This window comes from Columba livia, chromosome 1, assembly GCF_036013475.1.
Source record: "Columba livia isolate bColLiv1 breed racing homer chromosome 1, bColLiv1.pat.W.v2, whole genome shotgun sequence".
NCBI classification, from domain to species: domain Eukaryota; kingdom Metazoa; phylum Chordata; class Aves; order Columbiformes; family Columbidae; genus Columba; species Columba livia.
The window spans coordinates 64,377,529-64,521,707 of record NC_088602.1 but is presented as its reverse complement, the minus strand read 5'-3'; the positions used below and the strand labels follow the sequence as shown (position 1 = coordinate 64,521,707).

The following is a 144,179-nucleotide window of genomic DNA, read 5'->3' as shown; positions in this document are numbered from 1 at the left end:
ATACCCTGAAACCCTCCCGTGTATCTACTTTCTAGCCCAGAAAATGTTAGTAAGATGACAGTTCTACTGACAAGCCCTTGGATGCATCCAATATATTCATCATTGTGTTGTCTTGTGTGTTATCCAATATCTGAGGAATAGTATTTTTAGTAGAGATATTATTTCAGTTATGTTCATGTTAAAGATTGGATTTCCTTTGTAGATTTGAAGACCATCAAACCTGGATCATAAATCTTGATAAATGGTTTTCAACTGCTTTTAATCTGTGAACCCCTAAAAGTTTTCCAGCAGGGAAGAGGGCCTGCTGACAAGAGGCAATAGACTTTCCACCTGACCATAAGAATAGTTCACAGGACCCTTCTTTGAAGACACTGCTCTAGAACAACCTTCTGAATAACACAGGCTAAATAATTTCACTCCAAGACATCTGTGTCAAGTTCATAATTTCTGGATAAATTTCATAAGATCATATAAAAAGAAACTTTGGATTTAAGTATTTTAGTGACAGAACCATCCATATCCTTAACAAAGCGGTTTCCATAATTTGTTATTGTCAAAACTGGGTTTGCTTCACGGTTTGAGTCTGTTTTGGATTGAATTCAACCCGCGGCACTTACTTGTGCTTTTGTGTGATAGACTAAAAGCCCTCTGTTATCAGATAACCTTCGATTATGGAGGTACCTTAGAGAGGTCAAGATCAATTCACCTCTCAACCTTTTCTTTGGTAAACTAAAAGGTGCCACTCCAAATTTCAGATTTTTCTTCTCTGACTTTCTTGCAAGCTGTCCTTTGCAAAGCATGAAGAAACACCAGAGCTGGAGTGAGTAACCTAGCAATGTCCCACGGGTTATACCTATATTGTCAAATAAAAGCCAGTGACCAATCTCCAGTCCTGAGGCCACATGTTCCCATCCACACTGCTCATACCCACACAGCTTGGAGTCATCCTCCTCGTTCAAATCTGTTTTCAAGAAAGCTTGTGGGGGTGGTCTGAAACTGAGCTGAAGTGGGAGCTAACCAGTAGACAGAGGTCCAATGCCTGAGTCAATTCCATAGCAGCAGAGAAGGCATGGCTACTAATATCTTACAAAACACCTGTCATTATAGGTAACTCAGCTTCATCATGCTAGTAGACACTACTGTCCACCAATTCATGTGTTATGTTAGTTCAGTTAGCTACAGTATCCCCCTGGAAGATTGCATTCATATCCTTTACTGCATTGATGTTTTGTCCCAAAACACAGTGGCTCCATCCTAGACCTCAGATGTCCTTTTTTCTCTGCTCTGCTCCTTATGCATCAGCTGAAAATATTAGCATGGCAAAAAGGCATCCAAAACCTGCTCCTTTGGCCCAGGAAGATTTGTCTGGCAAAATCACATTAACTTACAGCAGCACTCATATAACTGTGGTTACTGCAGGGGAGGTGTTCACCTGGAAGGAGGTGATTTTGATTGAGTGTGTGCCAGAGCAGACAGCAAAGCAGAGCTTCCAGGTTCTGATGTGGCTGGAAGCACCAGACATCTGTAGATATCTGTAACTCATTCCAGGGCTCCCAATTAGGCTGGAGACCCGTCCATCATGAGAGCTCTTCTGCTATCTGGATTGTGATGTTCAAAGAAGAGTATTCGTCCTTTGATTTAAAGAATACTCAACTGTATTTGGATGCATGAACACAACTGTTACACAACTGTGGTCATCTTGCAGTATGAAAGAAAAGTATTATTAGACTCGCTTAAGCTGGTTGTAAGAGTCCTCCTTTGCTCCAACACTTAAATTAAGTCCATAAAAAATAATTTATCTCCCCTTGTAATTAATTGGTACTGTAGGAACCCAGTCTGCATTTCCCATCTCAGTGTCAGATGCAAGGACGATAGTATTAATGCTGGGGCATAGTTGACCATTGGCTTCAAAATGCAGTGCTTGCAAACTTAAGCATTTTGTATTTAAGAAGTTCATCAATAAAAGATTGTTCACCTCTGTGGACCATCAATATAAAAATCACTAGTGCTAGTTTTCAGTTATAAATGTTTAGTGCTTACTCTGCTAAAAACAAAACAAAACAACAAACAAAACCCTTTATGGTATATGCTACGCCATGCTATTATATTAATGACTCATACAGGATGGAAATGGAATTAAAAGTAATTAGCTGTAATTTTATCTCGTGTAGCAGCATGGAGAAAGTAAAATGCATTTAGTGTTCTTCTCCAGAGAAGCAGCTAACTTCATTGCACTGAGAAATTACTCATTCTTTGAGTTGTGTTTTCTACCACCGGTCGTCAAGGTAACAACTTCATTAGATATTACAACTATTTGTTTGGGTTATTTTCTTCAAAGGAAAGGCCAACAGGCTTGCTCAGAACATTTTCAAATGGCTTTTTAGGAGGTCTGGCTTTTTAGGAGATCTGGCTTGAAGTGTCCAAGGCTTTGGGGCATGATGGTAAGCTGTGGGCTTATGAAGTCACTTTCTAGAAAAATATAGAAATATAGAAAAATGTAGCAGTCATCAGTGGAGCTGCTGGGCACCTCTGCTGCAATTCTTGACTTAGTTTCTGTAATTTGCTTCAAAGATGAGTAGAGAGGACTGAAGTTCTCGGCCATTGCATGTGAAACCACCAGATGGTGCCACCAACTCCTGAGCGCACACATGCAGCACCTGCCTCTGCTGCCCAGGGCCTGGGGAAGCAGCAGGAAACCTGCAGCTGGCTGCTGGGTGGGCTCCATCCCTGCCTGGGGTCCTGTGCTGCTGGGGGAAATCATCAGACCTTAATGTAATTTCAGACTGTACTTCTCTGACTAACATCCCCAGCTGAGGTCTCGTAATGTTTGATTGTTTCGGTCATCATTGGACTCTCTGCTCCTAATGTGGCTCGACAGTGGCTTTAAGCTGAACAAAGCGAATGCTGCAGCCACAATTCCTGGTTCTGCTTTCCCTCCAGCTCCCAGCTTTGTGTTCCTACTTCTCACCTTGGGCTGGCACCAGCAGCTGTCTGTCTGTTGTGATACAAGTACAAGGGGTGAGTTTTCCCTTCAGTCATAGAGTCATAGAATCATTTTGGTTGGAAGAGACCCTCAAGATCAGAGTCCAACCATTAACCTAACTCTGTCACTAAATCATGTCCCTAAGAACCTCACCTGCACCTCTTTCAAACACCTCCAGGGATGGTGACTCAACCACTTCCCTGGGCAGCCTGTTCCAAGGCCTGACAACCCTTTCCATAAAGAATTTTTTCCTAATATCCAATTTAAACCTCCCCTGGCGCAACTTGAGGCCATTTCCTCTCATCCTATCACTTGCCACTTGGGAGAAGAGACCAACCCCCTCTACGCTACAACCTCCTTTCAGGTGGTTGCAGAGAGCGATAAGGTCTCCCCTCAGCCTCCTTTTCTCCAGGCCAAACAGCCCCAGTTCCCTCAGCCGCTCCTCATCAGACTTGTGCTCCAGACCCCTCACCAGCTTCATTGCCCTTCTCTGAACTCCCTCTGCCCTAGACAGGCTCTGGCACCTTAGTGCCAGAGGTGAGGCAGAAACATGAAACAAGGGGAAGGAGGGTGCCACTCTTTGACAGCCACCCTTATTTAAAATCCCACAGTTGTTTAATTTTACTGCAGAAAACTGACCTGTACTCTGTAACCCACCAAACACTAAAAGTGCTGGTGTTTGCCGAGGCTGACAAACCTCAGAGTGCTAATGCAACATCCCTGTTCTCCTCAGGAGCTTGTCTCCTTGGGAGGGAAGTTAGAGCACCACGGTGATTTTGCAGCTTCACAGTCTGAAGGTGTAAAATAGCACATAACTAAGAATATTTTACACTTTTCTTTCTGCGAGGAAAAAAAAAAAAAGGTGAGGAAAAAAAAAAAAGCAGCCCTCCACGCCTTGATCTGGTTTCTGCAGGACAGAAAGGTACAATGCAAAATAGCCATGATCTAAACCCTTTGGACAAGATGAAAGAACCAAAATGCACACCGCCTCATTTTATTTTCTGCTGGGGCTGGCTGGGACGGCAGTTTTGTAATGTAGTCATTTGTTCTTTGGATAGGGGCTGCCATCTTGATACTACTTAGTACAGCAGCTTTGAGCTCTACGAACCAGAGCCCAATTCACATCAGCAGCCCCCAGATGAAAGACTCCATTTTCCCATTGTCAGGTGTCTATGCTTCCCAGAAAGTGAGTTGATACAATGCCACCTTTAATAAACAATATTTTGAGTAAAAAATTTAAAAAAAAAAATAAAAATATCTGAAGTTTATGTTCTAAACTCCCCAATCTATAGGTAATTACCCAGCTGATATGCCTCAACAGTACACACACTGCACTTAAACCATGTGGGTGAAGACCCCACGTTACGGATAAGTGTTTTAGTGTTCTCCAGTTCAGCTACAGGTTTATTTCAGGGCTTACTACCTGATGATACGTTCCATTTTAATTAATTACTTAAGTCACTGCTATCAAGAGGAAGAAACTAGATCAGCTGAAAATGAAATTAAATGAATGTGACACAGAAGTGGTGGTCCTCTCCTCTTGCAGAAAGGACAACTTAACACTGCCTGGTTTGATGTGCATTTTAGATCTCATGACGAACAAGCAACTCTTTCCTTTCCACACCACCCTCCTTTTCCTTATACACATATCCCTCTAACATCTACATGAGTTTTAATAACTTCAGTCATCAATGTAAAGCTGGCACAGAGGTATAAAGTCAGAAAGAGTACAAAATGGGAGGCCAGGATTGGACCCTGACTTTTTTCTGTTCTAATTCTTAAACATTTGAAGTGCTGAGAACAGCTTGTGAGAATCTGCTGTTGTAAATCAGAATCTAACATGTCTCTGCTTTTAGGCAGGATGGGATTTGAACCTTTGCTTGAAGTGAGTGGTGTCACGCCTAAGGCACCAAGAAGCGTCTCCTGTGTATAAATGCAGTCACATAAAAATGCTACAGCTAGACAAGATCACTTATCATGTCTATATAAAAGATATGATTTCAAAGTCACCGCAACACATTTTTATCCCTGAGGTGCTACAACTGGGATCTAGTCTCCTTCAAAATAACTATGGTTAACAGAATTATCCTACATCATCGAAAACCTAAAGAAGATCTCTTATTCTTCTGTCATTTCACTGCTATGATCCAGGGCAGTCTGTAGCAAGAATAAGAAAAGTCCCCAGATCTCCATAAACAAAGCAGCCATTTGTGTTTGTGCTTTCTAGTGAAGTTCAGCAAACCCCCGGTGATCTCGGGCAGGATAAATGGATTTCATGCTTTCTCTGGACCAGTTTTCCCAACATTTCACATTCTACCACTTTCTCAGTTTCATATTTGTGGAAACTAAAGAAAACTCTTGAATGGATTGGGGTCTATCTGTATAAAAATGGAGGCCTGAAATTGCAAAACAACAGAGCAAGATGCTCCTCTTCTCAGGCTCTTACGAAATGATATCCCTTAGCATAGTCCATTCCAGGTTTCAGTTCCTAATATGGTACCTTATCATAGTGTTTCCTCAAATTGCTAGTAATAAAGTAATGAAGTAAGCCATGTTGTTGGCTACCTGTAAAAGCTAACATGAAGTGCATCTGATTATACTGCCAGTTTGGCACATCACCATTCACAATCAGAAGCTGTAAGCAGTTTATCATCTTTCAAAGGGTCACCATCCACTACACCATCCAAGCCTTCATTCAAAGATGTGTCCATTCAAGCCACCCAGATAAAAATCATGGAGGCTGCTTTTAGTGGGGAGGAGTGGGGCTGAAATAAATACTATTTCAGAAGAATGTCTTAGAAGCACTTCTAAGACACTTGAGCCACAGAGCCCTTGGCCATGCCTTTCACTGGACCTTTCAGCTCTCTGTTTCTCTGGCAGAGAAACCAGGCTCCAAGCACAAGGCGATAGGACAGCGTGTATGTGCAGCAGTTCTGATCCGCAGATTTATGTGATCCCTTCATTGCACCACATAAAATCAGACTCTCTTAAAACCCACTTCCTTTTAAAGCTAGTTCATGCTTGACCATAAACTGCATTAAAACAGAACTTCAGCTAAGAGGATGTAGCAGTAATTAATAATAAGGTATATAAGGGTCGTTATCAAAGTCTTAGGCTTTACGAACACAGAAAATTCAGCCCAGTTCATACTTAAAAGAAAGCCAAAAATGGTAATGAAATGTCAACTGATAGACTGCCCAAATATTTTCAATTTTTTCTGTTGTTGATAGAAACAAGTGCAAGTGCATCTTTAAAAATAGTTTAACTCGAATCTAAATTATTTGACTGTATTTTATTAGTTTTTGTACAGTGTCAAGGTAAAATCCTGCACCTGAGCTGGAATAAACCCAGGCAACAGTTCAAGCTGACCTGGTAACAGCTTGGCAAAAGAAAAAACAGATGTGTTTGTGGACAAGTTGAACATATGTTAGCAGGGTGCTTTTGCAAAGATGATGGTCAACTACATACTAGGCTGCATTATCAAACCACCACCAGCAGGCTGGAGGAAGTCATTATTCCTTTTTGATAAACACTCATGAGGGCACATCTCAGTATGGTGTCCAATTTTAGTCTCTCTCCAGTATAAGAAAGACCTGGACAAATTAGAGTAAAACAAGTGCAGGGCCACGAAATGATCAGAAGGCCAGACAACAGCCTGCACCTGGATGGGCTGGAGGAACTGGGCTTGTTTAATGAGGAGAAAGGAAGACTTAGGAGTGTATTTATTGCTGTATTGAACTACTCGAATAATTGTTACAGAGAAGACAAAGCCAAGAAGTGCATAGAGAAAGGATATCAGCAACAGTCCCAAGGTGCAATTTCACTGACCTATCTTCTGATGTTCTTATTGGTATTAACTCCCACTCTTCAGCTCTGCTTTTTCTTTTTAGTGTACCTCCTCTAATAAATCTGTCTGGATATGATCTGTGAATTCCACTCAACAAGATCAACAAGCAGTTATTATATTCAAGTAAAGATGACTTCCCCTGCCTGATGCTTTGGTTTCTCATAGAGCTTTCAGGTATGTCTGAGTCTCTTTTTATCCTGTACTGCAGGAAATGCAATTGGCCATGTGTCAGTACCAAAGTTCCATGACTCCCAGCCAACTATGTAAAAAGATGATATAAAGCCTTTGTCTCCACAGCTTAAAATATCTGTCCATGCTTTTGCGACTTGTCATCTTCCTGACCTCCTCAGGAACCTCTTGCAGGCAATTTCCTCACCTCATAATGGGATTTTTTGTTGCTGGCTATTTTAGGTTCTGCCTGGGGGATAACTGCAAAGCGAAGGATCATGCGGCAATGGCCAAAGCTTGCAGCCATGGACAGGAGGGTGGTAGGTACTGCAGAGAATGCATACGTGAGGTGGGACAGGGGATCTCCCTGTGTGGTGAGAGGAGGCTGTTGAGTGATCTCCATTAGCTGCTGTACAACAGGGCTATTCCCATCTGCTAAATAACAAAATATCTCAGGCAAACACAAGTGCAAATAATGGATTCATGTGATCACCATATTTTTCTGAAATAACATCACTGCACATTAATTCCACGTTCAACTTGTTTCATTTGATTCCGGATGCCTTTTGGTTCTTTTGAAGGTGAAGAGTGCACCTAAAGGGACCAATAGTGAAATTAACCTTACACAGTAAATTACATCTGCATTATTTTTTTAATAAGCTACTGCTATTTTAAATCAAGCTACTTTTCCTTCAGTATTCTTAATTTTAGAAGTGTGGTGCTCCAGAGCCTTCTATTAAGCAAAGTGTTTTAAAATGAGTCTTAAATAATTTAAATATTTCTTTTCTGAAATACAGCCCTTTCCTGAAAGAGTTTTTTGTCAATTTTATGCCTTCTTTGGAAGGAAATAAAACAGAGAAAGCATTTTATTATTCTATCCACAGTTTTAAAAGATCGGGAGAAAATGTGCATCAGTAATAGCCTCCATTTGACAGCAGGCACTAAGTAAGAAAAATCGATAATAATGTGATTTGTCTTCTTCGCATCCCTTCCAACTCGAATGAAGTTAAAAATAAAATGAAAAACAGGAGATATTTCTGTTTCTAAGTTGATGTGAAAGAGAATGTTGTATTTGCTGTCAGTCTGAAGCCTGTCTGGTTTCAGCTAGTACTTCTACCTCCAGGAGAAAAGGGACCTGGAGCCTTGCTATCAGCACCCTGATGTTGGAGACAGAAAAGCAAATGCTGCTCAACTTCTCCTCACTAAAACTTCATTACTTTAGTGTAGACCTGAGCGCCTGCTCTGACATGCCAGGAGTTTGTCCTTTCCCTGAGTAGAGGCCAGTTTAGTCCCATTCTCCAGCAGTTATCCCAAAAAGGCAGCAGCCACAGTAGCAAGAGCACAACACAGGCCTGAACACCACTGGAATGGGCCTGTGGGGAATGGACAGAATGTGGTGTTACTGCTCTCCTTGAAGGAAATAAGCTGTGACATGAAGAGGGCGTAATGCAGTGACGATGACATCGTAGTCTGCACGACACATCGTATTTTGATGAGGCCCCACCATTCCTATAAATCAAATTGGGGGTGTACTTACACTACCGCTCCTACAGATTTCCCCAGGTGTATTACAATCAAGGCCAGGCTGGATGAAACTTGGAGCAACTTGACCTAGCTGAAGATGTCCCTGTTCATTGCAGGGAGGTTGGACTAGATGACCTTTGAAGATCCCTTCCAACCCAAACTATTCTATAATTCTATGATTCTATTGGTCAGAGAAATTAGGTGATGTACACCTTTATTTCACCTGATCCTGTGAAGCTCCATATTAGACAGAGGAGGAGAATGCGATGGAGTGTAGCCATATTAACATGCAAATTAGTTTTCCAACAAATGGTACTCCTAGGTATTTCTTTGTTCAGTAATATGTGAAGGAGACCAGAAGAGACAAATGTGACAAGCAAAACTCAGCCCAAACACAAGAACAGCTGGAAACTGATCTCCATGAAGCATATGATGCCATGACTGAAGCAGGTTCATGTCATCGTGTTGTACATCTCCAGCACTCTGAGAGATGGCTGGATGGTGACCAGCCCCTTCCAGGCCCAGCTCTGCACAGGTGATGCAGTCATACCCAGAGACAGAACTGCACCCAAGATGGCAAGATACTTACTTCCTGGGTGAGTGTAACAACTTTGTGCCTTGGTGCTCTCCTACAACACCTCGCTGGCCTGCTTTCTCCCACTGCAATGACCTGAGTCACTTTTAGTCCATAACAACACATCAAGTGCATGCCATGACAGCAAACAATGCCACGCAGATATTTATGCTACAATAAGGAGGAGGTGAATACAAATTCTAAGTATCATGTATGAGATGCTGTTCCTTCAGATATAAGGATACAATAATACTTGAATATGATCTTGTCGATTGATTTAGATAGGGAAAGAGTGCCATTTCTAGAATACTTAAGCAACATATGTGAAAGGAACTTAAAGCCAAAAGAGTCCAAACTGACCGAGGAAACTCCTAGAGAGATAGAAGGGGTGATGCCTGTCTCTGTGTTTGAGGTTGAGCACACGCACCATTCCCTGACACAGTAACTTGCCTCAGGGAAGGCGATGCCATGTCCAGCCTCAGCAGTGGGGGCTGTGGCTGCACAGCTGCCTTGCACTTATAAGGTGTAAGACTGCACAAGTGCTGTCTGAACACTTCCTAATGATCACATTGAAGCAGGACAAAAATAAGTCTGGTTCCTGGGAAATTAGGAGATGGATCCAACATTTGAATAAGTGGCCATGATTTTCTGAGGCACAACCACTGAATTTTCAGGAGCAGAAAACCTAAATAGGAATCTGTTCTCTTTTATTAAGTAGTTCCTATGGAAAGACTCCCTGGGCTTATGCTAATCAAAGACAAAGTTATACCAAATGTCATCCAGAACAACAGCAGGGCAAATCTGAGTAGAAGCAGGCCACTTCTGCATCCAGCAAGGTCTGCATGGCACAAAATATGACTACAATCCAGAGTATTTACTTATGCTCACATTGCACAGCTTGGTTGTTTATACCAATAGATGTTTCCTTCCTTGTGCAATGCACACAAGGTTCTGAAGCCCACATTTGGTTTAAAGTTCTCTTCAATAACAGTAAAAAAGAAAACAGTTTACAGCTTTATGCTCCAAGAGATCCAAAACTTAATTATTCTGATGCATTTGCTAACAGAAAATTAAGTAGAACTCTACTGATGCCAGTGGTGTTACGCTGCCCCTCAATGAACATAAGCAGAAAGATGAACAGGCCCATGGTATTTCGTAGCAGTGAGGGAGTCATATACACTCACACTTGCTGTGTTACGCAGCACGCTACCTCTGAGTTCTAGTGTCTCTTACAACATGTAACTTATTATTTCCTAATGCTTTTGGGAATCCAAGCTCAATTAAAACACTGGGTTTAGATTTATTTTTAGGCATTCTGTCACAAAAGATAAAACACCAAACACCACACATCTAACATATAAACTGGCAAATTCTAACAGCCCCACAACAGTCTGTCTTGTTCTTCTATTGATCCTTTTTGTCTAATATTTTTATTTGAACTCTGTGAGCCAAAATAAACACACAAACAAAACATAAATCAAAAATCAAAACCAAACCAACCAACCAACCACACACACACACACAAAACAACCAAACAAACAAAAACCCCACCTTTGTTCTAAGTTTGTCTAATACTTACACAAGAAAATAATGAGAAAGACTCCTAGACAGTCATAGATAGTAATAAACTACTAGTAACACGATTGCTGCTGCAGTGCTGTGAATGCCCATAAATGTATTTTTGAAGCAGAGATGGCAATAGGCTTGGGTGCAGAATGAGGACTGGGTTTGGAAAACACACTGGAGATACTAGTCACTCTGGTTAAATGACCCACCCACCCTTCGATGGCTGGCAGATGGTGAATTTGGGGCTGTTTGTCACTCAATAGGCTCCCCCTTCACACTAACTCTAACCAAAGCCCACCACCTCCTCTGCTGTCTTTTCTTCAATAAAACGTTGCCTTTGTGCTGCTGCAATCCCAAGGGGACTTCTGGTGCTCATCACCGTCTGGTGCGTTCCAAATCCTGACCATGCCCACAAAGCCTTTGTGCAAAAGAAAATAAATGCTTGTGGTGGCTGAAGTGTCTTCCCTTTCCTAAGCAGGTACGCATTTTAGTATGCCTGTCATTATGTCATTTCACATCACCTCTGTACTTGAAACTCCCTGAGAGATGAATAAGCAGTTGGCACCATCTGTGGGTATTGGCATGATGGGCTTTCCTATCAATTTCTTGCCAAAAGACATCTCTCCAACAAGAAAATAAAAAAAAAAAACTAATATGCTACCAGACATAAACCAAAAGAAAATACTTTCCTGCTAGAAATGGCATAAGTAATCAAAAATGAAAGCTTACAAAAAATCATTGTACTTACTACGTGTCGTGCTGCAAACACTCCATCAACTATCGCACAACAGAATGCTGCCACCACGCCAAAGCTGATAAACACGATGGATGCTACTAACTGAGAAGAGAAAAACAGAATAAGTAATGTTTTCAATATAATTCTTTAAGTAAAACAATTACACTATTTTTTCTAGTATTCTTAAACAACATTTTCCCCTACTGTAACTCATGTTAGGTCAGTGTGGCAGCAGAAAAAAGGCAGAAATTCTTGATGCTGGGTTGACATACCATCAAGTCTACTAGAAAAGCTTAAATCTTTCTAGAGAAAATTAGGTCAGCTGTAAGAGTTATTAAATTCAACAGTGATTTCTTCTAAATCAACTTATTTAATAAAACAGCAGTGGTGTCCACAGGGAGCATGGCAAAAAGCCGTGGTCCTGTTAGCTCTCATCAATATCTAGAGCTTTATTACAGTGGTAATAGTTCACACAGAGAAACATAGAATAGTTGGGTTGGAAGGGACCTTTGGGTCATCTAGTCCAAGCCCCTGCAATGAGCAGGGACATCTGCAACTAGATCAGGTTGCTCAGAGCCCCGTCCAGCCTGGCCTGGAATGTCTCCAGGGATGGGACATTTACCACCTCTCTGGGAAACCTGGGCCAGTGTTTCACCACCCTCAGTGTAAAAACTTTATTCCTCATGTCTAGCCTGAATCTTACTGCTTTTAGTTTAAAACTGTTACCCCTTATCCTATTGTAACAGGCCCTGCTTTAAAGTCTGTTCCCATCTTTCTTATAGGCCCAAGTACTGAAAGGCTCCCTGGAGCCTTTTCTTCTCCAGGCTGAACAACCACACACAGATAAACACATCATAATAAGTTAATAACTAGGTATGAGGTCTCCAAATGCTTTTATCATCCCAAATTGCTCATAATGAATTATGCCACAGCAAAATCAGAGACTCATAGGACTTATACATCTGGAAGGGCTGGGGTGTGCTGCCTTGGCCCCTGCTCTTGTTGGGGCTTCCAGCCTGTCCTTCAGAATGGCCACAGCAGAGTATAGCAGGGCTCAGTACATGTCCCACCTGCAGCGCAGACACCACGCTGTCTTTGTTATCCTGTCTGCTACAGCTGCAGACAGCATTTTGCCCCCCAGAATGCTTCATTCATTAAGCGTTTTTAATTCTTTATCAACAGGACTGTGGATGGTGTCATGCTGGCAAGGTGCTCCCCTTGGGCTCATTAGCCTCAGTGCCATCAGATGAGGAATAGACACTGTCACTCTATCTCTCAGATTAAAGGGTTTGGTGATGTTGCAGACTCTGTGCCTTAAGTTTGGATGAGTGGGTACCAGCAGGACACAAAGTGAACGTAACATGCACTCTCTGGATATGTTTTTAATATAATTTAATGTACTTCTCACATGTCTCTGGCATTTCTGATAAATAGTCACAAAAGCAACCCTCACAAGCATCCTATATGATAGGTTAATTTTAATTTACAACAGTACCATGTTATAGTTAATAACTACAACAGACTAAAAAGTTCCCTTGAAAACTGACAGAACAACACTCTTAATAGATAAAGCACACGGACCAGAGTTTTAGTTAAAAATTTGGAACCTCTTTGTTATTTACCAGTCATTAATTGATCCTTCACAACGTGTATGTCAGAAATGCTTCTATATAGATTATCCAGCTTATATTGAAACAGTTCATACATCCCTTTTGCCTATACAAAATTCATATCTGCATTACCTAAATACTGCTTTCATATGTGTAAAATTTGTAAGGCATCACAAACACACTTAAATAATGAACTCTAGATTATGTTAAACTAAGAACAGTACAATTTCAATAGTGTCAACAGGGGACACAGCGTTGGTGATTTCCTCAAAAAAATGCATGTTTGGCAGGTAAGACATTACAGTCTTGTAAACCAATAGCATTGGACACACAGTTCAAAGCAACATCAATCATTTGGAAATAAGACCTTCCAGGGAATCAGCAAAAACTGCAAATCAAAAGTAGAAGAATCACAGCTTTCAAACACTTTCTGATACACTCTTTTAATCTCTCATTAGGTCACAGCTCCTAGCTCATGCAATCAGAGGCAAGCCAGCACTGCCACACGGATTGCTGTGTAATCTGGATCCCCAGTGTGGAGAGGAGGGGGACACAGAGAAGTGGCTGAAGCTGACAGTTCTGGCTGATCTTGGGAACCTGCTGCATACCTCCTGCATACCTCTCCATCCTGCCATAAGAAGCGAGAAACCCTCAGAAAGCACTGTTGGCTGCATCGCCCCTCAACCTCCACTACCCTTTGGCTCTCCAGTATGGTGGGTCATGTCTCATGAATCTGGTTGTCTAAAGATCTTGGCATGCATCTCATCAAGAAAGCTGTGGGCTCCTCATAGAGAGCTGTTATCACGGCAGACCTGTGGGCCATAATGCCCTGCAGCAGCTGCATTTGCTGCAGCTCCTGATCTCTTTGTTTGAAAAAGCAGCAGTGTTTAAAAGTTCAGATTAAGTCATTATTGTCTGGAATCTCTATCTTGTTTTCCAAGTCATAGCAGTCAATCAAATAATTAGTGGGCTTAGCCAGGTGTTTCCAAATTGCCTGAGCTCAGGATGAAATTACTGGAAGCTGACCTCAAGGTGGCTTTTCATTTCACACATGAGCAACTTATTGATGACCTACAACCCCCAAACGAACATTTTCCATTCATGGAGATAGCTTAAATCAGCTAATGAGTATTCTAGCCTTTTAGTTTCACCATATAGCTATAGGAGACCACATATAAAGGTGCACAGTAAATTGTAGCATAGGCAGGAGAAATGGAGTTGGCTCTGCACTCCTCAGTTGTGTTGGTGAACATCTACCCATTCAAGGAGTCATGTGCAAGTCAAAGGCTGTCAGCCAGAGTCTGCTGTTCTTATCCATGCCTACTAGCAACTACTTCAGTGAGTGTTCCCTTTGAAATGAAGAGGGCCATTTCTTGGCTGACATAATATTTATTACAATGCTGAAGTGTCAAAATGGGACACCCAGGGCTTCTTATTACTTAAATTGTCTTCCAAATGTATTAGAATGATAAAAGAAGTAATAATACAAGAACAACACAAAGAAATCCTTAAAATGAAGTTACAGATTTATATTATTTCTCAAGCCTCCCATTGCTTATTGAGAATGTGAGAAACGCATAAACAAAGTACAAAACTAATTACTCCTAAAAATTGCAGCCAAGACAGCCAAATGAAGAGCTGTTGTAAATTCAAAAGCTAATTTTCCTGAGTGGTAGGTGATTGCTGGAGTTATGAGTTCATGAGCCTAGCACGGCCAAGAAAGAAAAGCAGTACAGTTCATTTAAACATAGGGAATTTTTGTTGATAGGTTAAAGAAACAGCACTTTAAAAAATAAATACTGATCCATCACATCGTCTCATCTCCATTTTCAATAGCAGTATGTTTTGTCAGGAAAACTATTCATTATTTATAACAACATATTTTAACAGTAATTCAAGAAATAGTTTTGTTCTTGCTGTCCTATTGATGGGCAACCAGGCTTTTCTACAGCTGTTATTATCAGAACAAGTTTACTCCTGTTTCTGGTACAGAATACAATAAATTGGTTATGTACAAGGGGACCATGAAGCCAATTATTGAACAGTGAAAACTGCACTATGTAGGCCTAACAAACAAAACCAAAAGCCAGTTATTTAACAGTGGTATTTTAGCAAAAGAGAGAACACAGTAGCACATAGAATGAGAGACTTTTGCATATAGTGTTAACTGAATAGCTGTCATATTTACTGAAAACGTTGTTGAGCATTGGAACATTCTGCCCAGGGAAGTGGTTTAGTCACCATCCCTGAAGGTGTTTGAAAGACATGTAGATGAGGTTCTTAGGGATGTGGTTTAGTGGTGGACTTGACAGTGCTAGGTTAATGGCTGAACTTGATGACCTTCAAGGTCTTTTCCAATCAAAGCAATTCTATTATCTATCTTCAGTCGTTTCACATGAACATGGAAGCACTCAAGAATGCAAAACTAGTGAAAGGCTGGACCACTAAATTCCTACGTGCTGCCTTTTAATGCTGAATTCACTTGTCTTGCCCTGCAGCAGGCATACAGCATCCCTGGCTGCACGGTGTCACCCCCATGCAAGCAAGCCTAGTGAAGAGAATGGTGCCAGGGGACATCCCATGGCCATGGAGGTTGGTCACGGATGCTGTTCACATGTCAGAAATGTACCTGGCACAGGAACTTGGCAACTAAGAGTTTCCCACGATTCCCAGGCATGGTTTTGGAGCTCAAAGGTGGCTACAAACCAGACCCAATGAGGAGCCTGATGCGGCCACCCTGGCTGCAGCCACGCTCTCAGGTAACCACCATCCCTCAGGTCCCCAGGCACTGTGTGTGCCGAATCGTGCTCTACTGGCACCACATCCCCGCTGTGTGACACGAGGAGACGTGCAGCCACAGTTTGCCAGCAGACATACAGAAAATCACCTCGGTATCAGATCCAAGTTACATCGTACCTAACAGACTCGCTTTGCTCATGCTAAAGGTCTACCTTTGCATCACACACCCTCCAATGTCTCCAAGCATTGTGCTGTTTGTTCATCAGGTCTCTCTGGGATTTTTTTTCCCGGCAAAGAAAGAATCACAATTACCCTCTGAAATGTAAAAGGAGAAACACTGTCATCCAATACCTTTTGCTCTGGCAAGTGAAGGCTTTGCAAAAGGCTGTGTAAATCTTCTGCCACAGGTTTGTAAAGCCGTTTTTATCCCCACACAGGTTAAAGCAAATGTATTTTGAAAAGAAATGCATGAGGTGGTTTGTTGTAGGCTGCCCTTAACATTACATTCCCCAAAATACAGTTTAATTCTGTGGGCCTCTCTACTGGTTTCATTTCCTTGTGTCTCTAAGCTCAGAACTTAGCATAGTCTTAAATAAATCTGCTGTATTTTTTCAGCAAGCTGAGGATGGAGATGTAAGAGCAGAGGTTTACAAAAACTATGTCACAAACCCAAAACAGAGAATTACTTTCCACTCTATGTGCAGTCTCAACCAGGATGTTACCATGGAACATCAGCAGGGCTGTAGATTAGTAGCCCAAAAAGCTAAAACAATTGAACCCATTGCATTGTACTTCAGATGTTGCTATCAACTAAACCCTGCCTATATTGTGAGGTGGGATGATATAAAAATACTTTCAGTTGTGAGTTAATTTTCTCTAATTTGGAAAGTCCTCTTGTGTGGCCCTTATCCCTCCCACAATGGCCACTTTTTTCCCCTGCCCTTGGGACAGAAGTTTTGCTGCTGTGATGAAAATTAAGCTCAGACAAGGCTCCTACTATGATGGTTTTCACAACTGGGCTACTTAGGAGGTTTCTCACTACACCAGGTAACATGCTTCACAATTTATGGCCTGCCAACCTATTCTTTCCAAAGGGTGGTTCTTCAGTAATAGCACTGCTGTGACTGAAGCTCTACTGGGGGCTTGTCATGTCACAGGAGACAGGATTATGTCACGTCTGTTATTCATTAACACCAATTCCAATCATAGCACTAGTTACAATGACACAAATTCATAATGATGAAAGACTTTAATGGCTGCCCAATCTAAGCCTGAAGGGCTCTTTCCTAGACTGGCCCTCAGATGAAGGAGGGAAGAAATATAAACACAAAATGTCTCTTGGCTGTAAGAGCACTAGTTTTGGTACAGCTCAGGAAGACAAGGACTGGGGCTGGGATCCCATGCATAAAGACATAGCTTGATTCTGACTGTAATACACCTAATAACGTAGCCAGTGCGTGTAGCAGATACCTATATCACCAGAAAAGCCTTCAGACAGAGATGTTGCATGTGATGTTGTCATGTGTTTAGATCAAGTTTTGTGTTCATATCAAGTGACCAAGTTAGAAACCTGCAGCCTTTCCACAGTATCATCACTGTTGAATTTAAAAACTCCAGTCATGTGTTGGTGAATATTATTAGCGAAAACACAGAGCTTTGATACAGGTTTTCTTCTCTCTCACTGTTGTTAATAGCACCTCAGGGCACAGAGCTGAGCCTATGTGACTGCTTGCTGCCATCTGAAATGGAGATCTAAGAAGAAATGAGTCTTAGACCCAGTGCAAGGAGATGGGACCCTGTGGCCAAGACAGAAGTGAAGGAGGTAGAAGTGCTGGCAGCAACTATTAAGTTGTCTCACCTGTTTCATGTAATTTGCTCTCCGAGAGATTAGCAAAGTAAAAGCTAGGTTTTAGCTGTAATGAATAAATTATAAGGACTGGGGTTATTTTGCTGTTTGCGGTCAAGAAGACTTTTGTTTTACTGCCTGTGAAAAACGTCTGCTGTTTTCCAGCATCGTGTCAGGGATAATTAGGAAAAATAGCAACATGAAAAGGCCAGTTGGTGTAACACAGGCAGGGGAGAGGTCCCATGGGAAATGTACGCAACCTCACATGCATAAAAAGGCAGAATTCAGGAGATAAACAAACGCTGAGAAAGAATACAGAAAACACATGAGAGGTATCAATTACTATGCCAAGGAGAAAAAACAAGATCAAAATCCATTTTCAAAATAAAGGCGGCATTTTCAATCAGAATATTTCCCCATTTTTCTTGCCCCACATCCTGAAGGGCAGAATGGTGGAAGGTGGAATTGGCGATATCTTTTATTATGCCTTAGATGCTCACAGTTAATTTATGATATGTAGGCATAGTTAATGTATATTGCTTTTTTTTTTTCCCACTTCCAGTGGTGTTGATGCTCACCTTCTGCAGGTTATTCATCAGTTAGGCTCCTCACGAGGGCAAGGGACCATAGAAGTGCCCACAGACGGGAAATGGGCGACAGGGTGACTTAATGGTCGCAGTTCCTCCCCCAGCCCAAAAGGGCCGATGCAGCACAGTTGAGTAGGACAAGAAAAGGAATACAAGCATCTGAGTCTGCTTATTCCAGCTTCTCCAGGCATACACGGAGATCTTTAGGACAGGGACTGTTTATTTACTGGTCAGGTAAACTTGCAGCATTTGCTGTGACAGTTACGGAGATGAGGGAAATGCGCACCTGACCACAATGACACAGGCCTGGGGCTGTGTGACAGCCCTGCTGGGTGCCACAACAGGAGGTAGCTCACACAGGCCCCTTTGCTGGCCATTTCTCTTTAGGGCGTGAAAGCCTGTGGCTCAAACCTGACCCTTAGTTCCCTCATTAAGCCCCTCAGAAGGCTTTCCCAGCTACCCACACACGGAGCATCTCTCCTGTCCTCTTTCCCCACAAATTTGTATTTGCCAGCCAGCAGTGGCTGTGCCCTTCTCACAGGGGTTGAGTGCAGCAGCTTAACTTTTGCAGCTTCAGGCATCCAAAAATAAGTGGCAGGGAAGCATTTTGCCTCAACATTGTACTGTCCAAACAAAAACCTCGCTTTTATGTAAACTGATAGCTCCCTAGTCTAGGTCTCTCAGCTGATTTCACCCTCTAGAAACACTCTCGTGAGCATTAATCCTTAATTTATACCAATCCACTTTGTGCTAGACTTTCTGTAATTTACTTTGTCTTTTATTCTAGCCTAGTAAAGCATTTGAAGATTCCGTTTCTGTGAAAAATGCTATATGAAATAAAGATGAATCTTCCTGTATTTTTATCTTCAAGTAATGAAAAAACAGCAGGAATTAAATCAATAGTCATTATGAAACATAGAACAAAGTTATTGAGAAGGTTTACCTGATTAATATATTCTTTCTTCTCTCATAATCTAATATCAGCTACAATACCCCACATAAAGCAGCCAGGAAATTATTTCAAATTGTTTTACAAGCAAATCTTTACTAGCGTGACTAATCTACTGAATTTTAAAACCTATATCAAGCCATTTCTGTGCACTTAGACTTCGAAACTGGAGTCATCATTACACTGCAATCAGAGAATTAATTTGATGTATGTGTAAATGAACACATATGAAATTCAAGATAATTCATTCACTGATGAATAAATGCTTGTCTTGACTCAGTGAAAAATGTCAACACTGACAATGTGCTGTCAGTTCTCCTTGGAGTTTGGGAGTGTCTTAGAGTTCCAGCCACTCAAGTCCAGCAGATGTTACTAAAACAATGTTGGACAAAAGACTGAATTGTACTTGGTTCATATTTTCCAAGACGAGAAACAGAAGCCAAGCTAAAAAAAGCCTTAAAAAAAAAAATCTTATGGTGCAGGGTTAGATTTACTATTGGTGCTCTTTTAAGCCCCCACAGCATCTGAGGACCCCTATTAACATACCAGTAACCATTACCACAATTACTGATTTCCTTCTAGCAGCAGCACATCTCAGCTTCACTCAGCTCTTTCAAACAGCGATGCTATATCTTGCCCCTAATCTGAGCTGATACAACTACCCTAATCACTGGCCCTCTCTAGTCTGAGCAGCTGCGTCTTTTAGCTGCTTTTAAAGAGATTTGTTTAAATAGCTGCTCTATTTTTCTTTCAGCCCATTAAATAGGGTGCTGACTATATGATCAAACCCCTTCCCCCTGTTCCACCTTCTTACTAGCAGGTAGAGGAGCCCTGGGGCTTCCCAGGGAAGTTCCAGACATCATGTGCTTTTACAGCCAATGTTGTTCTGGCCAGCTTCTCCTGGTTTTGCAAGTCCTTGTCTCCCTATTCCAAAGCCACATTTAGAATGAGAGCTGGCACCCTCAAATTATTCCTTTGTTTAAGAGCTGCCTTTTCATTCATTTTCATCTCTTTACATCTGTATGGGTTTTAGGTTTTTATTTCATAGGGGTGTGTTGCTGTTTTTTATGCCAAATCACATGAACTGATTCCAGACAACTTTTGAGACCAAAATTATTGGAGCATTTTGTATTATATCTTCATTACTTGATTCATTCATGCAGATATAAGTATAGATTGGGCGATACCAAAATGGGGAACAGCATGCCTTCGCTAGACAGATTGGCCTGTATTATGGGAATCAACCATGCTCTGCTCAGTAGCAGGACAGGGTGTGAAGCCTCAGTATGTATTTCTGAAAGGAGGATGTTGCAGTTCTCCCTCCAAAGTGAAGCAGTAGTTCTCATCCAGGCTGCCAAGTGGTACTAAGCATGGTGTTTTCAATGTGGTGAATCTGCTAAGAAAATTCTCCTAAGGGGTAGATTTCATCATTAATAATTCCAGCTACTTAAAAGTATTTGTCTCAGCTGTCTGTGCTCCTTTTTAGTAAACAGAGAGCCAGACACTTCAAGATTACTTCTACAGCTACTGTAGAGTGGGATGAAGTATGTTCTGATGGTATCTGTCTTTTTTTCCACTGGCTATAGAGGGAGCCTCATTGGGGAAGTATCTGTGCTGCTAAAACATCTTGTCAATACTGCTTTCATTCCCTTAATGTTGGCTGGTCTGACTTGTGCTTTCTCTTCTCTGCTTCAGGACTTTCCTTCAGTCATTTGCCTGGGGCTTGCAAGGGAGTGAGGGGAGTAATGTGGAAGGTGAGAAGGATGCCTGGGGTTTGATGAAGACAAAGTGATGTTACACAGAAAATTTAAAAAAAAAATTTAAAAAAATCTGAATTTCACAGCTGCAGAAACGCTAACGGTTTTGCAAAGAGCCTAAACAAGTCTTAGTCCAGTAGGTATTTCAATCTGGTAATAATTCCCCCTTGCAAACATCAACAAAAGCATTACCTAAGAATGGTTAAAAACTATTACAGATTTCAGGATATAAAATAGACAAGAACCAAAAACTAAACACAGCATTAAAAGGAAAAGGGACAAAAGTGAAACATAAACTTAGATTCACTGATCAGCAGTGCTGACTTTATAGAAATCCATCACATACTTCCTTTCATGGATGTTCTTTTATTGATTAAAATGGAACAAGCTCATTTCATCACTTAAACAGAGGTAGCTGTTCAGAGCAGTATGAGAACAATAAACCAGAAATAAATAGCATACCATAAAAGTTTATGCTTCCTGGTACAAATAGTGGAATTGACATAGATCAGACTACTACAGTTGACACTGTTTCAGCAGCAGAAACTTTTTTTATGTCGAAGTCCATTAGTGTCTTTACAAATCCTCTTTCACGTTACATTGACTGCATTGGTTTCTCAAGGCACACACACTCCTTATCAGAAATGCATTACAATTAATTTATAAGCTTTCATGTAGTGAAGTTTTACCTGCAGAGTCTGGAAGATTGTATCTGGCCAACAGGGATACTCATCTGTATAATTTGATCTCATTCTTCAACAAGAGGCCTGTGTTTTTCACAGGGCACACCCCACCTCACCTTCTGCCCCACACACGCGAGCACTTATCCCACATTCCTTACCGAGATGTTTTATCCCCTGATCCTGCTTGCTAGGGAGAGTAATCGATTTCTTTATTGTTCCACAAACACATTTCATGGGTCATAGGGTTTACTTTTGGTTTTGGCTGTGTGACAGTAAACAGGATAAGAAAACAACCTGGCAGTTAAAAAGTGTCCTATTATGCACTTAATTCTGTGTACTGTTTCCAAGCACAGATCTTAAAGGAACCACATGCCGAAGGACTTCAATTGAATTGGTAGCTCTAATCTCTGACTCAAAAGAACAGTGCCAGCCTTCAAAGACTGGAGTATCAAAAATAAGCTGTGCTGGTACATGTATATTTTCATACATATATATGTATGTGTGTATCTCGTTTCTGCTTCTATAGAATTTAAGCTTCCAAAAGCAAACTGAAGCCACTCTGGTTGCCAGGAAATCTCTCCAAATAGAAGCCAAAGTCTCTCCTAAAATTTTCCCTTTGTAATAATTTTTCCATTTCTTTCTACCAATGATAACAGTGAAAAATACAGTGGTTTCTTATCTGAGACTGAGCTAATGCTGTGTTGGGTCACAGGCTGGGGAAACTGGGGTGGGTCAGACCTGGGACAGGTCAATCAACACACTAGCATAGGGTTGTATGAGAAGGAAAGAACTACCATGCTGGCCTACAGCTGGATGTACATAGTGGCATCTCTCTAGGTATGTCAGACAGACACAGTCCTGATGATGGAATGGAAAGATTACTACAGCCCTGCCTGTACTTCCCATTACAGCTTTATTAGCTAAACCGTCCTGGCAGACACATCTATAAAGAGTGCAAAAAGCACTTTGCACAATAAAGACATAGTGTCAGTGGCACAGACATTTTTGGCAGTATGCTAGGTATTTGCCAGCACGTCAGCTGTAAATACATATACATATAGGTGAACATAGGTTACATGTTATTTACTATATGGTTATAATATCATAGTACATTTATGTATTATAATACTTACATATAATTATTTGCATGACTAGCTGCTGAGTCTGCACTGGTAAAACCTGAAAACACAGACCTGTAGATAAGCGATATGAAATGCTGGTCCATAAGGAATGAGGAGAGGAAGTCCTGAAACATCCCCCACATTTCCTTTGGTAATTCACACAGTGAGAGCATCTATTTTTGTCTTTGAGTCCCTGAACTTCATACTTTTTGGGGAAATTTATAGTATCTCACTTCAGGCATTCAACTCACTGACAGCACTTAGATGATGGTTTCGTGGCAGTGTGAGATGATATAACATTTTATTCCCAGCAAAAGGGACAAGTCCTGTTCCATCCTCACACAGGCTCCTCTCTACTCTCAGCCATGGAGCCCCACCAGTTATTTCTGCTGTTTGATGCTCACTTGGCTCTGAATCTTCAAACCCACTAATCCAGTGGGAACTACTTTTGGCTGGGGCAAGTAAGAGGAGAAAGGGGAGTCAGCAAGACAGAAGAAGGAGGAAAGGAAGGAAGAGGAGAAAGGAAGATGTCTCTGTGTCAGTGGATATTTATATTGACTATAAATTGGAAATCCTCATGTTAAATGCACAAGGTCAAATAACTGCATTAAAAGAAATCCCAAATATTTCACTTGGTCCTCCATTCATGGAATACGACATACTAATAACAGCAAAATGTCTCTCGTAATATTATACTAACTAAAATAAATAATAAACAACTTTTCAACTACATAATTGCCCAGAAAATTTTCTTCTTCTAATTTCACTTGCCTTCACTTTGGATGGTGTTTTCACACCCACAGACATACACCTGTCCTCCTCCTCCTCAGCTGAAACAACTGAGCTTTCAAAACATCTCCAGTTATTTATATTGCTTCCATTTGTGGCAGATGCACTTGACCTTCCTCTGTCAAACCAGCAGCAGTTTGGTCCGGGCTCCAGAGGAGGGAAAGGCCTGAGTTATAGCCAGGCCAAGAACTCCTTTTAGGAAACCCACAAGGAAGCAGAACGGCAACTGAACGCTGATGAGTTGTGGGTGCAAGGAATCTCATGCAGACCTTTCCCACTGTATGCAATTTGACTACGAGCCAACCACTTTATTCAATAAATATGACAGCCTGAGTGAGCCTACTTTGAGCTCTCCCTGTGAAATAAGCTGGCTGTATGGTGATGGTTTTACTATTCACAGGTCAGTGGATGAGCCCAATTTAAATTTCATGTCAATCATTTAGCTTAAGTAAATGCGTACTGCATATAATGAATCATCTGGAAGTATAAAGTTGTGTGATTTTTAATATACTCTCTGCTTCATGTTACTTAGTAAGCTGGATCTGCTAAAATCTCAAGCTGTAAAGTTCTGCTCATATTTACCAAAAGCAACTACAAACTACACTGAACACTTGCAAGATAAGGCCTATTTTGCACTTTGCTGGGAAAAATAGAACTGACTGGGAAAAATAACAATCCAGGGCTAATGCAGAGACATTACAGACATCTGCAAAATGGGGCCACTTTGCTGAGAAGAAAAGGATTTATTCAGACAAAATAACACCTACAAGGCTATGGACCATAAACAATGTCTACAGCTGAACAAAACAAAGGCCCATGCGGAATCAGAGAAAAAGATCCAATGAGAAGCAAGAAGACCCCAAAGTGAAATATTGCCATTGGACTGAATCATGGTATGAATGGTTTGTAAAGATATAAAGGTCTATGGCTTCCTGTGCTCGGGGGACCTCTGTGCAGGTACCCAGCTTGAGCCAGCCCTCCTGCTATTCTACTCCATTAATTTTTTCTTTTTTTCCTGAGAATTTTGTCTCCTGAAAGTCTGCGCTGCATATGGTTATCAGGCCTTGACTGAAAGTTTGCTTTTGGAGCTCTAAAATACAGATTCTAGAGCGAACAGTTATCAGGGAGGGAATGCCTGGAAGTTTGCTTTTGCAAACAGGTACAGGCCTCCCCTGAAAGTTTGCCTTTGGAGCTCATAAATACAGACTCTGGCGTGAACAGTTATCAGGGGGAGAAGAATCTTGAAAGTTTGCTTTGTGAACAGGTACAGGCACCTGGAAGAAGGTCAGCAGCATTTGGCTTGGCATACTTCCCTCATGCAGTAAGTAATAGAGTGAACATGCCACCAAACTTTTTAAGTTGCACTTCTCTTTGAGAAATCCAGATGTTGTTCTGCAGTAAGCAGAACCCTAAATTACACCCCTGCAACATCACTCATGACTTTGCTGAATATTCTCCTGCATTACATGGAATAACACAGATTCATTAGACCTACCGTGGATAGACGACATTCAAAATCCTTCCCCAAAAGGTTTAAAAAGGGGTCACAAAGTCAGTAAAACCTGTACAGGTTATCTTTATATAAATCAGCTTGTCTTGTTCTGACATGTGCACCACAAAATCTAGCACACATTTATAACTGAAAAGATAGCAGTAGGTCTGCTCAGTTTTAATCATTTTGAAGGTGCTAAAAAAGACAAGGATGATTGCTAGTTTGTTCCATTAGTATCATTTTTACATCAGCATTAATTGTTTTTCCCTGAACTATGTGAAATTAGAGCACACAAAAAAAAAGTGCTGTTGACTTTCTCTGAAGCTTGAGTTCAAGGGAGAAATAATAACCTCATAATGACGATTGCCTTTACATGATCTGCATTTCCCCTGCACTACAATAAAGACTTCTTCCTTTTATTTGTGCAGGAACATCAAAGATAGTCTCAGGAGATCTACTGAATTGTAATGGTTTTTCTCTTTATGTAGACAAGCTGCTTTAATTAGCTTAATCTGTGATATGGAATCTATCAGCAATTAGCATCTTCAGTCAAAATCTGCACTAAAGTCAGTTTCTTCCAGCATGTTCAATTTACAAAAAAAGCAGATGAAACACAATATGTTTGAAAATAACACAGTAGGTATCAGTATCAGTATATTTTTTCAGTGTAGATACTAAAACCAACTACCTTTACAAAAAATGTCCAGTGGGCATTTTCTGATGGACATCATAACCAACTTACAAGATACATTGATTTTGAAAAGTGAAAGCAGTTTGGCTCTTATAATTCCGAAAACTGACTCACACATGTAACTCCTTTAAAAAAGGTTTTCTTCTGAAACAGATGCAAAGTCTAGTGGCAAGAAAATAACATTGAGCAGGAACATATGCATGGTCCGGGAAGTCTATCAACTAAAACCAGAAAAGTGTTGCTTTGTTTCTCCAACTTCTGCTGTAGTTTCTTTTTAGCACTTAATTTGAAATTATTGTTGACAGAGATTGGGAAGCAAGCATATCAAGGCACCTAAACTTAGCATCCCTTGAGAAGTCTGAAGAAACAGCTTTGCCTTTTCTGTTTGTGTGCAGAGCTCCATGTTTTAACCTCCTTCATGCTTTGAAATTCCGCTTTTGTCACAAGCAACACCTCCTTGGCTAAAATCACCACAAGCATCTCTCTGAACAAGCCAAGAACCAAGTTGAGCCAGCTGAGCATCAGGTTTATATCTGAGTATGTCCTAGGCATGCCAGCAAGAAAATTAACTGTGTGCTAGCATGAAGAAAACACAAGTAAGACCCAGCAATGGGTGAATTCAGGTCTCAGACCTGCTGCCAACAGCTGTCTTCACGGTAAGTATAGTACCGAGGTTTGCACTAACCCCTGGAATCATTTCAGCTGGAAGAGACCCTCAGGATCATTGAGTCCAACCATAACCTAACTCTGGCACTAAACCATGTCCCTAAGAACCCCATCTAAGTCACCTCCAGGGATGGTGACTCCACCACTTCCCTGGGCAGCCTGTTCCAGTGCCTGACAACCTTTTTCATTAAGAATTTTTTCCAGATATCCAATCTAAAAGTCCCCTGCTGCAATTTGAGGCCATAACTCATGCCTCCTGAGGGGTTACCCCCTCTCCGCTGACCCCTCCCATTCTCTCTGTGTCTGTCACACTCCTGTACCTCCTGCCACCCCCTTCCCACCATAGCTGTGCCGCTGTTGGGGTGATGCCCACCACTCTACTGAGAGCTCTGGCAGGCAGCACTGAGACATCACAAATGTTCAAAACCCTGACACTTGTTATGGTGCCCTTGCATCTCCCCATCACTCTTGCAGGCATCGCAGCTCCAGCACGCTCATTTTCAGCCTCATGAAACAGTACAGCTTGATGAAGCTGGCATTGGAAAGAGGTGTGAGTGGAAACTGCGAGCCAGCTCTTGGTTTATTCATTTGGTTAGCCAAAACAACACACATGGTGTCTTATCAACATTGCACGTTAAAGAGTGCTTCATTTCTGGGTGCTAGCTCATGCCACCTCCACATTCATCTGAGGAGAAACCTTTTGCAGCACTCCCCCAGCACTGCTTGCTGCTCTCAGCTCAGCTCCACTGCCACGAGCCCCCCGCGCATCCAGCCTTCCCCTCCCCTGCATGCAATTTCAGCATCTCATTTTCTAATTTGAAATACTTTGTGTGTAACATGAGGAGATGGCAAGCAGGCAAATGAGCAAGGACACTTCATGTCTTACAATCAAATCCATTTGATTTGAGCAGTATCATATTTTCCACCCACACGGCTGAAATGAGTGTGCCTTTGGAATGGAACAACGCACAGCTATACTCTGTTCTTTAACCCATGACCTGCTCTGCAGGGGGCAAGAGAGGCAAAAAGGGACAGCAACACATTATTCTTCACTTTCTCCTGTTTTCCAGTGAGAACCATCTGAAATCAGTGCACATCTTTAGTCAAAGGGAAATTTTGTTCTGCTGGTGCCAAGTTCTGGGCAGCAGAGCCAAGCAGGAATGCTAAGAGGTGAAGTGAAATCATGCTGGTCAATGAGGCAGAGCCTGCTTCTGCAAGCTGCAGTTCCTTTGAATTAAGGGTTATACCTTGGTCAGCACATTGAGCTCCCACTGTGGGCCCTGGGATGCCAAGAACGAGGTCAAAGAGGTGCCACGTTATTAATGTCATGTTTTAAGAACAAATCCTTGTCCATTCTGCCTAACTGTGCTTTCATTCTTTCTCAAACCCTGTGCTCACATTTATTGAGTGCTGGATATTTGCTGGACTAGTTCTGCTAACCATTACCTGTTTCATATTGCACTTAGCGTTTCATCAACCATGAATAAACCTGGGCTTGCAGTGGATAGGTCACAAGGAAACAGAACTTCAAAACAAAAAGTGAAGTAGATTTATGGAGAAAAGGGCAATTTAAAATAGATCTTTTTTTCCAGTGTAATTGAATCTACATTCATTTTCAATGTTAAAAAAAAAAAAAAGAAAGAAGAAGTATTGAGTCATTACGAGGGCCAGATAATTGTCAGAGCTACACTGGGTTGAATTTAAATTATACTGCACTAATTGCTGAAAGGAAGTCCAGTTAAAATAGAAGTGACTGAGTAAACAATTTATTTTCCATCTCACCCCCTTTTGTCCTGCTGCAACGCACAGAATTTTTAGTCACAGGAATATGACATTTCTGTTACATTTCTGTGCTTATGTAAGTCTTTAGAATCTTATTGGTGGCTGCAAATTTGTTAAAACTGCTCTAAATGCTTTCAATCGAATACACTCAAGTTACACTCCAGGGAATAATTACTGCCCTCAGTTGCAGCATGACATAAACCCTTTCAAACTCATTTCCATAATACTTGAAGACAAACAGCTTGGCCTTAGCAAAGACAGTGTTAAAAGGCCTAGCCCAATGTGGATGGTACTCAAGGCAAGAAGCATAATTAAACTTTCTAGTTATTTTCTTGGCCTGTTCCCCAGAAACCCAATCTTTCAACAGCCAGATCACCACTAAGTGTTACCAGCAGAAAACAGTTTTCCTCGTTCCATGCTGAGAAACGCAAACAGGAACCAATAAGAAATACACTGGACATTTATTTCTCCACAGTCCTTGTGTAAATGACACAACACATTGAGTGTTGCATGGTTTAACCGCTGCTAACCCACCTTAAGTCTTTTTCAGCCATTCTTCTTTCTGCTAAGGACAGAAGCGATAGTAAACTAGAAGAGGCAAATTAGCAAAAAACGGAGAGATAAAACAACCCTAAAATGTTATGCCTGTTAGCAAAGCAGAGTGAATGATGTGGAAGACAAAGTTATTTTCATCTGTCCACCACTGAGTCTGCAACTTGGAACCTGCTCTTCATCCTGGTCTCTGATGTAGAAATGAGGGCCAATAGTTCTTAAAAACAAATAAGCTGTTTTGTTAGTAGCAAAATTAATGAGCCTGCTGCAGATTTGTGTCTCACAGGTCATGTCCCATTTTGATTTTCTAGTTTTTAATAAGAGGTGAGCTGACATTGCAGCCTTTACCACCACAGGGGAGCTAATTCAAAATGCTCTTCTATGCCCACCTGCGAATTTTCATGAAACTTGAAGGAACTGCACAACTTTGAAGTCTCTGCCTCCCTGCTTAATTTGTCTGAAATTGGTCAACATGTTCAAAAACTGGAATGGGGAAGAGAGAAAGACACAGACAAACATCATAGCTTCATAAATTGCATTCCTTTGGGAAACCCAGCTAGAAAAAAAAGCAGGGGAATAGTTTCAAACGCATCACTGAAACTTAAAAGAAATGCAAAAAAAAGTTATATTATGAAAGATGTTTGCCTACAAATAGGGAGAACAAGACATTTATGAAGAAAACAGTAAACCACAGCAGACTACTTGTAAGTAAAGTAGTAATTTCTTAGTAAAAAGCAAGATAAATCCATAATTTCCTCCTCTGAGCTTAATATCACTCTCGATTTATAGCAGTGAAGGCTCTGCATCACTGTGCTAGTTTGTCTGAAAATGAGTTAATTTTCTTCATGCACTTAGAAATCTTTCTTTTTCATAGCTAGCATGGTCATTATTTGGACTTAGTTTGAGAACAAGAGATAACACCCCAGCACAGAGCTAATGTTTTTAATTGCTCTGGTCTGAGAGCCAAGGACATTCTGAGTGTTCTGCCCACAGGTGTGAGGCAGCGAGGAAGGGGGGCATGGATGGGGCAGAGCTTGACTGATCAGTAAGAGTATTCCATCCCCTTACCATCAAGCTTCGTATTTAAGGAGAGTCAGGATCTTCCAGTAGCTCTCTCGCTCTCTGGTTCTTCTCTTTGTGCTCAGAGACCTGCTGGGGGAGTTCTGTTTGGTGTGCTTAGTTCAGCCTTTTGCCATCCTTCTGTTTCGCAGGGACCTCTGGGCCTTTCTGCCTTTTTCCTCTTTTCTCTCTCTAGTATCAGCTGTTGGGAGCAAGTGCTGCTGCCTGGGACTGGCTGCTCGGTGTGGACAGTTTGTGAGGAATTGCATTGAGTATCTTTTACTTTATGTTCTATTTTATATATATATATTTAATAATAATGTATTAGTATTTCATTGTTTTATTAAACTGTGTTTATCTCAATCCAAGTTTCTCTCTTCCTTTCAATTCTCTCCCCTCTTTAGGGGTTGGGAGGGGGGTGAGTGAACGACTATTGTGGTTGTATTGCTAGTTTGGGTTAAACCATGACCATTATAAAATTAATCATATTTCATGATACTTGACCATAATCAGTCTACTGTAAAGTGCACATTTGATGTGCTGTTATTCAACCAAGACACTGCTATTTTTTGCCAAGAACAGGAAGGTGTAAAACTTTCCACAAATCCAGTCCTACACACCTTCCTTTACCCAGATACCTCAAGGACTTTCTGCAACTTCCTCACATAAATAAAAGCAAAGCCAAGCTAAATCTAAAACCAACACACAGTGTCATCTGATCCTGTCTGATCTAGCCAGGGAATCTTGCTAACAAGAACTCTGGCTTTTCTACTTCTTTTTAACACATATAGTTTCAGGAAAGTGTTTCTGACTTAAACTTCTTGCTCAGGATGAGATCACCTGTTACAATTGAGCTGATCGTGTGGCTCATTGCTGCCCAAACTGGCACGACCAATGTATTTTGTCTCTCTCCCCATCCTTTTCGCAGCTACATGGTCCCAGCCAAGCTCTGGCACTCATCTGATCCTGCCCTGGGTCAACTGAGCTCACTAAATCAGCAGGAAAGTAATTCAGTAAAAAACAAAAAGCAGGATGCTTCTGCCAGAAGCAAATCCATCCCTTGCCCTATGCAGATGGATTCACTGACCAATTCATGCTTCTCTGAAACTTCTCAGAAAAGAGTGGAAAAAATGACTAACATTTTAAGGCAGACGCAGCAGTTTTAAGTCAACTGGGAATCCCCGCTCTTCATGTTTTTAAGATATTCCGATATGAAAAAATTTAAATGAAAAGGGCTTTTGCTTACCATTTGTCTTCTGTTCTCTACCAGGTGGATGCCAACAATCCCTAGGAAAGATCCAAAGCCAAGCTAAGACAAAGAACAAAACCAACAGAAATACGTGAGATCAGCTTATTTGGTCAACATATCAACGCATTACAGTGATATCTGAGCTTACGTATCACACAGATGGGCTAACTGGGGTGGATCAGGGAAAAGGGTGGAAGTAACTCCTGGATATAAATCATATGGGAAATTACCAGAACTGTAGCTCTTTGATATTTCAGAGCAAACTTGTCTTGTAGGAAACAGAAGTCTGTACAGACATACTCTTCTATAACCTAGCTGCTTTTACCATAGTAATGTGTAGTTTTACACACTGTAAAGCAAAAACTAAGTGAAACAGGAGAAAAGAGCACTTACATTTAGCCCATACATAGTTGTTTTGGGAAATTGCAAAGCTATAGGCAACTGCAGACAAATAGTTTTCCTCGAAAAATGGATAGGTTGCAGCCATGCAAATGACTCAAGTTCAAACCCTAGGGTTGGGTTTGTTTGTTTTTAATGACTAAACACTATCACACATCCCAGAAAATGTTCTTGCTAAAATTCTACATGGACTAGCACAGTTAGTTTCAACATGGGACAGCTGCAGGAATAAGAAGAGGAAGGGACACTGGAGCAAGCTGGCCTCACTATTCCTACCAGTGCTGCTTCAACACCAGGCTGGTAGGAAAAGTCCCCTCCTTGTGACAAGCCTGTGAAGGTTTGGAGAGGTAGAAACTCCTTCAACTCATGGTAAACATGAGGTAAAGCATCAACAGGTGATAGTGGCCTCTCCTCAGACCTTCCTAGAGCCAGGACTCCTGCTGGGCTCACACAGGCTTGCAGAAAATAGGTCTCCTTGATACAGGGAATTAACAATTAACTAATTAACACTTAAAAAACTAACTCTTGACACTTAAAGAACTAACCCTTTAACCCACATCACTATTGCCTAGCCTTGCTTAGCTCTGTGTTACTTATTGTATGAAAAACAGGACTTTACTGACGCCTTGCAAAAATAATAATCCTTGGGTGAACTAGATTACAGAAACTTGGGCACAGGACAGGAGATACGCCGGTTTTAACCAACTCAGCAGTCTGAGACCTAACCAACTCATCACACTCAACTAAAGGTAACCGTGTACAGAGAGAGAGGACCCGGGTTCACGATCACTGCGCAGCTGCAATCAGGAGGAGCCAGAGGTGGAGACTATGGAAATGGTCTCCCGGAACTCATTGTAATACGAACCGCCTTCTCGGGGACAGGTTATGAATATGTATAGCCGTTCCAAAAGCTTTCATGAATATGTAACACTTTACTGCATTTAACCAAGCTCACAGGTACTGTAATTTTACACACGCATTAGGTGAAATGATTCCCCATGCGTCCAACGTCGTAAATAAATGCATACCTTCCTTATAACTTCAAATGTTGTAGGGTCATTCCGCACCTCATCCTTAGTGCCACACACCTGAGATATACCTGGCCACAGACTCAGAAGCAGCCCCAGCAGGAGAGCAGGTGTCAACAGGCTCTTTCCATGGAGCTCCTTCCTTGCCTTGCCTGGTCACACGCTGCCCTGAGGTCACCTCAGCCTCAAACCCCTGTCACTTCCATGCTCCTTGCTCCCCGCTTCACCTGGGCTGACACTCCCCCCAGCCCTGACACAGCCCCAGTAAGCCCCTTGGCTCCCACCCAACCCACCCCAGGGATGGGCATGACACTTCTGCTAAGGAGTCTAAGCTCCTTTCTGGAACAAGGTCTCTGAATCTGGTTCAAGGCCTCTCCTCCAAGCACAAGTTAAGTTTTTAAGGACGACGTGTCCCAGCCAAGGGCTTGACCAACGCCCGTGAACTCCTGGCTGTTACGCACAACCGCTCACAGCATAAAGCAAATCCCCTACAAGCACTTTACTTGCTCGGTATGACAACAGGAATCCGTCACTCCCTCTCAAGAAAGCAAATGTAGGGAAAGATTTGCTGTAAAGTGCTTTGGGAAGATTTATGTGAAAGGGAGGCACAGGGACTAAAAGCAGAGACATTGAAAGAGTGTGCCAATGACAGCTGAAGACAAGAGAGACTTGGAACCCTGAGCAAGGACACTCTGTTCAGGAGACAGCAACTTTGTAAATTAAGACAACTACATCAAAATGACATCTGGTTTCAAGCCACATTTTTCATCCCAACAGGAACAATCCATAAAGCCCCATTTATGGCTGTTGCAGGGGATACAGGGTGGAGTAATATTATCTGTGTGAAGAAAACATGAGTAAATACAGAACAACAGCAATTAAATCAGAAGGAGCAGAACCATAGACAGAGATTGTGATGTAAGCCACAGCATTGCTGAGATCAGTTTAGCTTTTTCTGCCTGTTCAGACAATGGGCTGTTTGGATTGGGAACTCTGGAAGTCCAGCTCAGTATGGTGGCTGGGACAATCAGACCCTGTAGACTCCTGGTTGAAAGATTAAAAATATAGCAAATGCAAATAATACAAGCAGTAGTCATCGAGAAGTGACATTAAATATAAGCAATACTTATAAGGAAGTAAGGCTGAAGAATCTCCAACTCTGGCTTTGGAGCTCATTCCACAAAGACAGTCCTAAACCCAAACTGATGATCAGCAGTAATCTACTAAATGCAGACACCTTCCTAAGTGGTTACATTATACGTTATATATTTTATGTTAAATTGCTTTGGATATAATAATGCAGATAACACCTAACACAATAAGGATTTACTCAGAAAAAATCTTTTTCCAAAACAAATTACAAGTGAACAGATATGCAGAGAAATTAAGGCACCTAATTCTTCTGGAAGCCAATGGCAACTAAGCAGAAGCTGAAATTATATTATGGGTCTATCCGTAAAGTCCTGCTCTGCCAATGCTTCTAGATGCAAGTAAATCTAGGCAAGTGGATTGTCTTATTCACATTTGTAGGTGTTTGCAAGGTAGGGCCTAATTCTGCACAGTTTTTAAGACCAAAATCCCTGACCTAAGGCTGGTGGAGATTTAGACCTCACCAGCTCTGAAGTTAATACTTTACTACTGAAGTCTATGAGAACTAGACCTTGTTTTTAATTGTAATTAACACTGTCTGACCTCATAATCTTTCTTTTCTTTGAGCCCAACAGTTGAATATGCAGTGTCGAATTCAGTCCCCTGGCTTTAGGTATCTACAAGTTTTGGACCAGTGCTATGTTGGTTTTCTAAGCTCCCTCTACTGTCATCTACTGTCAGCGGAGAGGAGAAGCACCTTTGGAGAGTTATTCAACTCATTGTGAAAGAGGCGGCTGAGGTTGTGGGGAGGTGGGGGAGAGGCCACCACATAGTCCATCTACCAATGGAGTCAATAACCTCTGGCCATGATGTGGGAACACAGCAGTGTTGTCATACAGCTGTGACCAGGCTTTTGGCAAGATAATATGCAGGGTTTGCGTAGCACCTTTAACTCTTGCTATATGTTTGTGATATTTAGTGTATTAATGAAGTTTACACTGACAATTACCCATCACTCTTTCTGAGTGACTTCAATAATCCATCATATGTGCACAAAAAGAATCCTGAATTTTATGAGAATTATTTAGCTCCAACAATCTTTTGAGGGGGGAAATTATTAATACACAAGGTTTTGTTTACAAAGTGTTCTGATAAACTCTAGCTATTCTATCTGGTTACTAATTACTCCAAGATTTTTTTATAAATATATTTTAGTGGATCATATTTTTCATCTGAGTGAACAGACATTGTCTTATTCGTAAAAGAAACTAAATGCTGAAATAACCTTTTTTTTGTGTGCATATGGGTTTATTAAAGACAATGGTTTGAAAATTAAACATCTTTCTAGGGAACAAATACAGATAGTATGGTCTTCTAAGAGATTTTAATCCAAATTATGGAAGAAGAAGAGACCTCTATCAGTATTAATGTATCTATTTTAGCTTAATGAAAGGAAAATTCATTCTTTCAAGGTTTTATTCTTGGAACTACCTTTTGTTCTATTTTTAAAACACCACTCCTTACAGATCATTATCCTAAAATTATCTTTCTAAAAGACCTGTTCACAGCATGAGACTAAGATGTAAGAGGAATTGCTTAGAAGGAGCAGTTCTAACTCACAAATTATTAATGGAAATGCAAAATGTATGCACTGTGTTAAAAGATACATAGACCTCTTCTCCTGGCATTTCATTCCATAGAGAACAAGAAATAATGGTACCTGACAACACATTTTAGTAGTGGTGGAGCCACATACCTTGGCAGATGCCTAACCCTAAGTACATGAGTTTCTTTCTTCACCTTGCACTGTCGCCTCTTGGCTGACTTGGGGAGACTGAATGAGGCAGATGGGTCTTTATTTCCTGCCCATATTATTTCTTTCAAAATTCAGCCCAGGAATCTCAAAAAACTTTCTGGCTCCAGGAGTTACCAACCTTTTGGATATGACCAGTCCCTTCTCTCAAGCCACAGGTGTTGAATCAGCAAGGGCCTGTCAGGGCCACCCCTCCCAAGAAGTCATAGAGGCACCCCAGGGCTAAGCAGACACAACTCGAATCTTGTGCTCAGCCCAGGAATGTGCTTAAGTGGTCTGTTCCCAAGGCAAAAACAAGACTAAGGATTTTGGAAGGGGATCTTGTACAAGAGGGCTGGCAGCAAGACTACACAAGAGGATGTTTGGCAGGCTCCAGGGAGCGCCATGTGCGCATCTGAAGGACCTTGCCTGCAGTGGACCCCCCAGAATTTCTGGCACATGAACACAGCATTGGAGTAGTAAACCTCTAAAAGGTCTTTTAAATCTATCCCATGCCTACTGCTTGGTCACTTACATGCCCACATTTAACAGAGATCAGTGGAAAGTCAAGCAGAGGTTCTCACATAGGGCCCTGAGCCCACCATATGCCTGTGCAGTGCAACCCTGACCCCCTTCTGCCCCCTAACAGCCTCCCCTTTGGGGCACGACAGAAAAACAGAGCCTAACCCCCTACCTCATCACACAGTAGAACTAGAGCAAAACAAAGGAGAATCTCTCTCTTGTGAAATGCATCAAGACTGAATTTTCTCTCTCTTTTTTTTTTTTTTTCCTCCTTTTGTTTTGTTTTGGTTTTTAATAAATCAGAGCTTCCCATATCCAGCTGAAAATAATTTATCTGGTTGTACCCAATAATCTAAAATAGGTTTCTTTACTCACAACGATGCCTGGGTAGTAGCCTCCCACGGTCACATTTTCTGTTCTTGTGGTAGCTGCCAGACCTATGGTCAGTATGAAAAAAGACACTACCAGCAGCGAGACTGTGAACCAAAGCGAAGTCTTCTTCCTTTTTGCAAATTGTCCTATAGAGAGTGAGAAGGGAAAAAAGAAGAGAGATTTTCATTGCAATCATGGCAGAACAAATACAAAATAACGGAAGATTTTCCTTCATTAATCTTTTCTATTGTTAACCCACTGTTGTTCTCTCAGTAAGGAGAAGAGCTGACAGAAAGCTGAGGGAATTAAAAAACACAGAAGTAGCTCAGCATAGCTTAATGCACGCACATTGGGTACTTGCATGAGATGAGTTTTTATTAAGCTGAACAGAAAGTCAGTGACAATGATAATCATGCTTGTCTTCTGTAATTTTTATAATTAAGTGTTGCTCACATCCATAAGTCAGACCCTGCAGGCCTTACACGCTCACCTACGTGAAGTGCCAATTTGACTCTACCTGGGCAGAACATAAAAATTAATATTTTAAACAAGATTAGCAGAAGCTCTGCATGCTATCATGAAAATGAATGTGCTCTTCATATTTACTAGGGTAAGCAAACCAATCTGTATCTCTGCAGCAAAGCTCTAAGATAGTTGGTCAGGTAATGATATATGGGACTAGCTTTCTAAACAGTAGCTGCTCACTGAAATATACTCAGTCTCACTGAGGTTTGGATTCAGATACCCCAAAGTGAAAAAAAGCAAGCTCATCTACTGCTTTCAGCCTGCTTTAAGCCACTTAATGTTGTTCCGGCGATGATATATCTGAGCTGCAAACACAGGTTACTAACATCAGAGCTCCAGCCCAAAGCACAGACTTATGAAAGGCAAGCAATTGGCACATGAACCTAACTAACAAAAAACACCCAAATGAATCAAACTGTGGTCCCCCTTGTGGTGTTTTTGCTTTGAAAGGCAAGTCAAGAGTCTTATGAAGCTTATGAGGAATGGCTGGGGGAACTGAGGCTGTTTAGCCTGGAGAAAAGGAGGCTGAGGGGAGACCTTATCGCTCTCTGCAGCCACCTGAAAGGAGGTTGTAGCATGGAGGGGGTTGCTGTAAGCAAAAGCAGGGGAAACACAGGAAAGTCAAAAAGCAAGCAGAAGCTATTTGCAATGAGTCATTTGAGTTATGTGGCCAATTTAAGGCCAGGTAACTTGGCTAAATGTTTACAATTCAAAAGCCAGGCTAGCTTAGTGATGTTTGCAAACCAAGTCAAATAATTTCAGTTAATAAGTAAATGCATTTATAACAAAAATCTGTATTTCCTGAAATTTCTCCAGTAGAAAAAACAGCCAAAATGAGCCTAGTCTTTCAGTACGAGACACAAGCAAATTTACTGAAGACAAATATCACCTATTGAGCTTACTTAAGTCTCTTTCACCTGTATGTACAAAATCTGCCTGCTAAAGATCAAGAAATAATTCATAGGACCCTTCAGACATCTCCCCTTTAACCTATGCCCCAGCTGTCTGCCGCTGGAAATTCCCGGTCATTCCATGGAAGATCATTAGGGACATGGAAACGGAGAGGCTCTTCATTATCAATCAGTTCTTCATCAAGTGTATGGGCTTAAAGGCAACTTTCAACAAAGCTAGTTCACATGGCCAAGAGGGGAAAGCAAACTTCAGACTTACAACTCCACAAATCAGCTGCCCTTCCTGTAAACTGAAATGATTCATTTAATACATCTACCAGATTTTAATAATATCTGATGTTCTTGACACACTATCATCTTTGAAAAGTCACAGAGACCAAAAAATCCCCAATAACTGAAGAAAGACAAATGTTCCACCTATCTTTAAAAAGGGCCAACATGATAATTTGGGGATTTACAAGCTAATCAACCTCACTTTGGTTCCTGGGAGGCTGAGACTAAAAATATGGAGCAAATCCTCTTGTAAGACATTTCTGGCCACATTAGGAAGAGGTGATCGGCAACATTCAACATGGATTTACCAGACCCAAATAATGTCTGACCAACCCAGCTGCCTACTATGACAAAATTACTGGACTTGTGGAGCAGCAGATGTCTTTTACCTTAAACCTAGCAAGGTTTTTAACATGGTATCCCACAACATTCTCATAACCCAGTTGGGATGTCATGACCTGGATGTGTGGACAAGCACTTGGTTAAAAAATTAGCTGGATTGTTGGGTTCAGAGAGAGTGGTTTATGCGTTGTACTCTATCTGGAGGCCAGCAAAAAGCAGAGTACCATGGGAGTCTGCCTTGGGACCTGTCCCATATAATGTATTCAACAATGACCTACAGAAAGTGGTAGCATGCCTGCTCATCAGGCTGAAAGATGACACAAAACTGGGGGACCAGTCAATAGCCTGGAGGGAAGGGTGGCCATTCAAAGGGATAAAAAATGGGCCAGCAGAAACCTTATAGAATCCAACAGACAGACACAGAGTCCCGAGCAAAGGAAGGAACAACACCTTAAAATGATACAGGTAAGGGACTGCCAGGCTGGGGAGCAGCTCTGCTGAAAAGGACCTGGGGGTGTTGGTAGACAATGAGCTGCAAATGGACCAGCAGTGTGCCCTGGCAACAGCATCCTGGGCTGTATTAACAGGAGCATCACTAGTAGATCAGAGGAGTAACTATGTCCCTCTATTCAGTACTTTTTAGACCACATACTTTTTACACCCACTTTTGGGGCCCCAGTACAGGAAATACATCAATTAACTGTGGTGAATTCAACAGAGGACCCCAAAGAAGGTCAGGGGCTGGTGCACTCACTTTGTGAGAAAAGGCTGAGGGAACAGTGCTTTCTCAGCCTGGAGATGAGATGGCTTTTGGCAGGGCTAGTAGCAGTCTTCCAATGCCTACAAGGTGGTTTTCAAGAAGACAGACTCAGGCTTCTCATAGTAGGGCACAGAAGGAGACAAAAGATAGCCAACATAAACTGAAATGCAAGAAGTGTTTCAGACTGGGTACAAGGAGAAAAACACTCAACATTAGGACAGCCAAGCATTGGAAGAGGTTGCCCAAAGAGGTTGTGCTGTCTCCATCCTTGGAGGTCTTCAAGATTCTACCATGAAAAACCCTGAGCAACCTAGTCTGGCCTCATAGCTGACCCTTTTTGAGCCAGAGGTTGGACTAGCAACTTCCTGAGCTACCTTGCCATCTGAATTATTCTATGGTTTTATGATAGTCAAGACAGCTAGACTAAAGGTGGCTTCAGTATGTGTGTTCACATCCACTGTTGTGAAACTGCACCTGCAATGTAGATATACTCTAAAGGGATGCAGGAACACAAATCTTCTGAAAGCCAATGGGACAAATGTTCCTTAGACAAGTGTTTCTGCAACCACTGAATACTCTTAAGAAAAGTGCCTGAGGAGCCAAGCCTCCACATTTTTCTTGAAGTAACACCTGTACTGGCAAAGGTTAATCAGATTGTATGAAGATAAACTAAGGGTCCAGCCTGACCTCCAGAGTTTTGGTTATAAGTAACAATGTGTAAAAAAGAAGGATATGACTTTGATTGCCCAGACTGAGTTTGATGGAAAACACCTTAGGAAAAACATGCTTTTAATTGTAATTGGAGAAAATCAGATGTGGATTTAGTGAGATAAACCAGAAAGAGATGTTATTAATTATTTGGTCATTTTATGGACAGGACTACATTTTGATTTTGAAATTTACACATGCCAGAAGGCATGTATTTACATGATACCATTCAATCATGAAATTCATTGATCTTTTAGCACCTGCATCTAAAATCAGAGCCAAATATCCAATCATCTCTCTTACTTTTTCATAATCTGGTTTGGAAACTCCCATAACTACATGTAGTTAGCTATAAACTCCACCCTTAGGAGAGATGACTTACAGGCAGGAGTACAGGCCCCTTCTGGAGCAGAGACCGGCACACGCAAGACCTTGTTCTCAAATATTGCCAGATGTTCAGAAAAGATGGCTAGAAATCAGGTCAAAATGGGTTTCTGCTCTGTCTGTCTAGGTTTCTTTGGTCACATCAATGAAAATTATTGCTTTGTCTATCAAAATGTGTATAATTACACATGTATGAGTCACCAGCATATTGTGAAGCCAAAGCAATACTTGTAAAATAGCATAATATCTTCATACTAAAAAGGCTACAGCTGCAAAGGGTTTCTACCATTAGCTCCTTTCTGCTATTCGGTCATGTTGGCTCCCAAGATTTTTCGAGTCTCTGTTTACTGCTGTTTGTAGCAGTTGCCATGCAGGTTTTTGGACCTGTTTTACTGTAGCTACCAGCCAAAACTTGATGCCAGACTGTTCCCTCAGGGGCCCTGACCACAGCACAGTCAGAGGGTCTGGCCCAGCCTCCTTCCCCAACACTCTCTGTGGCAGAGCTTGGATAGATGGCTGACCATACATGAGAATAGCAGGTAGATTAAGAACAGAGGGAATGCTGCTGTCAGTGTTTCTAGCTTGAATTTTCTTCTAATGTTCCTGTAGGGCAGGAGACAGTTAATGTACGGTATTGACTTTCCAGTTTTGTAATACTGAAGTGACTCTCAGTCTAATTTTGACATTTATCCCCTTTAACTTCTTTAACAATGATTCAGTATGAACACATAGACTCTTAGTCTGGATCTTACTCCAATTTAGTTATAGTTTCAAATTCTTGTCTCTAGCACACCAAAAATCAAGCATGTAGAAACAAATCTTCTCATCATATCCTTACAAGCATTAGCTTGAGGCTGGGGTCAATAGAGGGTGTGAACATGTTATTACCTTCTATTGGCAATATTCTTCAGGAGTTTTGGCCAGAGAAGTATTAAGTTTTGATCTTGCAGCAATGGGCACTACAGTAAAAACCGGGAGATAAATCAGAGAGTTAATGCTTCTTCCACATCACTGGCTTATGCTCTGCCTGGCACAGACTTAAATTGTGCACGAAAAGGAACAGTCCCAGGAACACACTCTGCTTTGCTTGCTAAATGTCTGTCAGGCAAAGGACCTGCTTGAGCCACTCAGACCTGCAACCTGACTGGAAGGAAAGAGAGTGTCATTGGGACAAGGAGGAGTGCTGCCAGGGTGCTGCCTCCTTGGGACAGAGAAAGGCCTGTGAAGAGAGAAATGGAAATCATCCTCCAAATAAGTAATAAGTGCCCGCTGAAGACCAAGCACTGCTGGACTCAGCAAAACCTTTCATCCATTCCTCAGTTGCAGGAAACAAAATCATATTTACAATGCTCTGTTCATGATGGCTGGGGAATAAATCCCATTTTTAGGAAGACTACGGAAAATGAATGTTTTTTGCGGGAGGGTATAGATTAGATTGCTGGTGGCATGCAAAGTGGTGTATCTAATGACGAATGGTAGGGTCTGGATTTGAATGAAGCAAAGGGTGAGTTTAAAAGGAGAACAAATAAATTTATGATTAAATGTGTTCATGGACCAGAATGCATCCAGTGGTCAAGGGAAAGAAAGAATAAAGTGAAACGGTATCTCTCAACCTTGGAAAACTTGCATATGATCTGCAAGTTAACTCCAAAAAAAGCCTACATTTAGGTGAAGGCAAATATACTTAGCTAACTTCACCACTCCTTTTAAAATCCAGCTTTGGACATCATAAAGTCTGTTAAAAAGTGTGGGATGATTTTTGGCAAGGAAAGAATTGCTGCAGAATGTGGTAATTTGCTGGGGTCACTATCACATTTGCTGAATATTAGCATCACACAATTTCATACCTTCCTCTTCGATCTAGTTAAGGTGATCTAAATGGAAACATATTTCAAATATGCTCCAGCCCTATGTATATTAGCATCTTAATATGAGAAAGGGGAGGAAACTTGTGTAGCAAAAAAAAACATCGCATTTTTTATTACCTAATGAATACTACTCAAAATTGTGACACATTTCAGAGTGGCATTAATAATATATAATAAGATAATTTAAGCAGAAATTCACCATAGACAGAGGAGTATAGCACCAAAGGTATCCGCTGCTTTGCTGCTCTCGCAAAAGTATTTAAGGGAAGATCTTTGGAGCTAAATTAAAATTTTTTAATTACTGCAGTGCTGACTTCAGTGCGATCTCTCTCTTGGCTACAGTTATCATTGTGTATTTTCAGAAATGGTTTATGCCAGTGAAATTGAATTAATCCTGCATTGACTCCCAAAATTAAATGTGATGGACTGAGATGCTTAAAAGAGATATTCACACCTGCTATTGGTGATTACTTTCCCTTTTCTGATTAAATGCTTGACTTGTCCAGAGTGCTGAACTAATTAAACCAGATGCACCAGCATGCATTTCAAGCCCTAAGATAGCAGCTTTTATCAGGCCCAGCTCTTATCTTTATTACGAATTTGTTGAGGAAGAATCCATGAGTGTGATATATATTCAAGACCAAAGGAAACATTATGGTGCTCTTCTATAATTCTATAACAGAAAAGGTAAGAAAAAAAAGAAATCCAAACCCACAAACCCTGCTATACTATGTAATACACCTATAGTAAGTGATATCATGCAGTAACACCATGACTTCATTGTTTTGGCAACAATTGTTTCACTAATCAATAATTTAACGAGCAGCTAATCACTAGTTTAGAGCTAGCATACAGATTCTTCTTTTGCTGCTGTTTACCTGAAAACATTTTTAAGCTACAGCACATCTTTCACTGCTACCTTTTCAACAGCGATACCATTTTTCTTCCAAGTTTAAGATAAAAATTAAGATCTAAAACATTTTTAACTGACTGTTAAGATCCTTGAGTACATAGCAAAGTCTCTGTTTATCCATTCAAACACTACACAAAGTAATTCCTATCAATAAGATCTGTTTTTCCTCTGCTTCAATGAATTTCACTGGAATAATGAAATATTTGTCCTTGCTTTTGCATATATTTCTGTTTTTCAGGATGTACGCTCTAAGTACAACCAGCATGCCACTTTAGCAACGAACCATTAAATTAGTAGAAACCGGAGGCAGGAAACCGCTGCCACCCGGGTCAGATGCGAACTAACCAAGAGCCTGTCACCGCCGCCTGCCGCACAGGGCCACCAACCTGCCCTGTGCCAGCTCCACACCCTGCTGACATTTCCACCTGTTCCAGTAGCGCAAACGCCCATTTTCACCCAGCGGATCAGGATACCCCTGAAATTCTATTTCTATTAGAGTCCCGTGTAAAGCTATGCGATCGTGTGTTAAACCATCAGCACAGCGATTGATAAAGCGTGGCGGAAAGCTCACTAAAAGAACTGATATTTTTAAACACCTCAGTGAGCGAGAGTAAGAGAGACAGCGTGACCCACCCCGGCAACCTCAGCCTGAAATCCCGCGGTGCCCCCACTCTGCGGGACACGGCGCGGGCAGAGCCCCCGCCTGCGCCTCTCCAGCCCATCAACTAAAGCTCTGGGGCAGCTGCGCGTCCGCGGTGGAAGCCCCCAGCTCCCCAAGCCTCGCCCGCTCTCTCGCTCCGCTGCCGGGGTGGGTGCTGCTCTATGCCCCCGGGGCTCCCGCACTCAGCGGGGCAGGAAAGTTGCGGCGGGGACGGTGCCGGGGCTCACCTGTGGGATCCAGCACGGCCAGCGGACCCGACACCGCGGGGGCGGGCGGTGCCGCCGCAGCCATCATCTTCCGCGGGCGCCTCCGCTCCGCGCCTGGCCGCGCTGCGGCCGCTGGCAGCCGCGGGGAGCGGGCGGCCCTGCGGGCCCGCCCCGCGGGGGAGCGCGGCGGGGGGCGGGGGCGGGGCGAGCGGTGCTGCCCCCCCCGGAGCCGGTGGCGGCTTCCGACCGCCGAACCGGCCGGTGCCCCCCACGTCCCGCGGCTCACAGCCCTGCGTGGGGGACGGGGCGGCCGCGGTGCAGCGCACCCCGGGGGTACCAAGCCTCGGCCCTGCCGCCTTTGCCTGCCCGCAGCCCTGCGGGAGCTTCAGCCCGTGATGGGGGGCGCGTTCAGTGGCCGGTCGGTGACCCGTGTGAAACAGGCTTGACCCAGGGCCTGGGAAGGGGCGAGCTGCCTTGTGGACCCTGTGGTCGGGATGGGCACAATGGGTGTCTTATCCCGGGGTCACTCAGCAACCGAACACCTCGGCTTCCCTGGGCGCTGCCGCTGCCCTGTTCCACCCAGCCTGCCTGAAAACTAAGAGGTGGCATGAAGTCCCACAGGGCAGCTCTGGGTGCAGTTCTATTCCCTCACTGCCTTGTGGTTTCTACTTTACAGGGCACAGCTCTCCTTGTATTTTGGTTTGGCACACTTCTCCCACCTGCCCGTGGACAGCTCCAGATTGACTTTTGAGAGTGTAGGGGGCAGGGAGGGGCGAGGAATAAGTCTTCATTTGTGCAGCAGTCAATAACCTAATTCATTAGATGTTCTACCCGTGTCCTGGGCTTTGCTTTGCTTCGTGGCTTGTTCTTGGCCTATGGCAGGGGACCAATTTGTCACCTGGTGGAGATCAGAATTATCAAGCTTTCCTTTCAGCTTTTCTCTGCCCTTTCTTAAAACAGAAAATCAATATCAATCAGAAAAAAATCACCACAACAACCAGAAATATTAATAAAATTAATAACAAAAACAGGCATCTTGGAGACACAGGTTAAGGTAGGCATAGGCTAAGACAGGCAACATCAATAGTCAAGAGATACTGTAAGGCTATTATTTTATTTACATGCTATCTATCCATTTCTCAGCCTCACTGGCTCTCTCCTTCTGTGTTGGTTTTCATTCCCGCAGCAGACCCTGCCACTTGTCCTGCTGCTACCCAGGAACCGCTGGCTGCTGCTTCTAGTGCTGCCAAATGCAGGGATGTGTGACTTCTGTCTGGAAGAGTCTGGGAACAACTGAGGAGAAACACCCAACAGCCGCTGTGCTGGTTTGTTGCCTGCAGTTTCTTTTGCAGGACTTCCCCACAGCAGAGAACGTAAGAACGTTTTTTGTGAACAATGTTTTTGTTTTACTTTTGCTCAAACATCTAAATATATGTGTGTGTATGTAGTTAACTTCTTCAGTCTTCAGCTGATTTCCCCAGCAAATGGTTAGATGAACGGAGGCAGCTTTCTCAGTTACCACCCCTGGTCCACGAAGTCAAGTAAGACAGGAACTGAGGAAACCCACAAAGCCATTTTTTAATCTTTGCGTCCTCTAACGTGGAGGGGTGGGAGAGAAGAGAAAAATAAGAATAAAGGTAGTATTTGTACAGCCTGTTAGAAGCAGGTTGAGGTGGAGTGTGCACACTTGAAAACTGACAATGAGAACTCATATTGTACCTTTGGAGTCTCCTCAGTTCAGTGAATCCGAAGGGAGATCCGTGTGCCACTGACGGTGCTTGCAAGATGCCAGTGCAAAGACTGCTAAACAGATGCATTCTGGGACATGTTATTTAGTACCTGTTAATTAGTCCAATGCATTTTAAGTATGGAAGAACTTAATTGTATGTTTATGGTACTGGTTGTTTCTAAAGCCGAAAGGATTTTTTTTCACATTTTTGATCTGTAACTTGAAAGTGAATTTTCTTAATGAATATTTAAAGGTTTTGTTTCTCAGATGCATGGCTCATGTACCTTGGTCACATGTCAAAACTAAAACATTTGCTAGATTTGTGCCTAGGAGTCCCTGCACCCCAAAGGTAAGCTGGCAAGGCTATTAGAATTTTTCTAGTATGTGTGTTGCATGGAACATGGGCTATTTGTCAGGATAATTGTTGCATTCTCATCTAAAAAGTACCCTGTTGGCACACGGCCTGAAGGCCTCCGTGATGACATTGATCACCCCTGCTCCTTTCCTGTGGCACACTGCAGCTTTGATGGTTTTTGTCTTTTGTTCTACAGGTCATCATTATGCCAGTGAATGCTTTGGAGCTGATGTTGGTCACACATGAAACTTGTATATTTTGTGTTCATGAAGTCTCCTCTTCTTTTTTTAAACAAATCCAGTCAGTTTGGTCAGGTTTTGTAGGTTAGTGGAGCTTCCCATTACTTCCCTCTAGTCTCTGTGTCACCACACTCTCTATGGGCTACATCTTTCTTAAAGGTTGATGCTTAATGGCTGGGTAATATTAAAAATAATTTCGAATTCTAAGCCTGTCTACCAGCACACTTCCTCCAATATACTAAGCAGTTTCTTCCAACATTATGTCCTCTCCAAATTTAATATACCTTGTACCCCAGAGCCATCAGTGACAATACTGAATAGTACCAGAGAGTGGAAGCACCTCAGCACTTCCCATCTTCCAGGACCATTGATAGGCATTACTCTCCAGTTACTTTTTTCATCCCTTCTGTAGCATTGTCATTGCCACTGTAACTCTGTAGGAGGACCTGGTCTGGTAATAAGTCCTGTTATATTGGCTTCATTCTCTTGTAAGGGTTATTTTCTCAGTAACCCCTTTTGGAAATCCATTGTGGGCTTTTAGTGGTGGTGGTGGTGTCTTTAGGGGAGGGCTGTTTGTTAGCTTTTAGTAAAACTCAAAGCAAAAAAAAACCCATTCCTTCCAGCCCTCCTCCATGACTCCTGTTCTCAGCAGGGCTTTGTTTCCCAGATCTAGGCTCAGAGTGACCCCGATACTCTTGACTCTTCCCCATAGTACTCAGTCTGCTTTTGTATTCCTCAAAAAGTTTGGGCACTGTCTCCTCCTCCCATTGAATGGACCCCCACCAGAAAGGTAAGCCAGTCATCACTGAGGCTAAACTTGGGATTCTTAATAAGCCAGCTTGCCCAGTCATACAGGGTCATGGCAATGAGGTAAGTAGATTTCCTTTGTTCATAATTTATAAACAGTATTTATTGGCATGGTTACTGGTACAATCCCTCTAGGAATACATTACCTTAGTTCAGCTGAACAGTGTGAGGAAATCATGTAGGAAGTGAAAGGAACAAGAGAAGTAGCCATGAGGTTGAGGTTAATGGCCACTGACTATTTGACTAAAATAGTCGCTGGCTATTAAAAGACAATTGCCAGACAATTCACTTCAAAAATTCTGCTTCCTGGTGCCAGCCAGTTTCCAAGGTGTGGTGTGGTTTGGTTTTATTAGCAGAAGATTTAGAAGGCTCTGTCTGCCAGCCTAAAAAGGGTCTTAAGAAGGTGTAGCTATTCATAACATTGTTCAGAGGCATCTGAGATAAATGGCACAGGGGTACGTGTTTGTCAAAAGCAGATTTAAAGTCTTTAATTGCTTTCAGTAGACTTTGCACCCATTAATTTGTGCAGTCATTTTTCAACACTATAAACTTTTAGTATTCACAACATGTTGTGACAAGACACTCCATGGGTATCTGTGTGCTCTGTGAAGAAGTGGGATATCCCAGTGGGATCCAGAAGTGAACTGAAAAGAGCAAGATAAAAGTCAAGTTAAATGTCAGGTATATTTAGAATCATAGGAGAATGTACCTGAGGAAAGGTACATTGCCCTTACAAAAAAAACCCAACTGCTACATGATACCAAAATTCATTATGTTGCCTATCTCTTAGTAAAGCTGGATAAAGAAAAGTCATATGGATGATGCACGTAACCACATCAGAGCAACAGTTTTGTGAGAAATGGACTTGACTTTGCTGAAGATTGACAACTGTCTTTTATCTGGGCTGATGACAATGCTGCTTCCTCCAAGAAAAGCTTATTGCTTGGTGAAATGAGTGAATTAATCTGAATCAAAGGATTTAAGAAAGGAAGACAAAACAAAATGCAAGGGGTAGCCAAAAGCAGAGATGAAGGTTTGTTGCAGTAGCTTGGAGACAGACATAACAAAATGCAAAGATGTCAGATATAACCTATTCAGAGTCCTAATAATTATATGTTCCTGTTAACACAGGCTGTGGAGACATGCCATGTCAGAAGACATACAATCCGTGATGTGAATGTGCTACTATGAAAATGAAACATGCTAAGGATTTGTGTAAATCTGTAACAACTAATTGAAGTCGCTGTACTCTAATCTTGCTTCATGGAACAGTCAACATGGTTCTAGTAAAACACGAGACTGTCTTCACTGTCAGTTGCCTTCCAAAGGATTGACTCAGTACAGAAGTAAAATCTCTGAAAATGGAATTCTTCCTCTGATGGATTAAAGTGACTTTCTTTGGGTAGTTGTGGGTCAGCAACTGAGAGGTGTAGAAATAATATACCAGACCTTTGTCAAGAAACTCCTATTAATAGTAATAATCCAGTGTTACGGTGAAGACTGAACAACAAAAAGCCTTTTTATTGGAAAAAAATAAATTATCTAGAAACTAAAGTAATAAAAGGTATTCAGAGAAATAGCTGATTTGGAAATATTTTTATATCGATAGAGCCTGAGTTTGTGTAAATTGGGTGCGTATTTCTGCAGGATGATTAGTAAAGGTATGTTTGAAATGCACCAACAATAACACATCAGAAGTGTGACTGAACAAAAAGTCCTCTTTGTGTTGTGAACTGTGACATTAATTTGTACATAGGTAAAAATGTATATACAGAAGTGTTTATAATAGTCCAAACAGGAACAGATCATCATTCTTTTCAATGCATGAGGAAACTGCTCTGGAAAATGCAGCTTAAGTTTCAAAAATGTGCCATCACCAAAAGAATAAATCAATCTGAAATATAGATGTGGTAATGATATTTTTATAACAGGCATAATTTCAATTACACTTCTCAGTGGTAAACATAAAGTTTGATTAATTATTTTGCCCATCTCAAGGCATCTTCAAAAATGCCTTTAATAGCACAGTGAATTATACTATCCATTCAAATTATATTTTTTTTTAAAGCCCAAAAGTAAGTGAGGCATCCTGTACCTTTCTTCACATCAGCTGGTACCTAATTTAGTCAGGTGCCCTTCATGTCTGCTGTAGCAGACACTGTTAAAGTCAAGGACGATATATAATACAGTCTCAGTGAGGCAAAATAGCATCCTCTCTCTTCCCATGCAAGGTTGTTTCTTCTGTATGTTCTGAACAGCTTTGCTCAGTTCAGTTTTAAAGTCTCAGTTATGAGGCTCTCCTCCTTTCCCTTGACAGGCTGTTTTACAGTTTTATGGAAACTGAGGAGATTTAAGAGTCAAGTTCCATACTAAGAACCACCTCAATAGTTGAAATCTACTGCAACATTTGTCAAGCTGATCTCATAATTGTTTTACCAATTCGCTCCTTAAACTTCAATAACTCACCGCACTCTTCAGAGACTCTGGACAATGAAATATGAAAATATTCTGACATGCACTGCTGTTTGACTGGATTAAAAATATCTTGATAAGGAGAGCAGCAATATTTGGAGAAGGTGATAGCGTGGCTCAACTGGGAAGATGAGAGCAGAAGGAGAGGATGAGCAGAGATGAGTGGGTCAGCCTTTGAAGCTCACTCCAGAAGAAAGTGCACCAGTCATGGAGAGGTGTCCCAGTAACGTCTCCTTCTTCCTCCCAAAGGGTCCTTAGGAAGCATCTGGGTATTTAGAAGAGGATAAGGTGGTGGGCTCTTATTGTGGTCCGGTGTCTCAGTATTTTTACAATGCATGCATCCATCAGAAAGATCCCAACTGCATTTTTTTTATTTCACACAGGAGAGAAGCAGCTTATCAATTTTCTAAAGATTGTGTTTAGGATTTAATAAAGATGTGAAGATGTAACAGAAAGAAGGCCATAAAACCTGACTCAGAGGCTGGGTCCTCCTGCAGGACATTGTGTGGTATTGGAGAGATGAGGATTCATGGCAACTTGGCAGAATAAGGCAGTGAACAGGGTGAATCACGTTTAGCTGGTGACAGTGCAGGATATATAGACAGCAAGTGGGCTCTGGATATCAGAGTCCAGGTGGGTCTCCACCAGTCTCACTAGTTAGCACAGTGACCTACAGTGGCCAGCACTTCAGCTCAGCTGCACCTTTCAGTCCTGGGAATCAGAGAATCACAGAACAGTTTGTGTTGGAAGGGACCTTCAAAGGCCATCTAGTCCAACCCCCTGCAATGAGCAGGGACATCTGCAACTAGATTAGGTTGCTCAGAGCCCCGTCCAGTGTGGCCTGGAACGTCTCCAGGGATGGGGCATCTACCACCTCTCTGGGCAACCTGGGCCAGTGTTTCACCACCCTCAGTGTAAAAAATGTCTTCCTCTTGTCTATCCTGAATTTTCCCTCTGAATGTCCCCAGGGACATTACCCCTTGTCCTAACACAGAATTCAGAAAAGCTTGTGCAGTCAGAGGTAATGCATCACCAAACAGAGGGCTGGCAGGGTTATTGCTGTCATGATTTTTTGAATGGGGACAGGATAAGCCTGAGAAGACAGACTTCAAATGAACTTCCTCCTCTACAAGTGTAACGAGACCCTTCTTTTCAAGAGAGCTACTGTCCCCAGCTCACATGGCCTTGGCAATTTGATTCCCTCCTATTGGTCACTCAACTCAAATGGCTTTGGTCCAGAGCTTCATCAGTTATTCTTAATTGCAATGTAAAATAAATGTCTGTTCTGCAGTCTTTGTACCTTAATTTTGCATTTCCTTGGCATCCAAATTCCTGCTAAGCATGGTGCCAGCCTGGCACGTGCAAAGGAAGTGGCATCAGACCCCAGGGCTCTCTGCCCTGACAGTACACTTAGCATAATTTAAGATTTTGAGTCTGGCCCCTCCTACATCTGTGCTGAAGCTTTTATGCATGACGTCAGAATTTGGCACAATTCAGGTTAGCAAAGTCAAATGAGCTAAGCCTGAAGTCACAATCTTTGGAAAACAGAACTTCACACAGTTCAGAAAAATAACACAAGACAAATATTGCCGGTATTCAGGGTTCAAACTGAACACAAGTTTCCTGAACACAGTCAGAGAGAACTGTCTGGAACCAACAGAAGCCACTTATAAACTGCAATATAAATGTAAGAGTTATTTAGTATCAACATATGAGACACGATGTGTTTAAAGACCTGGCTTTAGAAAAGCTCCTTTTATCAGGCACCATTTCATATATCTACATTAACTCTCTCTGCAAGCTGCTGACAATTATTCCCTTAACAGTTTGTATTCACCATTAACAGAGGGCACACTTTTAACCCAGGTCCTCAGTAGCCCTTGACTATGGTGGGATACAGAAATATGTCCTTTATAGGGCACAAACTCCCCCACCTTTGCTTCCAAAGCATCAGTGGAACTGAAGCTTTTCTATAAAAGATTGTAAATGGGCAGAGGCATCTGCCTGACGCCTTTTGGAGTATAGGATTGCTATAAACCACACTTTGTGGTCCCTCCTCAGTGTGCTCAACATTTGGGTTGTCATGTGAGAAGGCCTAATTCCATATACTCTGCTTAACAGTCCCTGGGCTGCCTCTGCTTCAGAGGTCTGAATTCAATTTGAGCAGGATATTCAGCTTATGGACAAACACCCATTTTACTAGGAGTTGAAATTTTATATGTATCAGATTCCTGCCTTGCCCTTCTGCATGGTTTTTATCCATGATAAACACAAGGCCACTTTCAACCTCACTGGAAAAAAAGGATGTTTAATTTGAAAAATTATAATAAAGCAGCATGAACAACGTGAATAAGACAAGAGCTGAGACCAAGATTCCTGGTATAATGCAGGCAACTTCTGAAAGCAGTCAAATAAAAATGCACAACGTTCTAAATTCTGATGCATTTAGGTTGTTCTTTCCGAACACAAACTTTTAATAATTTTAATTACTACAGAATGCTCATAAATCTAGAGGACTTCCATACAGTTGAACAAAGCTGTTTTCATCAGTCTTGGAGATTATGGCCACCTGTTGACAACAAAGCTTAATCTAACCCAGCCTTCAGAGACTTTTAATTATCAGGGAAACATTCATATGCATGTATGTGGGTGTTCGCCTCTGCTTTGGACATAAATGACTACCCTTTTTTGTCCTTTTAGCTGCAGTGCACCATAAATAAGCACAAAGCATTTCCTTCCCAGAGCATTTTGTTCCCTTTTTTTACTTACTTAAACCTTTCTTTTTTTCTTTAAACTAGAAGATTCGTTCTGATTTATAAGCTGCAATTTTCTTATTGTGTTTAAAATTTCCTGCTATACGGCATCCTACATTTTCCCTACCAAGCAGAGGACATCAGCTCTTTAATCTTAATATTACCTCTTCATCTATTTATGTATGACAGTTGTTTGTGGAAACTTCTATCCTTTTCATTTTGATTAAGGACACCTTTAGGAGAACATGCACAGTCAGTCTGCTGTCTTCATGAAGCACCCAGCATGTTCCAGCTTCACATTTGAGGATAAAAGAAGGACTGGTGCCTGCTTTAGAAACCCTAAACCTAAGAAGAAAAACAAATGAAAAGAAAGGAGATGAGACACGAAAATCTTAACTGAGTTGGAGGTTGACCATGTCCTGCTTACTAAAGAGGCTTTTGGTTTGATTTTCTCCTCTGGAAATGTGGCTGGAGCGGCTATGCTACCTGCAAGTGTTTTTTGGGAGGTGTCTTGCTAATAACTTTTGAACCTTGGCCAAAGGGACACCCCTGGACTTCAGCTCAAAGCTCACAAGTCGCTGGACATCCTCTGAGATGTTTAGGGTGTATATGCTCAGAGGCAGGCACAGATGAACATGCTGTGAGGGACAGGGGGTCTTAGGGGACCAAGAGGCCAAGGCAAGACCTCGGCAGAGGAAGGAGAATGCCAGAAGAAGGATTTCGGGAGAGCCAGGAGGGAGACAGGTAATAAATGCTTTGTCTTTTTAACTCCTTTAATAGTAACTGTGCTTTCAGCAAGACAGAAATTGACCCCAAGCTTATGGTGACTTTACAAATAAAAGATAACTTTTTAATTAACTGCGCAGTGAAAAAGAGAGAAATGAATGCTTCTTTTCTATAATGATGACATGTGTTTGGTCTTGCTCTCCTGGTGCCTAAAAAATGGCAGGCAGGGCACTGTGGTGCTCTAGCAGCGCTTCTGGAATTGGATTATCTCCCCTCCTCCACTTGGCATAGCGGAACAGTCGCTCTTAATTGTGCATCCTATCTGATTATTAACCATTGTGTCTGATCATGCTCCATCTCTTCCCTCATCTGCTTTTCATCCTTCGTGTTGTCTCTCTATAATTGCAACAGACCTGCCTCGAGGCCCCAAATTATTTCCTATCATCTTTGGATGCAACAGATTATTTTGGGCATTTTGACGGCCCCACTTGTCTTAGTGCTGTTCATATCCCATCTGAAGCTCTGGGTTCTTGGGTTCTGACACTGGCGAAGAGCAGGAGCAATTCCTACAGATACTGGTGATCTGAACTCAATGTTGGGGGATAAAGACCCTGAATCAGCACAACCTGCATGTGGTGACAGTCTTCAAATAGCTTGGAAGGCCTAAGAATGAGGTACCATGAGCTACAAAATGGGAATCACAGTTTTGATACCACGCTACCCTGCCTGTCTTCAACAGGGCAAATAAAAAATGTAGCAGTGGCTGCCAACCTACGGATGTCAGGTCAAGCAATGATTTTGCATTGTGATCCAGAGATATTGGCATAGTGTAAGCAGTGCATGGCACAGGCTGCAAAATGCACTCATAAGAAGTGTTTTGTGTATGCAGTCATTGCCTTCTAAAAATCCTCACATCAACTCTCTACAGGAATTGCCTCAAATCCATTGAAGTAAATATATTTCTTTTTTAAAATCCAAGGAGATAGGCAGTCCTCCTTGCCAGGAGTATGATTAGGCCATCACTTGGAGGCTGGAGCAGAAGAAAGGAATAAATGAAAGAGATAATAAATCCATTTATTCATATTACAGATCATGAAAGGGGAAAAACTGGCAAGAACCTGGCATGTAAGAAGCTGGTCTGGAAGTTGGAAAACAAGCAAGAAAGAGCTTGACTGGAGCCAGACTTCTCTAGAGGAGTAAAAATACCCCAAATCTCTAAGTACCACAAGTACCCTACCCAGTTAGATAGCAAATACTGAATGAAAATGAAACTCATATTGGCTGAATTTTCGCTAAATGCCCAGCAGCAGCCAGCTCTAAGCTGCAGTGATGAGTACAGCAGTGCCAGAAATTTCAGACAAGGAAACTGAATACTGAGTCTGTATTGCTCCTATCGATTACTTTGCTTTCATTTATAAATAATGCTGGGTTGCTCAAGTTGCCTGTTAGGAGCTCTGAGACTATCCAGCATGATACCTCATTCCTTTAGAAAGACTTGGTTTAATACATTACACACTCTAAAGGGCATCACTGCAGAAAGAGGCAATCAAGTCACAAAGCAATAATCAGTTGCATGGAAAAAATGAGCTTTCATCCCATGTCAGGGGGATTCTGAGATCTTCTGTCTTTTTTCCCAGGTGAAAACAGAGATGCCTGCCTCTCAGAAAGTCAGTCACCAAGAACTTGAAAGAACTCACCTACAGAAATGCTCTGGTGTTTTGGACCCTGACCCTAGAGGCAAATTCTGAGAAAGCAAATCCATGCATCCTGATGAGACCTATGATACAAGAGTTAGTGCTGGCAGAAGTACATCTCTGATGTAAGAATATACAGTACATCCAACACACGCACACCCATGCATATGCACAGCATTCAAGGACCAGTAAGCTTGGGCTGAATGAGGTAAAAAAAGTCCAGAGGTTTGCATGAGAAGCTACAAATTAAAATCATCTGTGCAGCTGATTTGCCTGTTGAAACCTGGGATAGGGTTGGCCCGTTTCAATTTGAGGCCCCTAAAGTGAGACATCTACCATTCTTTCACATGTCAACATGGATATCAGAGGCACAAAACTCATATTTTTTACAGTATCTATGTTATAAATAATTGTAAGGCCCTTTTCTTTCACAGGTTATTGTTAGCTGATGTGCAGATAACATATCTATCCATACAGTATCTGTAGGTCCAGCCTTGTGTGATGACTGTGTCTGCAATGCAGGGATGCTCTTCCACTTGTTTATGAGGAAGAGCGTTGCCTGGGGAAGTCCTGCTCAACCCACATTTTAGCCGATGAATGTTTAGAGGTCTCTTAAATCAGGTTATTTGTCTCCTTTTTGCTCTCTCTGGGGGATTTTAATCTTTGTTTCCCCTGGAGCTGAGACTTGTGCGATTGTGCTGCCTATCAATCCCCTGTAATAGCATTTTAACCCACTGGCCGAATGTTATCACACTTGGCAGGTGGCTGGACCTCTCAAGGATAACACAGCTGGGAAAAGAGGCAACCAGACAACAGAGAGGGTGAAAATTAGTGCATGCACTGCAGAAGGGTTTCAAGGCAAGAGCAACCACATTGAGAGGCACCAGGGAAGTTACACAGGGGAGAGAAACAGGGGAAACAGCCTCTGCTGACTCTGATCATCATGGAGCAGCTTGTCTGAGGAGCATTAACTTTAAAAACCCAGATGGACCTTTTGCACTGACAACATCAAGCACATCTGCATGTATATGAATTGCTTCTCCGTCTTTCAGCCTCCCAGTAAATCGACAAACAGATGAGGTGTGCTGGACTAGTTCAGTCCAGATCAGTTTTATTTGATCTACAGAATAAGATTTGTTCTTCTTTTGCAAACAACCGTGATAGTGTTCAGGAGGCATTCCGGGTGCTCTGCCCTTCAAGAATCCATTGCTGAGTGCTTATAGCAAACCACTTACAGAAAAAAGGATGTCTGGTAAAAAGCAAGCTAGCTTTCTTCCTCTCTTTTTGTGGGAAGTGCTTCTCCAATAGTCTATGTCATTATACAGAAGAGGACAGCATTTCTTCTCCATTAAGACCATACAGCATAGCCATGTTCAGCACAAGTGGTGGCACACTGGTGTTTCCTGAATGCAAACCAAATATGCTGATTTATGTCACAATATCTCATCAATGTCCTGGTGAAACTGTAAAGTCCGTTGAAGGACATTTTGGTGGACTGTAGGTGTAGGAAAGAAAAAGTTTTCCATCAGAACCCAACAAAGTGAGATTCAGCAACTGGTAATATCGCAGCAGGTTGGTGTTACTTGCAGAGGGACCGGCTCCCAGCAGGAAACAAGGCTTTACACTTCCTTATTATGAAAGGACATCTGATAGCCCAGACTACTCTACCAGGCAATCTATCATTTATGTATTGGGCTTTAATGGGATCGAATAACTGTCTGCTCCTCCTGTATGCATCCTGCTTTCTGCTCTGTGACTGATAGATGCTGTCAATATTGCTATGGACAGACACATTGATTTCAGGGGGAGGAGATGTTCCTTAAGTTGAACACTATGCACTTCTACCCACATCCAGGAAGCTACAGCAGAAGTATAGATGATGCAGAGATGCATCAGGATGCATCTGTGCGTTAGCAGTAAGGGCAATCAAAGGTACCAAGTGGCCTATGCACCAGAAACCAGTAAATCGAGGAGGGCTTTTCTGCTTGAAGATGAATGGTAGCAGCATGAAAGCGATCAGTAAGACCACAAATGGCTGGAAGAAAGCCAGTGGGGGACAGTTGCTGGCTGTCTCTTCTAATCCAAGAAGGAGAGGTCAGCAAGCGAGCCTGTCAGGCAGCAGTTTTAAAAGACAGAAAAATACCTGTGTACATAATATGCAAGTAATCTGTGACTGCCTTGCCAGAGACCTTTTGTGTGCTAAAATGTCACCTGTGCTCAGGAAGCACCTAGACCTGTTGAAAAGAGAGTCACCACCACTGGTCCTGACAGTAGAAGTGTCCCTCTTTCCCTTTATTCCTCAGGGGCATTTGGGTCTGTGTCTTACACTCTGACAAGATGACAGGCAGCAGGACAAAGGCTGCCAGGAGCCCCACAGCTGCCTCCCACCCCCAGCCCGGCCCACAGTGGCTGCTTGAGCATGGGGATGCTCCAGGGCTTTGGGCCCCATGGAGTATGGTGGGGCTGGATGAGGTCAGAGGGGTCACCTCTTCTGTCTCGCTGGGAGAGTGGACTCAGGATGTGGAGCAGTTCCCCATGTGGTGGGTGTCATACTAAGGGGCTACACAGGGCTCAGCCACCAGGGCTGGGGAAAAACACACGTCGTAGCTGTTCTGTGTTGTCCTGCAAATCATTTGTACAAAAAAAAAAAAGTAATTTAAATGCAAAGTGTGTGTGCTGGGGAGACCGTGCCCTCATCCTCCTGGGGCCTCGAGCACATATGCTCATGTTCAGCTCGTTCAGCACCTGCATGTGTGCTGGTGACACCTTATGCACCCTCCTCAGGTTGCTCCTCAGATGGTCAGACTTACATTATTTAACAACTCCATTGGTTTGGTGGCAAATCGAAAAGCCTGTACAAGACCAACTGTGAGAACCAAAAGGGAGGGACGCTACAAAAGCAGCACAGAAAGGTGTCCTGATGGAGAAGAAGACAACAAGGAAAATGTATCCATTTTTAATTTTTAAAAATACACTTGAAATAACTAAAATTTAGAAACATTTTACTTTCACATATTCACTGCATGACTTGCATTTCTTAAAACCTAAGAAATAATAGGCAATAGAGACCTAAGAAGACGTCCAGTCCATATCCTTGCTGGTGAAAATGCTTGACAATGTTGACTGAGAGGCTGTGCTTTCATTCATGTCCCTGAAAGACTCTTCCTTACCCTCTGCACATTGCTTCATACTGCTGACAGAGGCCAGAGAAAGACCTCATGGTTGCTCCTGCTCCTCGCTATGCACCACATGCCATGAAATTCTACCTAGTCTTTGCTAGATCACCTAGTGATCTTCCAGCTTACAGTTTCAGAAGCTGTTTACAATTGACTTGAAAACCTGTGGATGAAGTTTCCAAGGAGGAACACACTAAATGTTGATACTCGGTACTTCACACCTAGCTCTGCAGAAACTTAATTTCCCTAGTTTTCAGCCAGTAAACTCCCTAAATAGCAGTAAAAGCAGCTTCAATGGAAAAAGAACTTTACATTTAGAATATAGAAGTTGTTTTTTTTTTTTTTATTAATCACACCCTTTCTGCAAGGTAACCAGTAATGAAAGGTCAAGCACATCATTGCCCAAAAGCTCTGCCTTTCTGCTCCCTGCTCTGTGCTGAGGACACCTGTACAGGTAGGTCCTCACCCTCAGAAGCAGGTCTGATTTTGCTGGAGGGCCATCCCACAGCAGCTATTATTCCCATGCTCAGAAAATGATGTGACAGGTTTCTGCAGCTACTGCTTTTCACACTGAGCCTTTGCAGCTGTGATACAGTTCTGGAAATACAGTACCAGATAACAGGGTCAGTAGATTACAACCTGCCATCTCATCCATTCTCAGTGTCTGGGAGGAAGGTATATATTCACCAAATCAGTCCTTAATCCTTCAGATCAGTGCAATTACACAAGTACATCCTTAAGATATGTAGCCTGAAAGGCAACTTCTAACAGCTGCTACACACAGTCAGCTTTTACTCCATATTGTGCATATTGTCCATATTGTGCAGAGAGGGGATCAATGCTGTATAGTATACCGAGTGCTAGTGATTATTGATCCTCTTGACCATCTGGCTGAAATTACATCGATTTATAAATATATTTGCAGAAATGCTTAGGAAGGAGCAGACATGTGCATGCATTCCTCATGGACATAAATAGGGAAGTGCTGTCAGCCTATAGCCACACTCTCCTTTGCACACCCGCAGCAACATAGGATTCAAACAAGCAGACCTTACGTGTTTTGATGAAATGAGACAACACACGAGCCAGTGATGGGGGTATATATGTATACTTAGCTACCCCATTTGTGTCCAGTATCCCTGGGGAGTGGAAGCTCTGGGTGAGCGTTGGTGTCTGTTAGCGAGTCCTGCAATGAACTGGGGGAGATGTAAATAGGAATTCAACTAGGAACACTCTGGACATTCACTGTAATTGTTTTAGATTATTTCCTAAACAGGACAGAATTTTAACCAGGCCCTCAGTAGACAGCACTTTTCAGCGTGTTTTGCAAACAAGTATGAGGTTCTTAAGGACATGGTTTAGAGTTGTGCCTGGCAATGTTTGGTTAACAGTTGGACCAAATGATCTTAAAGGTCTTTTCCAACCCAAATTATTCCATGGTTCTATGTGCACACTTGCTGAACACAAGCACGTGCTCTTTGCAGGGCTTTTGGTTGGCAGATGGGGAATACTGCCTACTTTACACAGGTAATGCACTTTGCCTTGTAGTCTGGGCCCTGACTGCCCCTCAAGCAGTGAATGTGACTGGGGTGGAAACCCCCCAACACAGCAGCTTTAGTACAACCTGTGAGGTGAAGGCAGCTGCCATGTCCAGGAACAAGGCCAGATGCACCACCCCAGGCCAGAAGCGTCCCGCAGACAACAGCACAAGACAGATGAAGTTGGAGGGAGACAAACAACGGTGGGATATGTGGTGGGAGATGAAACCAGGTGAGCAGCAGGATCTCAGAGCAGCTGGAAAAGCAGAGGCTAGAGGCAAGGAAGCAAAAGCTGAAACGCCGGAGAGAAACAGAGCAGCAGGCAGTGGAGGGAGAAAGTGTTGAGCAACCTCAACAGGGGACAAAACTGTGTTCTTTGCTGTCCTCAAGGTGCATCAAAAGCTCTCCATTCTCTCCCAAAGTTCACCAGCTTCATCCAGGTCTCAGTGGCAGAGCTATAAGTTCCTGAGGATGTGTGTGTTCTGGTGATTGGTCATGGTGGAATTGGAAATTACCTACCTTTCCCTGATTTTGGAGTCATGTGGGTGTGGGTGTTCATTGTAACCAGGGTAGCTCTTGCTGCGAGGGGTCCTGGGGAAGTGCTGCTGTTGCTCTGTAGCGCCTGAAGGACAAGGAGAGAGAGAGGAAATGCTGGCAAAGACAAAGCATGGGGCTGCAGGGCACCTACAGCCCCCATCACTGCCTCCAAAGCTGTGGCCAGGGCTGCAGGCCAGGTTGGTGGCCCAAAGGGCTCAGCAATAGCCAGATGATGCTTCCCCCAAATCTGCCATCAGGAACGCATCTACAGAAACGATCCAAGGTTGGAAAAAAAACTTATAATTAAAGGCATTGAGGTAAACTGGGTCATTGGGACATAACAGGTCTGGGAGATGGTATCATATGCAGTTGTGCTGGCTGACTGGAGGGGGGCAGCAAAACACTGGGGAACTTCAGACCCCAGCTCAGCTCAGCCTGTGTCTGGCTCTCCTCGCTGTTTCCAAAAGTATGCGTCAGCCTTGGTACCCCCCCAGCTGCACCCCACACCCAGCTTCGGAGCCCAACAGGCGTCCACACAGGCCACAAAGTGTTAAGTCCTCCAGAGAGCACCTGGGCTTCAGCACAGGTCCTATGGCCTCTCGCTGAGAGTCTCCGGATTCCTCTTTCCCGTCCTCAGAGCCACCCACTAATAATTCATTTATCAATAATGGCATTTTGCAGTGTTGGCATTTAAAGTGACTCTGCTGAGTCAAGAAAGAGAAGCTACTTACAGGGGCACATCACAAAGCAGACAGAAAGCAAAGGTGACTGGAGAGTCCTTTGGCCCCCTACATCTCCAGCTAAGAGGGTGCTGCTGTCCTGGGGCTGCGGAAAGGACCAGCCCGCTCAGCTCTGTGGTCCTTCTGCACCAAGTGATGCTGTTGCTGTCACAGCTGAAGAAAGGAGGCTGTGGGCTTGGATTTTAGGACATTTTCATGCTACACATATAATGGAGGTCATGACTGCCATGTGACCAGCTGGAGCAGCCATTCGTGTAGGGGTTAGTCAGGGACTTGTAAGTTCCTCCTCTGCCAAATCTGTGGCCTTGGCCAAATCACTGAGCCTGTCTTAGCCTTCATTTCCAACCTGAAAGTGGCTGTGACAGCCCTCCCCTTCCATCCTCATAAGAGTATTGCAAAGATGCCACAGTGTTGAGACCCACATATATAGCTGCATTGCAGAGTCCTGGCAATGGAAAATGGGATTTCTTGTGGATCTACAAAATTTGGGAGTTCAGCAGTAAGGCAGCAGTTCAGATAAAATCCATGATGAGGCTTCACAAAGGATGGGTACAAACTTTAAGGGGTTTTCATTTAAGCCTAAATTTAGCTTGAAGGGGTACATGAGCTCCCAGGTCTGAATTTTACAGATTGCTTCTGCTTAGTTAAAAGCAGGCACTGCTGTATGTCCAAGCTATCTGGCCTCTCCAGGGTCCAGCTGGAGCCAACTGCTTCCCTCCTCTAGTCTCCACGCTGTTGTTTTCATGCTCTGTCAAACAGTGAGACAAAAGGAAAATGTACCTAGATCTAACCTTGATCTGAGTCGGGTTGAGACTGGGCTTGCTTCTCAGTATAGAAACCAGTAAACTGCCAAATCTGTCTAAGGAAACCTACAAGTAAAGCTACTGATCTCCCCTCACCTGCCACCCAGGCACCACAGTAACACTGCTGTTCATTGTGGGGCCATTCTGTGCCTACACACAGCTCCCCTACCCACCTGGCAAACCCTGCGTCAGCAGAGCAACAGGACCAGGATTCACCCGAGACAATCTCCATCCAGCCTTGGAAATTCAGAAATGATCCCTAATAAGTAATTTGTATTCATCTTCAGAGAAGCTGAATTGGGTGTTGTTTCTTCACTGATGCTGCAGGGAGCCCTGACTGGTCACATAGGTGCTCTGTCTCCATGCCAGCAGGTAGGCAGAGTGAACATCTCCCTTGGCCATCCATGTTTTAGCCACTTGCAGCAAGCCACGGGTGCCTACATGCCTAAGGATCCCCGAAGATATCTAAGCACATGACTTTCACTGGATCACTGTGAAGTATATTCACGGCTGAGAGCAAGAGCAGGATGCAAAAAACACGAGACACAATAACAGCGGAGTCTGTGCTAGGCCATTTGGAGGCGTGTTTATCTACTGCACAAGCAAGAAGAGCCAAGGATATAACCTATGTAACTGAGAAGAAAAAGGACTACTGACTTACCAGCCTGACTTCCCCAGTAGCCACCCCCTGGTCTCTCTTCTCCATCAGCCTTCAGTGGAGCACTTGAAGAAATTTCATAATCCTCTCTGCTGTCCTACAGCAGGGTTATGAAAAAGCACACACCCCCCTCATGTCCTTATGAGGATGTTTCTGCACTTTAGCAATTAAAGAGATTTTTTTAATTATTTGTTTTCTGTGTATGTATGGTCACCCTTAGGACAAGCCTCAATGACTTTCCAAACTGAAAGAAACTCTTTGGCTAACTTCCTGGATTTCTAATTGGAAACTATCTTTTTTTCCCATTGTAGATATTAACCATTATATCCTTTCTTATTGTGCTTGTTTCCCCCGGTTCTGGTGTGCGTCATTCCACTCACTCTGTTTTTAGCTGAGCACTGTTACATGAGACACTTTCTAAATGATCAATCATTACTGAGCTGCGCTTCCAGAGTGAAGTCAGAATTCTCTTGTAACAATTTCACAGTGGTGGATTGCAAACTGGAGTTCAAAGAACCAGAGGAAAAATGCAACTTGTTAAACATAAATGGGGGGGGGAAGAGAGAAAAAAAAAGGTACGATCTGCAGATATACCAGTGATTTGAGGGGATCAGACCAAAGACCCTGTGCCATTACTCCTCTGGACAGCAACCTACAGCACTGATTAAATCACTTATTCAGAAGATGTTTTCTACTCACCTTTCTTCACAAAGAAATAGTATTCAGTACAGATTGTGAGAGCCTATCACCCCATCTTTAACATTTGATTCACCTCCATGTTGCAGCCTCAGGTCTTCATCACAGTTTTGTACCTTTTTTCATCCTGTATGTGTCCTGGAATATAAAGTACAAATATCCATGTAAACAGAATAACCTGGAAAAGTGTTATAGCTACCTGCTCAGTCTCACTCACGGAGGAAATAAATAAGCTCTTACAATTTCATTGGAAGGCCTGAAATTACAACTTTAAACTTGAAAGATATATTTTAAATTCATTTTCATACACAGCTGAAAATCTGGTCAAAGAGGAAACTAAAAATATTAGATAAAATCTGTTTCTGGACACATGTGCTTCAGGGCTGAAAAAAGCCTGTCTAGAATTATCAACCAAGGTCATGTCCAAAATATTTTTGCCAAATCTCATGAATGCCCCCCACCTGCCTGTCCCACCCCATAAGCATGCCATAGGGGTGCTGACCCTCCTCCTCCTCCTCCACCTAAGTGGATCTCTGTTGCCATGTATGAAGCAGTGCTGTTACTCATTAAGAATACTGACAACCCAGGTTGCCCCCCTCAGGCTGCCAAAATGCTTGGTTTTCAGGGCACCCTGGCATGGGTGACTCCCCTTCAGGTGCTGCTGCAGCCCACAGCACAGAGCATACCAGACTTGCAGAAAGGTGCTCTGTGACCACGGTGTGGACCATGTCATCATGTGCCTCTGACTGATCTGCAGTTTGTATGAACTACTTACAAAGAAAACTTTATCTCCTTTGTTTAAAAGATGCCAATGAATTATATTGCTGTCTCTTACTTTCCCTCCTGTATCTCTCCATTATACTTTTTACCTCTGATAGCAGCAGTTTTCTGAGGACTATCATTATTCAGGCATATCTCACTGGTTAATGTAGAGGTAAGAACTCTTCTCAAATATTGCCCCAGTGATTTGGCAGTAAATACACTCCTACACACTGAACTCCCCAGCACTGCTCTCTGAAGTTACTGAATCTATTGCATATTTCCTTATGAATAGCATTTAAATAGGCATCAAATCCTCCTTACTTATTCAAGAGTGCTTTGATTTGTTGTTCCTTCAGTAAAAGGATCCTACTGAAAGGCAACTGGCAGCCAAGAAGCTGAACTTGCCACAGTCTCACCATGGCTCGCTTCACTGAAGACCCTCTGCAAGAAGAGCCCTACCTAGCAGGGGGAAATTTTTATTGAAATCTGTATCACGAATCTCAAACAGGGTCTTTCAAGTCATTGAAGTAAATTGAAGGCTAAATGAGATATGTTGTTTTCTCTCTCTGTATTTGATTGTTCAAGTTTGCAAGTTTGGATTTGTGGTGATGCTGTAAGCAGGTTCATCATCTTGCAGAGTGGCCAGCCATCTTTGCTATTGATCCTGCCGCATCTGCCAATCTTCATCCTTATTTCTGGGAAGAAACAAATCTAGTTACAGGTATGAGGCAACTGATAAATGTAATTAATAACATCTTTGTGTCAGCCAGTCTTGTAGTTTAGGAAGCACAAGTTCTTTATAGCAACTAGGGTATATTTCAAGAGCTAGGCCTGGTATTCACAAATATCTCCAGAACTTCTGTTTATAGCAGTAGTTCATTCCAAATACCGGGACTTCATAATGGTTACTTGGGATCACAAGCTTCCTTTTCCACCATGAATGCTGATCCCACACATTCAGATCAATATAAAGATGTGCTGATACTTAAATTCTCATGCATAGCCTTATTCTGAAATACTCTCATCTCAGCAGGAGGACAGCTAAACATAAAAGTGCCATAAATGCTCCTAAACCATTTTAGCGAAGCACTCGGTTTCTCCATCTGGCCTTCTCTTGAAATGTTGATTCAGCCAGCATTTTATTAATGGTATCTCCATTAAAACTGTTCACCTTGTGTCTCTGAAGATACAATTTTCTGAGTTTTGTAGCCAAATAGTGGGAAGTGGAACTATTTCATCTGTAGCCTTGTACCTCTCTAATGCCAGTTTGCTAAATATAAGATTGTGTCAGAAGGCAGTGTAGCTTAGACCAGTGGTCTAATAGCTCCACAAGTAGGCATGCAGAGATGATTTGATACTAAAACCTGCTTGTGCTCAGCACTTGTCCTCACATTTCTCTCACCTGTTTTCTTGAGGATCCTTCTGTAGCACTTACAGTGACACTGTAAGGAAAAGTCTCGTCAGTCTTCTCCCAGTTGCCAACATTTAGTGAAACAAGAGAAATATTTCTGCCTCTGGAGAAAGACTGAACGTGTTGTTTTTGCCATTTTCTCCATCATTTAGGCACAGTTTTAAAATGCTTCTCAGCATGCATAGTTCAGATGTGCAAAGGGAGATTTGTAGTGGTTTCCAGAGCCATGCCATCGTTCACAGCTTGTCACAGAGGACCACAGTGAGCTGTTCTCCCCGCACTGCATCCTCTTGGGCAGCCCCAGAGGGATGCTGTGGTCACTGCCTGTGCCAGCACCCTGCTGCTGCTGCTGTGCATAGGGGTGCAGGATGGCAGCAATGAAACCCCACCAGCACCCCATCTGCAGGTGAGAGTTGGCTCATCGAAAAACAACCTGGCCTGATTTTGGGGTCCCTCAGAGCAGGGGTGTCAAACTCATATTCACCGGGAGCCACATTGGCCTGGCAGTGGCCTCCAAAAGGCCGAATGTAATTTTAGGACTGTATAAATGTAGTAGTAACTCCTAAAACTACATTCGGCCTTTTGAAGGCAGCCACCCGGCCGATGTGGCCCCCGGTGAATATGAGTTTGACAACCTTGCCTTAGAGCAAAGCACTGCTACAATCATGCTTTTCGATAGCTCAGAATACTTTATTCAACACAAACAAGTATCTCTTTATGCAGTGTTGGGAGCCATGTCAATTAAAAGAGCATCGGACTGTTGTTATAACAAGGCCAGGGGGACAGTGAGGCAGCTCCAGAGGAGCAGGGAGTGAATAAGGATGTCTGCATGCTAAAGTGAGCTCATTAACCACTGAACAGCCACTGTGGTTATACTGGAAGGTAATTCCACACTTTCTAGCTGGCCTGATTTCCTTGTATCAGCCTGTAAAAAAATTACTTTATATATATATATGTATTTATATATGCATATATATGTATATTCATGTATACATAATATATAACTATTGCGATATCTAAATAGATATATATTAGATATAAATATATATGCATATATAAATATATATATTATATAACTATTGAGATCTCTAAATATTCTCTCATATATATATATATATATATATATATATAATTGGCACCAGTAGGGCAAAGAAGGCCTATGGGAATTTAGCTCTTAACAAATATGGTATTATTTAGACTGATAGCTAAGGAGGAATCAGCCACACATACTCGAGGGGAATTTTCAGTGAGTACGAGAGGCATCTGTAAAAGCAGATTATCCCAATGGTATTTTAACACCCACAGCTGGAGACACCACTTTCCACTCGGTATTGATTCCTCACCTGGTTGAACTGGCCTTTCGCTGCCCGGTCTGAGACAGAGTTAACATCCAAACCAGCAAACCCAAAGGCTGCAGTAACCCACCATGGGCAGACAAACCCTGATGCCTCCAGGCAATTGCAGCTGGCTGATCCTTTCATCGGGTGGTCTCTCTGTGGTGTTGGGCAGGGGGGTAGTTTTCAGTGCTCGCTGAGGACCTGGCTCTGATAACATGGCAAAAAAAAATATATAGTCATCTTGTCACCTGGGTGTGGCCTTGCTATGTTCAGCGTGTGTCTGGCTGTCGCTTATACCAGGATATGTCCTTCATCTGTTTTGGCTGGGAGGGAAGGGGAGAACATACCTTGATCCACCCATTAACCAGGGGGAAATTTGTGTTGCAAACAGCAGACAGCAGTAGCCCAGTATCAGAGAAAGCCAAGACTAGATGCAGGCCAGAAAAAAAAGGGACATCAGGTTAAAGAACATGTAGACAAATGAATGTTTTCCAGATGGTCGAGAGCAGAGCAATTCAGCAACGAGGCAAAGCAACCTCTGAAAATCTTATTGTGGGCCAGCCTCCTTCTCAGGGACCCAAAGACAGGTAAATACAGCACCTTCATTTAAAAACAGACACAAAAGAGGGATTTGTGGAAATAAGTCAGTCCTGCTTCAATGCAGATGAAGAGGCTACAAAAGGGATTACACAATCAGTTTATAAATACCTGTAAGTTCACAGGATTATTTAAGTCATGCTGAAAATGCTGGACCAGCCTCATTTCTCACTTTGTTAGGAGGGCAGGTGGTAAACTTGGCATATCTTGGTTCAAGTAAGGTTTCAAATAGTTTCATATAGAATTTCTCAAAGCAAACTTTGACAATGGGATCTAGGTGAAATAACAATTACGTGAGTTCACAAGCATTTAAAAACCTGTTCCCAAAGAGGAGTTTCAAGAGTTGTCTGTACTTATCCATGCTTTTCTGGAAACTGGGAGGATATTCTGGAACAAAGTACTCTTTCTCCCTAAAAATATGCTACAGGTTTAGTGAAGAACTGGTACTTTGTGACCTCCTTACATTTACATCACTCTTAATGTGCTACCTGAGATAGTGATGGATTTATTGGATAGTGTCACTAATGATCTGGCAGAGGCCAGAGTGTATTCATAAATTCAAACAAAATCGCTTGTAGACCTGCTGCACAAGAGCAAGGGAGTGATGCAGTAGTGTGGTGGCAGGTGTCACTTGAGTGCCATAACATGTAGTTTCCCCAATATCTCGTCCCTAACACATAAGCAAATGCTGAGTCTTGGGGGAAAAAAAATGCTTTGAAGCGTCTTGCCTTTGCTCTGATGGGTGCGGGTTCACTTCTGAAAACCAGGCAGAGGAATTGGTTTGGGTGTCCTTTAAAAATGAAGTCCATTTAAAAATGGATCAGGGTTGGTTCAAACCTCTAAACTAAGTGAGGTACATTAAAACCAAGACACAGAGTTTGTTTTGTTACTCCTTCATCTCAGTTAAAAGCTAATCTGAGAATCAGCACACGTGCTCTCTGTAGAGGGCTTCAGCAACAAAAATGGAGCAAGAACACAGGGAGGTCTGGCAGGATTAGAAACTTGGGCAGAAAACAACATGGATTTCAGTGCAGCAAAGTACAAGATATGAAGCCAGGGGCCAAATATGTGAATCGCTAAAATTTTATGGGAGGAAGGACTGTGAGAAGAAGCAGCACTCAGAGTGGTTTGGAGTATTTGCTGAATAGCAAGTACATGGTAATTTGCAATTTTACAGGGCTGTGTTAGAAAAAATAAATGTCCTAAGTCATTCTGAGTGGCTCATGCTGAGACATGATGTTACCAAGCTGAAAAGCAGTGTTCTCTTTGGGCCAGATCCCAAAGTCAATTTAAGCCAATGGGCACATTGCTATTGATTTTAGTGGGTTTGTGGTTGCTGAGGCCACATCTTGAACAGCATTCAATTTGGGGCTCCTTATTACCCCCAAGACACTGGCAAGCTGGGAGAAGTTCAGAGGAAAATGACAGCGGCAGAGCGTAGGAGAACTGGCTTAGGAAGCAGGATTGAAGAGTTATTGAATTATTAATAGATTGGCTAAGCAATACCTCAACAGTCTTTGAAGTATGGAGGCATAGAGAAAGGAGAGAAAACTGACAGGAGGCAATACCTCACAAGGTGGCCACAGCACTATAGCCAGGGTGAGATCAGAGCTGGGATTAAGCCCAGCCCAGTGCACCTGGATAGATTTGAAGTTTGAGCCCAACATAACTTAAATGTGATAGGATATTCCTCCAGCTAAGGGAAGCCTCCAGCTGTCCCTGCTGCCTGCTACGCCCCCCCAGCCACGCACTGCAATTCCCAAGGGGTGCCTGGCCTGCCCAGGGGTGTCAGGGTGCCCAGTACAGGGCTGCCATCACCACTGGCTAAACACAGGCTTGGCAGTGAGTCTCAGGAACGAGGCCCATCAAGGTGCTGAGCCTGGGCCTTTCTCAGCCTGCCAGTAGTTCTGGCTGATTTGGCTTAGTTGTAGCAGGAGGTTTTCTAGTGGAACAGATGTTCTTGGCATGTTTGCTTGGTTGTTTTTTATGTTCATAGTATATTGCCACAGTTTCACACATAGAAACTCTGCCAGGCTGTGAACAACTCGTGGAGGGCTAGATGAGGACATGCAGCCTGGAGCTGGGCAGAAAGGGCTTCACGGCTCAGGATGAGAGCAGAGAAACCAGGCCTAACAGCTGGAATAACTGGCAACAACATAGTACACACCATGCACAGCAAATTCTAATGCAACATGAAGCTGCAGACCAGTCAAGAAAGAACAAGGTGCAAAAGCACATTTGCGAACATGAAAGTGACCCCATGTGGCTCCTTGATAAAGGCAAAAGAAGCTATCAACATACATGTGCCTTTGTTCCCAGTGCAGGACTCCAGGTGCTCACGAATCTCCATAGCCCCACCAGCAGGATCCCACCAACCTCAGGCCCCTAAGGAGCAGGGAAAAATGGAACATAACAGGAAAAGGGGTAGAAGCTAAAAAGTGTGTGTGCAGTTTTAACTGCATGATTTGTTTCTCCTGTAACAGCTAGATTTGGAGTAATAATGATTAGACTCTTAAGATTTCAATTACACGAACAATAAATTCTTGGCTTGACTTGATGAGCATCCCTTTTGTGCATGAACAAGATTTTGAGTGTAACAAGAGCCAGGGTGCAGCTTTGCACATGGGTGTTTGGCTAGACACATAGCTTACTTCCTTGCAACACCGCATGAAACTCCATGGCCTGTGATAGTCTATGCAGATGGAGAAATCCCTTCAGTGAAAGCTGATGAAGCCAGAACTGCTGGAGATGTTTCATGGGATGTTTAATGCTCCCAAAAACCCTGTTACTCACTGTCGTCTGAAAGAGACTGTGAGCAGTAGCAAGTTTGCCTCCGTGACAGCAGGGTTAGGCACTCAACCACGTCTGAAAGGAACATCGCTGGGTTTTGCTGGGTTTATTTTTCCATTCGGTTTAGTAGGTTTTCATAGCAATAATTTCCTCTAGTTTCTAAGGAGGTGGAGGGAGTGTGAAGGGAGCTGGCTGGGCTCATGGTGGGATCGGCAGCCCTTGGACAAACAGGAGCAGGACAGAAAAGCAGAGACCAGCTAAGCTCCTTCTGGAAAACCAGGGTGAGTGTTAGGTCAGCCCTGAAGAGAGGCCGCTTTGCCTTTTCCACAGCCCTGATCATGCTGTGCTGTCACTGTGCTTTTGCCAAGCCCCCCTCCTTGCTCTTATCACTTGCCCTGAGACTGGAAACAGCAGGAACATCATTACAGTTCAACTCCAAGATGTTTTCACTGTTTTCTTCCCCTGAATTGCTCAGGCTGCAGATATGATGTCTTTATTCTCAAATGCAGAATAACTACACTCCCCAAATCTGAAAAATGCCAACATATTTTCTCTAGTAAACCCATAGAACATGGGAGAGAAGCAAATGGATGCGATTGCTAGTGAAACAAACAATCTATATTAAAAAAAAAAAAAGTTTTGAAACAAAATACAACCCTGGACATGAAAAGCATCCCTTCATCATGCTCCACCTTCTAAGGTGTTGGCAATAATTTCTGCTATATTCTCTTACATTCTAAATTTTAGATTTCAGAAATTTTCAGAAAATTTTCTTCACCATCCCCATGAAAAAGGCAAAACAAGCCTGGCATATCTGATGAGCTGCTGGCCTTTTAATAGAGAAAACTGCCATGAGCCAAAGAGAAAGGCATAAACCTCATTCTTCCCACAGGAATTTGCCCTCCAAATGTCATCCCTAATGTGGACACCTTATCAGTGCACCCCAGGCACAGTGGTGAAGGAGTCCACAGAAGCCTCCCCCCACGTCCCACCACACCAGGGTGGGTTTTCCTCCCCACCTGCCATTATCATGAGTGAATGAAGTTAGCATTTCATTAACTTTGACACCGAGCTCCCATTCGGTGCCAGGCAAACCTAGAGCAGCTCCAGCAGGTATGGCTTGCAGGAAGCTCTGCATAAAGGATGCTTAGAGACAGCTGGCCAAGGCATGCCATCATCCAGTTCTGCCCAGGAAAACATCTCAGAGGAATAACATCTCAGGCTGGATCTAACCTTTAAGGCATGGAGCTCCAGAAGAGGCCTTCGGGCTTGCTAGAGGAAAGAGCTTTACTTCCCTCTTTGTAGGTACAAATTCAGCTGGTTATGACTACAGTGGTGTGGGTGTCCCAAAGACGTTCTCCATTACTTCGATGGAGAATCCAGGTGCCCCTGAGGCCAGGCTTTGCTTTCCTCATGCCAAGGTCAGCAAGAGAGGGAGAATGCAATGGAGCCTGCCCAGCCCTGCCCACTGTCATGCCTGGACTGGGTAGGAGAGCATGCCCTGGGCTGACCTCAAAACTGGTGCTAGTTCTGAGAGGGGAAGCTGGGCCATGGTCTCACCTCCATCCACACGCTCCTGTGTGACCTTCCCACTTGGCCGTCCTTCCCTTCAGCGGCCAGCCCAAGGTCAACGCTGCAGGCATTAAATACCAGCCCAGGAAAGCAAACAGTTCGAGTAGCTCTGAGGACATCCAACATGACAAAAGGCTACAGGACAAGGGGTTAGCACAGCAAATGGACCAGGGGTGGCTGCAATTCCTGCAAGGGATAGTGCTGGACGCTGACAGGCAGCCCCGCACAATTTGGTGAGAAAAATGGGCACTGATTGCATCCTGATGGACTATAGCAAGAAGGTGCTTAGACCAGCAACTCTCCTGTGGGGCCATGAGATGTCCATAAGATGTCACTAATGAGTGTTCTACAAACTACTGCAGTGGCCAGGAGCCCTTCAGCAGAGCCCGTAGAGTAGACATAACTCCATCCTACCTTGATAAACCTCTTCAGTCAGTCAATGCTTGTTTTCCCTCACACACACAAACTTTCTACAAGAATCCCATATTTTTTATAGCTGCACATGGCTCAGCTGTCCCACACAGACGGCATGTCATGGGAGCTCTGATTTCAGCTCTGTGCACCAATGCTTTCCCCTCCTCCTCTTCCAGCAGGTTTCTCATGTTTGGTCCATTTGCTGCATTCACACACGCAGGCATCAGTGCTCTCTGCCCACAGCTTCCCATCTCCCTTATTTTGTCTGCCTGAAGTGGCAGGAGACGAGAAGAGGGAGGTTCCCCTGGCCTCCTGTGCAATTTGGCAGGTAAATAAAGGTACCGAGGTTTTTCATCAGCTCTGTGCAGCCAGATTTTACTCACTGTTCAGAAAAATCCTCAAAGGAAAAAAAATCTGTCATTATAAATCTTTACTCCTTTCAATTCCAAACTGTTCCTCCAGCCTTTTAGGGGAAACACCAAGTTCTGAGTCAGTTTGTCTGCAGGGAAGTGGAAAACCCCCAGATTCCCAATGGGAAATTTCTACACTTAGGCACGTAAGAAGGTGCAGCTCCTGATGGCCCTTCTCATGTTCTCTGCTGCTGTTAAGCAGAAGAGAGACAAGGGGGGAGCCCATGAAGGTGACGTGGCTGTGCCTGGTTTGGGAGTAGGCTGCTCACATCCATGGCATGCAGCACATGGCCCTGGGTCCCTTCCCGGCCCCTCGTGGTGCCTCTTTGGTCCCACCAAAGACATAATATTTTTGTATGCTTTCTAGGTCTAGGTCTTGGAAGAGGGGAGGGCTGTGCAGCAGGCAGCCCATCGTGGGGCTTTTTGTGACATGAAACAGATGAGATCCATTGTGTACTCAGGGGTGGGCTGAGCCACGTGGGTGATCAGGCTTGTTGCTGTTTTTATTTACTAGTGGTTGCACCCTTGGACTCCTGTTGTCAGATTCTACCTTTATTATGTGAATTACATACACTGCTGTCTGTTGTTTTGGATTTGGGGGTTTGGTTGGTTGGTTTTTGAGTTTTTGTAGGCAAGCTATTTAATAAATATAAACCTGGAAAATACATACTTTTCAATTTCAAAGTCAAGCTGCCACAGAAGGAAGGTCAGGTTTCCTTTCACTGGGGCACCCCCAGCCTGAAAATAATTTTGAGTCTTGTCTTCAACACAAACAGTAAGAGAAACTTCTTTTCAGAAGAACGCTGCAAAACACATTTAAATTCATGCAAAGTCTGTACCAGAGTCTCCTCATTTGGTGGATCACTGTGAGTACAGAGGAAGAGCTGTGATTGCAAATGAGTGTCACATGCCTGCACGTTCACAAGCAAGGGGACACGTGTACATTTACCCTGGTGGGCTCATCTCCAGAAGGAATGAACCCACCTGCTGAGGTGGAAGGACCTGTGAGCAGGGCAAGAAGATGGAGAAGATGGAGAGGGAGGGCAGAAGGGGGAGTGTGGTTCCCATGGCAGCAGCAATGAGGAGACCAGGAGCTGGTTTGCAGCTTTTAACCAGACCTGATAGGAGAGGCTGAAATGTCAAAACATCCAAAGAATAAAAAGCCCCTGAAATTCAAACCGTTCAATTTTGGGTCAGTTCAGTGCCAGGCTGGCTTAGCCTCTGCTGCCACATCACCAGGGGTTTTAGGACTGAACACCTCTTGTGCCATGGCCAGGATCATGGGTTAGGTTCCTTGGCTGGACTACACTGTGTCTGCCAAGGAAACACCCATTTCTAAGCATTTTTCAGCAGAAAAATCCCTGTGCAGAGAACATATGCTTGTGGGCACAGGGCCTGTTTTTCTTGAATTGCCTCTCCTGTGGTGGTCGGAAGACATTTGCACAGAGCCACAAACCACAGGTGGAAAACTGATTCTTCTCTGGCAGCTCTGCACAGGAAGGAAAGAACAATGCCTGTGCGGTTTCTGGTGGTATTAAAGATCACAGAATCGTAGAACAGTTTGGGTTGGAAGGGACCTTCAAAGGTCATCTAGTCCAGCTCCCTGCAATGAGCAGGGACATCTGCAGCTACATCAGGTTGATGTGCATGTGAGGGCTGAGGTTCGATGGGCGTGATGCAGAGCAGCCACCGAGGGTTTGACAGCTGCTGCTGTGCTCAGTTAGTGCAATAGAAGACCTCTCAGGGAGAGAGGAGCAGACCTGCTCAGGGCTGTTGCAGGTGTTCTCTGTCCTTTCTGGCTGGGGCTGTAGGACCTCCAGCATCAGGTCATTCCCTTGACACTGAAGACAGTGCAGTGTATGCTTCCTTTCATGAATTCCAGCAACAGACCTGGAAGTGACAAAGAAATGCAAAGTGTTGCCATATAACACTATCACAGGTTTTCAGTGGTAGGTGTCCTTTTCTGGTTCACATCCTGCTAACTAAAAATAGATTAGGAGCATAGATGCACAGGATGGTTTGTGTGGGAAGTGACTTCTGGTGGTCACCCAATCTGACCTCCATCCAACACAGGCACAGCCACAAAGGTACAGCAGGTTGCTCAGAGCTGCACCCAGCTGGGTTTTTAGTGTTTCCAAGAATGGAGAGTGCACTGTCCCTCGGGGCTCCTGTTCCTGCGTGTGATCATCCTAATGCAGATAAACTTTCTCCTTCTAGCCCACAGGAGATTCCTTTGCTGCTACCTGTGTTTACTGCCTCTTGTATTTTTGCTGTGCTCCTCAGAGAAGAGCTTGAGTTGTTAACCTGGTGCATTTTCATGTTCAGTTATCACTGAACTTTACTAATCTTATTTCAGAAACAAGGAAATTTAAATCATCCACTTAAATCATTTAGCTTCCTCACTCTTGCCTAACGTAGCTGTCACAGTCGAATCTAGGTTAGCAGATTATGTGCAACGGCAGCATTAAGAGCAGCCAGGCCCTCCCACTTTTCTTTCCCTCAACCATCATTTTCCTGCCTGTCCCGTAATATGCAAATCCTGATAAATGTATTTAACCCTGTTGGGATGAAAGCAGCCGACAATGGTCCTCTCCCGTTGAACTGCCTCGTGCCTTTCTCGCCCTCCCACACATGGCTCTGCCCTCCTGGTTTTACCATCTCCTTCCCCTGCGTGGCCGCAGCGGGCGAGCGGTGCGGAACTCAGCAGAGTTTCAGGTTCCCCAACCAACGGTGGATGGGAACAGACAGGATATAATGTGAGACACAAGAGCGTATGGGATCCTCAGCCTCAGTTTCGTTAGAGTACAAACTCCTAAGTTTTGAGAGGTTCTGTTTCTCCTCCTGTGCAGACACTTGCACCCTGCTGACTTCCACATCGGCTTCACCACGTGGAAAGAGAACTAACAACATTTTCCTTTTGAACAAAATTTGGGATTTAATTTCATTATTAGTAATTAGTTTGTTGTCTAGAGTTAGTCGCCTACTGAACTCTGTGTACTGTTAAATTATCACCTTTCCATAAGCAGTGCAGCAAATGCTCTCTCTTCATAAAGCTCCTAACTCCACATCTCACCAAGTCCAGTTGCTCCCCTCCATCCAATTCACCACAAGGGCTCCTGCTCAATACAGAAAAGGTTTAAATCCTGCTGAGCCCCGCTACTTTCCTCCCTGCTTTCCCTCTAACCTCTTCATGCCTCTGCTCTCATTTCTGAAACTCCTACTCCTACCTCCACAAGCCTTTTAACTTCTGGGTAGCTGTTTCATGTTCATCATTTTCAGGGCACTTCCTAGACTCCTTGTCTTATTTTGACTTTAAAGAAACCCCCACATTTATCCTGGATATTGGTCAACTCATGGTGTAATGACTGAACGTACCTTTTGTTCATTCTCCTCTCCTTTCTATGGGAACTACAACTTTGTCAAATGTCTGTAAATCTTACTTTTCTTTTACTTGGCCTGGCTCTTATTTCATCACCTGAAAACACACTAAATCACTCCAAATTGTTGGCTGTTACACTAAACTATCATGCTGCCTGATCTGAGGCAGAAAAGGTCAATAAATCACTCTTTAAGTTCAGAAACTCACCATTATTTAGCTGACAGAATAACCCTTCCATATTACTCCAGCTGACAGGTTCCGTTTCAGCTGTCTCAATGTCCAGATAATCCAAAGCCTCTCAGTTAACCTTCCCATATGTGCCCGTTTTAAAGATTTTGCCCCCACCGTGTGTCCTGTGAAGTGAGTGAAAGGCAGGACACACCAACAACGCTAATTAAAAGGGATGAAACCCTGGCCTGCTGAATTCCCCAGGGCAATTTGGAGATTTGGCATTACTGGTGTTCAGTAAGAGAGTAAGAGCATTAGCGAACAACTTGGACAAGCAGCAAGGACACCACTGTGCCTGCAAGGGCTTTTTGAAAACTTTTTTGAACCCTTTTCAAAATGTGTGTTTCGAAAGCCCATTGGCTCTGCCGTTTGCCCCGTGCCCTTTGCTTTCCCACCCGCGCTGAGCTGCTGGGGACACTTTTCCATCCTGCCCCTCCATGCACAGAGCTCGGGGCTGGGCAGCTGCCTCTGAACACACCACAGCGTTTGGCTGTAGAGGAGATACAAAAGGGAGTTAAATGTCACCCATATGTCCTCCACTCTGCCTCACCATATACCTGTACAGCAAAACTTTTATTATACAATATTCTTTATTGTGCTCTCCCTCGTCTCTCTTATGGCTTTTCCAGTGTTGTGCTGGAACAGTAGCAAAGACAGGCAGCAGGCAAGCTCCATTCTGAAGCTGAGTTAGCATCACAGAATCACAGAATGTTAGAGATTGGAAGGGACCTCAAAAGATCATCCAGTCCCATCCCCCTGCCAGAGCAGGAACACCTAGATGAGGTTACACAGGAAGGCCAGAGATCACCTAAAAACATTCCCCGCAGGAAAATATAGATCTTGATTTCCCCAGCTGTGCAACAAACACTAAGGGAAATGGTCACTTTTCCCCCACTGCCTCTCACTGCGATCACCTATAACCCAACAGATGGCTACAGGTTGTAGAAGGAGAATTACATCCACTATTTGCAGGTTAATTGAAATTTAAAAAAAAACCACTAAAAACAAACCCAGGGAGAAACAAGTTCTCCTTCTCTTTATCTGCTCTGATAACAGCTATCACACCAAACCTATCGTGAGCCCTACAGGCACTCAGCAAAATGCGTAACTCTGCCGATCTGCTGAGGCATTCAAGAGAAAGGAGAAGGGCATTTGATAGGAACTAACTTTTCCTTGCCAGCCTCAACACCCAGCGTTATCGACATCCTTTATAAAGAATTGTATCTCCTGCGCGTTGATAATGGTGAGCAGGGGCTTTCATTGGTATAAGAAGTAATCTCAGTGACCTTGAGCAGAGAAGAAGGTATAAAAACCAAAGTGTTTTACTTGGGCGACTGTTCGGGCACCAGTTGAATTTCTTAGTTTCTGAGGAGGACGCGTTTTGGGGAAATTTCGTGAGAAAATGGCGACTTTAAATGAAAAAAAGACCTGCAGCGAACGGATGGAAAATTTCCGTCGTTTTGTCTGGAACCCAGAAACAAGGCTCTTTATGGGAAGGTCCTTAATTAACTGGGGTAGGTGTTCACATGCAAGAGTCTTCTCTTCCTTCTGGTAAGCTCAAAAAATGGGGGGGGCAGGATGCGGAGGGGGTCATCCTAATGAATAGGACATAATGTGGTGGTAGATCTGTTATACTTGTTGAAAACATCAGTTTTCATATATGCTTCTGAGCTACTTTTAAGGTGGCCCTATAAATTGAGTCAATCAGATCAAAACACTGATCCAAGTATCATAGTTCCTAAAAAGGTAAGAAGAATTTAAACCGAATTTGGACCAAATATTTCAAAGGGAGAAAACATAACACATTAACTTATTAAAAGCTAAGGGGGATGGTTAAAGTATGATTTCAATGTTGCTGGCTATAGAGGGCTCTGGTACCTGGAGAATTTTGCTTACTCAGTGTTTTTTCCAGTTATTTGGGAACACGTTCTGCTTTTGTGAAATTTGTTTCTAAATCGCTGTCCGCTCAGTAGATCTTGTCTTATCACTGTGTGTTAATGCAAACTTGTGTCTACGAGAACGATGTATTTTCTGTCCTACGTTCTGGGAAGGGCAGACCTGACCATTCTAAGGAAGGTCCCTGCTCTTCCTACAGACCATTAAGAGTAGCTGCAAGTTTCCAGATGAGTTTTTCTGCTGTGAAACTCATGAATGTAGCTTATTAGCCATTCTTAAAACCATGATTTTACAGAAAATTGAACCAAAATGTGAGTCTTTCCACTTTGGAGAGAAGAAGGTGCTACAAAACACCAGTGATTACAGGGAGCAGTTTCTGGTGGTCCCCCCAAAACACTCATAGGCAGCTTGTGGGACATCAGCCGCCTGTAAGACATGTTCACACACAGACAGGAGCAGGGCGCTACTCTACAGCTCACACCAGAGTAAAATAGAGAGATGACACATTTTGCTGAAGGTGTAAAAGGCAGTGAGGTGATACAGGTCTAAAATCAACACACCTGAAATACTGATATCTGTCATCCAAATAATCATTGAATAGTTTGGGTTGGAAGGGACTTTCAAAGGCCACCCCCTGCAATGAGCAGGGACATCTGCAACTAGATCAGGTTGCTCAGAGCCCCGTCCAGCCTGGCCTTGAAGACAAGGAGCAACTTGTTTTTCTCAAAGAAATACCTAATCTGTGTCACTTAGTTCATGCCTAATAAGAGGATAAATGATCTTAATATGTGAAGTTACTTCAAGAAGCCACTCAATCTTTTAAGCTTTAAAAAATCTGAGCCAAGCACCAACTACTTCAAAAATCCTTGTAGAACTGAAAAATTTGCAGCCAAATTTTTCTAGAAGGATATTCTTTTGAGTGTAAAAAAGATGATCTAAACCACCAGTCCCTTTACAGAAAAAAACCTCCCTGGGGCCAAGGGCAGAAAGGAGATGGCCACTGCTGCTGGGACGGTCCCAGCCACGGAGCGATCACCACACTGCCTTGCTTGAAAAATTAGATTTTGCCTTCATTTCTTTCCGCAGTGTGGATCAGCCTGTACTACCTGGCTTTCTACGTGGTGATGACAGGGCTGTTCGCACTCTCCATTTATTGTTTAATGAGGACAGTGAATCCATATGAGCCGGATTACCAAGACCAGCTGAAATCCCCAGGTACTGCCACCACTGCACAAGGCTGGGCTGGGCAGCATTGGCAGAGCCCGGGCGTCGGGGGGACAGATGTGGAACAAATCAGGTCGATTCTGTCCAAACAATCCCTGCAAAGTTTAACCTCCTCCTGAAAATACTTTAAGGCTTAAAAAAAAAAAAAAAAGGCACATTTATTTCATGGATTCATTTTCATACATTTATATTAATTTTATATATTTCTGTTCATCTTAATATATTTTATACATTGTATGTGTTACATATTAGCATATTATATATATTATAATTTGTATACAAATATATACCTCCACTCCCCATGGGCAGCGGTCAGGCCCTGGGGAAACCCTGGTTTCTGCTCCAGCCCCCCAAGTGTTTCGGGGTGCCCAGCAAGACCAAAGGGCACTGGGGTGAGCAGCCCACGGTGGGTATTTCCACACTTACCAGCAGCATGGAAAGTTCCTTCGGAGAGCAAGAATCCTTCCCTGGTGGGATGTGCTGTGCCAGCAGCCAAGCACGTAAAAATAAGACAAACACACGTGGGATTAGAAATAAAGATTTGTGGGACATGAAGTGAGACTGGGGAGGGATGAGATCATATCAGTGAGAGATCATCAGTGTGTACTGCTAAAACTTCAGCCCCTAATGGCCCGTTTTTACAATCGGAAGGAAAAAACCCACCTTTTCTAAGCATAGCCCTAGAAAATATTCTATTTGCCTTTTGCTGAATATTGAAGTTTCTTTTCCCAATATTTAGTAAGTTTCACGTTTGCTGGCAAAATACGTCCTGTAAAATATTAAACCTGGCTCTTCCAAAGCCTGTTTCTCCCACTGCAGTATGATCTATTTCTTTAACCTGACATGACTAGCATCACCGTTATTTTTAACTAGTCCTGGGCAAATCCAGTGCAATTGCTGGAATGTTTTCACAAGCTGTTCTGATAACAACATGGACATACATGAAAAGAGTTAAGCAGCAGTGGAGGCTTTAGGTTTTTGGTTAAACAACAGAGACCTGAGAACATTTCTAAATGTGGTTAAAACCTCCCCAGCAAAGCCTGGGAATCTCCTACACTTATGAATCTTGATGCAGCACAATCACTATTGTCCATTTCAATAAATAATTTTGTGCCTGGCACCTCTCCTCTGCTTTGCCTTTCCTCTTCTTCCCCCCCACCAAGGTGTAACTTTACGACCCGACGTTTATGGGGACAGAGGACTACGAATTTATTACAACGTATCTGACAACAAAACCTGGGAAGGTTTAGTGACAATTCTTCGAACTTTTCTGGAAGGTAAAAATGAGATTTCCTGCATTATATTGAAGAAACATGCTGTCACATTTCCCATAGTAAGTCTGAGGACCTTAAGTCAGTGTTTGTACTTTCTATTTGTCCTTCTGAAATCACAAATTTTGAGTGGAAAATGCCTCTTCTGAAAGGGAGGAGCAAGTCACTTCATGAATCTATAAACCAAATGTGTAAACATGTCTATTGAAAGCAGAGCCCTGCTTCAGAGCTTTAACTATTATTTTTTTTTAATCTTGAATAGCCTTAATAACATAGGCTATTAGGAAGCTTGAAGGAATAGGGTAAAAAAGGTCTTCAAAACTAGTCTCATACTGTCCATTACTACAAATATCAAAGTACTGTAGTAAGTCTTGTGAAGCCATTGCATAGTGCCAGCAGAGAGCACTGTCAGTGTAGGTTAGGTGCTCCCTTCGCCTGTTCTTATCTGGATATGTTTATGTTCCTTGTGAGCCTTAACAGCATATTTCTGTGATTCTCACACACATTGTTAGGGATCTATTCCCTAACAACATATTGAAAAAAATTACATTTGAAATCAACTTTATATGAAACTTTCCTCATTCCATCTAAATCCAACTTCACTTGAAGTACAGTCTCCCATGGTATAACCTCCAGCTTGATATTGGAATATATAACATATATGGAAAACTTCAGAGGGGAATTTCTCTTTCTGTCTTCACACATCTAGCATACACGCCAGCTGCTCAGCATCTGAACATCAACTGCACCAGTGACACATACTTCTTCCAGGAGAACTTTGACGGCCCAAATAAAACAAAACTATCCTGCAAATTTACCTCAGATATGCTTCAAAACTGCTCGGGCATCGCAGATCCTACTTTTGGATTTCCAGAAGGAAAACCATGTTTTATTATAAAAATGAACAGGGTAAGTACAAACTCGAGATGCTGAGCAAGAAAGAATTCACCAAAAACCCTCTGATAGCTCGAGTCTCCACTGGGGAGCTGCTGTATCATCTGCTGCCATGACCTCTAATCTCTGTTTTGTACTGGGAAGAAAAGTTCATGTGCTTTTACCGAGAGACCTCCAGAATTACCAGAGAAACAGCAAGACTTGGTCACCATCCCTAGGAAAGTAATGCAGGGTAAAGCGACCTTGAAACTGATTCTCTAAGGCTTTGGGTTTGGTTTAGTTTCATTAACATTTCCATAGTGCTCCCATCCAACAAACTAGTACATAAAACAGTGTCATTCTGTGATCCTGTGCTTTCAGCTGAGGTGTTACGATGTCACAGTAACTGAAGTGCTTTCAGAAAGGTGATACTTGCACATCTTAATTCTCCAGGCTGCAAAGAAAAGCCTTAGCAGAACATGCAAAATAAAATTAAAACTTGGTGGATGTTCCTTCAGTAAAAACCGTCAATGCTTTTGTTTTTTGTGATCAAAAAAGGAACCTTCAATTCTTCTTTTATTTTTTTCAGGACATAGAATCATAAAATCATAGAATAGTTTGCGTTGGAAGGGACCTTCAAAGGTCATCTAGTCCACCCCCCTGCAATAAGCAGGGACATCTGCAACTAGATCAGGTTGCTCAGAGCCCCATCCAGCCTGGCCTGGAATGTCTCCAGGGATGGGGCATCTACCACCTCTCTGGGCAACCTGGGACAGTGTTTCACCACCCCCAGTGTAAAAAATTTCTTCCCCATGTCTAGCCCAAATCTCCCATTTCAGTTTAAAACAATTACCCCTTGTCCTGTCATAAAAAGCCCTGCTAAAAAGTCTGTCCCCATCCTTCTCATAGACTCTTTTAAGTACTGAAAGGCCACAAAAAGGTCTCCTATGGTTCTAAATACCCAGCTACAACATGGCATTTCACCTAGGTACGTAAGATGAGCCGATCTGTTCGCCAGTGTCTTACGCAGACACACATTAAGCATCCTTTGAAGCTCAATTATTTGCTCACTTTTATCCCCAAACAACTTCCAAGATGACCAAATGTGTGCTTTCTATTTCAGATTATCAAATTTCTCCCTGGCAACGGCACCGCACCAAGAGTGGACTGCACATATGTGGTAGGTGTAAGAGGTCTGAGTCTCAAAAATTTGAAGCACTGCAAATCTTACAGTAAGTAAAGTGCAGTTGCAACCAGGAAAATTACCCTGCAGCTCTGGAAATCACATCATTCTGGCCAAATACAGAGAATATTTTCAGTTTTGTGCCCATTCTTGCACCAGCAGACATCCTAAGAACAAAAGAAAAAATGCTTGCTTTATTTTAAATCACCTGAAAATTTGGTTTTGTGTGCTGCAGAAAAGAACATTCGCTGTTTGCTTCCAGCTCCCACTAGTGAAGTTCACGGATCAGAGCAGCAGCTTCAGTCTCTCTGCTCATTTCAGCAGGTCCCCATTCACCAAGCTGCTATAAGAGCACTGGAACAGGCTGCCCAGGGAGGTTGTGGAGTCTCCTTCTCTGGAGACATTCAAACCCCGCCTGGGCACGTTCCTGTGTAACCTCATCTGGGTGTTCCTGCCCTGGCAGTGGGATTGGACTAGATGATCTTTCGAGGCCCCTTCCAATCCCTGACATTCTGCGATTCTGTGATAAGAGAACACTCGCCCCTTTTCCTTAGCAATAGTAACAGCAGATTTCCACTTTTATTTGAAAAATAACAGTGGTGCTGCACTGACAGCTGAACTTGCATTTTAATACACGCTGCAGAGCTTTTTGCAGCAGTAAAACACTTGCCCAGGGCTGGCTTACAACTGCCCAGCCAACAAAGACTTCTTACTTGCTGCACAGGGTGATGAGTCTCGCCCGCTGGAGGTGGATTACTACCCTGTGAACGGCACCTTCAACCTGCACTACTTCCCCTACTACGGGAAAAAGGCACAGGTGGGTGCTCCTGAATTTCAATATTACTTTCCTTTACCTTTGTATAAGGTTAAATGTATGCAGCACTGCCACAACCTTACAAGAACTGGAGAGAAGGATAATTTTAAGACTTTATTTTGGTGGTGTAAAATTGCTTTTTTCTTTCCCTTCCCAGCCCAGCTACAGCAATCCTTTGGTGGCTGTGAAATTTCTCAACATTACGAGGAATGTAGAAGTTAAAATAGTATGCAAAATCATTGGAGCTGGAATTACCTTTGATAACGTTCACGATCCGTATGAAGGAAAAGTGGAATTTAAACTGAAAATAGAAGACTGAGCAGCAACCGAGACACTACTGAGAAACATATGCAAAGAGTGAACTTACCTATTATCACATTCACCTGTATTTATTTTCTATGATCTCCATATAAATCTACACAAATTACAGTGCAAAAGAGACATTTTCTGCTGAAAGATGACCCTTATAGCTAAAAATCAAGATACCACTTGCAGTGTGTGAAGGAGGATGATCTCAATGTACATAGCTTCCTATTCCCTGGGTATGGTATTCTGCTGCCTTCATGCAAATATTTGTACAAAACAAGCTTTTTGCTAACATGAACAGCTATGCCTTCAAAGAAAATAAGTATAGAACCAAAATATCATTTTCAGTCGCTTTTGAAACCGTAATAAATAATTGATGTATGATACTAAATCTTTGATATCGAGAAATAATTAGCTAGAATAGAAATTGTTTGAAATACTAGCAAGTAATATAAAATTCTCAGTCTGTTTTGTATACAATTATAAAAGTGTATTCAAATTATCTGTATCTGAATGCATTGTTTGGTTTTTTTTGTACTAGTCAGCCAACTCAGATTTTGTTTTTTAGTTGACAAATTAACGACCACAAAAGAAGTGAACTTGAAATCTGGCCTCAAGCTTACAGATTCTATTGTACCACTTAACAACTTCTGTATAACTTAATAAAAATGACCAGTAGGACTGTAACGTCCAGTTACATCCAGGTCAACTGTGTTCATTTAACTATTAAGAGTTTGGTTTTTTGTTGTGTGGGTTTTGTTTGTTTGTTTGTTTGTTTTCAGTAGAACAGCCATTAATTGCAATGATGAGTTTTGGGTTACTTCCATTAAGTCCAGGATAAACATTGCACAGAAAAAAATATATTCAAGAGAAGAAATTTTACACCTTCACTGCCCGGACATTTTAGGAAGTGGGAAGATACAACAGGTGAACCCCTTTACTACAGTGGCATTCAGACAGACAGTTTGCAGAAAGAATCTAGTTGGAGGTCAATATTTCCCCTTCAAAACCAAAAATGGCAATTAAGCCTTTCTTTAAAAAGTTGGGCATTCTGCATTTCAGAAACAATAAGAAAATGCATTCTCATAGAAGATTTCCCCCCCCCCCGACCCTTTGCTCTTCATGTTTCAATTTTTATAGTGGGACTTTGCCTTTCCTTTAAGAGACTGAATAAAAATCTATTTTACATCCTTGTTGGGACACAGGTCTCCTCCTGCACATCTTTTCAAAATAATATGAAAAACAATGAAAAAATATTTTTTATAATATAGTAATTCATGCTCAAAAGTAATTCAAGGTTGTCTATAAAGTTTAAATATTGTCCATTTTCCCATCCCCCTAGGGTGAAATGGGTGTGCTTGGCTCGCTCTCTGAAATGCCTGTACACCAATGCGCGCAGCATGGGGAATAAGCAGGAGGAGTTAGAAACCTGTGTTTGGGCAGGAGATTGTGACCTGGTGGCAATTACAGAGACATGGTGGGACAGCTCACATGACTGGAATGTGGTCATGGATGGCTATGTCCCTCTCAGGAAAGACAGGCCAGCCAAGCATGGTGGTGGAGTTGCTCTTTACATGAGAGAGCAACTACAATGTATTGAGTATTGTCCAGGCACAGGTGAGGGGTGAGTTGAGCGCGTATGGGTCAGGATCAAGGGGCAGGCTGGCAGGGGTGATACTGTTGTGGGTGTCTAGTACAGGCCATCAGATCAGAGTGAGGAAGTTGAGGTCTTCCACAAGCAGCTGAGAGTGGCCTCACAGTCTCAGGCCCTGGTTGCCATGGGGGATTTTAACTTCCCCGATGTTTGCTGGAAGGACCCAGCAGCCATCCACAGTCCAAGAAGTTCCTCCAGTACATTAACAATAACTTCCTGATGTGAATGGTGGAGGAGCCGACTAGGAGAGGAGCACTGCTGGACCTCATTCTCACTAACAAGGAGGGTCTGGTTGAAACAGTAAAGGTTGAGGGCTTCCTTGGTTGCAGCAACCATGAGATGGTGGAGTTCAGGATCTCGTGTGGCAGGAACAGAACAGCAAGCAGAATCGCAACCCTGGACTTCAGTAGGGCGAACTTTGGCCTATTCAAGCAATTGCTAGGGGAAATCCCATGGGACAGAGTACTTGAAGGTAAAGGGGCCCAAGATAGTTGGTTAGTATTTAAGGACTGCTTCTACCAAGCTCAAGATCAGAGCATCCCAGCAGACAGGAAGTCAAGGAAGCGAGCCAGGAGACCTGCGTGGTTAAACAGGGAACTGCTGGGCAAGCTCAAGTGGAAGAGTTTACAGATCATGGAAGGAGGGGCTGGCCACTTGGGAAGAATATAAGACTGTTGTCAGAGGATGTAGGGAGGCAACTAGATGAAGAGGTGCCCAAGGACTGGAAGAAAGTAAATGTCACTCCAGTCTTCAAAAAGGGCAAGAAGGACCTGGGTAACTATAGATCGGTCAGCCTCACCTCCATCCTGGGAAGGTGATGAAACAACTTATTCTTGGTGCCATCTCAAGGCGTATCAGGGATAAGAGAGTCATATAAGGGCAGTCCACATGGCTTTATCAAGGGAAAGCCATGCTTGACCAACCTCATAGACTTTTATGAGGACATAACCAGCTGGCTAGATGATGGCAAAGCAGTGGATGTGGTCTATCTTGCTTTCAGTAAAGCATTTGACAGAGTCTCCCATAGCATTCTCTCTGCTAAATTGAGGAAGTGTTGTCTGGACAATCAAGTAGTGAGGTAGACTGTGAACTGGCTGAATGCAAGAAGCCAAAGAGTTGTGGTCAGTGGGGCAGAGTCCAGCTGGAGGCCTGTAACTAGTGGAGCGCCTCAAGGGTTGGTACTGGGACCAGTACTATTCAATATATTCATCGACTTGGGTGAGGGACTAGAATGCACTGTCAGCAAGTTTGCTGATGACACCAAGCTGGGAGGAGTGGCTGACACGCCAGAAGGCTGTGCTGCCATCCAGCGAGACCTGGCCAGGCTGGAGAGTTGGGGGGGTAAAGAAATATATATGAAATATAACAAGGGCAAGTGTTGATTCTTGCATCTGGGCAGGAACAACCCCAGGTTCCAGTAGAAGTTGGGGAACAACCTGCTAGAGAGCAGCGTAGGGGAAGGGACCTGGGGATCCTGGTGGACAGCAGGATGACCATGAGCCAGCACTGTGCCCTTGTGGCCAGGAAGGCCAATGGCATCCTGGGGTGTATTAGAAGGGGGGTGGTTAGTAGGTCAAGAGAGGTTCTCCTCCCCCTCTACTTCTGCCCTGGTGAGACCACACCTGGAATATTGTGTCCAGTTCTGGGCCCCTCAGTTCAAGAAGGACAGGGAACTGCTGGAGAGAGTCCAGCGCAGGGCAACAAAGATGATCAAGGGTGTGGAGCATCTCCCTTATGAGGAAATGCTGAGGGAGCTGGGTCTCTTTGGCTTGGAGGAGACTGAGGGGTGACCTTATTAATGTTTACAAATATGTAAAGGGTGAGTGTCATGAGGACGGAGCCAGGCTCTTCTCGGTGACAGCCAGTGACAGGACAAGGGGCAATGGGTGCAAACTGGAACACAGGAGGATCCACTTAAAGAAACTTCTTCACAGTGAGGATGACAGACACTGGAACAGGCTGCCCAGGGAGGTTGTGGAGTCTCCTACTCCGGAGACATTCAAAACCCGCCTGGACACATTCCTGTGTAACCTCACCTAGGTGTTCCTGCTCCGGCAGGGGGATTGGACTAGATGATCCTTCAAGGTCCCTTCCAATCCCTGACATTCTGTGATTCTGTGATTGCCAAGAAAGCTGAGAACTCTTCCTTTGGTGTCTCCAACATCAGAAGATTGTCTGCTTGACTGTATTTTGTTTAGCATCTACAATTTTCATGGTTGAATGGGGCAATGCAGTATGACAAACTCACATCTTCATTAGCACTCCAGGACAACACAAGAAGATGCTTAAATTTCCCATGGGCTGGGTGTCTGCACAGCCTCAGCTTCAGATTGACAGCCCAGACTGACTTCACAGAAAGACCTTTGATGGGATAAATATATTGAAAGGAAAGACTTAAGCACTGACCAAAGAATGATGCTTTCTGAGGTTAAAAGAAGGGTATGCAGGTCCACTGGATCTGGTTCTTTAAGTACAAAGATTGTCACTCTGAATTCAGATTTCTCTTTAACTTTCAGACATCTGACATGATTTTCTTTACTGGAATTAAAAATAATAACAACACAGAGCAAGGTTTGTGGCTAGTGCAGTCAAAGTAAGAAAGCCCTGTGAAAGCTCTAAGAGTATTACTCAGTACAAATATTATCTTGCCTGGAACCCAAATATAAGCACACTTAAACAGCAGAACGACCAGCATGCCATTATTTTGTAATACTGCAATGGCACAGCCCAACACCATGTACACACATTTCATGCACTGAGCAAATGTCACCATCAAAGCAGCAAAGCCAGGCTTGCGCAGTCACACTTTGGAGACACCCAAGCGACACAAGTTACAAGATAAAGATCAAAATAAGCCCAGGTGAAGGAAAAGGGGCAGGGCATCCTGCCCAAGGCACAAGAGGGGTGACTCGTAAAGGCAAAACTAAAGTGAAGGAGCAGCTGAAATCCCCCTTTACGTGAGGGCAGGGAGGGACAAGACGTACAAAATACCAACAATGGCAATGAAGACAGACACGTCCTCTGGGGGAAGAGCTCTCCAGCCTGATCACCTTGACCTTGGAGACTAAAGAGGACCTTGGCCATCAGGGCCAGCAGCTCCAGGCTATTGTACAGCCACAGCTGATTGAGTGTAAAGTGTTACACACCAGTTTTATGTAAGAAGTGATACTGACTGATAGTATACAAGAACTAACCAGTAGCGCAAAGTGTGTTCTGAATGAATCTAATAGTTTTGTTTTCAAGTTAAAAATTGGCCTCATTTATCAGTCTTTTAAACACTCTCATTGCAAGTCTCCAGTTCCTTAGACATCATAGAATTCTCATGGTTGGAAGACACCTTTAAGATCATCAAAGTCCAACCATTAACCTAGTACTGCCAAGTCCTCCTCTAAACCACATCATTAAAAGATGCGTAGATAAGGTTCTTAAACACCTCCAGGGATGGCGACTCCACCACTTCCCTGGGCAGCCTGTTCCAATGCCTGACAACCCTTTCCATGAACAAATTTTTCCGAATATTCAATCTAAACTCTCTGGCACAACTTGAGGCCATTTCCTCTCATCCTGTTGCTTGTCACTAGGGAGAAGAGAGTGACACTCTCACACACCAAAACATATATATAATATAGATAAATTTGGTTCCAACATTTGAAATATTTTAGACCAAACAATGTAACTGGGAAGAACCTGTCAGGCTACACAGGCTTTCAGTTAGGAAACTGAGGCAACATTATTTAAGAAGTAAATATGAGTAAATCAGATTCCTGAGTTTAATGAGACGTTGATCAGCTCAGCCACCTGACTGAACAGGCGGTTGGCCGTGCCCCTGAAGCAGCAGAGGGGACAGACAGGCATTACCAGAGGAGAGGACAGGGTGATGGCCAGTGCCAGACCGTTTGCCCTTTTTCCTATCAGCTGTGCAAGGGAGAGGTCAGCCAGGAGAACAGGCAAAAGGAAGATAATAATATGCCACAAAACCACCATTGACTCCATGGTTTTTTATATCCAATTAATTCTTGTTTCCAGGCTTATCCCTTAATGATGTTAAATGAAAATCTTTAAGATCACTGCAGAGAGAATACAGCAGCTGCTTTGAGATGTATCTTCCTCTCAATACCTCCATCTATTCTTATGAATATCCATATGAGTGGTAAACCCAGCAATTAAAGTGTAAAGTCCTAGTGTCTACTAATAAAACTGATAAAAAAATTAACGAAGTGCAGAATATAAACTACAGCAAGTTCAAAATGTTTGCCCTCTCCCTTTCAAAATTGCTAAGTACTATATATTAATTATTAAGTCTTTGCTTTATGGTCTCCCATGATGTAATTGCTATTGCACTAGGGAATTCCTCTCATCATTTCATATAACTGGTTTTAATCTCTTACCTGTAATACAAGTCAGGCAGTGATCGATTCTGCAGCAAATAAAGCTGTCTAACCACGTGCTGCTTTCCATAACTGGATGGAGAATACAGCTGTATCAATAATGCCTGCAGAAAGTATTTTATGCCTTGTACATATATTCCCTTCACAAGCTTAATTTCTTTTAGCTACAAAAGTTCAAGCTCAAACAAGATTATCTTGTTTAACATAAAATAAAAATGCACATGAAAGAACAGGTATCCTTTCCTTTTCCTCAATGTAATTTGAAAAACTCTCACTGCGAATGAAGACTCTTCAATTCTCTTCCAATTTCTTTTTCTTGGTACCAGAGTGATAACAATGGACACACAGCATTTCTCGTTAGTTAAAAAGTAGAAACTGGGCTGAGAATTTTCCTTTTTAGGCTTCCACTACATCTCTCTCACTTGCATTAAATTAAGAACTGAATTCTGGAGAGACACTTGGAATAATGTGCTCCATCATGAATGCGTGTATTTACGTATTGTCTACTGGTGCCAATGTGGGAATTCTACCATTTCAATCAAAATATGTTCCAGAGGTTTATCACCATCTTTATCAACTACATCACTAAATTTTAATTATTCTCATTGCAAGTTTCAGTCCTTGAATCTCACGTCGCTTTTCTCTCCCATACTGATAAGCCTTCTAAAATTCTATCTTTTTGTGTGATCCAACATAAATCCAGTAATTCATCTTATTTCTTTCTTAAAACCAAAATGGAGTTCCTTAAATCTCTAACCAAAAGATCTTGACATTAGTTATCGAGTAATGGGGGGAAGGGCTTTCTTTCCGAGTCTTTCCCAATTTTTCCAATACCCTTTTTAAATGATGATGCTATAAAACATGTAGCTGCAAACTATTGGTCTCACTGTATGTATTCAGATGGAAAAATCACTTTCCAATCCATCAGTTTTACCTAAACATCCAAACTCAGCTTAGCTAGTGCCTTAAAACACAGTGTAGGAGACTTACATGCAGTTCTTGTCCACCTCGACACCCCAATCGTTTTTAGGATCCCACATCTTCAGCACATAGTCTTACCTCCTATAAGTGTAGCTTCAATGCTTTCTTCAAAATGTGTACTTTAACTGTAACATTTTTCAGACATGCCCTGCTCACCAAAGCAATCCACATTAATCTGTCCTTTTCAGTGTTTACTTCTTTTCTAACCAGCACTTAAAATTTTTAACTGTATTTTTTTCTGGCTTCAAGAAAACGTTAAACAGAAGTACTATCTTACCTGATGGAGCTCTTCACTCAGTGATAATGCCACAAAACCTGTTTTTGACTGAGCAGTAAACAGTTCATAAATCTTTAACATACGTGCTGATATTATAAAAAATGTTTTTGAAAATCAGAATGCAATGAAACACAAAAAGCTGAAATATATCCAACTTTCCTTAATCAGATAAAAAGTTGCAATGTGCTACCATACTTATTTGATAAGACCTATTCTGTACTTTATCATTAATTTTATATCATTAATTTTATAACTAACCTTCCAGGTTTTTACTTGTCTTTTAGCTGTTTCCTTCAACATTTTTTATAATGTGAGGTTCAGGGCTAATCTCAGAATGTCTAGACTATGTTTAGATATGACTTCCTCACATCACTTTGGAAACTGGCACGCTAGCATTATTTTAGTTTACAAGAATTTACTCATGATTTTAAGGGTCACTAAAAATCACATCAGATATGTAGAGATGCAGCATAGTACCTGGATTACCTGTTTTAAAAGAGGTAATTTACCTGCTTTAAATATGTGCTAAATGTTCTGCAAATTCTCTCAAATTTACATGAAAAAAGAACACAAACTTTGCCCCAAGTCCACAACTTTGCTGTTTTTTAGCATGCTACAATGCAGGAACTTTCCATTCTGTCCTCCTGATAGGTATGCGCTGGTATCATTACAATATTCACAGTGATGTACCACAATGTGTATGCAGTGACATTTTAAAAGATAAAATCTTTGAGCCTAGGTTTGGATTTCAACCTGTTTAAAACATAAAAAAATTAAAGAAACAAAAGAGGTGTCCACAGAACAAAGAAAATATTTGTGAAGATATTACTCTGGTTATTTTTGATTAACACCCACATCAGGACATTCTGCCTTTATCACAGCAAAGTTGTTAATCAATCATTATGATTTTTCTCTGGTTAATGTTTCACTTGTTAGGGCTCATGTGCTTTTAATGTCTCTCAATGGGCAGCAGCTCTCCAGTTGTGAGCAAGAGGCAGACGTAGCTGAGTGACAACCACCATCAGGCCAGATGAGGATTGCCAGTGTAACCAAATGTTGGAAGCAGGAATCACTGGAGCACGTCAGCTGTTGCCCTTCTTCAGTCCGCTCTACCCATTACCTGTATGGACTAGCTGGGAAAAACAGTTTATTACACTCTCCTTTCTACTGATGATCATTCCATTAGTAATACATCAACATTTTATTTTCACTCTTATTATATTAACATCCTATTTCCAGATTTCCCATTAATATGAAGATTGTACAAATCCTGTATTTGCTGATAAAGAAATAAAGATATTTATCTTGTGACAGTTACCTCCTTCCATGAACAATTTAGCAAACTGCCATCTTCAGCCTCAGTTATTTTTCCTTCTCTGCAACAGTTGCCTTACATTGGAAACTTAAAAAAAATCTTCCTTCAGAGTCAAAATTGCTTTTCTTTAAGACAAACAAATTCCTATAGGACAAGCAAAACAGTTTTCTTTTGCAACAAGCAATTCAAGAAATCCTTCTTAACTCGTTACACATGTCAATACAGACAGCCTTTCAAAGCTCAGCATCACTTTAGAAAAACAGTAAAAGATGCACACTGTTCCCAGGCTTTATCTGCAGTACCATTTCTCACATATAGATGTATATACATATATATACACACACACACACTTTGCAACTTTTCCTCTTCAGATAACAAAAAAGTGCTGATAAGTTAAGTAACAGCACACCCCTTCCCTGTCATTTTTTCCCCAAAGTGAGCCATTTATTACCATTCTTATTACCTTTACCATAATTTAATTCTTCTTAAATGGAATCGTAGTTTCTATCTCTTTACAATATTTTCTGCTTCCACAGATTTTCTCAACAATTTCCTGACCGTTATGTCCTCTAACATTTTGTTCCTGCTTTTAACCTTCCTTTCTAACTGTAGGTGTGGTGCCAACATTTTCACAGATCAGAACCATGTAGTTTTAAATTATCTGCCACTTTTCAGTTCATGTCAGGCCTAAGATTATAACATCTGTTCCATGCATTTTTCTATATTTCCTCCCCCCACAGTTAAGTTTCTACTACTACTCTTTTTCTTTGTTTTTTTAACTAGTCCTCATTTTCTCATTACCTTCTTCCCAACTTAGACTTTCTTCTCTTTTATGCCTCTCTGTAAATACCCTAAGTTTCAATCTGTTCTCTCTATTTCTCCTCCTTCCCTACTATGACCAGGTACATGCCTGAAAACTAGCAAGTAATTGAAAAGTCAGTAGACTTCCTCTTGTTATTGATTGTTGCCTTTACTAGAAAGCTCTCCTGAAACAAAGGTAATCTATATTAATTCCCCCAAACCACTCAAACGCTGCTTGTTTTAAACTCTCAAATTCCATTTGAGAGATTCATCAGAAACCGAAAGAAAGCAAAGTAACATCTTTTGAAATCTATGTTTTGCCACACTTTCACTCCCACCTTGACCTTGTCTCATCTAAGGTCTATTACAATGATAAGAACCAAAAGGAAACTGTCAGCTGCTTTCAGCTTTCCTCACCTAACATCCCTGTACTCACTCTTTGCAAGTAAATCTTGGATTGTACACTGGAGATTTAGAAAATAAAACAGGAATAATACTCTTGGACTGTGCAGATGAAACTACCATTCAACAGCAAAGATAATTTGTATCTGCTTACTCAACTGTGACAAAAGCCTTGCTTCTAGCACTGCAAAGAATGACATCTCCAGTGAGAAGCAAAGCATTCAATTAGCCCTCCTCCCCCCGGTTTTCCTAGGCCCATAAAATAAAGCAATTTGCATGGTTCACTTATATTACAAGGTTTGATACAATTAGAAAACATTCACGGCATATGAACAGCTCTGTAATAAGCACCTACATCCTCTTAACACAGAATCATAGAATCATTGTGGCTGGAAGAGACTCTCAAGATCATTGAGTCCAACCATTAACCTAACTCTGACACTAAACCATATCCCTAAGAACCTCATCTACACATCTTTTAAACACCTCCAGGGATGGTGACTCCACCACTTCCCTGGGCAGCCTGTTCCAATGCCTGACAACACTTTCCATTAAGAATCTTTTCCTAATATCCAATCTAAACCTCCCCTGGTGCAACTTGAGGCCATTTCCTCTCATCCTGTCACCTCTTCCTTAGGAGAAGAGACCAAGCCCCTCCATGCTACAACCTCCTTTCAGGTGGCTGCAAAGAGCGATAAGGTCTCCCCTCAGCCTCCTTTTCTCCCAGCTGAACAGCCCCAGTTCCCTCAGCCGCTCCTCATCAGACTTGTGCTCCAGACCCCCCACCAGCTTCGTTGCCCTTCTCTGAACTCGCTCCAAGCACCTCAATGCCTTTCTTGCAGTGAGGGGCCCAAAACTGAACACAGAATTCAAGGTGCGGCCTCACTAGCACTGAGTACAGGGGAACAATCCCTTCCCTAGTCTTGCTGGCCACACTATTCCTGATACAAGCCAGGATGCTGTTGGCCTTCTTGGCCACCTGGGCACACTGCTGGCTCACGTTCAATCAACACCCCCAGATCCCTCTCTGCCAGGCATCTTTCCAGCCACTCTTCCCTGAGCCTGCAGCGCTGCCTGGGGTTGTTGTGACCCAAGTGCAGGACCCAGCACTTGGCCTTGTTAAAACTCATATAGCTGGCCTCAGCCCATCAATCCGGCTGGTCCAAATCCCTCTGTATGGCCTTCTTAACCTCCAGCAGATCAACACTCCCACCCAACTTTGTGTCGCCTGCAAACTTACTGAGCATGCACTTGTCCAGATCGTTTATAAAGATACTAAACAGAGCTGGCCCAAATACTGAGTCCTGGGGAACACCACTCCTGACCAGCTGCCAACTGAATTTAGCTCCATTCACCACAGCTGGTTGGGCCCAACCATCCAAGCCATGAGCAGCCAAAGAAGATTTGTAAAGGCATAATTCCCTCAGAAAAAAAAACAAACAAAGAAAACCAAACAAACATGTAACACACTTAATATTTACTATAGGGTTTAAGTGGATCCAGGAGCCCTTACCACACACAGAGCAGTTATTAGACTGTAAGTTGTCTTCGCAGCGACCACCTGGAATCTGGGGAAACAACAAATCCCGACTCTGGCAGTAGCCTGCAGAAGGACTCCACCTGTTCAGTGCCTTCAGGTGACAGCAGAGGAGGTGATCAAACAAAACAGTTTAAGGGGGAAGTATACAGAAAACAGATGAAAAAACCTGAGTGGAGGACATGGGAATTAATGTATGACAGAAAGCCAGGATTGAGGAATATGGAAAGAAGAGTTAGGACAGTAAGCATGAGATTTTAAACAGAGAAGCTGGACTGGAGCACTAAGATTGGCCTGAGACTCTGAGGAGCATCAAGACACACGAAAGAAGAGAGCACACAGGGTAAGACATTGCTTTTTGCATCCTAAGTTACCGAGACCTACAAGGACAAACTACTTAATCAAAACAAAAAAAAATCTGGGCCTTCTGTAGTGCAGACGCAATATGCTGAGATGGTTAATTCTAGGTCTTGCGACGAGAGGAAGTGAAATGGTCTAAAATAACCCTACAATTAGAAAAACCACAGAGCTTGTTAAAAATGCCCATGCGCGTTTTATTAATAAAAACTAACAGTGCCAAGGTTAAACATGTCAAACAATTATAGTCTCTTTATATTCCATAAAATATTACAGAAAAGTTTATTTGTGTTTCAATAAAAAGACTACTGTCTTAGAATAGGCAGCTGACAGTATTTGTGCAGTTAATTGTTTGTGAATAAATTTAAAAAGACTACCACCTGCCCTGAAATTCCTTTTATAAAAATGAACTATTAAAAATGATTGACAAATTTTGAGTTAAAAAACTTAAAACATTCTCTATATTTAATTTCAACTTTATAATAGATTACAGGAAGATGCTTATGAAACAAATACAAACATTTGTTTCAGTACATGTCTTTATATGATAGACTTATAAGTATGTAAACAACTATATAATAAAAAGATTCCAAAGTCTGCCTGTAAGAAATCAGGCAAATTTTACCATAAGCAATAAATCATTCCAAACCTTCAAGACATTTAATATAGCTGCACCAACTGGCAGTAAACATTTGCCAAAAACTTTTAAATTCATATGTCCCAACATACAGTGAAAAGTATATAAACTCGATGGAATCACAATGTTAGATATAATTTAAGGGAAAATAAGTTCACAACAACATTTCTGGAATTTAACATGTAAAAAAGTATCTTTCTTGTTTGGTTCTTTGGACACTGCGTGATTAACAAAGACACTACTACATTAGCTCACTATCCCTCAAAAAGTGGCATAATCAAAATACACTCCAAATAAATTGCCATTCAGTGTATTCATTTTCCAAAGAAGGATAGCTTTTTATTTCTCAATGATGTGTCTACATTTTCTTTAGCAAACTTTGCAAGAACATTTGGGGCAAAATCCATTTTCCTTCAAGTAAAAAAAAAAAAAAACAAAACAAAAAAACAAAAAAACAACCAACAAACCAAAAAACCCTAAAACAAGAGTAAATAAAGGCTCTGCATTAACACACTGGTATCAAAAACACACATCCACACCACATTTAAAAATATCCTACATAAAACAATCCTTGTTTGCTTATTAGAGGTGCAATTTCTAAACTCAGAACTGCTTACCAATATTCTCCTTGAGGGATGGGGCAAGGTATTTGAGACACTTCTCCCTAGAACAATTTATTCCTGAAGCTTGCTGAATTTTAACAAAAAATAGTCTACAAGCAAAGGGCATCAGTCGTCATCATCGTTTTCATTAAAATCGTCATCGTCATCATCGTCATCCCCAACATAAGAAACTGGTGTTTCAACTCTGGAGCCACTGTACTGAGATCCATTGGAACTTGTAGCCAACATCCCATCTCCACCATTAGAAAAGTCACTACAAAAAAAAGAAGAGGCCAGTTGGCATTGCCTAATTATTTGTCCCAGTTTACTGTGCCCTTAAACAGAAACATACATCTATTCCATTCCTTTAATGGATCTCCCACTGCTACTATATAAATTGTCTTTAATACATGTCTAAGTTTTTTCTCAAAAGCAGAAACAGTTGAAGTAATTTTGAAACGGTTCTTATTAGATTTCTTTATTATTAGGTTCTTATTAGATTCTTCTTTATGTTAAATATAAAGATGAAATCCTTTCACTGGAACCTTCCAGGCTTCTTCTAAAGTACATTTAGTGTTATGGCTACACAACTATCTAAACCGTTGAATATTTTTATGTAGCACTGGACACTTTCATCAGAAGTGAGTAATGTTTTTCAGAAGCACTGATCTGATTCAAATACTTGCAAAATTGAGGAATTAAGAGCTTCTCTTTAATTCCTTGTTACTGCGTATCAAACCAGCATTGCTACATGTGCTGTATTCGTAACTTGCAATTGTTTTCTTCCCATTATGCTCCTCTTTCCTAGTTTAAAAAAAAATAACAAAGCAACCCAAAAAACCTCTCCAGCATCTCGTATTTTCCCCTCTGTGAGAATATCCCTACACTGAAAATACACCTCCTGGATCAGCAAGTAGATTTAGAGAGTATCCATATTGTGAATACAGTCTGAAATGTCTTGTTCCTAGATGAATTAACTGTATCGAGAAGTATTTTATTTTAATAGAGCCAGAACGCTGCTTCCTCTATCACTGTTTGCTATTTTGCCAATTTTTTCTATTGTTTACTTTCTCACAGTTTGATAAACTAATAAACTTGGTCACAAATTCTTGACAAATTGTTTTCCTAAAAATCACAGAAATATTATCTCCAACTTGAAAGAAATGCAGCATTTAGACTGGTTTCAAAAATATGTTAGCTAGTAATTTTTTAATCCAGTTAATGCACATAATCAATCATGCACACTATTGTTTGTATGGAGCTAATTCAATGGTTTGGAAGTCTATCATTACACAGAAGAAAACTGCAGGAACACACTCCAGAAGCTCACAAGGAAAACAGATCCACTATGACACTTGGAAGAGCTTCTGCTATTCTGCACACTTATTCGAAAAGAAGATACTAAGATATCTGTCTAACTGTAATTAGATGACTTATAACTGATTCTCCATAATTATTTGCAGAAGCAGTTTCAAAACGGGGGGGAGAAGGGGAAGATTATTCTTGTGTTCCTGTGAACTTTGAAAGTACAAGCCCAAAAACCTGTCTCCCCTCTTTTTGATAAAAATGAAACTGGACTCATAACCTGAGTATTCTACCAAGACAAAGAAACTGGGATGAAGGCATTGGTAGCTGCATCTTCAGTCTTCTGCAGACTTTAGAGACCTTGCTAAATAAATTTACAGCTCTCATGTGCCTTGGCAGCAACTTTTGGTACCAGAAAAGCTACACATGTTGTAGTTTCCTATTGCCATGAGCATTTGTACATGTACTAACATAATTTGTCCCTCTCCTTTTCCTACCTCATAAGAAACAGAAGTGGCAAGAGCTCTTGTGCTTCTCACTAAGATAATGAACCACAGTCACTGGTGTTCTACTGGCCTCAGGCTAGCAGTGGCCTAAATATACGTGCTCTTTTTCACTACCACCACACTCTTTATCACAGAAGGAACCTTAGTGGAAACATGGGATTTTTACATACTGTGTAAGTTCTACTTCTCTAAAAATATTTTGGTAGTATTCACGCTCAAGCTTCAGTTCCCCAGCGCAAAACAGGCAGAATTCCCCACACATTTCTGGGCAGCAGGAACGGGCTGGAGCAAAAACCATGCTCCTCACCACTGCTAGTCCCACACATGCCTGAGCTTAACTCTTGCCCTTGCAAGTTCTCTATTTTTTTCACTTTCCATTCAAGTAAACCTATAGTCTACACAAAGGGTGTATTTTTTAAAGCTTTAAAAATGTAATTGCATTAGTCTTTTAAAGTAAGCTAGACACTGTATCTTTAAAAGGACATCCTTCCAGCTCTGATGGAAGAAAGACGGGTGAAAAGAATCTACTCAAAGACTATCTTGAGAGAGAAAGAATAAAGCTGTACTTCCTTACCTGAAAAAAAACCCATCAAGACAGGAATTTTGCCTTGAAACACAAATGTCTTAAATATCCTAAAAATTAGGATTTAGAATCATTAAATAGTTTCAGTTGGAAGGGACCTTCTAAGATCATCTAGTTTTAAACAGAGAGTAGGTTTAGACTGGATATTAGGAAGAAATGGTTTACAATGAGGGTGGTGGGACACTGGAACAGGTCACCCAGAGAAGCTGTGGATGCCCCATCACCAAAGTGTTCACGGTCAGGTTGGATGGAGCTTTGAGCAACCTGATCTAGTAAAAGATGTCCCTGCCCATGGCAGGGAGGGTAGACCATCTTTGAACCCAAAGAGATGATCTTCCAACCCAAACCATGCTGTGATTCTAAAATTGCCCAGAATGGCTTAGTTGTGTGACATGTAGAACAGAAATTTAACTGACTTTTCAGATAAGGCCAAGTGTCTGGACACAACAAAAACAACTGGTAGAAAATGCATACTTTTGCAGATAATTTGTTCAGCTATCAGCTTGCTCCACTTGAATATTTGTTAACAATGTTAAACATTTCAATGATATTTGACTCATTTTACAGCTTAGGAGAGCCCACAGAAGGACATCTTGTTGATTAACACACCAGCAAAAAGCTAGCAAGTAGTGACTACACAAGGAAAACTGTCCTATATAGCAACACAAAAACAGTAGTTAAGTTCAGAAATTATATTGTCCATACACAAAGTTCACTACCAGCTTCTGATGCTGTTTAAAATGCAAAGACCAAAATGTGGTTTTAAGTTAGACACTAATAACCAAGGGAGAATCTTCCCCCAATTTTATCTTCGGGGAAATTCTGTTTTCTTGTCAGAAATTCAAAACTAAACAAAAATAATACATTCAATACATCCTAGTCTAATCTATTTCTTTTCCGCTATACAGAAAAACATATTTTAATGACACCAGCAAGAACGAGCAGTACTCAAGTAAAAGCGATGTCTGAGGATAAACTTAAACACATATCTACACCCCATTTAATGGCAACAGAACTTGTTTCATGAAGTATTCAGTCTCTGATTCAATTTTTTTATGATTGCAGATTTAAAAAACTGATGGATAATTTCATCTCACCTGGCTGAAAATCTTGTGCCATTTGATGCAGAACCTGACGAAGATGTGACATATACACTGCTGATTGATCCCTGAGCCATTTCTGTAAAACAAACAATACGTATTTCAAGAATACTTCAAAACACGCTCATCTAATTCAGTGGAAATGCTGAACCCTTTTAAAGCCCAGAAAAAGAGTCTTGCTACCAAAACAACAAAACATATTTATGTACTACATCCAAAATAGAGTAATTAAACACCAAAAAGCTAGCACAAAAGGAAAAATTTCAATGCACATTAAAAACCATTTTATTTTGATGCCTTCAGTATTCTCATATAATGAAAATGATAAACCAACATAAAATGAAGCCATGACCATATTTGTACTTCCTACCATTTGCCTTTGCAGGTGAATCAACTATAAATACTGTCCTCTTAAAAAAATTACATACTGCAAAGATCTACTTGTAAGGGATAACACAAAATGTGATTCTGGGAAGAGCAACAGCCCATTCTCTATTAATCTCTCTGTTATTTGTTCCCTAAGCTAGACTAAAAATCCCATCTATTTGAGAATCTGTTAGAAATATTCACCACAAACCAGTGGAAATTAACTGATCTTAAGACATTTTAATGTCTTTTTCCTTAGTCCTGTATTAAGGAGGAAAATAAAACAAGTCTTCTTGGAGTAACTAACCTGTCACATATGGTTCCAGAGCTTTAGGAACCAAACTTCTCGCAATTTTTAGGTCCTCTGCTGAACAGCTTCCAGATTCTAGCCCACAAGCCATTCCCATTCGTTTTAGTACTTCTATATCATCATGAATTTCAAAAGTATTGTCAAAATTAAATAGATATTCAAACCTGGAGAGGAAAAACGTCTCAATTAGCTTCAATCACTTTAACTACTTTTCCAGTTTTCAGGAATCACCGCATTTCAAAAGCTTGATACAAAGTGCTAGTGACATATAACATTAAGCAATCAAATTTTTCAAAATGTACGTATTTGATAGCAAGCAATTAAAACTGCAGTTATACACACTATGTAAGTCATTAACAGATTTAACAGATACAGAGTTTTAATTAAACGTTTTGCATGTTTGCTAATCATTTATTTAGTCCCATTCCTCTGTCTACTATGTAATTTTTAAAAATGTTTTTAAACTTTTATTAGTAAGCCAATAGTGCAAGTAGCAACCACTGCTACATTCAGCATTTACTTAGCATATGAAAACCCTAGCTTTTTGAACCAAAAGTACAGAACAGCAGTTCCGAAAGCAAAACCATTTTCAATTCTGCTGGCTCCATTTCATCATTTTAAAGTCAAAGGAAAACACTGCTTTGTAAAATACAACATAAAATTTCAGCAAAGTTGCCTTATGTTGCTTTTAACATCTTTAGTCAGTACGTCTTACGTAAAACTTGTATTATTAAATGTGAACACAATTATTCTACTTATTAAAAAGCTCTACAAAACTGTGTTTCTATTCAACATGACAAAGTTTTACCTGTCTGAAATGCGTGCTCTCAATCTACAAAAGGCACGAGTAAACTTACTTGTATTTCTTTTTTAACAAATCTAGATGAACACTTCACCATGGATGTAAAACGCACAGCTGTACAAAAAAACAAATAGAAAACATTGTTAACTCACTTGTCATTTGAAATACTGCAGTCAATCACTGTCTTCTTGCTGGTGTTCACAATGATAAATGGCAAATGGATGACAGAATTGGAAGGTGGCGGTCGATTTGCCTGTTGTTCTGCCTGTCGGTTTCGCTGCACGAGGTTCTTGAAGGCAATTTGCTAGAAAAAGCAACAGTGATATGAAAGTATTAATTAAACCTTTAAAGATCCTGTTAACAAAAAAATCTCTTGGATAAAGAATATCAACAATGGTTGGGGCAAGTAAATGCAGAAAAGGAGAGAGTGTTCACCATATTCCCGCATGTTAAGATGCAAGAACAGACACAAATGGTAGTATTGAAAAATACAACAGAGTAAAACTTAACTGAGAAAAAAGCATGCACATTCTAATAACTACATCGGGACAGTTCCTTAGAGAGGTCTTTGACAGAAGGAAGAGATAACGATTGGAAAAACAATTTTCTTATAGTATCCTTCTTCCACTCTCTTTATTATCCCCCGCTAGCTACTGCATCCACAAGAACAGATGAATGATTAATACTGTATTTTTGCTGAAATTATGTGCTAAAAACCAGTTAATGTCTGACATTAGGTTTCTGAATTACTCAGGTAAGATTAGTGACTTAGATACTCTCATGTTACGACAACTGCTTTTCAGAATGGAATATTCATATTTTAAAGATTAGCCAGTGTACGAACTAAAAACTCAAGCTGACTATTGAAACCCAAGCTATAAATCTTACAGTAAACCATCAAACTAAGAAAAAGTATTCTTCTCATGGAATCAAATCCAGAGCCAACACAAAAGGTAATGAAAATCAGGGAGCTGTTGAGACTGCTGTCCCACAGCTGTCTCTACTTTCTGTCTGCATACTCTCCCTGAGATTCTCATCCCTCCTGCACAGGTAACGCAACTACTAGGGGACACATTCCGGTGAACCAGCAACACAGTGACTTAGGGGATACACTGCTGCTTCTCCCAGTGGGTATGGGGACATGAGGGAAGGAGTTCAGTGACTGTTTCACAGCAGTTAAGTCACCTAGACAGCAGGGGCGATAATGGCCAAGAAAGGCATGACACAGAGCATTATGAGATGACTTCCACAGTCACATAATTTTATCTGTGGACTCTAACACAGAAAAAATGTCTAGGTACAAGAACTGAATTGGACAATTCAGAGGGTATGGTGTGAATTGCAGCTCCTGTTAGCATAAATCCTACTTAAATACACTTGAAACTGCAAAAGAATTAATCGTAACTCATGGAAAGTTGCTGGCTTCCCAAACAGCAATGGCCAACAGCACAGTAACAGCTCAACTACAATGCTAAATTAAAACTGTTTACACATCCAGAAATTCACCTCTAGTCTTAGAAGTCTCCCATCACTTACTGGGATAAACCAACAGGAATACAGATATAAGTTACCTTGCCCTATAGACAAGAGTACCTTGACTGTACCTGTAGAATGAGTTCTTGTAGCTGAGACTGTTTTTGTTTTATCCTTTCAAGTCTTCTCTGTTTCTCCACCTTAAGACAGAAAAAGGATGGGTTAGTTTGTTGGTTTTAAATACCATTTTATATCAACATTTTCTCCCCTTAAAATCGTTTCAGTACAAGAGAACTGGAGGTAGGAAGCATGATGTCAATCATTAAGGTTCTGCAGATAATTTAGAGATCTAACAACCAAGTCTCACATCAGTACTACTGATGGAAACTGTAACAAACAGAAAAATTAGAACACTGGGGAGAGCATAAAAACATCTTTGCAAACGCAAGTTACATCTCGAAGGATTATCCAAGTTGCCTCAAGGAGGCCAGAGCATGTGGACCATAGGGATCCACTTGATGTAGTGTACTGATATTGGAAGTACTGGAGAAGATCCACCAAAGATGCTTAAAGAAATGAAGCTGCTATGGAGCCAAGGTGATGTCTCCACAGTATTAAATACATACTGAAAACCACTATTAAAAGACGGGAGACAAAATGGTAGGAAACAACTTTCTCAGCGAATGAAGCTCACCAGCAAATTCCCACCAGGATTTATTTTACATACTATTACTCAAATTATTGAGAATTAGAATAATGGGATGAACAGCAAGGTGATGGAATCTGCTGACAATGCTGGGTTATCTAGCATAGTAAAAACTGAGCTCACCACAGAGCACACTAGAAGCGTCTTGTGATGAGATCATCACAATTAATTTTGGTAAAGGTGATGTAGTATGTGTGAGAAAACAATGCCATTCATGCAAATTTTAGAAAGGAAATGACATTTACCAGAGATCTTAAATTATAGTATCTACAAAAATATCAGCTCGGCACAGCACAGCAGCAAAAAAAATTAAATTATTAGGCAAGGAACAGAGAACAAAACAGAAATTATCACTACATCAGTATATGAATCCAGAACATTTACACCTTGAATTCTGTAGGGCTGGTGTTCCTATTTCAAAAAGACCACATAAAAAAGCAATTAGGATAATCAATGGTACAGAGCAGACTCCTATTTTATTCATTATTCCCTTGTATGGACCCTACAGAAAGCAGAATGAACTACTGAGAGACAATATGGGAGATATCTGTAAAATGAATAAGATAGAGAAAGTCAATAAGGAGTGAGAGGGTCACTATCAATTCCAATTAGAAAAAAATCTGAGGTTATCAACTAAATATAGTATGTTCAAAAACAAACAAAAGGTATTTCATGAGAAGACCATCGTGCACCTGAAACTCACTGTCAGAAAAGACTCAACATTACAAGCAAACTTTGTATGAAGTAAATATTTGTGGAAGAAAAGTTAATTGAGGGCTATTAAATGGAAGGATACTGTATTTGTCTCAGGTTATGCCTGAACCACAAGTTCCAGGAGAAAACATTACTAAATACCTTCACTAATCTTACAATCCTTCCTAGGTAACTCCTACTGTCAGGCAACATACTGGATAGAAAGACTGCTGGTCTGAACATCAACTTTTGCTCTTAGGTCCTAAAAATATGCAACTAATAAGAAAATGACCGGAAGCAGAAATTCACACAAATGCAGTTTTCTGTTTGTTTTCCGTGAAAAAAAACTCAGAGGTGTACATATTTGAAAAAGCTGCTGAAAGATGTGATGTTATATCATATTAAAAAAAAAAAAAAGGTAGAACTAGTTCTTACAAGTTAGCATTAGAAAAGTCAAATAACCATCTTACCCTGAAAAACTTGCCACAACTCACATTAGATATTTTCCTATCACATACACGTAAACTATATTACTTCAAGATATAGACCTTACAAATTGCCCCACAACCCCTTTTTTGCATTACCTGGACATACTTTAACAAATCTAATATTCTAATATACACATAAAGTACAAGTTTAAAAAGACTTAAAATACTGAATACTTGATGGGGAACACCTCAAACTCCTATGTTCCCTTATAAATTATTTGGCTTGATTTTTCAACAGCTTAAGTGCAAAGCTAAGCAATATTAAATGGAATAGTAAAAAGTTTATTACACTTGACAATTTCACAGATTAAAATTAGCCTCCTCAAACTCATTAAAAAGAATCTTACTGCAAAACTTGTCAAGTAATGTCACTAAAAATTTAAGTGTCAATAAAGCTTGCAGAAATAGGAGCTAGAATACTCATGAAGCAATAATGGGGAAAAAGAGGGATCCTGCAATTTCTTCAAGTAAGCTCAACACATGCTAGGATTTTTACTGTTTTCATTATTATAATACGCTTGTGGCTCAATTATTCAATGGTAAACAGAACTCTTTCCTCCTCTTGTGACAACCAATTTACAAGTTTTGCACTTTGGTATCAGAAGTTCTCATTGTTCCCACCTTAAATGCATGAACCTTCACTGTGCATTATTACATTTTAAGTTGCTTTTTTTACTTCAGCCATTATCAGTCATGGCATCAAGCCCAGATGGATAAGCCACACTTTTTTCTCTTGCTCCAACATTACCGGCAATACCACTTTGTGAGGCAGATCCAAAGAGATCTACTTTCAAAAGCCCCCCAGCTAGCTGGTTCAGCACACAGCACTGTCATCTTCACCCTCTATACTCATCCTATTATTTGTGCCCCACATACCACTCTTACCTTAACTAATGAATTTCACTCAGGATGATAAATAATTAATTAGAAATTATATTGATTAGATACTCTATATTTTCTTCCTTTAGATGGCAATTACAGTACTAACTGAAAAATCAATTACCAGTATCAAACAAAAATCTCCACAGAATTAGCTCTTTGTAGATAAGATTCCAATTTTTTTTTTCTTTCCAGTTTGTCAGGTTCTACACTTATTTTTCCAGTGCTGCTGAAGGGAATGTAGACTTATTAACAACAAATACAAAGTCTCATTCTATTCTGGTAAAGTGAATCGACTTGAGTAAACCTTGGTAACTTCAAATCTTGAGTAAATCTTGAGTAAAACTTGGTAACTTCAAATCTCAGAATTCTCATTAGAAAAAAAAAAAAGCTGTCCAGAACTTATGAATGCCTTTCAGTATAAAACATTTTACTTCTTACCTAAGCCATGCAGTAAAAAAAGCCTGATGTGTTCACATGAGACAAATGTCAAAAATACATATGACCTACAGCAACAAAGGGGGAGTGCTGCACATATATGCTGATCTACATGCAGCATCTATCATCACAGATGTATTTGGCATTTAGAGAAAACCATCTTCCTGACTCTAGAAGCACCACTTTTGAAATGTTGGAAATATTCATTAATCTTCAGTCTGATTAACTTCCACTCAGAACAGAACTATGTCATGTGGACTGTAAAAACTGTGACAGAGCTGTATTTTTTACACTGAAGAATTCATATATTCAAGCAATCTGGAAGTTTTAAATGTGTGTTCTGTAAATACAAATAAAATTTAAAAAAAAAGACTCAAAAGGCCTTACACTATTCTACCTTGCTCCCTCAGACCACATGCCCATGTTGGATCAGAACATATTAAAGCTATCAACACTTACTCAAACACAAAGCCATTGTGAGTTTCCTAATACATATACCTCTAAATTCTGACATTCCTGAGCCGAGTTAGTAGGTAGACCAATCCATTTGATTTCCTTCTTCTCCTTAGAGATAATGTTCATGGCCATAAGGACATTTAAGGCATCATAGACACGTCGTCTAATATTCTTCTGGTCATAAGCCTGCTGTAGACATAGTGCATTAATCAAAAACATACCTGTGACAAAAATATTTGAAAATAAACATATTACAGTAAATGGGTAAACTCAGGTAATGTCTGAACTGTTTCCTTTAGCAGTAGGAAAGAAATACAAAAGTCTCAAAAGAAATTTCTCTTCCCCCATTCAGTTCACATGTCACTGACCTCCCATATACTTACTGATTCATTTGGTGAAATGTGATTATCAGTGGTACTGAATTCTGCAACCAACTCGTCTGCCACCTCATTGTATGAGGTGGTTCCTTTTCTTTGTACCTTCTCACAAACCTTCATAGAGAAATGACGTAAACCCTTGCCATTCTTCTCTCCTTTTTTGTTCCGCTTCCTAAATATATGTATAATATATATTTTAAGAAGATTTGAACTCTGGAATAATTAATGTCTCTTTTTCACATACAAGCATACTGCTGCAAAAACCAAGCCTTCCCTTTTGTTGTGTTTCTCTCCCCAACATTTTTCCTCTGTAGTTTTCCCCATAATTAACAATTCTAACATCTTGATGCTGAAACACAGTACAAATTCATCTTTTGGCAACTCTGCTAGCTCCACTAGCAGATAATAAGTTAACAATAGGGATATTCCTCGAAGAAGGAAGTACATAAAACCTTCCAGTCTTCAAGACAAGAAGGTATGCGGGGCTAGATAGCAAACAATGAAAAGTGAATTACAGAAAATAATGTTTCTGAAGGTTTTTTTGTTGTGTTTCTTTTATTTAAATTGCCCATAGTTTGACCACAAAAAATTAGATTAAGCACTGTTTCACATAAATTCAATAATCACTGAACAGACAAAGTCTTATACTGGTTGAACTCATTAAACATTACACTACTACTAAAACACAGATTTGAAGTTACACAGTATGTGAAGTTGTAACAAAGTTTTAACAGATACAAGTAAAATAGTTTTCTGCTTATCTTTTAAAGTTCCCTGTAACTTGAGGAAAAATGTAAGTATGAACAAAATTAGTATCTACAATGAAACCTCTCAATTCTTTACACCTGATTTCACTGTATAATTCCAAAGTTGAAATCTACTTACATTAAAGACACTGATAATAAATTTAGTTTAAAGGAACTACATTTAACAAGGGACCCTTAAAAACAAGCTTGCATGAGAAAAGAAACAAAAAAAATGCTTTAATTACATCTAATACTTTTTTCCAGTAAGAACTACATTCTTATTTCAAATGATACTTCAGGATACATTTGTTCAATCTGAAATGGTTCTTTATTCTTTTTTAAATACACCAGAAAAACAGAAATGCCAAATTAAAACCTAAATCAAGTCAGATGAATTCCCGTGTATTTTAGAAGCTAAATTCTCTAAAGGTAAGTAATGTGAGATTATCCGTGTTTACAGAAAATATTCTAGTTGTTTTTATGACAAATGAGGGAGCATTCATTCTTGTGTGACTATGCCTGGTTTTAGTACAGTATACTTTCGTGTTGAAGTGTTCTTGATGGGAAAGGTAAATAGACCATGTCTCTCACACTGCTAGCCTGAAGAGTGCATACAGTATCACAATGAACACTTAGAACAACTAATGCTTTGTAACTTTTATTTTGCTCACCCAGCAGACCACGGCGAAGAATCTGCAGTCTGGTTCTGTGATACAAAATGTGTGTTAGGTGTATGTGGACTTCCTACCAGGATAGTATTTGGCGCTGAAGGTCTCTGAGGTGTACCAATAACCTACAATAAAGATAAAATTATTTAGAAAATGACTGTAAGTATTCAAAGATATTCAGATGCCGCATTATTCAAATGATGCATTATCCAAACATGGATAATGCTGGTCTACCTACTTTATTAGATGTATTAATTTTATATACACTAGCATAAAAACCTTCAGATAACATACTATATAGTTAAGAGCGCTCCCTAAATAATAAGCATTTGTATTTTATTCTTCTTAAATGAGCTTTTCATGCTTGCTGGATTTCTTAGTACTGTCCTGCAATAACTTAGACAAGATCAAAGTGCATACAACACACCTACCCCCCCAAAAAAGAAAAAAAAGGGTAAATAAAAAGGCCAAATTCTCTCCTACAGTTAGTCTCTATTACTGCACACCCAAAACCAAAATACAAGTATGTCAGAGGTGAGGAAGAGTAAGGGTCAACCTTTATCACTGCAGCGAGTGAGACCAATTTAGGCAGAACTATCCCATTTGAAACATGTTAGGAGCATACATTCAGCTGAACACGGTGTTCCAGCTTACAGGTAAGTAGTCCCAAAGATGTGCTAATTCGATCATAAGTAATACACACATTCATTCATCCACAGAGCCATGCTCTCCTGATCTGCAAAACCAGCTGAAGCAGAACTCCCACTTTCGTAGACGATTTTTTTTTAACCTATGAAATGTTATAAACGCAACTTTCTATAGAATGAGTATTTAGGAAAACAAAATGATACTGTACAGATTTACATTTTGCAGAATGATATGCCTACTTTTTGAGGGTACATGTACTTCCCACTGGAAACAGTAGGTTGTATCCCTGACATCAGGTAAGTGAAACAAACATCAAATCAACCTACACTCATAATAACCCACAAGCTTGTGTATCTTCCTGTAGCCACATTCTGCCTCACCAACAAAATGTTAAGTTTCTTCCTCAGGCTAGCTTCAATAATTTTGCCTCAACAAGAATAAAAGAAAAAAAAAAAAAAAAAAAAAAAAGAAAACCCAAAATGAAACATTTTATGTATAAAAGTTAAAATTAACCAAAATTTGAATAACCTTTCCATGTAGAATGCAAGAGGCAGTCTAGTGACTATTAGATGTTTGTTGATTTCAGCTGCCTGGAAGGACAAACAGCCACATTTCTTTGCAAATACTGTCTTTTTATATGATGCCACCTTTCTGAGTAGTTAACATACAAGTCTGTTACATCCACCCGACAGCTGGAAAATCTTAGATCCTCCTCCCCTTCACAGTAGCTTACTTCCATACTTAAAATGTTTCCGATTCTTACAGAAAGTCAATTAATCTCCCCTACTACTTTCCATAACCAAAAATTTTGATTGTGGGAAACAGAATGAGGATAAGGGATGCCGAACAACCACAGGACATACGTGAAACAGTTCACTTTTTCCCAATGAAAAAAAATACTATCAGTTCTGCTACTGGCTGGTCTCCAAAGACTGTGAAAATCACACGTTTGCTATTCAAGTAATGTAGACAATACAGAAGACAGAGGAAAGCTGTTTACCAATTTTTATTCTCTAGGATGCAGTTACAGCGGACTGAAGAGATGATTCAACATCTTGCTTGCAGAGGCTAAAATTAGAGGGTCCTACTCTGTTCCCTAGCTTCCCAACTCCACAAACAGCCCCACCATCACTCTGCTGCCACATCTAGAATCTGTATGACTGTGTAGTAAGATGAAAGCCAAGCCAGTACATGAGAGGGGGTAGAATTAAAGCTGGGAGAAAAACCATTTGGCAGCAGTAAGCCCTGGACATGTACTGCACTCAGTTGTGTCTTGAAATACTCAACTGTACAAAGGAATAAACGGAAGGCTGTACAAATTTACAGGCTCGTTTTTACAGTGGAAAAGTGAAGTCTGTTTAATACATTCAAAACTTGCTCTGTGTTCCCATTCTAACTCACAAAAGTCTGCAAACTAGCCAGAATTACACACTTTAATGTATCACTATTAAGGAAGATCTTACAGTCTAGAAGAATCTTCTAAGGAATTACTTAGTATTATTTGTTCTTTAATAGAAATGTTAATGCCCGTAACTTTCACTTACAACTTCATAAACAACCCTGACTTTGAATGAAAATGGCATTAATATAAATAGTTGAGCAGTATCGAGTCACCAGGAACATCCTAAAATGAAAGCTTACAGATAGAATTAGAGGATGGTTTTACCAAAAACAGAGGAAAATGGTGAAGGGGGGAGAGGGAGAAGCAAAAACCAAAAAATAAGCATCTGTTGTTTCTCTAAATTTTCCCCATTGCAAAAGAGAAACAAGACTACAGTGAGCTCCTTAAGAGTACAATCTGGACAATGGAGAACAGCAAGACAGCCCACAGAGTCCACTACATTGTACTCCACAGAAAAACTTACATGGGGACAGTATTCAGAAATCAGACTAGCCGAACAAAGCACACCAGCTCAGAAAATCAGGTACTTAAGTATTAAAAAACTCGTTTTACCACTCAAAGGTTAGAAAGTTGAGCAGAGTCAAAAGCCAATTCCTCAACTCTGCTCCCCCAAGAGTATTTTGCTCACTGGCAGAAAATTAATATCCTCTTAATTTTCAGGGCTCTAGAGGTTTTTTAAAATATAGTTATTGCTATCCTTCAGAATTGTAATGTCAACTGAAATTTACCCCAATTTTCTCTATTTACACAAAATAAAACCTCCATTCCCTCTTCAGTTACATACAGCTAAGCATATGATTTTGTACTAATAATGGCCAATACAAATTTCTGAGACATGCTCTTCATTTCACACACAAAAAAATTGCTAATATGTTAAGAATAGACTTAAAGAGCTAAAAAAAATCATGACTGTGTACTTTAATTTTCCACAATAATCATACTAAGAAAACCACCATTAAGAGTAGCTATTATTTCAGAATCATATTTAAAATGAAAAAATTGTTTAGGTTAGAAAAGACCTTTAAGATCATCAAATGCAACTGTTAGCCTAACACTGCCAAACCCACCACCAAACCATGTCCCTAAGTGACGCATCTACCCACCTTTTCAACATCTCCAGGGATGGTGACTCCACCACTTCCCTGGGCAACCTATTCCAGTGCCTGACAACACTTTCCATTAAGAATCTTTTCCTAATATCCAATTCTAAACCTCCCCTGGCACGACTTGAGATCATTTCCTCTCATCCTGTCACCTGTTACTTGGGAGAAGAGACCAACCCCCTCCATGCTACAACCTCCTTTCAGGTGGCTGCAGAGAGCGATAAGGTCTCCCCTCAGCCTCCTTTTCTCCAGGCTGAACAGCCCCAGTTCCCTCAGCCGCTCCTCATCAGACTTGTGCTCCAGACCCCTCACCAGCTTCATTGCCCTTCTCTGAACTCGCTCCAGCACCTCAGTATTTTTTCTATAGTGAGGGGCCCAAAACTGAACACAAACTCAGAAATGCATCCTCATCAGCGCCAAGTACAGGGGGACGATCGCTTCTCTAGTCCTGCTGGCCACACTATTTCCCCACATGTTGTTGGCCTTTCTGGCCACCTGAGCATGCTGTTGGCTCATCTTCTAATAACACTACTATGTAAAATTAATCATAGATGATATAGATGAGGACTCATCAATTTAAACTTGTAATGGCAGGCACAATAATTTGTATGTACATAAACATTGTTGAAAGTCTAAAAAGGCATCAGACAATTTGTAATTTAATTATTATTGTGTGGTTTTGGTACTTTAGGATTTTGCAGGTTACCTGGAGGAATATTTCATTTTCAATATTAAACTCAAGCATATATACAGTCTTAAAATAATCCCCAGAAGGGACCCCCCCCATTCTGTGCCATTATGGCATATATCTATAGTTAAAACATTCTCCTCCTACTGGTGGTTACTCTTTTTACACTAAAAGAATGCCTAAATTGTCTGAATTGCCTTGTTTGGAAATTTATTGATAAAACGCTGCTTGATGAAGGAGTAATTTCATTCATTTAAACTCGTTTTGATACACTCTAACTTCCAAGTGGCTGCTGGAAGTAGTTAATTCACCACCACTGCTGGAAATAAAGCACAGTGAATGATTTGCAATTATACAGACATTTCATTATTCAATAATCTTCAGTCTGTCACTCTCTTCAAACTATGTGAAGCTCAAGACTTAGACATAGTGAAACTGGATCTGCAATTCAATTAAGAACACAGGAGGAGGTTTGCAGATTTTCATTGTCTTTGTTTCCCCCTTCAAACTGACAGCTATACCAGAGCAGCTATCTGAGCATGATAACAGCTTCAAAATAGAGCTAATAAGCAGTTATACAGATAAAGTGTCTACTGCAGAGGGACTAGACCGTCACAATCTTCGTACTGTTAAAGTGGTACAGTTTACAGATTCCAGGTAGCCACAGTTATAAACCACTCCTTAGATCTTAGAGCTGGGAAAGGCAGATGGAAACTGCTTTCCTATCAAGAAATCCAAATATAAGATATATGCCATTTCAGCTGCTTTTCCAGAAGACGAACTGAGACCAACTCTTCTCAGATCACCAAATTTTCATTTTCATCACTATAAATGTGACTTCTCACAACGTATATATTAGTCATTGCACTAGACTCTTTAGAACCTCTGATTTCATGTACCTCACACAAAGATCACAGTAAGTATTTATGCAAAAGGATATCTAAATTAACCACTAAGAAATGTAGCCCTGTTTTCAATTTTGTTCCACCTGTCATCTCAACAAAAAAGTGCTAATGGACTTAATTTACATTTCCTTATGTCAGATTTCAAAGCAGAATCTGAAAGAGCCACTGCTTTTTAGTGGCAAGACTAGCAAAAGAAAAAGCCACCTGAATATTTAGGTATCTGCATGTTGATTTGACAGTCATCTTTGTACTTCTTTAAGCAAAAGAACATTTGTTTTAACATAAGTCTCTTAAAATTAGAAAGAAGCTTAGACTATCTGCCCATGACAAGTGATACAGACTATCAAGCTACAAGTCAGACTTTACAGTATGTGTAAGGAATAGTACAAGCAATATAAAACCCACAAAGTCTCCTTACCACTTGTTGTGCAATGTTGACATTAGACTGTCCGAATGTTTTTGGCAGGAGCTGTTTTCCAAGGGTATTTACTGTAGAAGGATGAACAGCCAGTAGAGAAACAACTCCTAAAACAAACAGAAGTAGATAGTTTCAGGTCAGCCATGTTGTATTATTTTAGCAATTCCAGTTTCATCTGTACTACCAATGAGTATTAACAGAAACTCGTTCTGAACTGCATAGAGAGTCAATATAAATGTTTCATTTACACATTTGAAGCTAAAAAATAAATCAAAATTGAATTATGTTATCTCAAACTTTCTCCTGTTTAACGGTATAGCCCAGTCGTCTAGTATGAACATGTTTTAATTCCCTGTACTCCCAACTTTTCTCTCAAAACGGAGTATTAGAGGTAACAGGCATCTGACAGAAAGTATAATTCCCTCCTATCCTTATCCTTTGTGATTACTGAAATATTTTCCCACACTCCCTGAAAAACATACCCAACACTCCAGCATATGACATACCCTTCTGAAGCATGCTGGTCTACAGGAGATAAAATTTGATTAGCACAGGCCTTTCCAAGAGAATATTCCCAGCTTTGCTCTAAGTGTCCCCTCCCAGCTGAAGGCAGGGAATTAAGAAGTCTTCAAGAATCCAATAGCCAAGCAAAATACATGCAACACAGTAGTCCAACCCTGCAGGGAAAGCTGCTCTCTCACTCTTCATAAGCCATTCACAATCACCACTGACAGGTTAGCAAGTCTTAAGCCATGTAAAACAGAACTTCAACTACAAAAATGTTCAAGTCAGATATCCTCTATTTAAAAAAAAAAAAAAAAAAAAAGGCAACAAAGAAACAAAGACTGACTACAGGAAAAGAATAATGGAACAAACAAGACTTTAAATACCAGAGACATTTATTTTGCTGAAACAGCTGCCAACTGGTTGTTAGTTGAAAGCAGTAACAGTTCTTTTGCTCAGCTCACTTTTAAAGGAGCCAAAGTGGCCTTGGCATTACTCCTACTCCTCTTCCTTTTTCCCATTATCCAATACAGAAGCAATAAGAAAGCATTTGTACAACGGTTGTATCAGGAATGGCCCTAATGGCCTACCAGCCCTCTTATGCATTCAGGTAGTCTACAGATAAAGTTTAGAACAATTCAAATCCTGTTTAAGCCCTTGCTTTCCAAAAGGCCTGTATCTCCTAGCTGCTATTGCTACACCATGTCAAACTAATAGCTTCACCCTTTCTCAGTTGACCAAATTTGAACTGGATGCAGTAGTCTGTCATTCTTCCATTAACCAACTTTCCAATGTTCGTTCTGAAAGTCAGTAGCTATCTAGTCCATAACATAAGTCCGTTATGCCTTTCTGTTCCTTCAAGTACACCTATCACTATCACAGCCTGTTTATGTGTGTGCTTCCTCTCCACAGAACGCAGTAAAGTCATCTAAACTACCTTGGCTATTAGTGTTTGTGTATCTTCTTCACAGCTTCCTGGTGGTCACAGGTCTTTTTTAACCTCCTCCTTCATGATTTGAAAACAGCAAAGCAATATGAAGATTATGTTTCCAGTATAAAGTAAGAGTTGTAACCACTTTCCAAGGTTAAGTAGCCTCATCTATTTGATCACCTTTCCTTACTTCTGACGGTTTTTGTTCTCCTACCCTTTATTTTTGCAGGGGACAGGGATGGACACATAATTCATGACAAGGAATACAATGTTCTTGTATCATAGCAGATTTTCTATTTTATTACCTGTTCTTTTCTAAATAATTAGCAACATTCAGTCTGCTTGTTCCATACCAAATATCAATACCATGTTTTCGTAATACAACCTACAGTGACTTCAAGATCTTTCTTGAGTGCTAATAGCTCATTTGGGGTCCTTATTGTATCTAGTTTGGTTTTCACCAATTATTAACTCATGGGAGGACTGTCTCACTCTATGAGACCGTACTTGCTGTAACAGGCTGATTAAGGACCTTGATAATCAAGGTTTTTTTGTTGTTACTTTTAAGAAATTCAAGGACATCATACTGATTAGATAACCCTTATCTACATGTTTGTTGACTTTTTCAAAGCATGACTTTGAAAAGACATAACTTCATAACTTCCCTTTTTCCCCCTCCCTCTAGAAATACCTTCTTAACTTCTGCCCATTATCACATTTATCCATATGTCTACTACTTCTTTGTTATGCACTCAACTGATTTGCCCAACACAAGTCTGACTTACTCATCTGCAGTTACCTGAGTCCTTCAAAAATTGGTGCAGTGCATGTTGCTTTCTATCCTTCTAGTACTATATGAATTACACATACACTGAGTTAGTAGGATGGAAGTACCATTGCTAGGTCCTTTAAGAATTCACAGGTAGATAATTCTCTGGCCCCAATGACTTTTAGGAAAAACTTGATAACGTGAATGCTTAAGACAACAACTTCTAGCAATACTTCAATAGGACAACATCATAAAGAACTGTATTGCCATAAGACTCTCCCTAATCGTCATGATCATCTATCTACTCTTCAGATGTACTCAGAGACTCTGTTCTTCTGGTATGTTTAAAAAGAATTTTTTATGTTATTGTATAGTTTCTTAAAAACGTTTAAGCAGTCAACGACAAATGCAAAAATCTTGCACTTGTGATAGTGTAACTCCAGGCAACAGCAGAGGTCAGGGTTTGCGTGGTTAGAAAGCTGACGTGCAGAAAAGGACCCGGGGATCCCGGCAGACAACAAGATGAATGTGATCCAGAAGTACACCCCTATGCTCATGAAGACCTAACCACATCCTGGGCTGCATCTGGAACAGTACAGCAATCAATTATTAAATCCCTTTACTCCAACATTCTTAAACCTGTACCTGGATTATTCTGTTCAGTTTTGGGGCTCAGAGTGCAAGAAAAGCATTAATAAACAGGAGAGAGTCAGCAGAAAGACACTAATTTTGCCAGGGTACTAAAGCATATGATGTATAAGGACAAGCTGGTGTGTGCAGCCTATGGAAGAGAAGATTAATGTGGAGCAAGTGATATTATTCGTGGAAATCTTATCACTGCTTTCAGCTATCACATGGAGAGTTTCATAGATGACAGAGAACACCAAAAAAGTAAAAGAGGCAACAGTCACAAGTTGCTGCACAGCAAATTCCAACCAGACATGAGGAAATAAAAAAAAAAAAACACAATGAGAAAGATAAAGTGCAGCAACAGGTTGTGTAGGAGGTTCCCTGGAGATACATAGAAAAATTCAGCTACTGAAGGCTTTGTGCTTTGAAGCTGGCCCTGCTTTGTTTGTAAGGTTAGATTAGATAGCCTCCAGCATCCACATATTATTAATTCAATTCTATGAATACAAACAGGTATCTTGCAGCTAAAACATCTGTGTGAAGAGTACATACCATCTAAAGTTTTTAATTACATTAACACTGCCTGTAGTGCTATGCCACAGTTAATTCATACAACGGAACCAATTTGGCTCTATACAGGAACCGCAAGGTATGTCTGTGTCTACAGAACAGACCAGCATGAAAATGCAAATGTAACTGTGAGAACAGTAACATACACTTCACAGTTTGAAGCAAAGTCAATCTATAAAAGATATCATACTGAACAGGAAAGGGCATAACTGCTCAACAATAGGAAAAAAAAAAAGGAAATAAATAAGGGAGGTGTTTTGTTTAAGAAAGGGTACTTTCAATTTGTCTCTGCCCATGTGCATCCTCCTATTTTCTCATTAATCTGTTCTGCAAACATTTTTTTCATATCATAGAATCATAGAATGCTAGGGATTGGAAGGGACCTCGAAAGATTATCTAGTCCAATCCCCCTGCCGCTAGATGAGGCTACACAGGAACATGTCCAGGTGGGTTTTGAATGTCTCCAGAGAAGGAGACTCCACAACCTCCCTGGACAGCCTGTTCCAGTGCTCTGTTACCCTCACTGAGAAGAAGTTTCTTCTCAAGTTTAAGTGGAACCTCTTATGTTCCAGCTTAAACCCATTACCCCTTGTCCTGCCATTGTTTGTCACAGAGAAGAGCCTGGCTCCATCCTCGTGACACTCACCCTTTGTATATTTGTAAACATCAATAAGGTCACCCCTCAGTCTCCTCTTCTCCAAACTAAAGAGACCCAGCTCCCTCAGTCTTTCCTCATAAGGGAGGTGCTCCACTCCCTTAAACATCTTTGTTGCCCTGTGCTGGACTCTCTCTAGCAGTTCTCTGTCCTTCTTGAACTGAGGAGCCCAGAACTGGACACAATATTCCAGATGTGGTCTCACCAGGGCAGAGTAGAGAGGAAGGAGAACCTCTCTCGACCTACTAACCATCCCCCTTCTAATACACCCCAGGATGCCATTGGCCCTCTTGGCCACAACGGCACAGTGCCGCGTCATGGTCATCCTGCTGTCCACCAGGATCCCCAGATCCCTTTCCCCTACACTGCTCTCTAATGGATCATTCCCCAACTTCTACTGGAACCTGGGGTTGTTCCTGCCCAGATGCAAGACTCTACATTTGCCCTTGTTATATTTCATTTAATTTTTCCCCGCCCAGCTCTCTAGCCTGTCCAGGTCTCGCTGATGGCAGCACAGCCTTCTGGCGTGTCAGCCACTCCTCCCAGCTTGGTGTCATCAGCAAACTGGCTGATAGTAATCTCTAGTCCCTCATCCAAGTCATTGATGAATATATTTAACACTACCAGCCCCAGCACCGACCCTCGAGGCACTCCACTGGATACAGGCCTCCAACCAGACTCTGTCCCATTGACCACACCTCCATTTTTCATCAAAGGCTCATAATGCTCTGGTTTCATAGTGGTTTTGTGCATGTGCATTTCCTGTTTGTTTGTTAAGCATACAAGCAGAAATAATTCTATTAACTTAGCTTTACAAGTGACTGACAGCTCAGTTTCTCAAAGGAATTTTACTAATCATTTGTTAATTACTGTTATTCCTACAGCAATCACCGCGATCCAAATAATCCTGTACTTTGTGACCAACATATGGTGTGCATAGTAGCACGCAAAAATTAAACCGCAAGTTTGCAAACAGCTTCCCTGGCACCAGCTCTTCCTACTTTTCAAAACAAACACATTATTAATACTGCTAGTTCCTGACACTTCTTTTTTTCTTCTTCTTCCAAAGACTTCAAAAATCATGGGAAAAGGCCATGTAAAGCAGGAAAAAAATATACAGAACTACATAACTTCTGCTTAAATTCTCAGTCTCCCAAACACTAGTTTGGAAGACTAGTCTTAGCAACTTATAAGCAATCATTAAACCTAAAGGGAAGTGGAACTTCATCACGATGAAGTTCTGGAATGTCTCCAAATAGAAGATAATGATATAGATGCGATCAAACAGTAATGTTGTATAAAACTTGCACAGCAAGACCAGCAGCACCTTTTAACAAAATCTGCTATTTATCTGCCTACAAACAGTTTCAGATAAGTGCTCTCTTAATTCAGAGTATGTGGTAAACGGCCTTCTTTGGTTATTAACTGCATTTAGGGGAGAACTCTTTAACTGGACCTTTGCTTACATATGAAAACAAACTCAAAAGACTTTTACCAAAAAGAAGGAATCTCTTGCAGAATTTTAGCACTAAGACAGACTAGCAATACAGCCAATTATGAACATTTTAAATGTTTTGAGATGCCACAGCAAAAGACAGTACATCTAAAATTAGGGAAAGGAGCACTCCCTGCAGACAAAGCAGTAGATCTCCCTAAAAGCTGACTGCTCCAGTTCATGAAACAGTAGTGACTTCCGTATTTCAAATCAAAGAGGTTGGGCTGAGGAACTCCTTGCCTCAGGAACAGAAATCCCATTAATTTTCTGGTGCAATCTGTAGATATGTTTTCTTTACTTGCAGAAAGAGCAACAGAAGTGACGCAACAACAATCAACAGAAAAACAAGTCAGTTTCCTCACAATGAAGTTTCAAACACACAGAGACTTATCAGTCTGTCTTCTAGCATAGAAGCAATATCGTATATGGTGGAACCAGATTCGGTAAGAAATTAATTTCGCAAGCACTTTTTTGATTACGACCATCCCCAAAAGAACATGCACAATGAGAGTGGTTTGTCAGGACGTGAAGTAACTCATACCGTCTCCTACAACAATCTCAACCAACCTCTATCCAGCAGACCAGTTTGTAAGTAAATACGTGATCAAAGGTTAGCAGTTGAGAAAAGGGTTATTTTAAGGAAAGCGTAAAGAAAATTAACCTTGCAGACGACATTTTGCAGTACAACTGCTTATAAGCACTCTTATGAACTCTACAAACATTTTGTCTTAATTATATAAGCTTTGAAATTGATGGTTTTAACAGAGCAGTTGGTATCTAGCTTAACAACAGCTATAGAACTCAAACGCAGCAATATTATTAAGCCAGTCTGAATACAATTCAAATATGACTTATGCTCTCAAAAAGATAACATTACTATCAACAACCCGATAAACTCATAACTAAGACAGTATCAGCTGAAGAGCCCAATAGGTCTCTTTCAGGAGACCAAAAAAAAGCCCAGTGAAACTTTCCATGAACAAAATTTAATGAAGTGACGCAGACACAAGATTCCACTGTGACTGTCACTTCTGAAAAGGCCAAGTGCCATCTGGAATACTACAATCCTTATTTTGGGAATTTTTAAAAAAAGTTCATAGGAATAGAATTTATACAAAGCCAGAGTACCTGTACTGCCTGAGATGCAAATGACTGATATATGATAATATGAAAATTACAATTATCTGGAAAACGTTGTAGATTCAGTTTTGGCAGTCTACCATATGTGGATTTTTTTCTTTTTTTTTTTTTTTTTTTGGTGACTAAAGAGATAGCAGGAGAAGGATTGGGAATTCTACACCAACACCACCAGCAAAATTCCATACTGTCACCGTTTTGTAAAGCCAATACAGACAAAGCTAATTTCAGCTCCAAACCTGCCCACCAAACCAACTGCTTAGAACAGACAAAATCCTAAATAACAAAATGCAAACTAAAGCTAGTCTTTAAGTGCAGCTGACAGCTCAGTATGCTATTAGTAGTGCCTTCCTCCCTAGTAAATTAAGAGCAAAGCATCTGCATGTCCTGCAAACAGAACGGAAAACTATAGTCTGAAATAATTCAGAACTGGAAGTTTGTAGAAGCTTTCCAACCATTTTTTTTTTTTTAATTCTGTTCAAGGCAATGCATTTGTCTCCAGTAGGAAAAAAATATATATACACAAAATGCAAAACCTACAAGATGAGCTACATCTAAACCATCTGTCATTAATCATAATTACCATTCTATCAATTTTTTGGGTTTCTGTCAATAAAACTGACAGCAATATGCCTCAGAGCCTTTTATCCCACACACTTGAAAGTTTCAGTTGCCCACTTTCACATGGCTTCTCTGCTACCACAGAAACTTCCACAGCTAATAGGAAATCAAATGCCAAGCAATTCCCTCAAAACTGTTTATAGTGTTTTCAGTGCATTTTGCTTTATAAAACTGACCCAAAGTCACTAAGCTTGAATCCTTGCTTTCTTCCAAGAGGAGTCTTGAAAACACAGCTAAGATCAAAACATTAGTTTAAAGGTGCCATTTAAAGTGCCTTTTATCCAGGCCACACTACCTAGGAGAAAAATCACTCTTTACCACAACAGCATCAACTTGATTAGATTATCAGATTACACAAATATACAGAATACGTATAAAATAATATGTATAAGAATATGTATAAAAGGTATGATTCTTATAATCCTTAGATACGATTAGGAAACTGTGCAACATACCTTTAGGATTTTAAAAAGTCTTTTTAGACTTTTCCAAATACCGTTCCTATTTCCAGGATTTTTATTTCTTGAGCTTGACTTTAGATAATAAAAACAATAGTTTGTAATTACCTCACCTGCAATAATACACAAGCATTTCATAACCAAGGTTCAGATATCTGTTTCTGAAGTATGAATAATGGGCCCTGAAACAGCTCTCTACTTCTGTTCTAGAGGAACAATTCCACTCACTGCCAAAAATCAGGAAGAGTTAGATTTTGCAAATAGAATTAACAATAACATTACACTGCAGAAGTTTCTTGTCATATAAATAAAAAGAATACGATAATCTTACAGTTAGGCACTACTGAAATGTTAGAGTCTCAATACACCTTAAAAATTTACACATTTGACTTCCATTTTTTTCTATTAGCAAATCTGAAATAAAAAAAAGTTTTGTCCAAAAAATGTGAAACCATATTTTAAAGTGTAAGAGATGAAAGGAGCTAAAGACATCTTTTGATAAGTATTTTCTGGTCACATACCAACAGTGCCATCTACTGGCATGACAGAAGATCCAAATTTTCTTTCTCAGTAATTTTAAAATTAATTTAAGAGCTTTACTTTCAATAGAATGTTAAATATCATCGGTTATCTTTTCCCTTGAACTCATCTGAAGGAGATAATTTCTTTCAATTATCTTCACAAGCAAGAGGCAGAATCAGAATTCAACAGTGTTCTATCTAATCCTTAAATATCCACACTTATTTGACTATAACAAAGGACCAGAAAGTGGCAGTTTTCTTCAAAATGCAACCTCCCTGAACAGCAAATTTTCTAAGTCTCTAAAATTCACTGCCTAGTAACTATTAGAAGACACAAACTCATATGCAAGTTTTACTCATTCAGTGCTTATTCAAATTTCTTTCCATCCCTCCAACCCACAGGTATTTGCTAATCCTCAAAATTAATTCTCATTATTATCATCATTCAAAGTCCATGTTCAGAGTGAATTTTAGCAATTTCAGGTTTAAGCTGTTAGCTAGTGGATACACGAAAACAAAGCTAGGAATCAACACATTTTTTTTTTTAATCCCAGAATGGAAAGAAACTAAAATAACAATCAAAATATCCAAATGAGATTATCCTTGCCTCGTAACCAAGGTATGCAAGAAGTAAGCAATTACCATCAAGTCAACTTGGAATTTTACTCCACAATTAAACTGCTCTCTTACTCTGCCTTTGATAAAGCAATGTTTTCTTTTTATGATTGCCAGAAAAGCAATAGTTGTAAATCACAATTTGGGTGCCCTTACAGTCTTTCATCACGTCACCTTTGAAATTTTTATAAATGTTGCTTCTGATTATAATTTGAGGGTTTACTAGATCGATTTAGGCACAATTTCTACAAAACCCATTACTGAATCTAGGGTAACAAGCAAAGGAAAGGGCCCTGTGTAGTGATGTTCTCAGCAACTGAGGCATTAGGGAAAAATTACAAATGGATATTTTGGAATGAGCCAAGGAAACTTGCAACTGCTTCCAATGGCTTTTAGCATTCCTCCACAATGTCATAATTGAAGCTGACAGTAAATAAAACAGCACAGGGCAACTGGCAGATATAAAACCGAGTAGCTTCATGAGAGTTCATCAGTGAGAGGACATCTGGATATACAGCTACCTTTTGCTGTGCATGTTAACAGACTCACAAAGCTACATTCTGAAACCACCTGACATTACTCAGGATCTCCTGAAACAAAAATCCTCCCTTCTCACTCTCTGCACATTACATTGCTACTTCTGTCCCAAACATTTATATCAGAAAACCATCTTCCCGGTTACCAAGTACACCAAACCTTTCACAGTCATGCTTGTATCAAACCACTCTAGACCAAGTATAGGGATTTATGCCACTTAAACCCTACCAGACTACAGACTCAGCAGAGCTTGCACTTAACAGGAAAGCTGCACTAAGATGTAAATGTCATACCCCATGTCCTTCCAGGAGAAGTTAGAGCTTTTCAGCAGCACCACCTTGGAGCCAAACACACTGAAAACCTGCATTACCCAAGTTTCCTCATCTAAGGACTGGCACACACTCAAACAGGAAACAAATTTATCCCAAACATATGTATTTGCATCAAGAAGAAAGCTAATTAGAGAGCATTTTTCTGAAACATTTGTAAGATCTAGGAATCAATATGGCCTTCTATCAAACAGGTTAACAGAAGTGGTGTGTTGCTTCACTGATGCTTTCCCAAGATTCAGCTGTAAAAATCAGCATTCTAGACTAAATTCTCTGTATTGAAGTAACAAAAGTAGGCAGAGAGAAGGTACTTCTCTGGTGAGCAGTGCTAATGGTGTCATCTTAATACAAGGGAAAACCTGTACCTTGCTCAGGCAGCTCCATAGAACGCTGTTTCTTCAGGGCTAAATACGGTGTTACACTCCAGTAATGAAAATGCACAGGGATATCAGAGAACACAGGTGAATTTACACTCAACTTATTCTGGTGGTTACACAAGCACTGAAGGAAATACAACCTTCCAGCTCATTTAAACCACATATAAAGATGGATATCCTCTTATTCCACACTAAAGATGTTTTTGAAGAAAGACTTTTTTAGAGCATTTTCTAGAATGGTATTTATGTGCGTGATCAATTTAGTCAAAATTACATGCATAAATTTTTTTTTTTTTTTACTATTTTCTTTTATTTTCTTAAATAAAGTCACTCTCTGTTTAAAAACAAAAATCCTAATCTGGAGTTCATGGTTGAGACCAGTCTCTCCAAACTGAATTAGACTGAAGTAAAAAATATGTCTGGATTGGCAGTCTGTTTCTGACTATTCATATTAGTGGATAACTAGGAAAAAACGTGTAAGGACAGGACTTGTATACAGAGATAACTCCCTAACACACCCTCTCTTTCCCAGATTCTATAGCTTTAGGACTTTTTAAGCAAGACGATGTGCAATGTAACTGTTCAATATCACAAGATTATTGATACCCCCTTTTCATTATTTATCTCAGAAAAAACAGCTACATAGCCTAACAAAACTCAGTCTAAAAACGATCTATTCACCGTACCCAGGTTTCTGCCAGTCCAGACTGAAAAGTTTACGTAAGTCCATTCACATGCTATTCTGTGCAGCAGAAGATATGCAGGCTGTAAGAACTGTTGCATAATAACTTGTTTTGGCCAGAAGGGTCAACCTTTGCTTATCCTTCATAGCTGATTCATATACCTACTACTTAGTCCCATACTCACCTAACAGACCTTTGGTGACATGTTACAGAACCATTTTAAGAAAAATATTCTGTTCTTTTTCTCCCAAACCACGCTTTTGCACTGATGTCCTTATAACCCAGTGAATAAGTAATTTTTTGTCTTCTATTACTCCCATAATACCTTTACTTCTCTGACACCTGAGCTCCTCCTCCCTTCACACCACATTTTCCACACAACATGTGGAAAATGAAGCAAGTTCTCCCAACTTCATTGTTGAGGTGGAACTCTTAATTTGCTATATTTCTCAAAGTTGCTGGAATGCACCCTCTGATATTATTAATCCAATGACCTTGAGTGTCGTGAAAGTGTAAAGGGAATGAACTTCAAAAAGTAGTCAGATTCTTGCATTAACAGATTGGGCTAAGCAAACCACTCAACTGACACAGTAAGGAGATTTGATCCTCTATCAATAATGCAATGTATTCTCAAACTTTTAGTGTGATTGCCTTACGATTTCCAGAAAAGACTTCTTCCTTTTAAGAAATACAAATTTGAAGAGGAAAAGAAAAAAAACAAAAAAACAAAACACTTTTAATGATGACCATGAGAGAAGAATACAAAGATTCTTTCCTGATGTCCTTCAATTAATCCCAAGAAGCACACTAGATAAACTGCTACGCTGTGGAAAGCTTACTCTGTGTTTTTATCTATAGCTATGGACTGAATCCTCTTCATTGTGAAATAACAAGAAATTCTGCACAAATTTAGCAAGACATCAGAGGACTAGACTTTTGATATTGTGGGAATGGCAGGACGTGTGGTTCCAGTTAAAGGACCTTGGACAGGTTATACAGAAGTATGTGTTTTATGAGTGTCAGGAGTGATAGCCCAGGACAGTGAGAATGATATCTTGGGTCAGAAAACCACCCTCATACGTATGATGTGTGAATGTTGGGCCTGGGTGTGTGCATGAGTGGGTCAGAGCGCCGCCCACAAGATATGCATGGGAACGTGACTGAAAACAGTCGCAACGTAAGTGTGATGTGTTTGCAACAAAATTTTTTTGAAAAAACATCCTGTCTAACCTCTTGGTCCAGGCCCGTATCTGTAAACCTGTAAATTGAGAACTGTTAATAAAAGTCAGCTCAGCTCTGCCTGGCTCTGCTCTCGCTGCTAACAAGAACTCTGTGTCTACGTGTATGTCTGTGTCTGTATGCGTCGTTCCTCATCACCGCAGATATAATGGCATGTAAAGCAGACAGCTACTTTTTGAAAGCACACAGTACTTTTCTATGGAGTTGTTACATTTAAAATTGCAACATTTAAAGTCTGGACAAAAACCTAAAAATTATGAAAAAGTGGCAAAGGAAAATAAGTACTTCTTTAGCGAATGAATTCCGATACACATCTGAATATTTTAGTGACAAAATATGTTATTTTAAGCTATTAAGGCAACAGAGCCTGCATATAAAACACAAACAAGTTAGAGGCAAGAAACGTAAAACAATCAAGCCAAGAGAAACAGTTTCTTCTCAATATTAAGAATTAGCTGCTGTCCATTAACTTTACAAAACCCCCTTAACAGCAATGAGGTGCAAAAATTAATTAAGGATAGCTTAGTTTGCGTGTTTTATTCATGTTGGTATACATAGAGAATAAAACCAGAGGAGCTGCAAGCCTATAATAAACTATCTACTCACTTGAATTTATTTGAGAAATTCTACAAGCAATGAAACGGCCTCTGTTGTGCCCAGTTCTACTTTAAGAGCTACGTAATAATGGAAGATTCACATTTCCAATTCTTGCTGTCTAGACTGCACTGTTTTGACTAGCTCACCACTGACTGTAACAAGGTCTAGACACAGATGCTACGTGGGTGCAAAATGTCCCAGACAAAAACATCTGGTTTATTGCCCACAGAGGGTAGGGAAAATGGTATAGCTGTTAAGGATCAGGTAATCTACCTGCACACTTTTGTTGTCCCGGAGTGTGTAACATATGGATAAGTTAGTGAGTGTCAGTTATTCAACCCTTAGTGGCTTCTCCATCAAGTACATAGTGGCAGATTAATCAGACAGCCCCCCCTTTTAAAGCAATGTATATTTTTAGACAAGTAAAGGTCAAAGAGAGAAGCTATTGAGATTCCCTTGAAATACTTGATGTACTTAGAAAAACTGTCAGTTAAATTGATGGTGACAGAAATTAGAAGTGCAAATTAATTCTTGAAGGGGTTTCCTGAAATGGTATATAAAAGACTAGAGCAAGAATACTAATAGAGTTCACCTGAACTGGACTACAGGTTAATCTGGGAGTACTAGTGTAATCCAACAGTGCATAAAGACCATAGATTTGTCAACAGTGAGGTTTACAAAGAGCATCAGACAAGTAAGTGACTCTGACCTAATAAATTTCACCCTACTTAGTACAGCCTATGGAAGCACGCCATCTGTCACACACAGGAATAAACCAGACCATCATCATTTGGAAGCAATAAAGGAAAACGGCCATTTCACCAAAATCTGTTGTGAGATGGTTGTGAATGAAACGTGACCTTGCACAGAAAAATTACTGATACCTCCATACAAATACCTCTGCCGCTTCACTTGGAGTCATACATACTACTTTGGGTCATTATTCATTAAAGTTGATGAAAGCAATCAAACAGGTTCATTCTTTATGACCATAAGGAAAATCCAGAGGACAAAGAGCTCATCTGATGAGGAATCTAGGAAACAATGGCTAGTTGGCCTGTCAAACTAAAGACTTAAAGATACACAATCGTTATTTATAAAGAGTAGGTAAACACACTGGAGAAAACTATTAAGCTGAAAAATAACACTGCCACCAGCAAAATGCATGAACTGGCAAGAATACACTTAACTGGAAGTCAGAGAGTAGTTCTACTATGTAGTAGTAGTTCACTACGGAAACAGGCTTCCCCTAAGAATACAGGGGACATAAATCTAATTTTCACATACAGCAGAACCAGTTTACAGAAGAGGTTATATCATACAGCTGTCCAGAACTGCAGACGACTGTAACTCCGTGGTGCTCCTGGTTTTTCTCCCCAACTATGCTATTGTAAAGTGCAGCACACAACTCCCCAGATTTTTAGATATTCTCAGTTTTTGAGCTTATATATCAAATTCAAGCTTATACCCTGCGTTTTATTAAATTGCTTGATTACATTACACTACGATAAATGCACAGCCACTATCTGAAAGTCCCAAACAGTTCTGCTCAAAATATTATTTCAGATAGGCTTGCACTAGTGTGGATGCACTATCGTAAAAACTGTCATAACCCATTTTAAACAGCTACACTTCTGCATTTTCCCTATTTGGTAAAATACAGGGCCCCAAAAGGTGTTTTAGACCATCTGGTATACTAACGAGGAGATCACATATGAGATGACAAGCCATCACTGAACTTCACATGCCATTTAGAGGCAATGATAAACCACAGAAAATCTCCAGTTTGCTTGCTGATTATGTAAGATATAATTTAAGAAAAGCTTTACAAAAATTATGCTAAGAAAGCAGCTTAAAGCCACTAATAAGCATAACAACTGAAAACTCAGAAATAGAGCGTCTTACTAAAAATTGTGTTCTTACCTTTTCCAGGACTTAGGTTTTGGTCTATGAACACCTTAAGCTCTCCATTGGCTTCAATTAGTCCAGCCTGTTAAAGAAAGCAACTTTTATTAGATTTACAAAGACAGACATTTATTGTTAAAGATGAAAGAAATCATACCAGAAGTCTCTGCTGCTACCACTCACATTTTATCACAAACCTGCCACTATGTAATGGCACTGTTTATGGCACAGTATTTGCCAAACATTAAATTGTTAATTTAATAAATAACATATTCTTAAAACACAAGCAGAAAAAGTTTACAAACACCTTGCTATTTTGTGTCCTAAGCTCTTACAGTATACATGTACTGTTTTAACAGACAACTCAATACCCTTCTAATTAAAACCAATTACACCTTCGACTACACCTTTCTGTGTGTAGGTACTCTTTACCCACCACGGAAGTTAACACTATAGCAAAAACAGCAGAAGTGGTATAGAGTGCCTTGAGCCATTTTAATCAGACAAAAAGGCATTAAGAAGAAACACCTCAAGCATTTCAATTAAGTATTTTAAAAGATCAGAATATAAAGGTCTAAAGTTAAAGAGCTATAGGATTATATATAAGTTTATAATCACCATCCTTTAAGAAAGCTCACAGTAGAAGTTATTTTTTTTAAATACTATTAATTTTTTGATAGAAAACACTTCGTGCAGTAATTCCTTGTTCTCTACAGACAAAACAGTTCCGAAAAAAAAAAAAAGAACACAAGACACACAGACTGTTTCCATTTAGAAGGGACAGCAAGAAAGTCAACACTTGTACTTAACCATAATTTAGCATGTGGTATCAGAGAGGCTGAAAAGTCCCTACCTGCATTTTGTGCATAGCTAGTATTTGCAGGTTACTACAGATCTTCAGGAGACAATGAAAAGGTTTGCTTTCAGTCAGCAGCAAAGCTTTTCCCTGAGAAACCTACCTGAAGAGCCCTACTTACGATGTGCCAGAAGTTCAGTAAACTAAGCCACTAGAGGATGCTGTAGTGCTGTTATTATACAGGTGTATGACAGTAATGATTTCTTAAGACAGGCAGGGAACTTGAAAAAACGGGAAACTTTCTCTCCTCAGTGAAAGGGGAGGGGAGAAAAGAAGATGACTGAGCACGGGGGACAGGCTGGCAAGTAAGTAGAAGAGAAATTTTGCTATGGGAAGCGTGAAGAGCAGTGGCCTGTAATAGTATGGCAGCAATGAGGACCTGGTGGCACGAAGAAAACTTAAATGTGGTGACAACGGAAATAATGGGTAGAACGAAGAGCCTGGGGCAGTTCTGTCCTCTGTTCTCCTACTTTTCACCCCCAAAGTAATAAAATAGCATTGTTTTAAGGAGACTGCATCAACTTACCAGTACACAAACACTGCCTGTTCTTCATCTTGCCCACAGTAGGGATTCAAAGTTCCACTTGCACAAATGACAGCTGTATTGCCCTGTTCCCACACACCACAGCTTCTTATAAGCCTAACTCTTCATCACACTTTCTGCATAATTCAGAAGGCCAACACACTATATCAGGTAAGGTATACTTATCAACATGAAATCAGTATCATGTACAAAGATGTTCTTAGAGCTACAAAGATGTTACTAGAGCTACATTCTATGGCAATATGACATTCTAGAACACTGGAATCATACGTGTTATATGAAGATGCATTTTTGTTAAGTGTTACATTATATTCCCATTCCACCTCAATTTCACAACAGGAGTGTTAAACCACACAGAACGTGCAGTCTCACCATCATAATTTCTTTAAATGCACTACTTCATTTTCTATTCAACAGTAGAAAGAAGGGGTTCATACTTAAGGTTTCCTGCAAATTCTCTTTTCTCTAAGAATCAAATAAATATCAGTGAGACTAGGAAGACATTTAATATATTGATTATTGGACTGCCAAGAAAATGTCTGGTTTAATCTGTAATGCCTTTCATTTTACAGCATGGGAATTTAATAATTTTTATTCATTCCATACATCAGTTTAACATGCAAAAGCAAACCTGCATCACGTTCACATCAGTAACAGTCACAATCCAAACCCAAATATTTAAGCTGTGATATTCAACAAATTGAAGTATCAAATGCAAACATTATTTCAGTAATTAGCAAATTAGGCAATCCAGTAATCAATTATTTATTGGTCTGTTCCTATTTTTTTAAAACCAGAATGGTCTGCCATACAACCATTTCTATTAATTAGTTTTATCCTTAAGTATTCAACCAACCACCTTATCTTAGCATCAAATAATCTCATTATATTCAAGTTTTCTTCTATATAATTAAACTATACAGTGATGAATATTACTGCAATTAACAGGCAAATCCAAAACCCGCAGTCTAACCTAGCATTACAAAGGGTCAAGTTAGTACACTACATGTCCTGCTTCACGCTTTTGTGTGACTAAAATTACACAAGTCACTAAGATGAAGAACATTTGGGAAAAACACTGCATTTAATCAGCAATTTGGGAAAACTCAGAGAACGGCAATTACTGAACAAGAAGAATCCCCTCAGGAACCACGACACCGACGAAGCAGTTGCAGTTCCGTCACCTTCCCATTCCAGTGTCTTACTGAAGGTTCAGCTCTAGCAGTTAAAATGGCTGGTAAACATTCAACTCACTCGTAAGATCATGCCTAGGAAACACTCCAAGAAAACTACCTGGAAAGAATACTACTAAATCTCACAGAAAATGGCACCTCCAGCTGCTATTACTCATCATGAAAACTGATTTCTAGAGAAAATTCTGTTACTCCAGCCTCAGTATGCTCTTCATGCTTCTAGATACACTATTTAATTCTAAGGTTATCAAAATTTATCACTAGTTTTTAGTCTCCTCAAAGTCACAGATATGAGCTTTTGGTAAGAGAGAACTGAAAAGCAAAGCTTCCATCTCATACAAAATTCTGGTGTCTTTGTTCTAAAAGGGAAATACTAGGCAAAAAAAATCTCTTGGTATGCATTTCAAAGAAACTATAACTCTTTGTCAAGTCAGATTATTTTGGAGGAGGGACCAGGATTACTTCTCCATAACCTATCTAGCACAGTGCAGAGCCCAAAAGAAACAAAGAGGAAAATGTGACCACAGCTCCCTTTAGGTATATCATAGTCACAGATTCACAATGAACAAACAAAAGAAAGCAACACCACATCAACGGAAGGGGAAAAGCAGAACAGCAAGCACCTGATTTTCCTCAATGGAAAACAAACTTTATGCCAAGGAGGGTTTAGACATCAAGGAAATTCTATTTTCTGATGGGAAAATACACATAGTTTTCACACCTTATCAAGCTACTTGTAACAAGGTATTTTGATTTTTTTTTTTTACCTGATAACATAATTTTTTCATATTACACATTTTCTTATCTTATCTTGATTCTCAACTTTCAAGTTCATTACTTCCTTTGATGAGAACACCAGGGCTGCTTGAAATAATATCATGCTCTTAATATTCTATTCTGAAAGCTTTATAAGTTTGTGCAACTTTCCTCTTCAAAGAGACATTTTGGCTATGTATTCTTCTCTATGGCTACGTAAACAACTAGTGTCCTAAGGAGACAACAGATACACCCTTTCTACTTCACACATTGCAGCAAAAATCAACAATGATTTAAAAAAACACCTTGTGACACTCAACATCTAAAATGAAATAAACTAAGACCTCCTTTTCAAAAATCAGAGGAAGGTTAAAAACCACTGGACAAATTAGTAAATCTGGTAATTTTAACTGTGGAAGCTATACTGGAGTAGGGATTCCAATGATAGTCGAGGCTTTGTCTTATCATGTTATTCAGAATGCTTAAGATATCAACTGACAGGCTAAACATATAAAAATTCAACTTAAGTTAGCACTGGCCTGCTATGAGATCATCATCAATCATAAGGACTGGGAAGTCTGTCTTTGTTTTATTTACAAGTAAAAGCTGAAAAGCACTTGTAAGTGCCCTCAGCCTGAAAAATCAGTAAATTGGGAAATATCTTTCTGTTGGGACTAAAGTTAATATGAAACAAAATTTGTTAAAAATGCAGTGAATTTCACTTATTAAAAAAAAAAACAAAAAACAAAAAACAAACAAACAAAAAAAACCCCAAAAAACAAATCCCTGAATTTGTACTGCAATACAAGGAACCTATAAAAGCACTACCAAGAAGTTTGACTAAAATGAGATTAAACAAGTACACATGCTATGTCTATCAGCTTTAACCGGAGAGTAAGGTCCCTCCAACACTCCAAGATAAGTAAACATGGGGAACATAAGAATGCTTTTGTGCCACAGCAATATCTCTTCTATCTTGCTTTTACGTAATGAGCCCATTTTAAATATACTCCCTGCAAAAAGAGCTGAAAGAACAGCAAAAAGTGTAGTGATAAATGAAAACACGAGTATTTGCCAAAAGGCATTCTCAGAATAGAAATTTTCAGTTGCTAACAGCAGATTGAGTCCATTAGATCGAAGCACAGAGCTGGGCCTGAAAACAAGAGAAAGGGGTGCGAAATATACAACACTGATTAAAGAACAGGAGTTGGCATGGGACATGCAGAAAAACAAGTAGACAATTTTGGGACTGGATGGGAAAAAGTGAGCTAGAATATCAGATGGAAGATGGCAGATTAAAAGTTGAGGTAGAGAAACTGGGAGTCACTGGAAAAGTACAGGAGAGAGAACTGATAAAAACCTGAAAGAGCTTTAACAGGACAAGGAGATCAGATCCTGTGAGGAGAAGGAAAGAAAAAAGGAACTGCGAAAGTAAATACAATCTAGTCTAAACTATGATTGAAGGTAAATAAACTAGGACTCAGATTGAGAAATTCAAAGCAAATCAGGTTAGTACTGGTAAAGACAGGACCAGAAAATGGAGAAATTGCGAAGGAAAAGTATTCCTGTTAGAGTACATTTATTCCCTCACAGAGCTTGTAATTGGCATCGGGAGGATGCCTCTGCTGTCAAGAGGCATTTGCAAAGTCTGCTAGCAAAGAGCCACACACATCTTGTGCAAACTGCACCTAACTTGATCCACGCAGCATGACAATCCCCCAGTCATTTTATTGCTTAAGAATAGGCAATAAATGTAAAGGCCCTATGCCATGTGATTTTACTATGCCCCACTTCACTGACAATGTAGGGATATTTTGTTTACCTTATTTTAATATCAGTAAGCAGCAAACACACACAACAGAAAATTAGCACAGCTACAAAGTGGATAAAAGCTTATAACCAGAAACAATGCTACTTAACCTTAATTCTTCTTTCACCCCATCCATACGCAAATGTAATTTGTAACAAGATCATAATACACGATTTTTCCCCATTGGACTCAGCTCACTGAGGGACCAGAGTAAACATGCTCTGGGAATGAATCATCATGTTAATGCAGGATGGTATTTTTATGGGACATCCAATTCATTTTTCACAGAAATGAAAACACAATTAAGATAAGAAGTACAGAATTGCAGGAAAGAAAAGAAAGCTCTTAAATTTAAACCATTTTAATTTCATGTTGCAAATGAAGTCAGTAAGATCTATTCCTTACTGTATGAAGTAACAGAAAAGAACTTTTAAAGCCAGGCTACAGGAGTCTGGATCCTGAAAAATTCTCAGATGTGTTATTTTACTTTCTTCTGAAAGAGACCATACCACATCTTCAGTTCATGGCAGCATCTTCAAGATCAATGTGTTTGCCAACCACTCGGCAATGAGCTATACCATAGAAATGAGCTTTCCAAAAAGTAAATTGAATTACTAACACCTTAAGTACCAAGGCATAGTCAAAGCACTAGATATTAGAGACCTGGATCACACAGAATTGTGAAGATAAAAACTAAATACAAGTTAGTTGCTCAGTTAAGTGTTGTTCATCTTTGGTCTGAATGCAGGCTCTACTGACACTGCACATATACTGGAAGCTGTGTATATACAGAATGTCATCTAAGGTGGTCTTACTGCTGAATGTGAAGAACATGTGCTTTCTTGGATGTTTTTTCTAAACAGAACACCACATTTAGAACTCAGCAAAAACTGAATCATAGATGAAGAATGAGTCAAATAGTGGTCCAGTCTAAGGAGCCACACAGACCAAAAATACCACAGGAGTTTAAATTATACTGGGATATTTCTTACAATAATTCAATTGCCCAAGTGATACAGTCCTGGCAGAATTTAAAGCTGATATCCCCCAAAACTAATCATGAAGCTGTAAGAATGAAGTGAAATTGATTTCAAGATTCCTAGGGTGAGTAGGCCCGAAGCACTCGTTTGCCACTTGTACCCCATGAACTAAATCGGAAAATAGTATAATTGTTTGTGTCCTCCTAGACTAAATACTCATACGCAGGGAGGTACAAGCAGCAGCCCCTTCCACAACTAGCTCCTGGTGCCATTCTAGATTTGACCTAAATAGGCTTTTGTTTTTCTAGCCAAATCAAATCTTTACAGTAGTTTGTTCAACAGCATCTAAACAATGGCAGAAATCAACAAATAATGTTTCACAGGACTCCTTGCAAACCCATTTGTCTCACGAGCCTCCTTATCAGTGTATTGTAAGGCTACAGCAGCCTACAACATAATTTTCAGGCAAGTTCGTGTAACTATTAATGCAATACTGGGATGCTTAGCAAACATTAAGACAAGTAGCCAGCTTAGCAACACAAGACAAGTAGCCAGCAGCATTTCTGGGGATATGAACCACTGTCAACCTTTAAAATCAAGTTGTCTGCTATCCAAGAACCACTTCAGCATAGAGAATGTTTACTGGAGATTGGCCCATTCCATTTTTCTTCCCACTTCTTATTAGCCACAATAAATCTCCACTAAGTGATATCCACGCAAGCAAATACAAACACTAAAATAAGTGATCCCTAGTGTAACTTAACTTTTAAAGCTGTATTTTTGTTTAGCATGTTGTCAGTTCACTGTGTTTACTCAGTAATACTACAAATATGTATCTATATAAAGCCACTACCATCAGATGAGACACACAGTTAATAAAGAAGTTTAATACTCGAAGGCTACAGGAAAATGCTTTAGTTACACAAATAAATTGGCAAGGTGACAGGCAACTTCTGAGCTGCTATTTTCTGCCCTAAAAATACAAACTAACATTACCAAAAAAAAAAAAAAAAAAAAGGAGGAAACTCTTACTGCTCTTATTGTGTATTTTTCATGGAAAAACAAGAGCTTAAAGATCAATTTCCTTCTGCCTTCTTCCAAATAGCATATTTAAAAACATGTTAACAACACTCGAAATCCCAGACTCAGATGCCTTTTTGGAAGACCTCATTTCATATTATTTGATCTTCAGTTTGCAAACTTCTGAACACATTAGAACTCACTAAAGGCAAACAGAAATAGATCAAGCTATTGAGAAGTCGCTGAACTAAGATGCTATCAAAAAAGGTGCATGAACCACTTGAGATCCACTAAAGACTTCACTTCCCTAGTCTGTCTCACTAAAATTCCCAGTACATAACCAAAAATAAACATAAAAGGAGAAACACATGCTGGTATTTTTTTAAAGTCTGAAAAACGTTTTGAAGGCTTTTCAGTATTTTCTAGACGTTGAAAGTGCATCATGTAAAAAAAAGATCCAAAACATACCTTTTTTCTCACTTCCATTAGGCTCTTTTTTTTTTTTTTCAGTGCATCCCAAACATAACCTTTTCAGACCACAAAGACTTGCTCAAGATTGATGTAGAAGCACCACATGAAAGCTATTAAAAAGTACAACTTTTGTGGTGTTCTGGCAAAATTACCATACAGAAGCACAGATCTACTTCTTTCCCCAAATCTAGCAGACCTACTGATCTATTCAATAAAGTTGTTGTAAGAAACTAGTTTGCGGTGGATTTTTTTTTTAATTATTCTTTGATCAAAATATTTTTAAGTAATACTAAGAAATAAATTAATTGAATTAAACTACATACCTGAATTTATTCTGAATACTCAATTAAAATGAAATATCAACCTTAATTCCTCTATCTCTAGATCTCTTAAACAGCAATGTCAGATCAGGTGTTGAACTTTGTGCTGGAAGAACTTCTTACATTGTGTCCTCAGATTTACACGTGCACAAAGCTTTCTTTCCAAAGTGAGATACATGGGCCACAGCTACTACTGAATGAGATTAATAAAAGCACCATGAAATACGGAACAGATACAGTAAGTTTTAGGTAAACTAAAGATCAACAGAAAAATCCCTCATAAAGTCATTCAAGCACAAGATGACAGTAGACTAAAAAAAAAAAAAATTAAAAAAAATCTAACTTTAGAACCAGTGGTTCTAAAGCCAATGCCGCTGTCAGCAACATATGAAACAGTAAAATGCATGAGCCTTGCGGACAAACACCTCTCAAGAAAGGTATTTTAGTCTGCGAAAAATTCTGAAGGCTAGCCGTGTTGTGCCAGTTTAAAATGTCTGTGGAACACCAGATCAGTTTTCTACTGCACGTTCTTCAAGAACAATTATTTTTTTAAATGCCTTGAAACAATCCATGCAATGGTGAACAACTGAAACAATAAGTAATGACTACTACGTAGAGTATTTCATTTATGTATTTAGCATATTTCAATATATGTAATTTTTGAGATCAGAAGGGATCTTACTCATTCCTCTTGTCTAGTTCCCTGTCTTCAGCACTCGCTTTAACACCATGCATTGGACTATCCCCCCTAATAGTCCCTGCTCCTGCAAGTGACTCCTGCTTCTTCTCTTCTGTTTATAGAGGGTCTTCTTTTTCTTTATGGCTGCCTGAGGGGCCTCAGAAGTTAATTTCCAACAGAAGTGAGAGGAGTACCAGGGTTGTATCACAAGTTGGATCTTCAGCTGCACTATAGAAACTGCTAATTTAGTCAAGGAAAGTATGTTAACCATTATTGCTAAAAAGTATTTATTAGCTTAATTTACAGGTAATTCTAATATATAGCTAAATATAGAAGTGGCCAGCAAGAAGTCCTCAGTTTTATACTGGGAGTTGGAAGACAAAAAATTAAGAAATTTACTTTCCTGCTACGGTAATTGGCAATCTTTGGATGCTGCACACTGCCTAGTTTTAAGCATGCCAAGGATGGACAGGTCACCATTTCACTTAGGGAACTGTGGCCCCACTAAACTATTAATCCCATGAATCCAGTGAGCAGCCCAAGTCAGCTGAGGACTCTGGTGCATATGTTTGGCTCCTCCAACTCCTGCCTGGAAGGTGCCACATCTGTAAGCAGTGGAAGAGTTTACAGTAGACTCAGCAAAGTCTTAGAGAACACCACTGATTAACCAGAAAGAGGAATACTGGATATGCTGGAGTTTCTGGAGATTCTCTGCATGCGATGACTATATTAGTCTCAGACCAAGAAACTTCCCATACAGCACAAAAATATGTGTCAAACTGTACCCTCCCTACTCTACTGATCTCAACTTGTCATTCAGACTCTGACAAGCAACAGAATAATCCTGCTCCCAAGGTACACAAGTACTTGAGATACTGCAAGTGGCGTTCTCTCATCCACACATTTTTTCAATTGTTTCTTTAAATTACACAAAAAGTAAAGTCTAGTAACTAAGATCTTCTGAACTGAATGTGATATTCCACCGCCAATCTGCCTGATCCTGTTAGAATTGCTTATCAGCTCCGCACAACGCTCACTTACATAAAACCAAAAACGGCTACGCTCATTACTATTACCAGATCACACTGGAAAATGAGTTTGCTCCTTCCTTCCCCTTTATATTTATGGCATTCCAGATCCTATACCCTTTATACAATAGCTTTCAAAAAAATAAACTGATATACCCACAGATACTTCAGCCTTCACAAGCTAGTAGTTCTCTTTTTCCATTATTATTTTGCAACTTACCCAGCTATAACAGTACTTGTGACTATGCTCTTAAAGTCCACCTGCAAGTTCTTCATTAAGGTGCTACACATTAATGTATCCTGACCGCTGAGCACTGCCAGGGAAATGAAATTGTAAAAAAAAAAAAAACACACAAAAAACCCCATGCTTTGTTGCTTATTCTCTCCTTGTACACTCTAGAAAGCATTAGAGGGATACATTTTGAAGTAATATTTAACAGAATTTATGCTTGTGTCAAATAGCTCATAAGCATTATCTTGACAGCTTACCTGATCAGTACTTTTGTAATTTTTTAATCCTTTACAAAAAACATTTGAGTTTGCCAGTATTCTCCCTTGTGCTCCCCATTTGTTCAATTATCCAGTGGAGTCTCTGTCAGCAAACTTTTACAAGTATTTGACTTTCCAAACAGGTCTTTTCAAGCTATATGTTTTATAAAGAGGTATCAGAAGAGCTGGAAGTGAGCAACAGAAGGAAAAGAGAAGTGCCATCCTGCAGCAGGTGGGAGGAGGGGTTAAATAGGAGCATGTTATCTTGTGGCACCCTGGCCCGGGGCTGCAGCTTCCCTGTCACCAGAGCCAGTGCTGGCCCCAGCAGCAGCAAGCGGGACAGGACACGCAGTGAGCCCGCGTTCCCAGGCTGGAGCACACTGCCACACTCTTGGCCATGTAAATGTCACCGGCAGCCCAGACTCAGCATGGTAGCAGCACAAGACCTTAGCACAGCTAAGCCATCTCAGCTCTGCTGAGAAAAAGGGAAGGAAGGGGTGGGAGCACTCATCAGCTATGCCATCTTCTCCACCACTACATCTCACAGGCAGTTAGTGCACTTGATAGGTGACATGGCAGAACCACAGGCCATTAATCACAGCAATATTTCTATGTCAGAATTTTTAAATTTACAGCAGTACAGGTCTTCAAAGACTGAATGCCCAGAAACTTGGCAATACTGCCTCTGTCATGATTAATTCCACTGTTTCACTAGAGAAAGAACTTGGAATTTGGACAAAAAATGTGCAAATCATTCTCTTCCTTTCTGAAAATCAAAAAGGTGTTTTACCAAGTAGCATCTGTATTTTCTAGCATTAAATCAAACCTAGTAGGGCCCATAATCAGAGTTGGAAATTTAAAATTTCCCAGCATTCACTACACATTTTAGACATCATGTAATGGTGGGTATGTAAGAGTCTGCAAAAAGGCAAGCAGTTCATCTTTCTTCCCTGAGGCAGGATTAAGTATGTATAGAGGTTTTTAAGAACAGGTTAGACAATCCTTCAATTAGGATTTCATACCCTTTCTAGCTACCCTGTTCTGGTGATCAAGTACACTTAAAATTGCACCTAAAACCCAACTTAGATTTTCATTTTTCCAAATACAGCTTACTAATTCTTGTAATAAAGATACTGAAAACAATTTATTTTTCTATCTGTAGCATCTTCTACCATTTTTGAAATTTATTATCATGTATGTTATTCCTCCCTTAACTACTGTCTTTTCTAGAACAAGCCAGGTCTTTCAAAAATTAGGTTCTGAAATGTTTTATTCTCATTCTGCTCCTTTAGACCTTCTAGGATATTCATCTGTATTTCCAGGTGCTAGCATTTCCTCACTTAGTTGATCTCCCAACATCTAATATTAAACATACTTTAGTATCTTAATTACTTCAAACTGCTTCAATTTCATCTCCTAGTCTAACATTTCTCTTTCATTTTCTTCCCGCTTATACGGCCTTTCATTCCCTGAACTCTGCTATCTGTAACACACTTGGCCACCCTTATCTCTTCCAGGCAAGCTTTAAGTGACTACGTATTTCTGGTTGCTTCTCCACACATTAAGATATTTTTCACTTGCTGCCAAATTACTGAAACTCTCTACAGTAGTAATTTGTTAAACCAATCACTATTTCATGGAAATTCTTGCTACTTGAAAACTAGAACAGCCCATATTAGATTGCAACCTGCTGTTTACAAATTTGAATTGTATCTCTTTTCTTTAGCTTGCATGCTGTTGTTCTGGGGGCCTTTTTTGAATGTGAGATATATTCTAATTTGAATACAGAGTGGTACCTTGTCCTGTTTTCAATAAGGGAATGTGAAAGCCCAATTATATTAGGTATTAACAGTGAACTACATCTTAAATGCACAATGTTTGAAATTTTGCTTTTTAAAAGTACTGGAATAGGTAAAGAGCAAACATGATTCAAGAGGTAGGCCACAGACTCAAAACCACTAACCTTAACATCAATGGTAATGGAACTCTACGATGAAAGTCCCCAAAGCCTGTTTTTACAGACAGTAACTAGCATCTTTTGGTAGCCAAGAGACAAAAAAATGAACAAATATGGACACTGAACCATCTTCACTCCCTTGAATATATGCTACCTCCTTGAACACAAGAAAGGCAATGCTACTTGACATTAGTCAATGACAACTCTGTCATCTGAACAGTATTTGCTGTTTTTTTTAAAATTCAATTCACAACCAAGCTGGTTTAGTTTTCAGTATGCAAACACATAATGCCAATGGCCCACGTGCTTTTATGAGCATGGTGAATTCTTAAGATTAATTACTCTGAAAAAATGGTTGCAGATCTGAAACTGTTTTATGTTGTTACATCCACATGGAGACATAGCCTAGGCTTGATGTATAATGTAGATATAGTAAGTTTCACATATTCATTAATGACAGCTATTATAAAGCATGACCTGGTTTGCTTTTGTTAACAAAACTAAAAATATTCTATGAGCTATGCTTCCACACACAGTGTGCTACAAACATACTTACATCTTTTGCCATGTTACCAAAGACTAGAAATCGGTCCTCTTAAAATCTTGACAGCAGCAGGACACAGAGACAACAACGCTATTTTCTAGAAAGCAAGCAAAGACATCATCAGCCATAAAAATGAAAAGAGAGAAAGTTTTAACAACTGGAATTATTGAATACCACAAAACGCGATTTACTTTTCTTTCAAAAAAGCGGTTTAAAAAGTTTTCTGTCATCACCAATTCAGCCCTTAAGCCCCTCTCCCCACCCCCCGCCCCCCGCTCAGGGCCGTGAGCTCTCCCTTGGCGGGAGCGCCCTTCCCCCAGCCCGTCCCCGATCCCAGCTGGGCAGCGGGCAGCCCACGCCGGGCCGGTCCCTGTCCAGCTGCGACCCTTGCAACACCGCAGAGCAGGGCGCGGGGAGAAACGGCGAGGGAAGAGGCCCTCCCTTGGCCGCCTCCTCCTCCCCACCCCCATTTCCAGCAGCAAGCACAAGTAGGCCTCGGGGGCCAGCTCCCCCCCGGGGCCTTGCAACGCCCCCCTCCTCCTCCTCGCAGGCGGGCGGGCCTCGGTTGCACCGAGAGGCAGAGACTGGCAGCCGCCACCGCGCCTCGGGCACCCAGCGCCCACCCGCCCCCCGACCAGGGCCTCACCGCCCGGGGAAAGCCCTAAGCCCCGCGCCGCCTCCCCTCAGCAGCGAGGGGCCGCGCTAATCGCCTCAGAGGCGGCGGGGGCGCGAAGAAGGGGGGACGCGCCCGCGCGCCAGGCGGCACCGCCGGCGACCAGGGGGAAGGGGCGGCGGGGAAAGCGTGTCCACCCCGGCCCCAGCCCCCTCGCCCCGCCAGCGGCGGCACACCGCGGCGCGCTCCCCCCCACCCCTTCCTCCATCCTATCCCTCCCGCCGCTCCCCGTCCTCCCGCCGCAGGCCGGCCCGGGCTGCCCACACCTGAGCGGCCGAAGGCAAAGAGAGCCGGCTCCATCCCCCGCCGCCGCCCCCAGACAGGGACCCGGAGCGCGGAGCGGGAGCACCCCCCGCCCGCCGCCGCGCTGCTGCGGAGGCGCCCGACTGCACATGTGCGGCGGCGCGCGCGGGCCTGGCGAGCCCGGCGGGAGGGGGCAGGGGAGGAGGCGGCGGGAGAGCAACGGCCCCAACGGCAGCTCGGGCGGGGTGGGGGGAGGGGAAGGGGCCGTCAGGGACCGCCCCCCTCCCCGCGCTCCGGGGCGGGGGGTGCGGGGGGAAGGGGGCTCCCCCGGCGGGCTGTCACTTCCCAGCCCGCCTCTGCGCCCGCCGGTCGCCAGTCTGGCGGGCTCCTGCCCAGGCGCCCTCGCTGGCCGCCCGGCCTTGCCCGCCCGCCTGCCCGCGGCCCCGCACACCTGCCCGCCGCCGCTGCCCCGGCCCGCGCCCCGACCGCCGAGGGGCCCGCGCAGGGGGACGGGGGGGTGTGAAGAGGCGGCGGGGGGCGGGCGGGCGCGACGGCAGCGGCCCCTACCCGGGCCCTGCGCGCGCGACCCCGCCGCTCTTCCCTCCGTATTTTTTTATTCCCCCCCCCGTTGGCAGGGAAAAAAAAAAATTGAAACTTACACTTTTGTGCGTCCCACCGGCGTGACGCTGCGCGCTGACGTCACGGGGGTGTAGCGTGCCTTGCACGGGCACACGCGGAGCGGGCTAAGCCAACCGCCCGCCGCTCCATGGGCGGAGGGAGCATGCGCGGGATTTTCGCGCCTTCCGACTCCCCGCCCTGCGGCGCCGGCGGCGAGCGCGCGGGAAGCATCGGCGCGACATTGCTCTTCGGCCCCCGGTGGCCGCCGCCGAGCACGTGGTCGTCGGCGCGCGGACGCGAGCCGCTTCCCGCGCAGCGGCGTGAGAGGGCGGGAAGGCGCCGGGACCCCCGCTTCTTGATGGCTGCGGGACACGACCCCGCGCCTCGGCCCCGGCCTCGCCGCCGCGGGGAGCGCCGCCCCGCTCGGCCTCGCCGCCGGCCAGCCCGCCTCACGGCAAAGGAGCGAGCGCGGGCCGTTGCTGCCCTTGCCGCTGAGCGGGCTTCTGGGGGCACGGGTGCTGGCGGGGCAGGGTGGTGCGGTTCGTTGCCACAACATCCTGCCGGTGCTTCCTCATCACGTTTTGTCCGGCCGTTATTTGAGCAAGCTCACTTACAGCGGCCCGTGCTAAAATTAGGATTTTATAGTAATGCAAGTGAAAGTTTTCCACTAGGCGACCGCTCCTCTGAAGCTTGAATTAGGCCAGACCTGCACCCAAAAATTCAGCGCTTAATGGTCTGTGACACCTCCAGTCTGTGAAACTGGCGCATATGCTAGCTGCACACAGCAGCCACCGAAATTGTGTGTGTTAGCTAGGGCTGTGTGATGTAATTATACAAGAATGATGTAATTCTTGGCAAAAACCTTTCAGCACTCGGTAGTGGGGCTATACAGGCACAGCTACAATGGTGGAAACTGCAGCAAAGGCTTATACCTTAAAAACTTAATTTCTTGCAGCAGTAGCTATAAGACTTAGTTGGGGGGAGCTGCAGACATTTCTGCACGTGATACCAACCCTCTGGTGCAAGGCTGCTCATAACACGATAGAGAGGGGAGAAGGAAGTCAAAGGTTTATTCTTCCTCTAAAACCGTGCTGCTTCCTGATCATGCTTGGGAAAGAAGGCTGGTTGGGAACAGAAGGCACAATCAGCACAGCCACCATACAGCAGCAGAGCAGAACAATCTAGCACACGTGCTGGAGAAGATGCTGCAGAAGATGCCTCACCTTTAGTTACTTTTATCCTTTTTTTTTTTAAGACATGGAGGGAGTTGTGTTTTATAATAATGAGGAAGCACTAGCTACCCTCATTTTCTTTATAAATAGCAATCTTTGAAGTTTTTAATTCACAGTAACCCCTCGCTTGCTGCTCTAGGGTTCCATAGCTGCTGGTACAGCAGCCTGTTCTGATAGCAACTATTATTACCCTATTGCTTCAGTTCTTCTCAACTAAGCTTGATGACAGTGGACATCAAAGCAAGAAGATGTTAGTGAAAATATGTTTACAGCTGCTTACAACTTTTCAGAAAGAGACAAGAACTTTCACACACGAAAAGCATTAGGCATCCCAAGCCAGCTGCAGAAAAAAACGCTTCCTAAAATACATTATCTCCTCCAGTTGATGCTGCTGCTCTCTACCTTCTGAGTCATATATACACTGCCTGTGGATTTAAACTGTCTCTATCTCAAGTCCTTGCCTGCACCCCTCCCCCACTTTTATGTTAATTCTTGTAGTAAGAACCGTTGCACTATCCCACCTACCACACGCTCCTGCAGCTTCCAGAAATGTACCCTCAAAGGGTATTTCTGTCCCAGGGTGAAGAAGGGACTACAGAAAACAGGTAGAACTGTATGACTGCACTCAGACACAAAGCATTGCCTCTTCTGTTTTTTCAAAATGGTCCCAGTCCCATTTTGAAAAAGGCTCAGGTTGAAGGGAAACCACCTACCTTCTCTATTACAAATCAAAATTGACAGAAACTTATGAATAAAAAAATAGAAAATAATTAATTAGCAACTGTGATGTGTAGGGACTAAGAAAACTACACTAGCTTTCAGAATGGAGGATCAGTGTCAAAGGACGGAATATGAACCTCACACCACTACCTCCTTTTGAAACTATACAGCTGCTCTGCAAACATCAGATGATGCTTTCTCACTCTGGTCAGTAAAGAAACAGTGATGAAGACCACCTTTTTGAATGACTCTTCTAGTTATACTTGTCCCCTAATCTTGCTGTGCTGCTCATGCTTCCCTGTGACCCTCTCTCTGTCCCAGCCTTCCTGGAAGACACCTGAACAAGCAC

At 41.2% G+C, this 144,179-nt stretch overlaps 3 protein-coding genes and 1 pseudogene across 12 annotated transcripts in view; 1 reads left to right on the top strand and 3 right to left on the bottom strand.

Annotated features, from left to right (window-relative positions):
* Nucleotides 1–43,903, bottom strand: part of TMEM255B (transmembrane protein 255B) — a 76,291-nt gene extending 32,388 nt beyond the window's left edge. Inside the window, exons 1-4 of the mRNA XM_065046790.1 lie at nucleotides 43,745–43,903; nucleotides 36,176–36,318; nucleotides 30,968–31,030; nucleotides 11,411–11,500 (exon numbers count right to left, since the gene is read on the bottom strand). Coding sequence (XP_064902862.1) covers nucleotides 11,411–11,500; nucleotides 30,968–31,030; nucleotides 36,176–36,318; nucleotides 43,745–43,811 — 363 coding nt within the window. The 5' untranslated portion in view covers nucleotides 43,812–43,903. The remainder of the gene's footprint in view (nucleotides 1–11,410; nucleotides 11,501–30,967; nucleotides 31,031–36,175; nucleotides 36,319–43,744) is intronic.
* A 31,775-nt stretch (nucleotides 43,904–75,678) lies between these two features.
* On the top strand, nucleotides 75,679–83,786 carry ATP4B (ATPase H+/K+ transporting subunit beta). The gene is made up of 7 exons (XM_005505443.4): nucleotides 75,679–77,060; nucleotides 78,529–78,657; nucleotides 79,830–79,943; nucleotides 80,647–80,846; nucleotides 81,934–81,990; nucleotides 82,718–82,810; nucleotides 82,965–83,786. Exons 1-7 carry the CDS (start codon nucleotides 76,949–76,951, stop codon nucleotides 83,124–83,126), a joined length of 867 nt encoding a protein of 288 aa, XP_005505500.2. The 5' UTR covers nucleotides 75,679–76,948; the 3' UTR covers nucleotides 83,127–83,786.
* Nucleotides 83,787–91,595: 7,809 nt separating this feature from the next.
* Nucleotides 91,596–95,540, bottom strand: LOC135577259 (uncharacterized; annotated as a pseudogene).
* On the bottom strand, nucleotides 94,999–142,155 carry TFDP1 (transcription factor Dp-1). 10 transcript variants are annotated; one of them, XM_065059413.1, is made up of 12 exons: nucleotides 141,920–142,155; nucleotides 140,357–140,441; nucleotides 127,716–127,782; nucleotides 113,125–113,231; nucleotides 107,964–108,085; nucleotides 106,553–106,718; nucleotides 106,212–106,358; nucleotides 102,641–102,709; nucleotides 101,189–101,340; nucleotides 100,232–100,398; nucleotides 99,556–99,637; nucleotides 94,999–96,338 (listed from the first exon to the last, which is right to left on the bottom strand). In XM_065059413.1, the coding sequence occupies exons 2-12, from the start codon at nucleotides 140,366–140,368 to the stop codon at nucleotides 96,191–96,193; spliced, it is 1,239 nt and encodes a 412-aa protein (XP_064915485.1). In that variant the 5' UTR covers nucleotides 140,369–140,441; nucleotides 141,920–142,155; the 3' UTR covers nucleotides 94,999–96,190. The 10 variants fall into 10 exon arrangements, with proteins under 10 accessions (XP_064915485.1, XP_064915508.1, XP_064915513.1 ...); XM_065059436.1 differs by having other exon boundaries at nucleotides 106,212–106,355; nucleotides 141,920–142,042; XM_065059441.1 differs by lacking the exon at nucleotides 141,920–142,155 and adding an exon at nucleotides 141,712–141,864 and having other exon boundaries at nucleotides 106,212–106,355.
* Between the last annotated feature and the right edge of the window lie 2,024 nt (nucleotides 142,156–144,179).

What these genes read in the sequence shown, in the direction of transcription:
- ATP4B (XM_005505443.4), top strand. Translation starts at nt 76,949, where the DNA reads ATGGCGACTTTAAATGAAAAAAAGACCTGCAGCGAACGGATGGAAAAT. An exon ending in AGACCAGCTGAAATCCCCAG is followed by an intron (nt 78,658 to 79,829) that starts GTACTGCCACCA and finishes CCCCCCACCAAG; the next exon opens with GTGTAACTTTACGACCCGAC. An exon ending in TCTTCGAACTTTTCTGGAAG is followed by an intron (nt 79,944 to 80,646) that starts GTAAAAATGAGA and finishes TCACACATCTAG; the next exon opens with CATACACGCCAGCTGCTCAG.
- TFDP1 (XM_065059413.1), bottom strand. An exon ending in ACATTTCACCAAATGAATCA is followed by an intron (nt 106,359 to 106,552) that starts GTAAGTATATGG and finishes CTATGTCTACAG; the next exon opens with CAGGCTTATGACCAGAAGAA. An exon ending in GGCACAAGATTTTCAGCCAG is followed by an intron (nt 96,339 to 99,555) that starts GTGAGATGAAAT and finishes TTTTTTTTGTAG; the next exon opens with TGACTTTTCTAATGGTGGAG.